Source organism: Halictus rubicundus, chromosome 7 (genome assembly GCF_050948215.1).
Source record: "Halictus rubicundus isolate RS-2024b chromosome 7, iyHalRubi1_principal, whole genome shotgun sequence".
In the NCBI taxonomy this organism is placed as follows: Eukaryota; Metazoa; Arthropoda; class Insecta; order Hymenoptera; family Halictidae; genus Halictus; species Halictus rubicundus.
This window is the reverse complement of record NC_135155.1, coordinates 15,422,273-15,544,168: the sequence shown is the minus strand read 5'-3', so window position 1 is coordinate 15,544,168 and position 121,896 is coordinate 15,422,273. Positions and strand designations below refer to the sequence as shown.

Here is a 121,896-nt window from a genome sequence, read left to right as displayed (position 1 = left end):
CAGCGAGAGCCGCTTTAGCAGTGCTCTGATTGGTCCCTTTTTATTCGTGTATATGTATACACTCTGTATATGATTAAATAAACATACAATTCATGCATTTAAACACTTCCCATCATTACATTAATATTATTTTTACACTAACATGAATATAATATAGAAAAAATACAAATTTTAATAATAGAAATTAATCTTCACAACAAATTAATTCAAATAAATTGAGTTACGTGAAATTAATTTTTTCCTGGAACTTTTTGCAAAATTATTCAAATTTTGCAATATTATTAACTTCTTTTATCAATTATCTTTTATGCGAATGTATTTTTCGAAGAGGTCAGCATTTCACGCGAAATAACAAACTCACCTTTATGATAGTCCAATGTTGGCCGAGTTCGCGAAATGTGAATTGAATATCTGGCCAGAGAGAAATGTGATCAGTTTTCCAGTCTATGCTTGTGTGTGGTGTTTGTATAATAGGTTACATTGTGTCTTAAAATGACGTTTCCGACTTGTAAATATTATTTATTTGACGCCAAATAATTTTCGCTGAACATCAGGACTTGTTGACAAGTATTCTCACTGTCTGTAAATTTGTGTATTATTTATCAATCGGTGTGAGGTTATGACAAGGAAATTGACTTGAGTCACATCCTGTGCCCAATGTTTACCATTAGATCACTTTTTGGATCCTTTGAAGGTAAATAATACAACATGTACATTTCGGTGAAAGCATTTCTGTGTGCGTAACATTAATATACGAACATTTACATAACCTCTCACATAGCGTGCTTGTTTTGACATTCGGTAGACTCACGCTGTGGTTAAAGCATATTCCCGTACGCTCGGTTTTTCGTTGTAAATAACTTTTTCTTTTTGTATATTTTGCTCGTTCGATATTAGTTTCCGATTGTTCATAGTCTTTTACTAGAACTATTAGTCACAGTTATTGCAATTACTCTATTTGAAGTAGTTGTTATAATATTTCATAGATGAGATAAGAAACATACTAGACTCATCAACAAACAATACACAAATCTATTTCTTATCCGGAGAATTTAACGTCGTTTCTATGTCAGAATGAATCAAATTCTCAGCTTTTATGTTTGTACATAAAAAAGTATGTTTTGCAAAGATTTACTCCAATTGCTTTTCCTTGTTTATTTGTAATTTCAATACAATTTTCTATGATACAATGTTTCTATACGTTATATCAAAGCGTTTTTAATAAATTATTGAAATACATATATTTCATTTAGCATAATAATAATAATAATTTCACTTATTAGTATGTTATATTTCTTCATGATAAAGCTGTTACTTCAAAAGTTACAATTCAGCAATGCTGCTATAGAATCAAACAAAAATATTTCGAATGCCAGTAGTACCTATCACCTTGCATAATTTAAGATAAATTATTAACATAAGAAATCATTTTTATTTTTATAACGAAAGGTCTATTATTCTTCGCACAACAAAAAGGAATTCATATTTTATTTGATTTTATACTGTAAAAATGAGCGATTATATGAACCTAATTAAGAAGTATAACTGCTTTCTAAAAAAATAGCTCTCTCTAACGTTCTCCTTAAACTATGTTGCAATTTCTTTTGGTTTTGTATTAAAACTTAATAATACTATTTCAGATCTTGAAGATTTATTATTGTATCAGATATGACATTAAATGGTGTTAGTAATCAGAAATTAAAATGATTGGTACAGCCTGTAGTTTAGAAGATGCGTGTCGGCAGGCTCAGGTATTGTAACGATCATAATTTTGGTGATCACCAAAGTTCATTACAGGAATTGCATTTATTTATATTTGCGTTTGAATTCCTCACACAGGATATGATTAATCAAGTGTCTAAATGTTGGAAAAGTGTTCAAGGACAAAATTCTTTGAACTTAACAACTGACAAGTCATCCACTCAGAAAAAGGAACAGAGTCATTCTAAACATAGCATACAGTCTAAGCTAACTAGATTATATTTTGAAGAACTTACCAAAGTTCCTCATGCCACTCCTGATTCAGTCCTGGTATGTGTCATTTTTGTACATATTATATGTATGTCCACGAGAATCATCAAATTGATTCTAAAATCTTGTTTCTATCTTTTTAATCATACAGAACAACCTTGAAAATGAATGTGATCTTTTGGGAAGATTGGTGCAAAGAGAGGGTTTGCATACATTAATTGTTAATCTCTATGCTGGTAATAAAGGATACTCATTAGCTGTAAGAAATAGGTGAGCAATTTTTATCGATGAATCGATAATTTTTTTTTTTACACCAAGAGAAATTTAATTGCACAATTTGAATTCAACAGCGATAAGGGAAATCAATATGATAAAAATACAATATTAGCTGAAACACAACTGATGGGTTATGAACAGGGTGAATTGCTGTCGTGTATAGATAATGGTCAGTTGCCTGCGATGTTAGCAGAGCAATTGGAATCCAGTCATTCTCATTTATTTTATGACGGCTGTATCATAGCTGAAGTTCGAGATTACAGAAAAGCATTTCCTCATACTAAAGCCGAAGTTCATCATGTGCTTCTTAAGCCTACAACACAGGTAATGAACACGTTGCTATCTTGAGGATATACCAGTCATGAAGAATACAATAAATTAATGTACCTTTTCTAACATTTCAGAGCGTTCTCTCTGACGTATCAACTTTAACTAACGATGGAGACTGGAGTCATGAAGAACGGTTAATGTTAGAATCACATTTAGTTGCAGCTACCCAGGGACCTCTATGCTTGGATCCAAATCCTATACCTAGTTTAGCTACAACAAGACTACGGCAGTCTAAATCCCTTCTTACAGATCACCAACTTATGCGACAAGCCAAAAAGTTTTCTCAGGTAGTTCGATTTATTGTCCGAAATTCTCGTACGTTCTATACTCGTATTTTTGACATTAACTGCATTAAGGTGTAATATTGTTCGTTGCAGGTCACAGTAAATCGCAAAAGAAAATTGGAGCAATTAGCACAACCAGAAGGATTAACAATACAAGACTTAATGCAAAAATTAAGAGCAAAGAGAGGAGTAGTTACAACCACTGCCTGTCCACCGCCTTCTCTTACAAACCCACCTTTACTTCCTCCAAATTCACCCATCGATGTTCTAAGGTTTGTCGCTTTCTCACAGAAATTTTTGTCTTCATACAACACGTTATATTAATCTCACGATGTTCAATGGATAGATTTGCTAAAGCATACGAGCGCCCTCGAGAAACAAAAGACTGTTTGCCACAAGTTATAGAGGAGTATATATTAGAAACTGGAGGAAGTCAAGGTGAGATAGATCACATAAAGCTCTCAATTCTGCAAAGACCTTCTAACTCTGAGTACCTGGGAGAGCTTTATATGGACAAGAACCACCGTGAAGGAGAGAAAAACGGATCTGCGTGTCGGTCAGTATATTTTTTCGACAAGAAACATCACCCAAACATTAGCCATCGATTTTGATAAAATTTTACACATTCTGAAAGTCTGCGATTATTAATCACTGATTAACGTTTGGGCGATGTTCCTTGTAAAGCTAAATGTTCATATTCTTCTCATTAAATCAGAAAATTTTGGCAAAAAAATAATTTATGTTTAACGTTTGTACAGGTTTACGTTAGGTACAAGAGTTCTCGCAAATCACTATATCCAGCAGTTCACAGAAATTTTCACGGAAGAGGGTAGGAAAAATGTTCGGATAAAACATGTTGTACCAGGGCAGGTCCCTCGTGTAACATGTACCCCTGGTATGCAACGAGCACATCAACAGGTACGAACTTTCTCCAATTAGCTAAGACAAATTAATTTGTCTTACCTATTCACGCATGATGTTGATACGAATATGCGGTTTCAGGCGCAACAAGCAAAAGCAGCGCAATTAGTGGCTCAGCAGTTACAGCAAGCTCAATCGCAACACGTAGCGCAGCAGGTAGACAAGATATTCCGTTTTGTGTAAAGCGATGTATAATTCTGTTACAAGGCGATACTTCCGTTATTTTTTGTGCTACGCGAAATGTCAAAAGGATAATGTTTTTCTCAAGGTTATTTTTTTCGAGATTCGAGGTCATCGATGTTTTTTTGTACGTAACTATATATTTTCATCACTATGACGCGATAGCTGATATCAAGACAAAACCAATGATTTACCAATGTCATGACCTTCGCGTAGTTACTTACAAGAAACATCAATTGCCTTGAGGAAAAAATTATTCGCATTATAATATACGTCCTTTCGAACCAAATAATTTGTCCTGTCGACATTTGGTCACTGGGACACCCCGCATAACAATAATTGTTTCAGATCTTATCTCGAGCTCAGGGCCAGTTGAACACTTTAGCTGGCCAAGTAGCATCGATGAAAGCTATGTCAGAAGCTACCACGTCTGCACAAAATAATCTGGCATGCGTAGATGCAACAAATATACCGCAAGTTATTGCTCAGAACGAGACTACATCGATGAGTCCTGGGCAATCTTTGACCAACGGTGGATCGAACGCTTCCACCTCTGTACAAATTGACAATTCTACAATGTCAGTAACTGATGGTAGCTCCTGCAACGGATCTGGAATATTAGTTTTCCAACAGAAGTCAACCAATAGTATTAACAATGGCACCTCCACAAACGTTCCAGTATTGGTAAGATACGTGCGTTATAAATAATATTTTGTCTGGTGAACCTGCAGATCAGCTACCTACCCTCCGACATCGACAATTTTTGTATACGTTGTAGCGATCGATATTTTAAAAAATTGTATAACATATCTGAAAATCATCGAAATCGGTGGGTAGGTAGCCGTGCTGCAGGTTCACTCTTTTCTTTTTTTTTTTTTTCTTGTGTTAGAGTGTAACTTTACACTAAAGTTTCCATACAATCCTCTTGTGCAGCAAGCTCAGTTGCAAGCTGGCACTCAAAATTGTGTCGCGGAAACTGTTAGTCAGAGCCAAAATGAAGTACCATTTAAGAAACACTCCACTAATCCAGCTATAACTGCTCTTGTAACGTCACTCATGAATTCTGCTCAACAATTTCAACAACAGGCTGCAGGTTCGTCATGGTGTTTACCCGACGCGTTTGCTGTCAACGTTTTCTAAACGTGTGATAGCAAACCGATTAAAACAAGAAGCGAACCTAAGGAACGTGTAAACATTTTTCCAGCTAATGCGGCAGCTGCTGCCATGAACAATAGTGCACAGACTACAAATAAGTCAAACAACGCTGCGATCCTTAGTTTATTAAATAGTAGTCCTGCCAATTTAACGCAGCAGAAAGTTCAACCGCGAAGGATCTCTTTGAATGCTTCCATCCCGTCTAGAGTTCTTAGTCATGGAAATGTTATTAATGTTCCAAATACTACCGGCCAGGTAAGTAAATTAAGTTCAATGAGACTCGAACGTAAAATCGCCACGTGAATGAAACGAATGTGTGTTTCCACAGGTAAGGGTGAGTTTAAGTTCAGCTTTAACAGGACAGCTGGGTTGTAAACAGCAACCGGTGAAAGCAACTGCTGTAAGATTAGCTCGGGTACAGGATCCTACTTCGACCCTAGGGTTATCCATGCCAGGACTTTCAGCTTTATTAGCAGGTACGATCATCAAGTGAAATGTACTACTATTTGAAAGCTAACGTGTTATATTTGATACCAACAGGGACGCCGTCTGCGGATAATCCAATACCAGGAATTAATTCCGGTTCTTCTTTGCTCGAACGATTAACTGCTTCTTCCAGTCAGAATAATCAGTCTACGAACCCAATGAGCACACCGCAATCGACTAACGTAAACTTGCAGGGCGTAAATCTTACTAGTCTGCCAAACTCGATCAACGGTCTTCAAAATGTTCAGGTTGTGGAGAGCTGCTTATTTCTACGTATGGCCTAGAAGATGAAATACTACTGTACTATTCGTTGTACGACAGGTATCATTTCCCGGATTATCACAGCCTATTACGATGTCGCTAAACGTGTCAGCGACGACGGGTTCTGTTACACCTACAGGAGTCATTGTTTCCCTGCCTATATCGTCCGCAACCAATACTTGCACCACGGTTTCTAGTGTCAGTTTCTTTAAAATTCACGCGTTTGCACGTTTCCGATCACTAAATTGTAGAATGCAAAATATGATTAACAAAATATTGCCATCTTTTTAGATGGTAGCCACTACAGTTGTTACCACGGCCATTGCTGGAAGTACACCAACGGTAGTAATAGCTAATCCTGCCAATACTCATTTATCATTACCAATTGGTAAGAATCATTTTTGATTGTACATTATTCTCATTGACGTTCTTATACGTGAAATGCGATCGAAAAATAACACGACTTATGGGACGACTTGATGAATAATTATTGTAAAAGTCAGTGTATTTTAATACGTTTGTTTCAGCCCAGATAATACCTTCTGGAGTTAAAGGATTGTCGCAACAAAACATACGTAGCAGTAATTCCGTCACCCTGTCACAGGTAATCTACTCGGAAATATTGCTGTTGCAATTTCATGATTGTAATGAGAGAAACAAATATCTTTCAGGGTGGACAAGCTATTCAACTTGTTGGATCTCAAAGGCCAAGACTTAATCATATGACCCGTCAAGTGCAACCGAATCAAGTTAAGTCTACCGTTTTGCCAAATCAACTAGTCACTGTGGCTAAGACAGTGACAGCGAGTCAGTTGATATTATCTGGTAACAAACAGGTGTTAACTCCTATAATGGGTAAGTTCATTCCGAGAGCTATACATCGGTGTAAAGTGTGTCCCCTTAACACAGGGGAAATTACTTACAAGAAATATTTTTATACAGGGTGTTTAATAACAGATAGAAGAAAATTTGAAACATGAAAAATAATGGCTTAAACTGTTCTTCCATCTATTATACCCTGTATATCGATTTCATTACTGTAAAACATTCTGTATATTGGAATATTATTTTCGTTACAATTTTTAGACTGCGGATTTTATGCATTTATAGTAAAGATGAGGAAGTGCGATTTACAGCAGTAGACAGGTTAAAAGAATATAAGAGTTTCAATGTATTAGTTTCAGCGTATTAACACCTTTAAAGTAAGAAAAAAATTTCTGTTTGGATTTCGTTCACCATAAACAATGCAAATAAATTTTTATTTTGCATAAAGATCCGCAGTCTAATAATTTCTGTAAATACACCTATCTCCCGATTTACTCTGCTCATGAAATAACAAACATATAAAGCTATAGCTTTTTGTGTATAAAAAAGGGAAACTACCTTTTTTAGGTTTAATACCAGTTGTTTTCAAAAACTGTGTAAAATCGTGGGATAGATGTATTTTTTTCTGAATACCTCCTTGCATCGAAGGAATTATAAAATGTGTTTCTTACGAAATGCAATATGTCAAAAATGATATATTTTATAGCAGCAACGAAACCAGTGCTTATGGCGTCTCAGACGACACCTTCTTCCCAAGTAGTACCTGCAAATAAACAAACTTTATTGACAAAATCCTTGCATGCTAGAGCTTCTACAGGGCAATGCAGTCAACAAACCCAGAGTCTTGGTGTGGCGACACTAACACAACAACAAGTACGTCAGAATATATATTTCTCGCAATTGGTTTTATTATAAATCAATACATCTGTGCGAATCGAATTTTATATTCGTTCGTTTTACAGTTACAGAGAACTCTAGTTAAACCTGTACAGCTCCAGCAAGTACACTGTTTAGCTGCGCAACACAAAGTAGCTGTCGCAACAGGGACTGCGCAAAATAGAACTCAAATCGAGCCTCAAAGAAATTCTACATCTGCCCCAGGGGATGACTCAGCCTGAACATGTTCAAATAATTAATAATGTCTCACATTACATTGAAATAATTGGAGCCTGCCAAGAAGGAATGTAATGAGGTGTCTTTTTGTATATTACGTTTCACGTGGAGATTTGAAGTTTTAATTATGCATGCAATTTGTAATTGTAAATTATGAATTTTTATTCATTCATGATCAATGTTTATCGGTGACGACATATTTTATAAAAATCAAGCGTCGGTACATACTTTGTACGCACGTGCAATAAATTATTTCCACGAAAGGGGAAAAAATGAAACAAAGAACATTTTACCTCGAAATATTGCTTTGAGGACGGTTTCAATTATTGTATATATAACTTATACATACGATTTGTTTTATATTAAAAAATGTAATAAATATTCCATTTTTTATTCGTCTTTACCCTTTTCCTATCGTTACCGGATTTGATCGTTAAATGTACTATGGCAACCATCAATGTTATATCAGTTTGATATATAAATGTTCTCGATTCTTTTATTAGTTTCAAATATTTCAGGTTTCAATCGATCGATTATTTACGTAGGTACTTTATTAAACAATGTCATTCATAGGTTTGAGAGATATAATAAAATTTAATTTATGACCAAATACCATCTTACGATATTGAGAATAGATAATATTTAAAAAATGCGTAAGTAGATTAAAAATGTAAAATAAAAATCACCCTGCAGTAAAATTTGTACATTTTATGATTCTATAAAATATTGTTTAGGTATATAAACATGTTGTGGAAAGTCAGTTTCACTTAAATTTAATATAGAAAAGTGATAAAGTGACATGCATAGTTTCGTTTGTAAAATTATAATATGCGAAATAATTTCCTTAAATTTGTTCTCAATTGATAAATCGATCATGCAATGTGTACGTAAATGTAGACTTACAACAATATTTGTAGTATGCTATTTTGTTTAACCGTATTGCTTACAAAAATAATTTACTAAAAAATTATATACATAAATTGTGCTACACAGTAATAATTGCTAGAAGCCTTTTATCATACAACAGTATTTAATATTCTATATTTTTGACTCGTAAAAGATGACTCACCCTTTAACAAACATAATTAATTTATCACTAGAAAATGAGCAAGTCATCCTTAACAACGATCGTATCAATAATAAAAGATATATGTAAAAACTTTGTATGTTAATTGGCATTCAGTTCCAGCTGTATGCGATCACAAATTTTCTTTCTCTTAGTCTAATTTAAATAACTAATTTTATCATTTCCTTGAGTATCTATCACAACGTGTTAATTGTACAAATGGTTTCACAACGATTTCTTTGTGTACAGAAGTACTTATAGAACATAGTTAATCCCTGTCCACTGCATAAAATTGTAATAACATAACGGCAATAACTTTATCAATAACGGATACTTTATCTTGTTCACCGCGCATTTCGCTCTCTCACTCACTCTCTCTCACACACACACTCTCTCTCTCTCTCTCACACACACTCTCTCTCTCTCTCTCTCTCTCTCTCTCTCTCTCTCTCTCTCTCTCTCTCTCTCTCTCTCTACATATTAATCATTAAATAATCATTCAACGTGGAATTAGACCAGAAACAAATTTCTATTTGACGGTATTTACAATGCTTTTTTGCAGTCAGTCTACTTTTTTGGGAGATCTACTATCACTTGGCACCCAAGTATTCAATAACGTTGATAAACTTTCTCTAACGGAATTCATTAATAGTAAAAAATACTGTGCATGATCCACTAAAGACACTCTTACGTCACACGAACGTAAGTGGCTCGTATCTTCTATTTATGAGCGTAGAAAACACAGATCATAAACTATTTTGTCGTATAAAATTGTGCACGTGTGTTACCCTTTGATCTTTTCTAGTACCTTGGTTCATCGAAGTTTATAAAACAAACGATATCAACATTGAACTACAGTGATAAATCGTGCAACAATATGATATCGTTTGATTGTGAAAGTATATAAATATACTTGGTAACGTTAGAAAAGATAGATCTACACAGTATATACACGCATCTTTCATCTGCATAATCGTGGAAAGAATTATTTATCGTATACACTCAACGATGGTTGATCCACTTCTGGCCTGCTATCGGGAGGATTGGAAACTTGCATTACTTGCGGATCTTTCGACACTGCCCATTCGCTCTCTGGGTCGGAAGAAATATTTGACCCTTCTAGAATATCGTCTAAAGATATATCTGACAAATTCTCCATACTTTGCTGATTTCCATCAGTGTATAAAGACTCGGTCGTGAAAACTGAAACAACATTTTCAGTGTTATTTCTACCACTTACAATAATACTAGCAAAATTCAAATAAATCAAGCGTCTATCATTATAACTAACATTTATTTATCTTTGTAAAATACAAAATGAGGACATTGCTAAATGTATACTCGCAATTCGCAAACATCAGTACAGTGAATCTGCGGAACAGCTTAACAGCTTACCATCCTATTTCGATGATTTTTTGGATATGTTAGAAATTTCAACATTTTGAACTGTGACACCACTACAGTGAATTTTCTCTATACTGCGACTGTGGCAGCGCACACGTTATCGGTGGCCACTTGTCTTCTGTTTAGATACGGCAATCGAACGAGCTTAAAGGTCCCGTGCACAACTAGCAGCTAATGACCGCCGCTAATGAGCAAAGGAAAAAATTGTTCGCAATTTCGACAACATATCCAAAAATCATCTAAATCAGAGGATAGGTAACTGTTCTGCAGGTTAACCATCGGTACTAGTACTATTTAAAAATAAGAAAAATTCAGTGTCGCTAGACTTTCACGTAAAAGTTAATCGTCTTAATGTGAAGCCATCAATTAATTGCAAGTAGCTCTAACGATTTGATCGCTGTGCATTAATTGTATTTGATTAGTATGTTACCATCGTTAAGCGTATGCTGCGAAAACCACGTGGGATCATCCCATTCGTCGAATTGCAACTTCTTATTGGTCTCAACTTCATCTATAGACAACATTGCATGCGACTCCGAATCCGTGACATCGTATATTTCTGTTACTTGTACTTTATTATTATCGTCCATGTAATAATATGCCATAACAGCCTCCTGCTCCGTAGTTACCTAACAATTGTGATAATAATTATTAGAGACGACTAATAATTACAGATGACTTCAGCATTAGTGAATAGCTCCCTTTGCACTCGGAGCTATTTTAACTGAACAACCAAACATTTTTTACGACCTAGAATATTTCCTCTCTATATGATTTTTTTTAAATTATAAACGTTCGTTTAATTATAAACGAAGGATCGTTTTTATTATATACCTGCAGAATATCTTCTAAGGTATCATCAACCGGTGTAAGATCAGACATATTTATAACACATTTTGACTTATTAGCATGGTGATTGCTCCATGGTTGCCTAGAAAGTACAAGCAATATATAATATTTGGAAATTTAAACAATTTCCGGTATTAAAATAGCTTAACTTACATTTCGTTGTACTGTAAGGTTAAATTAAGATTCTTTTGATTTTTGTACATACTCTCAGCCTCATCTATCGTTTCCTTACTATAAATATCTGAAACATTTCAAATAATCTTTTACTTTAAATTGTTATTAGTAATACATATTATGTAAATAATTGCACTTACTTGATCCATACTCTGTGAAAGCCAAACGACACTTAATAGTTTGTGGTACTCGTTCGTAATATATGTTAATTTTCGGAAACAGCACGCTCAACTGTTCCAAGAAAAATGTTCTCAATTCTAACAAGTTTCTTCGCAATTTCGGAACACTTAAAATGAATCTGAAAATGATCTATGATCGTCTTAAAAAACTTTTTAATAAATAAATTCGCGAAAAGACAATGTATGCAAAAGATTATAGTTTTCTACAGTAGAAGCGGACAAGCATGCACACGATTATGGTTTAAAATTATAAAAACATGTAAATGAACGTAGATATATAAATAATACAGAAGTGTTAGTAAGATGTGAAATCGTTGAACACTAGGTTTACGGGACGCGTTCGGAATTGTAAAGATTCTTTCATGAGAAATTATTCAACAAATTTATTTCTTTGGGTACATATTATTTAAAAAAAAAATGGCTAAAAATTTTGATAGACACATTCTCGTTATTTTTATAAAATAATGTGGAGATAGTCACTGTCAGTGCTCTGTGAACTTAGTGTTAACGAGGCGTGACAAGCTTCGTCTCTATTGATTCGAACTAAACGATTTTATACAAAGGAATATCTAAATTTATTCTATTCAAGTTGCGAACACAAAGCAAAATCACTTGCACAAGACAAGCAAGTACAAAGCGTCTGCTTACCCAGGAGACGTATTATGGGTAGTACAAGAAATCCTCGGCGGAGGTCTAAGAAGAACATTTCCAACTACTTTGTATTCCAAGGTGCGAGTATCTATCTTGTTACCAATCATACTATGACCACATGCATAATGTTAACCACAACGTGTTGAAAAAAAAAATAAATTATAATTAAAACATATATGTTATCACAGCTTTATACCCAGGTGAAAACATGCTGATTCGTTTAGAAATAACAAACATGCTGTTAGTTTTCAATTGGGGCATCCAAGCGAAATGTTGTAATTATACTCAATTAATTAAACTGTATGCAACTTTAAGTAAATAATGTCGCATGCTTGTTAGTTTTGTATCTATGTAAAAAATATCATTAAAGAAATCGCGGCAGACACTTCTAACTACTAATAAATAATTTCAGAAGATGCTTACTTCGTAAAAGTTGCGTATACTACATCCGCAGGCAAAGTGTATGGTAGACTAAGTAACGAGAGGAGTTTTACACTTCGATGTTTGAACAACCAGTTAATTAGACCTTTATTAGCAGAATCAACTGCATCTTGCAATATGGTCATAACTGTTTCAGGTAACTTCGACACTAATGCCTCCTGCAATGCGCGTACGTGTAATTAGTTAATATGCTTAGACCGTAATCATTAGAGGTGTGCGAGAATTCGAAAATTTCAGGATTCGAGAACCCTAATATTCTTGAGAGTCCCTAATATTTTCAGGAATCCCTAATATTTTCGACCGAAAATTTTCGGGTTCTAGCACACCTCTCCTAATCATGTATATCCTCAAATGTTTACCTGTCTGTGCATTTTACATTCTACACACTCGGGGTCATATTCCATGTTATCATCGAGAGTCTCGGAGACAACATACGTGGACTGCACAGCCAAACATCGAGTACAATTAAGTAAATTATTACGGTGTAAAAATCTTAACGCATCGTCGAATCCTTGCTTGCACATATTCGAAAGCATCTGCAAAAGAAATTTGTAATTTACAATAATGTAAAAACTAGAGCTTGTTTAACAAACAAGAGAAGAACAATTACCTCCGGATTCGGTGGAAAAAGTATTCTCATAAACCTGTATATGTTTTGTTTAGAAAGTTCTATACTAGTGTTTGAAAAGTTGACCTAGAAATTACAAATATTCGTTAGTTTAGGACGTTTGATTTTGTTCGAATAAATCGACGACTTACGTGGAATAGTTGAGAAGACACGTCTCTAGGACAGATATCGCTTTCGCCGCAAAAAGGACTAACAGTAATTGTGTTTTCATCAAGTGTAGGAAGATTGTCGCTGAAACCACCATCCATGTATCTGACGCCATGAAACCGTGGTGGAAAGAGGCCAGAGAATAATGGAATAAATGTGCTTGCCAGTAACGCCTGTAAAAAAAAAAGTTAACATCATGTTATAAATCCCTAATTTAATTAATATACATGTATTCCAATTTCAATCTCTATTATATTCATATTCTCTAATACTCGCATATTCACATTTTCTACTATGATCTCCAATATGTTTCTATCTCTAATGGCTTCTTATTTGCAAACAATTTTTAATAAAATATTGAAGGCAGTCTCTCACAGATATGATTAGTCCTTCAAAATAAAGTTCAAGTAAATATTTAATTTAGAGAAACAGAAAGGGAAGGGAGGGGAATGTAGGTCATTTACTTGCCTCCATTAAATCTTCCCTAGAAGAGAATTGTGACACTATCACATTTTTCCCATCGTAAACTCTCGTCAAGGAGACGTGAAGCTTGCCGCTCACTCGGGTATGAGCGTCGTCGGGGAGGAACTGCAACACAGATGAAAAATCAATCGTAAACAAAATACCGTTCACCGTGCCAAATGGTATTTCATTATTCGTACACATTTATAATTGATATGATTCAATTAATTACCATAGCAAGATATTATTAAGAAAAATGAAAATTTTTAATCAGAAAATACCCGGAAGAAGTACTATTATATATTTTTCCCAGAGTATGACGCGAAACGATTGAATAGAATTCTGGTTACTTAATAAGTGAATAGACTACCAAGTTACAAATAGATTTTTTGTTGCTCTTTTTACAACGTGACGCTCCTAAATGTACAATTAGTATGCAAATGAGGTGGCACTTTTTTTTCGTCATAGGATCTTTCTTCTTTTTTACAATATCATGAATGGTATTAACGTCTCTAGACCAGTAATTATTTTTCTGTATAATAGAGAACTACGAGATTCAGATTGCACTATCATGCTACCTTTTTGAACTTGTACTTTCAATCATAAACTAATAATGCAATATCATAAAACCAAGTTACAGTCTCCCAAGGTAACTTTTTTTTAAATATTTTAGAAAAATCATTGTCTGTAAACGATACATACCTTCTGCAAACTTTCTAACAATATGTCTTGCACATTGAAGGACGGACTGAACGGGCCAAGGGTTCGTTGTCGTGCTTCTCGAGCTACTCTCAATACGTTACTCGTAATCTCCCCTGAAAAAAAACAAAACATAAACGTACATGCAACTCCTATCGTGCAAGGAAACAAATCGGACGTTATTAAAAATTATCATGTGAAAATGATTTATTTAGACGACTGGAACACGTTTCTATCTTAATTCGTGAAAAAAAACGAACTCTAGTTAAATAACTGTTTATCGTTTCGTTCCAGACACGATCATTCCAAAAGGCAAAAAGTCGGCACAATTATCTTATCGTTGTACGGATTCGACATTTAATCGTAATACCTAACAACCGTATTTCTATCTGAATCGAATCGCCGATTGATTCCGAAAAATATGTTTGTTTGGACGAAATACAGTGATACGGATCTTGCAGTGACCGTCATTGGGAGGCTAGCGGGGATTCCGCAAAGATAAACTGTCCCGGTGTGGGAAGAGTCATGGACACCGCAAGGTCATTTTATCTATTTAAGCAAATCTCGTTGTACTTGATTTGACAATAGAAAACGTACAACAAGACACGAGAGCAAGCACAGTATCGTCCGCGATTTCGAAACGGAGCGTGTTTACATTTTATACTGTGCTTCCGTGTGACCTGCCTCCGCGTTTCAAAGAGAGAGAGAGAGAGAGAGAGAGAGAGAGAGAGAGAGAGAGAGAGAGAGAGAGAGAGAGAGATTGTAAATTCAACGCACTTGCTTCCTCTCTATCTCTTACAGCTGTAAACACGTTTTATTTATTTTACGTTTTTCCTGGCTAATTGCCGTTCAATGCGGCGAAGGCCAAATGTTATCCACGCGTAATGTTACCCTTGGCTGGGCATGTTAATGCACGTTAAAATTGTAACAACGATTCATACATTAACAGCAAAGCATTACAACAATTTTTAATACCTTCGAACGATAACGATGACGTTAGATCGACGAGAACAATTTTATTCTCCACCTGTTTCGAACTGGGGTCAACAAATATTCTCATTCTGTACCATATAAGAAAAAAGACATTTGTTTTTATAGTTTACACTTTCATATACATTCTTGCTCTTACTGTTGATACAAATATTTTCTTTATTAACACTAGATTTACGGGACCCGTCAAAATGACGGATTCTAATACTTTTTAATTCACGAATATTGAGATTGCAAACATGCATCCGTGAGGAATTATTTAACAAATTGATTTTTCTGAGTATATATTTAAAAAAAAATGGCTACAGATTTTGATAGATATATTCATGTTGTTTTTATAAGGAAATGTGAAATAGTCATTTTTAGTGCTCCGTAAACCTAGTGTTTAATAGTTGGTTGGTTTAGTTTAATCGAATATTTTTTACCAGGAGTACTATAACTATTTGTAATTATTGTTGTTGTCGGTATAATAAATAATAACGAAATTAGTAATATTTGACATCTGTTGTAAATAGAATTTTCAAAATCAGATTTATTGAGTTTAACTAATAAAAATTTTAAATAGCAAAGATTATAGCAGGCAATATTATTCCGATCCGAAATAGCTCTATTATTATTAGCATTGACTTAGCATTATAATTAGTGATTCAAAACATGATTCGATAATGTATGTATGCATTTTCGTCTTGTGTGATTATTAGTCACTGATTTCGTCAATCTGACGTGAATTATGTCTTGTAAAAACAGTTGGATAATATTTATATGCACGTCGCATACATACATATGCATGCACAAGCTCTTATCTTTTATCGCACGAGTTAGCATTGCCTTCCGACAAAGGCAAACATTCCTTTGTGTTATTTAGATACAATAGTCCCGTCTATCGATGCTGGTAAACCGAGAATTGTTTGCATAATGTCTGTTTGTTTTGCGATTAGGATTCCCAAATTGTTGACTTCGAAACAGATTTCGTTTTCAACTACAATTTACACGTGTCCGGAAAATTTGGTAAAATTAAAATTCCTCGTCAAAATAATTACCGTGTACATTATAAAAATTTAAATGTTTAACGTAACATACAATAAAAAGACATCCTTCGAAATTTTGTAATTTTTGAAGGAGGGAAACGACATTTATCAAAAAAAATTTTCTAGAAAAATTGAGAAATAATGTACTTCTATCTCTGTGTCTGCTCACCACCCATCTACATTTAATCATCATATCACAGTCAGAGATATCACGTTTCAAATTATTGTCTTGACTTTAACCGTAACTTCGATAAATGGTATCAGATAATATAACAATCGGATAAAAGAAATTAATTTGCTCAACACTTCTATGTGCAATATTAGTAATTGTATTACATATTAAATTCATAGAAAATGCTATTACAGTTCCATAGATGAAACGCAATGGACACGTGTTTCTGGAAAACAAAAGGGGACCGAAAAAAAAATACTTCAAACCAGAATATCAAGAAAAGTCTAGGCTTTATCTGTTTCAAGAGGATATAATCTCGCAACAATGTGCTCTTAAACTATGTTACTGATACTATATCGTATGACACACATTATACCGTGTCCAAACGAGTAAAGAGATAGAATGTACTCGAAACTCTCAAAAAGGGCTGCGCTCTCGACGATACGTACAGAACTTATCTCGAAAGCGAACCTTCTAAACGTCCGTAATAGCTATCGACTGAACAGAAATGGAAATACTACCTGCTTTTGGGTCCTTTCCCTACTTGACTGTGCTATTTATAAAATGGTTACCCTCCTACTCGTCAAAGATAATACTTCGTAGAAAATCTCCAAGCTTTCCCCATTTTCGACAACAATGCACCCGCCATAAATCCGGAAAGACTTAGCTAGAATTTTCGTGGCCACTTACCTGGAAGACCCGACGCGCCATTGTTATCATGGACGGTCCCAACGCGTTTTAAAGTTACGAAGCGAAGGCTAACGCGTTTCGAAGTAAATATAACCGCGTCTTGTCTATATCTAGTCTAGACTACTGTGCAAATTAGTTCGTTTATATGTATGTATATCACTGCAAAATTCGAAAACAACTGCACCGAATTTCGATAAAAATTTCACTACTACAGTTGATGATTCTACAAGTCGGATATACCACCACGTTGTATTACGCTAAATTATGAAGGGCCTAAGCAGTGATGGTAAAACTGCATACTCTGCCGAAAGACTTCCAAATATTATACAGGGTGTCCAAAAAATGTTGTATTTCTTTGAAAATAACTTCTCCCTTCAAGAAAATGTTCTCTGCGGCTTTGTTCAGAAGTTGTTGACGGAAAACACGGACTAATAAACTTCTTTATTTTTCATTATTTTTTTTTTAAACTTTCACCAACATATTCGTGGCATTTTTCTAATGAAAATGACACTAAATTTGATATAATTCCGATGATATTTACTTGTGTAATGAACGATGAAAGTTACTTCCAATTACAATTGCATTAACAGAAAATTAGTGTACATATGATCCGATATGATATCATATGATATGTTTGGTTAAAGTCGAATATCGAATTATCATAACAAATTGCATGTTTACTTCGAGTATCAAAAGCAGATAAAAAAAACGTCCTTTACAGTGTATGAATTGTATGTAAGCTTTAAGAGATATCAAATGTTTATTTTGAAACACGCGCGCTTTTTGTCCGGAACAAACTTTCCAATCGAGATACACCATGCTTACCCTCCTTCCTTGTTATGTCTTTGCATTCGTAAAGAATAGAAAGGTTGACAAAGAACAAAAATGTCATACCAAGAGATACAGTTTCCCGCTTTGCCAGATCGTTCCACTAACTGGCTATTGCAATAAATTTTCTATTTTGTTTAGCATTTGAAATAAACGGGCATAGAATTGATAGCGATAGGAAGTGATACGCGTATTATAGAATATGTAGGTCAAATGTAAATTGGACTATGTTTATATGTATTTCCAATGTGTTTTTCCGGTTTGACCCGGGAAAACATCCGTTGCGGGAGTCGACGCTGGCATACTTATGGTAGGCAGCTCTTTGTCAGGAAGCTTCGTTGTAGATGACTATAGCTAGAATGTTTTTCCTGCGAACGAACGATCTGCGTGTGCGCGCCGCTTCTTGAGACACGAGTATGACCTGTTTTCAAATGCGTGTCTCCGAACAAATATGGGGCAATTACGAAAACGTTTGCGTCATAGATTATGCAATTGATTGTGAGATGCAGTTGGGCACCGACCGCTACAAATATTATTTTCTTTTAAAGTTTTTTTTTTTTAATAAAGATGATTGCAGGTTATACGGCGTAAACTTTTCCGCGTAATAAAATGCGACCAGTAGGTCGGATCTAGAATCGTATGATATCCGCTTGACATTTAACATTTAATTATTATTTATCGAGAGAGTCGAGCATTGCGAGATTCGCACGCAGCTGTCCAGTTGAGAAAGAGTGATTGACTTTTCTAAAGATATTAAGCTCGTTCCCCGGAAATATGGCGAAACGTTTTTAGCCTATCGAAACAAAGGCGTTGATAAGATCGATATCGATTGATTCATACTTGGTATTCGGATTAGTGTTCAAAGTTTAATAAAAAAGTAGTAAATACGATTTCTCTGTGCTCCTGTATAAAAACGGAGATCGAAAAGAAATCTGCTTGCACAATTTTGGCCTTGACAAGGTCAAAGCAACTTTTCAACGAGTTCACGTTTTGATGCATGTATCGACTGTTTACATTTTCTGCCAAACATATTCATATGTTTTCTGGATTGAAAAATTATTGCAATTTAAATTAAATAACTACAAATTGTTTTGTATAGCACAATATATACAAAACTGCCCAGAGATTTATATTAGATAGGATTTATATTTTCAAATTTAATGACACACTTACTCAAGAAATTAGTCGATGAAAAGTGAATAATTTTCAGGTTTGAAAAATTATTCTTGTCTCGCCTTCTAAAGCAATGTAAACAAAATTATAACAATGAATCGTATTGTATAAAAAAAATTTATACAAAACTGCCTAGAAATTCATTTTGGATATGATTTATTGCATTTTAAAATGTAATGAAACAGTTAGTAAATAAGTTAGTCAATGAAAAGTAAATAGTTTATGTATAGAAAAACCTATTTTATAAATAAGATTTGATAGCTAATTTTGGGGAAAAAATATAGACAATGGTTCTGATAATGCGTTGCAGTAACGATGGGCATGTCTCTTTTGCTCAAACCGATTAACTGCTTATCAATATAAAAATGTTGTATGTAGTGCGTAGTTGCTTGTGCCTATACGACTATTGTAATTGTTTAGAGTGTTAAACGTTTGTTACCAGTTCTACACACAAAGAAAAACATTTGATAACTGTTCTTGCTACTACTTCCAATTTGCTGATTCTAAGCTTGACCTACTTATAAGATTTATCCAATGGATGACCAACTTTACTACAAGTCTATGAATAATTTTGCAGCTTTCAGGAATATTGGTTACATTACACAATTATGGCAATGAACTGCGCTATGATAAACCTAATTCTTCTGAATGTAATATGATATTTTAGAAGCAATTATATAAATAAGGGTGACACTTCCGAAAACCTGTCTGGTCCGGTTTAGTTGGAATTTTGAAAAACTCAAACCTAACCCAAACCAAAAATTCAGCGCAATCGAAGCATAGATTTTTTCAAAATTACAGGGAGCGACACTAAAATGGTAAAAACATTCTTTGGAAAATGTTGGGCCTTAAATTTTAAGTCGCTAAGAATCCTTCTCGCAGACATTGTTTTTATGTATAATGAAGCTATTTACAAAATTTTAGCCAAATCGAATGTGACCGGTTTCTGGAAATATAGCCTGATTAGTTGTTATTCATATTGCTTTCAATGGACTATAATAAGTGATGTAAATATAATACTGGTAGTAATGTTTGAATAATTCTGAAAAAAACAGCAAAAGGTATTTAGGTCAGCATACAGTAAAATTTCAAAAAATTATGTTGGAGCATCATTCTATCAGTTAAAAAAAAATCAAGAAACAGCGACGTTAATGCTTAGGGAATATGACAATCATATATTTCAGAATTTCAGAAATGACATGCCTTTTTAAATATACCAAGCAGTTTTATAGTCCACATGGCAGTTAAACAAGTACTCTCACGTCAATTGTGTATTTACGTTCCATAAAAAAACAGCCTAATTTTTCAGCTGTAGCCTAACCTCTTAGTAGCAACAGCGTGATCAAATGTACTACAATTTGTTGAGCACGTATAAAATGGACCCATAGAAGGCGAGATTAAACAAACTAATTACTTAAGATGCTATGTATATCGGTGAGATTGTGTAAACAAAGGAGTTCACTCACCGAGGGGTAAATCACAAAGAAGGCAACAAGCAGCGATAGCACCAGCCGATGCACCACTAATCTTATCCAAGAGCAAGTGTGGAGCATATTTCTTAAAGCACACCGCCACACCAACGTGGTAAATACCGAGGAAGCCGCATCCAGCGAACGATAAATTCATTTCGAAATTCTCCTGTACCCACAGTCTGTGTGCCGTTTGCCCGTTCTCCTTTTGTTTATAATAGATCGTAGGAAGGATAATCGTTGCAACAAATTCACGTGGAAAAAGGAAAGAAATACAGTTCCCTTTTCTACGGCACTATGAACACATTACTCGGTGAGGAAAGCGCTCGCGACGATGTATATGCCGCAACGTCCGAGGTCGAACTATCGGTAGTCCTTCGCGGACAACAACAGTCTTCCCAAACTCTCAAGACTAATCTCAAGTTCGATTGAAAAAAATACATGTTACAAACAGCTAGCAAGATAATACACGTTTGATGACGCGTGCGGTTTGTAAATAGTACTCACTGAACCGTCGATTGGCTAGCGGTGATGGTGTGGTGATCGCTCCGCCCATTCCAGTGACTTGCCGGGCGAATTCCCTGTTTGATTTGTCTTTCCCTTAGCACTTCCGTGTAGTTTTTCGCGCATGCGCGACGATTTTAGCGTCAGTACAGTCAAACGTTTGGCTAAACTGGGGTACCTTGATCATCCCGCATAATTTCACAAAATTGTTATGATTTGATTTTTTAAAAAATAACTATATAACATGTGTATGTCAATCAAATATTAACAGTAACGTACAAAAAATTCGTAGCACGCTTGTCTCGTCGTCTCGACCTGAACTCTTCCGCTACTTTCCCGCCAATAATAGTACCCCACTAAGTTCTCCACAATATAGATACGTTACTGCTTTTGGACGCGCATGCGCGAAAAACCCGCACAATATCCTGTCACTACTTACATGATCCCCCCATTAGCACCATTACCCCGATTGTGTCACTAATGCACTAATACTACCAACTGTATGGTCTGCATCATGTCTACATATGCTGAATCCTCTGAGACCGTCCTATTTTATTGCAGGTTATGTTTATTATACAGGGTGTCTTAAAAATATTGTACTTCCTTGATTAAGTAAAAACGCTTGAATCAAGCGTGGCCCAAAAATGTTGTACTTCCTTTAAACGGGTGATTTCAAATAACTTTTTCCTTTGCGAAAATGCCCTAAGCAGCTTTGTTAAGGAGTTATTAACGAAAAACATGGACCAATCAGAGCACGGCTGCAGCGGACGGATGTTGGATCGGCCAATGCCAACGCTATTTTCAACAGGACATGTCGACGAGCCGAAATCCGTCGAAATTTTCGTTAATCAAGGAAGTACAACACTTTAGGACACCCTGTATATCATAATAAACATAATCTACAATAATAGTCCACAAACAAGTGAAACATTTAAGTTAGAGTTATATTCGCGCCCATTTGTTCTATGCAATGTTAGATAGCCAATAAGGAGCCATATTTTCACCAAATGGCTATATTTATAATAAACAGCATTATTTAGCAAGTTAGTACGTTTTAAGCTAAAATCAATGTAGCGACCGATAACTTTATGTTTAATAATATTCTAGTGTCAGTAAAAAATTTTGTTTTACACCATTTTTTCGTTCAGTACGCATTCTACGCGTAGGAATCCGTATGAACGTTTTTGAAACTTCAAAGAGCAAAGAACACGTAACACATTGAGGAAACAGTTGAAATTATTGGTTGATGGCCTGAAATCCGTTTAGGATTGGTTGCTTTTATAAATGACAGTTACAGTGCGGTAGTCTGTTTTTAGTAATTCGTATAAAATGCAACAAATTTGTTTACACTAAGGATTATTGATTCGGCAAGCATAGTCTTTGCTGGGTGCATATTTATGAATTTTTTATTGTAAGAATTAAGCCTAACCTTAAATAGATTTTGTATTTCATATTTTTTTTTCTTCATTCTTTCGAAGACATATTTTATGAAACATTTAATGACTGTTGTTTTATTCAATTTTATAGACGACAGTTTATGAAATTGTTCGAAAGTTAACGATGTTAGATACACCGTGAACTAAATACCTTGCGACACATATTTGGATAAACGATATTCCTAAAAAAGTACGAACAACGTACACGTAATCCAATAAAATATGCAAGATATCGTGTAGAAAGTTTTAAACATTAGGATGAATGCGCGCAGTTTTGCGATACATTGTAATCCGATACATAACCAATAAATGTCTTGACGAGGTAACTATAATTTTAAGTAGGAGCAAGTTACGATGAATGAAAACGATAAAATGTTGATACAAACAGTGAATATGACTTGTGGCAATTCTAATGTGTCAAACGAAATAATTTTTCATGCTGTTTATATACCCGAAGAAAATATAACCACAGAAAATAATGTAAAAGGTAAACATTCAGTGCATTCGAATCTTGTTTGTATTTTTGATAATTTTCTCTCTCTCTTATTTTCCCATGTATTCGATTGTTGTAGAAAATGTTCGGATTTATATGGACAAAGCAGAAGCATTGAAAATAATTAAGGAATTCAAAACTGGACGTCTGAAATCGTTTAAAAAACGTTCAGAAGCTGAAGAATATGCCAAGACAGGTTTCGAGAAAACTTTGTGTAATAACAATGGTAGTACAGTACCTGCAGCAGTACCTGTAGTAGAAGAGAAGTCGAGTAACTTTAAAGCACCACGATCACAGGAGTTGGTGGGCTTTAGAAAATTAATTAAAGATGGGGATTTGTATGCTGTAAAGACTACTTTATGGGAAAATCCACGATATTTAATTGGTAGCGGTGACACACCTGCAATTTTACAAGTAATATATCACATTTATTATTATTTCCGAATGTTTTACATTTCTGAACGTACTATAAAATATATTCTTTAATGTTCGATAGGAAGGGTGTCGTTACAATGCATTGCATATTGCAGTCAGAGCAGACAAACCAGATATGTGTGAGTTAATATTAAACACTGTTGGAAATGCAGAATTTATAAAGTTACTTTATGGCGATGAATGCAAGAGTTATGTGGACCGAGCACAGATTATGTTAGATTTGTATTTAAATACACCAGATAAAGGACTGAATGAAACACCGTTACACTTCGCAGTTAAATTTGGTTTGAAAAATGTAGTCAAAGTTCTTGTTTCGTATCCATGTTGTATAAAAACATTACCAAACAAGTATAAGCAACTACCAATAGATGTACGTGATAAAATATTTAAAAACTTGAATCAGAGAATACATGTAATAAGAATTCAGTATCTTTTAATTACAATGTTTTCAGTATTCTCTTTATGTTTTTTTAGTAGTGTTTAGTAGCTCTCTACAAAAGTATTTTTTAACTCGCATATTATTTGTGAACATTACAGATAATATGTAGCAGAACATGTCAAGAAGACGAAGAATTGAAGAAAGAGATACGCTTATTACTGGAAGATCAGTATTATGTACCTGTATTAAGATCAGATGATAACACATTTCAACCTGTTATAGGAGAACCTTTTTCTCCGACTAGTCCAATGGTATGCAGACACTAAATTTGTACTTTCTAAAATTTTTTAAACAATCAATTTTTTATAGAGTATACAGTCGGATCCATTAAGTCCTCGTTTAGAAGTACGCGCATTTGCTGGTCCAATGACCAAATCTCGTGCATTGGAATTCAGGAAGGAATGGAAAACACCACCACGTAGTATTCGTATGATGACTCCAGTTAAAAGAATTTGTGAGCTTGAACCTGGTAGCCCCATTAATAGCTTAGCCTTGAGATTGCAAGACACAGAGAAGGGACTTGAACGAATTGGAAGGTACATTACAATTACAGATGTACAGGAACCCGAAAATGTCAGGTAATTTTCGGGGATCTCAGATATATCGGGATTGCCGAGAATATTCAAGAACCTGTCTCGTCCCGACATTTTCGATTTCTCGCACACCTTTGATTGCAATCGTTAATTACGTACTATTGTCAGTGCTGCTTTTAAATGAAACAAATATTGAAATGCAGTATATTATTTTCAGAGATTTAGCAGAAGAGTATCACGTGCCATGGAAGGAGTTTTGGCAATTCTTGAATGACTTCGCCGATTTTCGTACCTCGGAAGGTTTAGCGAAACTTGAGAAATATTTAGAACACAAATTTTATGACCAGTTACTTCAATACAGTCAGGTATTAACAATAGGATGATTTAGTTTCGAACATTTGTCTTCATATCTTTATACTTCTTCCCAGAGCTTGCATTGCAGTCGAAAGAATTCAAACGTAGGAAAGGAAGCCGAACAAGTTGACGAAATAGATTATATATGTAATAAGTTACAATCATGCTCGTTGTTCAATGTAGAGAATCAAGATAGTTTAGGTAGATATTACAAATAGGATTCAAAAATATTCTGCTGTATTAGACGGAATCAATTAATATTAATATTATTTGCTCGATCTCCTTTTTTTTTTAGATGAATCAGAGTTTTATACGCCACCATCATCACCGAAATTAGTAGTTGATAGTTCTGACGATGAAATGCATATTGCGGAGGAAGGTCCTGCAACTTTTCTCGAAGGGTAAGGTTTACCGAAGGACATTGTACCTGTCGTATATACAGTCAGTCTCATAATTGATGGCTCACACTTTAAATCAGAATAACTTTTTTGTAATGAAACAAATACAATTTTTCCAAAATTTTCGTTACATAGTAAACTAATCTATGTCCATTTATAAAAAAGTTATTCTGATTTGACACTGACTATATGTATATTTTAATTAATATATTATAGATCTACACCAACAAAATTGGATTATGCTGTTTATTATGCAGTACCATCATCGATTAAACCTACTACATATCCTAATATTTATCGTTGGCAACAAGACATGCAGCTTGCTATGAAACGTGATTCACACAGGTAACCACTTGTAACACATTATCAATACTTTTATCTCTCTTACAATAATATAATAAATATAATATCATGGTATGGTGTAATATACATGGTAACAATATGATGCATTATCTGTTTCAGAACTAACAATGCAAGGCTATCCAGAAGAAAATTGCTTTTGACACCCTAGATGTTAAATATCCAGGCGTTGAACAGTGTAAAAAAATAAAACTGTATAAACTTTTTTATATTACGCACAATGATTCCTATAAGTAACATTAGTGTATTTGAAAGAACTTGTTTAAGCATACTAAATATGAGATATATTTTCAACAAATTTTATATGTGATTAAAATAATGTATAAGAACTTCACACATTGGTTTTATGTATTGTGTACCACTTACATCGGAACGCATATGCGTGTAACGTGGCTGAAACTATTACATTCAATTTTGTTTCTTTTTATTTTCAACACATTGATAATTATAATACATATTTTTTAAATTTAATATTTATTTCAATACTTTCTAATTAATAATCTTTATTCACAGTAATATTACATTTTTTGCATGACACGATCAGATACGATCTTTGTTTTTCAATGATATTGTAACTTGCGTACACTGTTCTTTTTTTCGTTTAATACGTTTGATATTCTGTATATCTATGCTTTAATCCGGCTTTTAATTCGATCAAAGAGTGACCGGGGAAGGTGGAGTTTGTTTCAATTGTAAAATGATCGAACGCATCCGTGAAACATCTTTCGAGGTTCGCGATGATTTTGGATTGAAATCGCAAAGTTTCGCGATGCGTTCCCATTCTGTCCCTGGCTCCACTTCATCGGCTTCTGCAACGAATTGTTTCTCGGCGTTCCTATTAATAAAAGTAGCATATTAAATATGACGCGGAGGCATACAAAAACTGAAACTATGCGGTGATTGTAAGTTTTTTTATGTATTAATGTAATTGCAGTGTATGCAGTTAACATTTCTATTATTTGTTTTCTTTACGTGTAGTGTATGTAACAATACGAAGTCTAAGTATCTTTAAAATTCTAACTTCTATTGTAACAAAATGGAAACGTTTCTTTTATATTATAAACTCACGTATATGGCTTTACTACAAAAATAAAAATAAATTTATGATACTGAACCTACAGTTAACGATAACGAAGTACTCATTTATTCGTATAAAAAACATATAATGTCAATGATAAAACATTTCTTTCTATACGTAGAGTACCTATACCTCTTGAATAATTTGATACACAGCAGACGTATAATTGCATCAAGCGTAAAATATCTCTAAGTCAAGACTATAAAGCAGCTAGCTGACCACATATGAAAATGTCAAATGTTTCTGATAATCAATAGCATTTGGCGTTGTGAATTGTATAAGCAAAGCTATACAGTACACAGCATTGCAATGCAATTATACATGCAAAAAAAATATAGTATAACTTACTTGGCTGATTCCCTAAGAAGCAGAATGAAAATAATATAATTGCATGTAGTAGATTTCTTAAAATAATTCAATAAAGTATTTATAATCTTAGACGGAATAAAAACACTTTTAATTGCGTCTACAAATGCGCGATTAAAAGTTATATCTATATTAGTAAAAAATATGTCGCGTTGATTGCAGAAAACAAAATTAAATTAAACAGCAACAGTAAATATTACCTGTTTGTGGTTTTTGTTTTACTAATAGCTTCTGCGTGATGCTTATACCATTCTTCTAACTCTTTCCTTGCAGCCTCCCTCCATTCTTCTTTCTTTTTTTCTTCTTCTGCATCTAATTGCGGAAAAATATCATTAAATATAGGCGATTTTTATAGAGTTTGACGACCACGAATTCGAAAGTACCTTCTTTCCACCACCTTCAGTTTTTGAACAATTTAATTTCTCACTTTAAGAATCTTTTCTGTTTTAAGGGGGTATTCTGGTTTTTTATCTCCGAAAAAATCGATTATTCTTTCTTAATTCGTAAAATTAAAGTAGTTATACGCGTTTGAAGAGTGCAACTCGCGTTGCGAGGTATGTATTGATAGTTGATAGTTGAACCTTTAAACACGTTTTTCTCGAGACCACTTTTTGCGAAACGGTTGCCACGATATTTCAAGTTCTAGTTGACTGATTGGCTTGAAATTTTGAGAGAATCTTCAGCCTTATCGCATAGATAAAAATATTTTAAATATGTACATTTTTTCCCCCTTAACTATAAAAGCTATGTGGATGTTTCTTACGTAGAACGATATCCGTAGGCTCTCTTAAATACAACAGTATACATTTTTATAACATTATAAACATTTAAATATGTTTAAACAATATTCAATGACAGTGAGACGCCTTTGCAGCATTACCTTATTCAGACATTTTTTAATATATTTTTAAAATTAAGCTGTGTGGGAAGTAATTAATACCTTTTTCCTCTAATCTAGTTTTTTGTTCTTCTCTCCATTTCCGTATTTTCTCCGGTTCCTCTTTTACAGGTGGTGGTTTGGATACAGTTTCTAAATAAATACAGTGCTTTAATTTATGTTCGTTGCTTCCTAATTGTATTCGTTGAAAGTATAATATGACAGAGTTTACCTGTAGCTGGTGGAGGTTGCGTTTCATTTGGTTGCCCAACTGCATCTATTATTTCAAAGCTACCCTCAGCATCCCCACCTGGGCCAACTTTTAAATTGCCAAAACTTTCAGGTAAATTATCTATTAGAGATTTAGTAATTCATTATTCCATTCCACTATATAAGACTGCGATTAATTATATAGAATATGCATAGAAAACTGAATGGAAGATATTTGGACTTCAGAGTCATAATATATTGATTAAAACTGTTCAAGCTTTAACCATTTGTAGTCTGTGCCAATCATATAGTTTTGTTTCAGCTGTTCTGTGCTATGCTCACTATTTCGTATCAGCAGGTCAGTGCAAATTCTGTCAGAAATATTGTGATGTCGAGTCATAATCAACATAGGACCGGCTGGTATGAAGTGTTATGTCAAATCACACTCCATATAGGACCACAAAGGGTTAAAAGAACACTAACGAAGCAAACTTTAGAAATATACATGTTAAATATAACTTTCTAAGAAAGGTTGACCTATATACACTGGCTTGGATGTCTAAACATAAAACAAAGTACACTATAATAATTCAAATGAAAATATTGTTTACCATTTGCATTTGATCCTGCCGAAGAAGTAGACATCGAAACCGGTGGGATTTCATCTTCTAGTCCTGCTAATTGATCCTGTTCTCTCGCTACAAATTCTGCGACAGGATCCACTTCTCCTTCAATGACAAAGTTGTCACCGAACGCATCCATATCGACTAATAAGAATGTCAAACAATCTTAGTGAAGATAAATTAATGCATTATACATGAAAAAAAAAAAATACAAAAATTATATGTTCTTTGACATTTCGAAATTTCTTAAATAAATGCACCTACACACAATATTGTAAATAAAGATATTGAAGCGGCGTGACGTATGTAAAAATGAATTGTGACATTACAACTTTCGGTACTGACATCGTCATTTTACACTAATATAGTACTAATTTCTTAATTGATGGAACGTAGCTCACAAAATGTCTTAGAGGTTAAATTATAGTTAAATAAATATCTCTAACGCAACAGTTAAATAGTTATATTGAAGGTAACCTAGAACCATGCATTTATTTGAAAATGTATTTTTCATGCAGAATACCGAAGATATTTAGAAAAGAAAGTGGCCAAAGAAAAGACTTTATTTAATCGAAATGGATTTTCTACAATGTCGATTCGAACGTGTTGTACCTTTCTAATATTGTGGAATGTGTGATTAATATTTTGGGAAACACCCCCAACAGTCGTTTCCTTCGATTCCTACCAAATATCAACTGCAAATTGTCAACGTCAATACTAGTTTGATCTTACAACGCACACATGCGCACAATTGAATGTGGTGGTTAAAGGATAGAAACCAGTACTGCCAACTCTCTGAGATTATCATACAAAACTGTATTCATGCATTTTTCCGTTTTGAGTATTTTTTTTATACATATGATAGCAAATTAGGTCGTAACATATGCGAATACGTATCACATACCGTATAATACGCATTATATAATACTCACGCACAACAGTAACGAATACGCCAACACCACAAACATATTTGCGAAAATTTAAGTTAAAGAAATCATTTTCTCAGATTACATTATAAAAAAATATAATATTACTGAAATTATTAATCTGAAAGCTTATTTCTAGAAATATTTCAATTTTAACAAATAAAGTAAAATCATAACACTTTTTATGAAATGTACTCATTTAAATAAATTTAATTTTTTTCTAATTATTGACAGAATTCGTCTAATTTTATTGATATTTTAGTTTAGAGTTTTTCATAATGTATTTATCAAACGTATTATACAATCCATCATATATTTTGTGTATCTTATATATTAATTATTCTCAGCGGAGTCTTTATGTAAAATTTTTTTTATAACAGAACATTACATTATATAGACCTGTCTATATTATCAAGTACCAAGTACCCCTGTTTATATTAAAATTTGTCTCTAAAGATCAAAAGAGATAAAACAGTATGCGACAACAAATTTTGATAAAAGATATTTGTACAAGTCTGGTATGATCTACGAAATATTTATAGAATATGTTGTATTCGAACAGGACACGACCATTATGATAGTTTCGAGTACCGTAAATAAATAACTGTACGAGAATCGTACACGCAGAGAAACGTTGCAATCGTTATCATGCATAGAAGTGTCTCCATCATAATAAGTAGTATTTCCAGTACAATATCAAAAATAAATACAGTTATTATTCATTTCCTATTACGATGATAGATCATCGGCAACGAAATTTAGTCATCATGTAAAGCAAATGTTCTGTTTAACAATCGTTTAAAAAATACTTATAAAAATACAATTCCTAAATAACATAATTTAGAGCTTCATTCGTTAATATAATGACGGAGCTCTAAAGACTGCTATTAAAATTTTTACCTACAACCTACAACGAGTATAGGTGGTAGCGAAATGTGTGGAGTAAAGCCAGTATGTTTACTCCGGCAATGCATAGTGACTCAACATGCTAATAGATTAATAAACTCATACATTTCATTTGTGAAACAATAGGTCAGTCTTGCCCCTAATCCCCTCCTAGTCTATTCAAACGGGATTTATTGTGGGAGGTTCGTTATCCCCAAATATGTATAAATTTAATGATTCTTCTATGTTTTTTTTTCTCTCTTAATGTCTGGTAAATATTAGGCATTATCTTCTTCGTCTTCGGAAGTCAATGTCACGTAATCAATACGTCGTGGTAATAGCAATGCTACATGTCCATATCTAGATAAAAATACACAATTGACTCTTGGTTGTAAAATATCATGAAATAAATCAATATTCAATTTTCAAACTCACTTGCTGCTTTTATATTTGTCCTGGATTGCTTGCTGTTGAATATTCAATGCATTGCAGAATGTTTTGTTCAAGTACATAATGCATTCTTTAAGATCTTTCAAACAGTATCCCGTTGCTAGCTCCAATTCGTGCGGCCACAACTCCTCCAGCAGTGTGTGTCGTGCAAGTGCCAATGCGGATGCAGCTAAGTGACTAGGCAAGAACTGCAGATACGGATCACCTTCCAGCATCGATAATTCGCATAAGTACTGAAAAATTGTACAAAAAAAAAAAGAAAGTAAAACATTGTAACACCACGACAATCGATCGATAATGAAAATTCGCTCACTCACCATCGCTAAAAATTTAATTTTTTCAGAAAGATTATTGCTAATACAATATTCCATAAGGAATGTAAGCGGTGTTTGAACAGTTAGATCAAAAGACAAAACCCTCAGGATTAAGTGCTCCATTCGTAGTACCTGTTTCTTCGAGTAGGTGTCATCTGTGATATATACAAATTCTCCAACGTCTGGTGGATAAATTTCCTCGTATTTTCTGTAATTAATAAGGCCGATGTAATGTACTGTTTCTCACAACAGAACATGTTCAAGTTACACAAGCCGGTTTTAGTCGAACTTTTATTTGTACCTAGGGCACACCCCTTTTGCAAAAACAATTAACGACATCTAACGTATAGTTCAAAATATTGTAAAAGATTGTGTTTTCATCAACGAAACAAGCCCGAATATTCCTTTTCAAACGAGATGGGAAAATGTTATGAATTTAAGAATTATTGTTAAATGACAAAAATCCAGAAACATGTATCCCCTATTTTTCCTACGTATCCGAATTTTCAAGATATTGCTTAAACAAATAGTGATATTTGAAATCTGTTTTCGCAGATCTAGTCCTTCTGAAAAAAATACACAACTTTGCCATTTAAACTATTCCTCTAGCTCTAATAGTTCCCAAGATATTCAATAAAATGTTTTTTTTTAGAACTCCTCTCACGAAAATTTCATTAAACTCGGCTTGTGTAGCTTAAATATGTTCTCTTGTTAGATTAGAAGAATGTGTTGAGGCAAAAACGTGTCTTACGCGGCGATAAACATAGCAGCTGTGCCAACAAGTTGTAATTTTGCTCTTACAACACTCATGTACGATAGGAAACGATCTATGTAGGAAACAGCTAAGTAGAGCGTTTCAGTTTGTAGTTGATATTCCTCGGCTACCTCAACAAGCCAATCAACAAGTATAGACCTCATGGAGTATGTAATGTCCGGTTGCTTCTTCATGTAACCTGGTTTTGGTCTATGTTGTGTCTAAAACAAGTATTGAAAATTGTAAACGATTATTTATATTTAAAAAAAATTGAATAACCATGTCAATGAACTCCATTATGGTTAATTGACTGCCATACCTCTGCAACACGTAAATATTGAAATATATCAGCCCTATATTCGTCCACATCGAAGAAGCTCTCTAGGTTTTCCTTCATTGAACACCTTCTTCTTTGTAATTCCTTCTCCAAGGAAGACGAGTAAGGAACAGATTTCTCCAAAGACATTGGACTATCATGGTGAAACATCTCTTCATCTTGCTTCTTCTGATGAATGTCTTGAATATTAGCTTTGCAAAATGCTTGCAAATTCGAAACGATCATAGGATTCACTTCCAATCTTGGCTTTTCTTTCTCAGACATAAGATCTTGTTTATTTTTCAGCTCTTTCTTGTCCCTCGTGTCTCTTAGTGCGACAGAAGTTTCTTCTTCTAGTTTATCCTCGTATACCTTGAACATAACTTCCTCCTTCTTCTCTTCATAGATTTTAAATGGTTCAAATTGCGTAGGAATAACTGCTTTTGTCTTGACATGTTTCTCATCTTTGTAAATTTCCTGCTAAAAAAGGAGCAAGATGAGCGAGAGACTCTGATGAATGTAACATGGAACGATTGTACTTTTTGCCCCCTGGTAAATAAGGGGAGCAACAAATAATTTCCGAAAATGTTTATTCTACGTTTTCTATGAGAATTCATGGTATTTAATCGAGAATGAAGCAGAGAAACGACGATTGTCCGAGTAGAAAAAACGCGGGAGGGAGGGCGAAAAAATGGTGTACCTACCACTTTCGAATTGCGATTGCAGTTATTGTGAATAACACCGAGGACTGCACGTTTCGATTGATGCAGTGTTTGAGATTGAAGAGGCACATGGATATTCTCTTTTCCACGGCGAATATCGACGATACGGTTTTCTTGGTCCTCGTGTACCCGAATCGTGGCCATTATTTGGATTTGAATTTTCTGCCAATGTTACACGTATATATATATATGTTAACAAGGCGTTTCTTCTTCCCAAGTTATTATTCCTCTTGTTTCAGACAATTAACATGCCCTTTCCTTGTTACAGCCAAGTCTAGTGTCCATACATGGCAAATCTAATTTCGGAGCTCCAAGCAACCGAACAAACTTCAGTTGCCGTTTGATTTCAAACAAACGTAACTTCAACAGCTGGCGATACGTTAGAAGCGTTGCTCGAATAGGCCAATGAAATGAGCACGTCTTTCGTAAACCGTGAGAACACCAATCAGATGCGCGACGTAACGATTCGTGTTCTTAAACTTTAAACGCATTCCCGGATATAGGCGGGTTCGCATGAAAGACGATTTTTCCTATATAATCACGTTGAAATTAGAAAATTTCAATACTTACGAGGATGAAATTTAGTTTTGAGATTCAAAAACATAATATTATAAAATAAAAGGATATTTTTTATACATTATAAAATCGTTATTGTGGGAAATCGAAATAGTTATTTATTCGGTTATTTCGGCTACAAAAATGCAAACTGATAAAGGAGCTATCTTTCATAACATACTTTATGGAGTAAGATAATTTAAAATTTTAAAAATACTATTGAATTCACATTGTACATTAATCATTTTTATTACGGCATTTTATAGTAATACCAGGGTAATACTTAATATAACTGTTCATTAAATCGCCCTGATAAATGCCAAAGCTTTGCCAAAGCATTTTGGAACGTCTCCTGCGACAAAATACTTAAATTGCTAGTTAATTACGTAATACTACTGTTTTGCCACGGTAAGGTGTTGCTGTATCATTTATTATAATATAGACACATTGAATAATTGATTACATTTCTTAAAGAAAGAATCGTGTATTAATATACCACAAGTAGTAATACGTAAAAATTGAATGAGCATTTCCCTTTAATGAATATCTAATTGTAGTATTATACAGGGTATCCCAAAAATGTTGTATTTCCTTGAAAGGGGTGGTTCCTAAGATCATTTGAAGTAATTTTTTCCTTTACGAAAATATTCTTCGCGGCTTTGTACAGGAGTTATTCACAAAAAACACGGACCAATCAGGGCGCGGCTACAGCGGACGAATTACGGTTCAGTCAACGGCAACGGCACGCTCAGCGGGACCTATTGCCGAGTCGGAATCCATTTGCTATAGCCGCGCTCTGATTGGTCCGTGTTCTTTGTTAATAACTCGAAAACAAAGTGTTTCGGCGCGAATTGGCACAGGAAAAAGATGTTTAGAATTACCTCAAGAATCACTCCTTCCTTTTCCCTACACTCTTCTTGGGACACGAAACGAACTCTTTTAGAGTTCGTCTCAGTATAGTGATGGGCATTATCGACTAAATTCAACTATCGACTAATTACTATTTAGTTACTACATACTATCGAATATTTAGTCGATAGTTTTTAGTTGACTGAAATTTCGTTTTAGTGGTTACGTCTAGATTGCGGGCTATAGTCTATGTCTACGTATATCTCATATATAGTTTATATCGCATAAATAGCAATAAGATTTTAACATCTGATATGAATTAAAGTATTGAAATATCTATTACATATTTCATTACTTGCATATTTGCACGTCCTGTCATAATCATGTATTTCTAACCTTTTCGTTTCATCGTGCGACACTGACATTTGAAATTTCAAGATGGCGACGTGTAAAACAGTCAACTGAAAATAGTAACCCAACCACTACTAAATTCAGTCGATAGTTTAAAAAATCAGTCGACTGAAAATAGTAGTTGGCTACTATCGATTTAGTCGATAGTTTTTAGTCGATGGTGCCCATCACTATCTCAGTAATTCGTATTCTTGAAAACCCACCTTGAGGTTTTAAATTATAACCATTATGACCATAGAGTACGTCTGGTAACTCGTACAAGTTGCAAATTTGGCCGTCTTGAAACGCGTTAGACTATGACCGTAGCTCAAGCTCTGTGATCTGTGCTGTTTGCGGTGTCGTACGCTTACATTCACAGAAATCCGTAATGTTTTCACGATATCTACGTCAACAATCGACGCCGCGATTCGTTTTGCACTGAGATCCGGTGAGGATCAAACTGATAAACCTGAAGTTTTAGTTCCGGAAGAGGTATTTCGCGTCCAAACAGTTCGTGAAGTTTTGCATTTATTAACCTTGTGACGGAAGTTTCGGACTTGGCGGTACATTGAGCGTCGCTCGTCCAGAGATACGGAAGCGGTTCGGTAGGGTCAGTCTCAGAGATAATCATGAGTCCATTAAATCGGGGACCTCTGCTAGGGCCGAGAGTGCCTCCAGCTGGCATACGACCTCCTCCACCTCCAAGATTCGGCGGCAGGCTTCCACCTCCCGGTTTACCTCCGAGGATGCCACCACCACCCATGAGTCCTGTTTTCGGCCCCATGAGACAAAGACTGCCACCACCACCGAGACCAGGTGGTGTGAATCGACCCAGTGGGCCCATGCCGTTGTTCGGTCCAAGAGTCAGGGGTATGGCTCCGATGGTTCCACCGATGGGTCTCCGGGCTGCTGGACCCAGAGGCCCACCTATGCGTCCCTGGTCCAGAAGAGGATTGCCACCTCAAATTTTACCACATATGAGACCGCGCTTCTCCATAGGGAATGGCAACGCTAAAGGCAAGGCGCTAAATAACGTGAAGAAAGTAAGCAAGCTAGAAGTAAGTATGAGTTTTTAATGTTTTATAATGTATAGTCCGTGCCTCGCAAGAAGTCGTGGTGGCAAAGCAGCTCCTCGCTCACTCCGCTTATCCCCATTGCTGACGCTCCAGTAGTCCCAATATTTAGGGTTTGATGTCACATGCTACATATGTACTATGTGCCACTGCTTTAGCCAATATTTTGGCTAGAGCTAAAAATCTGTATGAAACAAGGTGTCTCCCTCCAATCTGGTCTAATCGGCTGACCACTGTACCGAATTCCTTGCAAGGGACTTCTTGTGAGGCACGGGGAGTACTTATAGTATGTAAGTCATAGCTTAAGTGTATTTATCTTAGCGAATGGAATTTTAAATATAAGCAAATTTCATGTTAATATGTAAAACATAATTTAGCGGATTAATGACGCCATTATAAAGAAGTAGCTCTTTCAAATTGATATTTAATAAAAGGTATTTGAGAATTTCATTTATATTGTAAAGTTTGTAAGTATAAGCTCTGACAAGACAATATTATTATTTAGGAATTAGAGCTAAAGAAGCCATGGATGACCGACGAAATTCGCAGCGAAATACAAAAGAAAAATAAGCTTTATGCGAAGGCGAAAAAGAACAAAGATGCAAAAGAATGGGAAGAGTTCAAAGATTTGAGGAACAAAGTCACCAGGATGATCAGAGAAGCTAAAAATGATTATCTTGCGAAACATCCGGAACAGGTACATTTTTTCATTTAATTTTTACAGACAGAGCATAAGTTAATGCTTTCTTTTTCTTAAACTAACAGTTCCACGAATAAACTGAGTTCTTTTTTCACACTAATAATCGAAAATATGATTTCTGGTATACTTTGGAAAAGATATTAATTGAAAAGTATGTCTTATGAAAAGTAATGAATGATCATAAAATTCATTTATGATCATAATTTGACATACTGCAATTAAAAAAGTAATACATCTACAATCTTCTATTTGCGTAAAAGCATTGTTAATGTATGTAACAAGGAGCAAAAGTGTTTATACACGGAATATGTAAATAGATAATTTATATTTTTTGTGCCAATTGCTAGATATCTAGTTTTACAACAGTTATAGAAGTTTTAATTGCCATTCCATTTTTGAGTTGTTCATAGTTTAAAAACAAAGCCTCTCAATTTTTGTTGTATTTGCCTGTGTAAAAATATTTCTTAAAATATTTACCACATATGGTTAAACTCCTTGTATATTAATGTAAATTTAGAAAACATAATTTTTCTTACCTTCAGATTCTAACGGTATAGATACTTCTGCTCCTAATAGTATTACAATTTCTTATTGTATACCTTGGAATTTATATTAAATGCCAATTGTAGGTTCATTGAATCGGTAATTTCAATATAAAGTTACGATATTGCATTCTATTGCTTTTAATAAATATTTGTTTACGTTGCACAACCATTGTTACTAATATAGACAAATATATATATAAATAAAGTAGACCACCCTGTACAATCAAATAAAATATAATTGTACGAATTTTTTATATAATTAATATCTTCTCCTTAAATTTCTCTATTGCTTGTTTATATTAACATATCGATTAAGGTCTGTGATTGGTGTATCATAGGCACAGTAATATACCCTCTCTATTTCTTTTAGCTATTTGCAGTAAGTATTCAAAAATATTTTCTAAAGTTTAAGAATATTCTATACTCAATAGTAATTTCTTGTATAAGATTTTTATTTAGAAGTTCGTTATTATGTGTTCGTTTTCATAAAATGATTGATACAAAGCTAGGAATTATGTTATACTTAATTAAGTAAGTAAACCATACAAATAATTAAGTAAGTTGTCAATAATCTATTTTTTCCAATTTTTTAATTTACCACCATATTCGATCGTATTGTAAAACCTGGTATATCCTTTCATTTTAATTGTTATTATTTCGAGTTAAATATTTTTAGTGAAGTCACATTTTTATCATTATCGATGTTGTATCTTCTGTAATTTATATAATTCCTACTTATAATAAGTATTTCTTGCACCGGTATATTTAATTGGCATTATGTACTTAATCTGACACTATTCCAGTTGACAAATTGCTTTGATTACAGGGTGGTCAAAAAACTGATGATAAGAATACGATTGAATCCGAGGGTGTTCAGAAAACTGAGAATGCGACTGAGCAATCAGAACAAACGGAGCTAACGGAGGAGAACCAGCCTTCCAGCGAACAGGCACAGTCTTAAGCTTCAGGCTACTCCTCCTATAAAGAATTGAACATTTGAAATTACATACACAAGTATTCTGTTTTCAAACTTCAGAACGATTTGATTATTTCTTACGTTTGTGCAGTATGTTGATAATACTGCCCATTGAAGATATTTGTATCATTTCTTTCAATTATCGAGAAACGAAATTGTATTATCCGCTTTCTGTCATTTGTAAAATATCATTACATTGCAATATAAGTTCTTTTTATCTTTTTCTCTCTCTCTCTTCTCTTCTCTTCTCTTCTTTTCTCTTAGCATTTATAATATAAGTGCATGCCAATTAAACTGTCGTAATGAATTAGTTTTGAAAGAATAGAATTTAATTAATCTTTGAATAACCGATAATTCTATCGTTTCTTTGTTCACACTATATAACGAAGGAAAACTGAAACTGTTTTGTGTCCTTTTAACTCATTGGTACACGCTTACGAATGTAAAATTTTGTATATTTCTTATTTTACATAGTTTCACGAATAGTAGTATTAGACGTTTATCATTTGTTCTTCATCATATACATTAGGAACTGGCCTCTAGCAGCTCTTTCTTGTGAAGCTCTTGAATTGTTCTGTGGCCAGTATACAGTGCTGCGAGCTATAACACTCCTTATTGTAAATTTTTGTCTGAAAATTAATTTTCGAAATTATTGGTTGATACATTTTTCAGAATGCATTGTGTGGCAATGTAAAATCAAGATTCGTCCGGTAGACTTAAAATTAAATGCCTTTCCAGACATAGCTTGTGGCTCTGTATTCGAATATTACAATTTTGTAATTGTTTGTTAGTATGTGTCGTAGTATCGAGTACAGTTTATTAATTTCAATAATATATGACTTCCATAAAAGAAATCCAGGATAACAAAAATAAATTTGTAATTAAGATATGCGTATTGTAAGAATAAATCGTATTTCTATAAGTTCTAAATCTGGTGTCCCCGATTACTCTGTGATCCATTTAAGTAACAGCAATTAAGCACATGGCGTCGAATAATCGTTCTGAAATATGAAAATGATCTCTTTGGATTTGACCTATAAAAGAACCGTTCATGCAAGATGTACATACATACTGTCTTCCTAAAATTTTGTATCGATCAGATACATCCTGTGGCACACAGTGCAAAATTAACAAGTGCTAGATTTAATCAATACTATATATGCAATAAGTCAATTCTACTGAATGTGCATTATTAGTTGTATTAGTTTCTTTCAAAATAATTTACAGCTAGAATTCAATACATACTTTAAGGTCTACTATATTTTCAATTATATCTTTTCTTTTACAATTCACATTTGTATTTTTTAAATTGTAATACACACTATACACTGTACGTTGTGTTCGAAAAAGAAAATTTTCATCAACGATAGACAAATTGAGCATCGATGTTCAAGAAAATAGACGGAAAAATCTGCGTTTGTATCAGTTCTCTCAACGTGAAGACTGAATTTCTGAATACCCTGGAAAAACATTTAAATGTGTAACATATTATGAAGTATATAAGTACACAAGTAATCATCATTTCATGTATATACACATGTTACATATATATATGTTCTATTTTGTATTATAAATGTTATTTATATTTATGCAACTCTGAAAAAATACTTCTACAACTCCACGAACAAGGAAACATATTTTGATTTTGGGAAGAAGGCAATCTTTGTTAAAAAAAAATTATACTATTTCCTCTCGTAAAGAAGTTCTCTGTGTATTAGTTTTACATTAACGCACCCGAGAGAAAATATTTTAAAAGTGTATTATTCCTTAATAGTAGTAAATAATAAGTTCTGCAACGTCGATAGATATTACAAAACTTTAAAGGATAAAGGTATGATATAGAAATTGTTAAAAATTAATGGAATATTCAGTGTTAATGGTCACGTAATAAGAAGTATTTTTGCATTGAAACACAGTGTGCATAATGTACAAGAATATTCGAAGTTACCGTTTTTAGGCTCATCTTTATCCAAGCGATGAAGAGCCATACGATCAGAGAGACGAACATTATACCAGTTCGGAGGAGTATGAGTCGTATTATTGCGAATTGTGTGACAGAGATTTTCCATCGGAGGATGGTCTTTCGGAACATAAAAATGAACATAGAGTTTGTGGTATCGATGGGTGTACTTTTTCTGCTCACCCATTGCTTGTTGAGAAACACATCACCATGCAGCACAATAGTGGTTTATATCATAGGATAAAAAATGTGTCGAGTCCCGAAGACATTGAAAAATGGATAACCGAAAGGAAAAAGTAAGTTGTATTATTAAAATAGAAATCTTTGCAGATGTAACTGTTGACTAGTATTACAGGAGGTATCCTACGAAAGCCAATGTAGAATTACGAAGAGCAGAAGAAATGGAGAAATCGCAAAGAGGAGAGATAATTAAACAAAAGGTAGATGTTACAAAACGAAAGAAACAGAAATCGTCTCGGTTTCAAAATAGGAAACGAACAATGTCGAAACCATCTACACAAATACATTGTGATATTGTGCAAGAACAGAAATTGTATAGAGGTTTAAAAGAATTTCCTGGAACATGTAAATATTTAATCATTAAATTTATTATTTTTTTCTCTCATTCAATTGTAGTTTTACATAACTGAACATTTCAGTAACTTTACGAAATACAGAGTTAAAAGAGGAGAATGAATCTGATTACAAAATTGTGGATGACGAGTGCGAGGAAAATGTTAATTTTATTTCTGACGAAGAAGAAGCATCAGATCCTTTGATCAAACCGGTTATCAATACTTCTAGTTTGCCTACTTTGGTAGCAGATTATGGGAGTGCATCCGATGAAAGTGAGTATAAACATTAATTTTTGATAGATTAGTGGTGTTTGATACTATGCATTGCAAATAATATTTTTAGGTGATTCACCTGAAGAAGTACCAATTAAAAGAGTAAGAATCGAGGATGGTATTGTAGAAGAAAGTAGTATTAAAAAGGACGAAGCACAAAATAATAGCGAAGTTGTTAATAATGTGAAAGCAATCACAGATGTACAGCAATGTTTAAATGCAGCGTCCCAAGAAAATTCAAATACTAAGAACGCAACAATTTCGAAACACAAACAGAAAGAAAATAAAAAGTCAAATCAGCATTCAAAAGTTACAGACCAGAGAACAATTGTAAAGAAAAAGCAACCGTATACCTCGCAATTATTAGAAAGATTGCTTTCGCGATCTATCCAACACGAAAGGAATTTAATTTGCCAATGTATAAAATATATAGTGGATAATAACTTTTTTGAGTAACATTAAATTAATATGTGACAAACACTGAACTAGATACCTCGATTTTGTATTGTTTCTTAATTAAAAGGTGAATAAACAGTTCAAGGCATAATAATCGATTTATTATTTATTTGTTTGGTTATATTTAAAATACTTTACACTCGTCAAGTCTTAAAAGAATGTCTTTTTCTCTTTTTAGACGGCTTCTTTTGAATTTCTAAGGCACTGTCATCTTCTGATATTTTTTTCTCGCTGCTTTTTATTGATATGAGATTTTTACTCTTCGTTCCGGAAAGAGCATCCTTCCACTCAACTTCCGAGCCTTTAATGGCGTATTGATCTAAATTTTCCTTTTTCAATTTTTCCAGTTCAGCTTTCTGCTTTGTTTTTAATTCCTGGAGGAAATAATTAAAAATGTTAGGTAAGATATAATCTTATAAATGCAATAGTCGCTCAATAAGCGAGCTCTTTAACACTAGGATCACGTTCTAATATTTTTAATTTACGATTATTGAAATTGTGTAGATGCATCCGTGAGGAACTATTCAACAAATTTATTTATTTGGTTATGTATTATTAAAAAATAAAAAAAATTTGGATAGACACGTTCTCATTATTTTTATAAAGTAATGTAAAATAGTCCCTTTTAGTGCTTCGTAAAGCTAATATTAAGAAAACAAGAAGAAAAGATTACTGAACCTTAGCTGCAGTTTCTAATTCATCGTGTAAGCTCTTTCCGTTAACAGGATTAAGTTGCACACTCTCAGTGTTGAGTTCCTTCCTCATCATAGTATTTTCAATAAAGTTCTCGGCAATCCCGTTTAGGTACTGTACACATTTGCGTATAATTCGATTAAACAGACCAAGCAGTTGCGAAGACGGTAAATCCAGTTCTTCTGCCAATTTGTCGACAGTTTTATGTTGCAAACCTAGTCCCAGTAATATAGCCTGAAAATAAGGACATTATTTTTCACTGGAAACAACGTGAGATTTAAATTGATATCGATTTATTAGAAAAATAATATTACCGATTGCACTGCCGATAGATGAGTATCGCCCATCATGTTCAAAAAGTATAATCGAGCTAGCGGTGGCAATAGATCCATTATCAAATGATAGTCTGCCATGTTGTTACTATACATGGCTAAACGTTTTAAATCGTACGATGTAAAATATACATCCAGTGTTTCTTTGTTTAAGGCTATAAAAATAGAAATGAATTATTTTTAAAAATAATCTGATGCACTAGAAATAAATGAAGATATACTGACTAGTAACTCCTAGAGTAATTGTTTTGTTCATTAGTATGCTCAGTGCCAATGAAGATTGGTATTCATTGAACGAGAAAGATAGTAGTGTAATAAATCGTCGTCGAAAATCTTTCCAATAATCTTGCAGCCACCTAACATCGTCTTGTTGTTCAGAACTGAGTTTGTACAACATTATGCAAGAATGTTCACCCGTTATATCGTTCGCAGTTTGTCTAAAAAGAAGTGAAAACACAATTATCTATTCCTGCTGCACATAAGAGAGTATCAGGTCTTTAACGCGTCCCGTAAACCTAGTGTTAACAAACGGAACGTTATAAGCACCAATACGAACCTCAAATAGACAGGCATAAAACTAGCCCGTTTCCAAAATTTCAATAATGGCTCAGTAACACCGAAAGACACACCTAAGTAATCCAAACTTTCCGGGCGTCTTTCACTCAGCTTCAGAAGGAGTGGCGGTAGAGAGGCTCGAGGTTCTGAAAGATACAACTATATCAATGATACGATACATAAACAAATTTTGCTTTAAAATTTTATTTTAAGCACAATGAACGTATTTACCAATCCTCTCGTCAAGTAAACTGACTTCTTCGTCTTGCACTTTAGAGATTTCTGTAGCAGGCGTTTCTGAAGTCGTTTCGTTGATATTAAGTATCTTCATTTCATAGTACTGTTTTAATAATTCCAATGCTCGACTGCCATATCCCATCTGCAGCAATTATTGATTATAAATAATGTCGCTTTAAATATTTTATACAATTAAATTGCGAAAGTGATCGATTAATTTACCCCGTGGTAATCGGGATGCGTAGCAATGCGAACGATACGTGCACCCGCTAACGATGGAAAATCCTGATCTTGATATTGTTGCGCTACAGTCCACGGTATAAGATCACCGGCTGCCCTCCGTCCACGCACGAGTCCATCATTTATGGTGTTCTTACTCACTTCACCTTCTAAGCAAATCTATGTATTACAGAAATATTAGAACTGCAACAAGTAGTCAAGTTACTTAAATTTATGCAAACTAATTATAACTTGTAACATCTTCTATGCTTACTTGAATTACTACTAATATTTCTGGCAACGTTTTCTTGTTCGAGTCCACTGGACCCAAAAGACAGAACAGATGATGCGCTGGAGCATCGGACATCATTTGCAAGTCATTCGGACTGTTCTAAAAAAATTTTCCATATTCAACACTTATAATATACTTATTACTAGACTGCAGGTTTTATGCATTTATGACAAAAACTAGTAGATATAATTTAGAACTGAACTTTTTTATTTGGCTTCTAGTATTCACAATTGATGCAGACCATTTTTATTTTACATTGATTGCAAGCCAAAGAAAAATTTGTCTTTTTTCGATTATTTTATTAAGCTGAAATCAATATATCGATATCCTTAAATCTTTTTAATATGTCCACTGCTTTAAACTTTACGTGCCCATTTTTGTCATAAACGCATACAATCTGCAGTCTACTTACTAGTATATAATAATAATATTTACTTTGTAATGAGAAGCAACGTAGAGAGCCACTAGTCTCTGTAAAAATAATTCGGACGCTTTGTGGTACGAAAATAGAGTGTCTCTAGAAAAAGAATCCAATGTATTAAAACATTTTGGAAATATTTACTTGCAATTAGTTTAAGTGAAGTACCTATTTATATAATACAACTGACACAAGTCAGGAGGTGGGCATCCAGACAATATGGACGTATTTGTAGTAGCATTTAAGCACAATAAATCGCATAGCCATTGCTCGACAGAATCTCCTGGTTTGTAACGAATAGACTCTTCGAGAGTAAGTTCGTGTAGCTGTCTTCCGATAATGGTCTTTTCATTCTGCTGCTTATCAAGTTTTTCATTCCTATTAGAACCAACCGTTTGACTACGTAATTGTTGCAATAATTTCAGTGACAACGATCTACCTGTACCCTCGTATCTGTTCAAAGGGAATCGTGTACATAAGAACAATAGTATATTCTATGATAAAAGTATTTGATAGGAATTAATTGATGTAGGAAACATCGTGTTTACCCATTGATAGTCGATGCAAGAAATACTAAATAAGGACCGAGCATAGCTTTTACATAAGGGAGAGGTATCGCAGCAGCCTCGTCAATTACAAGTAGTTCAGCTTGAGTTAATTTATGTGCATCGGTTGGATGAATGTACTGAAAAAAAGATTAATTTAATATTCATTGTAAAATTAATGTTCCAGTCAATTTCAGTATAGATAAAGAACATACCTGAACCGTTTGCCTGTGATCCCGAAAGACATTTACACGCACAGTGGCTTTATTGAATTCAGGATTTGTTGATTGCACTAGTCCGTAATCAAGGTGTTCCTGATATCCAAGTGCATCAAAGCCTAAAGACGATAAAAAAATTTACTACACGGGCAAACATTATGCATTATTCTGTTTATATAATAATTTACCTTTAAAAACGAACTCAAATAGGGTATTTAAATTCTCTGGGCTTGGACTAGAAATATAAATGTTCGAGTAACCAAAAGTTATTGCACCAGCAATAGCTAATCCCAATGCTGCAGATTTTCCACGTCCTCTAGCAGCAGTCAGAGAAACAGTGGATCTTAATGTTTTCTCTGATATACATTCGATAAATTTAAGAAGTGCTTTTGCCTGAAAGGTTCATTTCAATTATATTTGTTATTAAATACTAATACTTACTAGCTACTTTTAATGTATTTCAACCAACCTGATCAATTGTCTTGCAACAATTAACAAGAGAAGAAATAGGTTGTGTGTCTTTCAAGTTTTCTTTCAGAGCATCCAATTCTGCATGCTCTTCAGAATTAGGTAATTTTTGGGCAGGTTCAATTTTCAAATTATGAGATGATAGAGGTAGTACATTTAACTGATCATCAACAACTAGACACCTTTTACACGATGCTAGTGACAATAGAAATCGTTCATTGAAGCGACCCACAACATTCTGCAATAGATTGAAATAATGAAGTCACTATAGAAAGTAACTATTCAATTAATGAAATGAATATAAATGATATACTTGATGTGCTTCTGTGCGAAATCTTTGATGAACATCCATATTCATCGTGTATAGTTGCTTCAGTGAATTCACAGATTGTAAAAGGAATACAATGATTCCTCCTCCCTCTATGGTTTCAATAGTGCGTGCTAGTAAATTTGGAGTAATTGCTTCAAAGTCCTAAACAATACCAACCAGATAATGAGTAAATAAAACAGATATAAAATGCAGTAGAATACCAAACTTAAAGTCTCACTTGTAAAACACACATGCCATAGGTGTTTCCTAATATTTTATGCGTTTCGTGATAATAACAATAACGTATGTTAGTAGACACAACAAACAATTCAAATGGATCATCTTCATTGACATCCAGCTTTCCAGATTTAACTTTCTTCTGCAGGGACTTCATTTTCTTCTTTCTGTGACTGCTGAACCCTAATTCCTTTTTGTAACACCAAAGCAGGGACGGTCTAGCTTTGATGACAGTCTTCGATAACATGTGATGCAGTAAAACAACCTGTAGAGAATACAATTTTTGAATTCTGTTTATAATAAGTGAGCAAAGCAAATTATTCAATTGTTGCCCATTGTAATCTAAATTCTAATCTATTTAATTGGAATGAATATTTCACTTTAAAAAATTTTACTCACTTGGTCCCTTGCTTTTTCACCGATAACAATAAACATTGTTCTGTGTCCAGTGGCAACACCATTTTCGATTAAAACGCGAATGCGATTATCTATCTTTTTGCGTACCATGTTTAAAACAAATCGTTCTGTTTAACCTCAAAAACGTGCACGCTGCATGTAGCCACTGTCTATCAAATATGATCAAATACTATCAAAGTGCGTGCGTGTGTACTGTGTATGAAAGTTATATAGGTGCATTTCGTTCAACGTGTATACAATTCACAAATGCACACACAACTCACAGGGATCTTTCAAGAGTAGTCCGACAAAAATGGCGCCAATTTTAAAAACTCATTTAAATTTTATTTCTCGTTTATCATGAAGTCACAGATACTTTATAATATAAATAATAGATATAGGAACTATGAAATAATTCTTCACAATTGTACAATAATAAATACTTCTTTTCCATATTCTTTTATTTAAAACGTCAGATATGTTGTCACAACGAAATTATAAATTTGTTATTATACATACAACATACATATTTCTAATTAATGTCAACCACGGAATATACATTCATTCTTTATACAAACTACCATTTCTTTGTGTGTGTAATTTTTCAATCTTAGTTGTAGCTTGTCTTATGGAAACAATCTAGAATAAGATTTATCAATTGTTTAAGTACTCATGGTGAATGAGTTTCGCTTGATTCACATCAAGTGTTATAACAATATATTTTATTGATCCAGAGAATAGTATTAAGTAGAAATTAGTAAAAGTATCTACAAATATATTAAAAGATTTTAATAATAATCATCAAAATATCATATGATTTACAGGAAGATACATATATATTCGCTATTATGATCATTTTAAAGATAACAGTATTCATAAAAGATATGTTTTACAAATTGAAAATTTACAGTAATTTATTATACTAAATGCATTTAGACTGTATGTAAATAACATATAAAACATTCTAGAATGTATATTGCATTATCGCATAGGAAATATTAATTCTGCCTCACATATAAAAATATTAATTACATTTTTAAAACATATTTATCTTTCTTTATTGTATAATAAAATTCTTTTCAACTTTCAAATACATATATATATATATATATATATATATATATCCTTCATGACTTTCACAACACTTTAAGTACATTTTCTGTACGTAAAAAGAATATTTTCTTCTGTTATTTACTTTACATTTTATATTTCAGTATAAGTCTAGATTTTTGATAAATAATTTTTGTTTAAAAGCTGTTTATCACTGGGTAGATACAGTTAATTCCCGTTTAATAGCTGTTATCACTGGGTAGATATAGTTTATCGTACATCTACCTTTTAAAATGAAAGCTGCACTATAATTTGCATCACTACAGTATTATCACGCCAACTTGGTATTATTGACACTTTGTCACATACATATATATCTCAAACAAGTCAATAGAACTAGTAAATGTGATAACGGAAGGCAATCGATTTCTTTCTTTTAAATGCTATTTCTTTTGTTTGACGGAGATTTAAAATCTCTCCATTCGCAGAAAACACTATCTATTTACTATTGGCGTTTTGTCATCCCATTGAACCTGACCTGGTGCAATAAATTCTAAATCGCTGGCATCCTCAGAACTAGACATATTGTCGTCATCAAAATACGGTTTTGTCACTTCATTAATTTCCATAGATCCTATACGAATAGAATACAAAAAATGATTAATATATCCAACATTTTTAAAAGACAACTCTGTATGATGGTACAGACATAATTTTTCAGAGAAGAAATAGTACTTACCATTTTTTACTGGCCTTCTAAATATTTCAATTTCTTTCTCGTCGTCGTCGAAAAAGCTTGTTCCATCTTTAAGTAAACTGAACGCGTATCCACGATTATTTATAGGTGATCGCTCGGAAGACGTACAGTTTGCATACATGAACACAGCGCAAGTAATAATTCCAAAGCATATAGTACCTAAGAAGATATAATGTTGAATAATTATATCTCAAGAAAATATAATCTACTTCATATATATACGGTTCATATATATATACACTGACGTGCTTAGATATTCTAATCTTCAAATCTTCATTGATTTCATTTACTAAACAAATTTTTTAACGTCTGTACAAACATTTGAATTTGCAAAATTTTCGAAACAAAAAACGTATTCAGTTTCCTACCCATTACATAACGTAAAAAATTTTGTTGAGAAAAACAAACAACGGATTTTGAAAGTAGAAAGTTCAAGCTTTAAAATGAGACCAGGACGAATATTCTACGATGTTCCTTCATGAAGTTACAACACTTGGGCAATTTAGTGACCCTTAAATTTTGCACGTCAGTGTGTATTAATATTTGATATCTTACTTATGAGTATAATGAAGACAATTCTGGGCATCCCTAGGAACTTGTCATTATATCTTAATTTAAATATTAGGTTTGAAATATCATGTACATCTGTTGTAACAAAGATTTTAGTCTGCTGAATGTACCCAGCTGCTTTGGCACTAATAACATGAGTGCCGGGCTGGAGTAGAAGCCAGTAGGCTCCGTTTACTCCACTTTTAACATGATGTACTGAATTGTTGCATGATAAAATAGCATTCTCTATCGGCTCGTTATTCCTTGTAAGAACGAATCCTTTCACTCCATTGTGAAGCTTATCTATCATAGCTATGAAACTATCTTTATTATCTTCCCACACGTTAGTCGAGTCGTCCGTAGCGCAACATGTAATGTATGCGTCCATTATCAACGTGCTTGTATTTAAGTAAAGATAATCCATTAAGGAATGTTCTCTCTTCCCACCAATTCCTTTTCCAGCATGAATATCACCGTCAATATTTGCGTTTAAATCACGATCACAGAACACATCCTTCGAACTCATATGAACATTGTGTTTCGCGTATGTAGTTGCTAGATCTTGTAATACAGCATCGTCGTCAGTTTCATACACGTGTTCTGGTGTCTTACCATATTTTCCCGCGAAGGGAATTTCAATATGTTGGCCACCGATATTTAAATTGATTGCTAGCATTGGATTAACTTTTTTGAACCAATTAGTTATTATACTTGCTTCGCTGGACAGCGCGTCATTAATAGGGAATTGTAAGTTATCAACAACAAGGGAAGAACACGATAGGTTACTATTAGGACTATGAGTTAAATCTGGAACGATATATACTGTGTACTTATCTAAGTAATTTGTAACCGTAGTATTCTTTCTATAATGGTCCAAGAGATATGTAGCAAAATGTAACAAGACTTTGGACGTTACGTGTACACCATTAGTAACTCCGGCTACAAATGCAATCGACGGACGGCCTACTCGTTTGAAATTATTCTCAACTCCAATTTCTAAGTACATTATTCGAATACCCTTTTCCGATCTTCCCATGGTGTGCAGAATAGACAACTGTGAATACTTGTCGTTTAGATCGGTTAAAGCTTGGTTCAGAGCACTCGGCTCAGAATCTTTGTTATCTTCTTGATGTTTCTCCTCGCCTGTATCACGCTTCGTTAGCTTAACGTTAATGTCAATTATATTCTCGTTTTCCACGTGGATGTTTACAGATTGATCCGTGTAGCCTTTGCAAGTGAACACCACTGTATGCTCGCCGGGAAGAAGAATAATCTTGAAGTAAGCCATGTTCTTCGAAACCTCGTAGCTCTTCGTTCCGATTTTAACTACAGCTTCCCTCAAAGGAACATTATTAACGTCCGTTACAATTGCTCGGACACCGGTTGTTAAACTACGAATAAGTTGCATCAGAGGCAGTAGATTTTCGCGCCAAATAATTGGAATAGATTCAGCCAACGGATACTTGCAACAATCCAAGTTGATGCTCATCTGAAAATGTTTTACATCACAGTAAATACACGCAATATACAAATTATGATGAAAAAGTTACGTGAGCATTCACATCTATTTTACTTACTACAGGGATATTATATTCACTCTGAATATAATCTTGCACATCTTTAACTTCACTATTAAGATTATTACACGTCCCTTTGTGCATTGAGCGTTCATAATTTTCGGCGAGCGTTTTATACACATGCAAATTATTGTCCGTATAACTACAATAAGGGTACGAAATGTGTATTTTGTTCATTTACCTATAAAACGGCGGACTTCAAGGTTTTCTTACCTAACTTTACGTGCCCCACTTCCTAATATAATGATCACGTCGTATTCTTCATTGGCCATCATTTTCTTAAACGCGCTAGTAACTGAATTGGCTGGCTCGGAATTCGCATTACTCTTGTGCAAAATTTTCTCGCCAATTTCGCCTTTTACTATGGGATTGCAATCGTGGTTTTCAGGTATTTCATCAAAACCTGGATCTACGGCAGGAATAATATGCAGAACAGAATTAATCAATATCCTCTGTATGGGAGGATCTCCGATTTGGTTTCCCATAAGAATGTGAGTAGCTAAACGCAGCAGCATTTCTCTACCCACTGGTTGAGAAGCGAACAGTCCTCCAATTAAACCAATATGAAATTTGTTTTCTTCAGGCGCTCCCATCTACGACCATATTAAAAATGAAATATTTTATGTAATCTTAATACGTCTCGTTTCCGTAAAAAAATACTTACATCATGTGTAATCTTTAACGAATGAATAGCCATGCTAATTAAAGAGTCTCCAGCTTGAAATTCGGCAGTGTTAGGTTGATGACTTTCTAACTCGCTAAATCTGGCATTCAATTCAGCATTTTTTAAGTAAACATTCTGTAAATTTGCTATTAATCGAAAATCATATGCAGACGACCTGAAACAGGAATTCATATTTTCTTATATTATACATATATTATATGTTTAGGGTCAAAACGTGAGTTTCCAACACGATATTTTCGCTCAAAAGTTCGTGTCCGATTCCTTGTCGTGTTTTAATACGAAATCGGGTACGAAATTTTACACTAATCTAATACTCGAAAATCTGTGATAACTTAGTGCTCCTATCTAGTATGTTAACTTCAGCATGTTTTATGAGATATTGAAGTATTTACTTAATATTTCTTGAAGCTGAAATTTCTTCATAAAACGAAATTCTTATTATTCCTTACGAAACATGATCCTTTACAACATTTAATGACACACAAATGATATTATTCTGCAAATTTCAATGTTCATGAATGTTAAGATATTCTCTGTCATGAATATGAAAAGGTTGCATATGATTATACCAGTGCTGAGGATCATCTCGCATTAATGAGAAATCCAGCGTTATCTCTCCTTCTCCCAGATTATCTCCTACAGGTACAATTATGTTCTGTGTTTGAGGTTCGTATCCTACTGCACTGGCTGTAACATTGTATTTTCCTGGGACCAAAAGTCGCCAATAATCGCCACCTTCGGCTGTGTAGATGTCATGTTTAATTCCATCCACAGTTATTTTCGCATGAGGTATGGGAGTGCCAATTGAGGAGCGTACTATACCATGTACACCTTTGCGAGACTGAAAACATATCAATCATAATTATTCTAATATACTATAGACACAGATAGCTTGTACAGGGTGTCCTATGTAAAATGTTACAACCTGTTTTCTCTGATACCATTGCTGGTATCTACTCGAAATTTTTGGATGAGTTAATACTGGGTTTATGGGACACTTGACGTAAGACCCCTTTATTATTATGAGCCACATACCATTTCTATAAGACGTAACATAGGTTCCCTATTTTGCAACCAAAACGTTGGTAATTCAGTTCTATTTGGGAACTTGGTGCACCCGACTTCTAATGTAATCTCGAAATCATTGCTATGGAGGTAATTGTAATCTTGCATCCCTCCGCTCACCGAGTACCAGGCAGCTCCATTAGTTATTCCGTTTGGGAATCGTTCCTCGAGTACATTTTGCATATTTAGTCGTTCGTTGGGAAGTGGTGGACAAGGTTCACCAAGGTGCATGCGAGGATGAGCGTTTGAGTACGCTAGTGCCAGAGCTTTGAAGACAGCATCGTCTGGGCTCACATTTGCACTATTGGGTGCATACTGTGGCACATTATCGTATGGATAATTTGCTACCAGAGTCCCCCCATGAAAATTAGCAGAAAGAACAAATGGGATTTGTGCGATCCAATTCATCACTGCTTTCGTTTCAGGCTCTTGTTCTCTGTTTAACTGTAACATAAATACAGAAATTAAGACTCTGATAAATGACGGTAATACAAAATGTTTAACACTAGGTTCACGAAGCACTAAAAGTGACTATTTTACGTTACTTTGTCCCGTAAACCTAGTGTTATTTGAAGAACTAAGAGCCATACTTGATTTATTTCATATTGATCAGGAAAGTTTCTGTTAAGATCAACGCCCTTAGCATTTGATCTTCCATGTCCTCCATACACGTCTCCTTCTTTAGAAATTTCATATCCATCTGGATTCATACTTGGCATAACATGCAATCTGACATTTTTTAGGATTTTTGTAACTACTTCGTTAGTTTCATAATTTTCGCAGAGGTATCTCAATAACAATAATAAAATTTCTCGGCCGACCACTTCGTTTCCATGCATATTCCCTACATATTTCACTTCTGGTTTGTCTGCACTATGTTTCCCAGGATTTTCTGTTATTTCCATCACATATAATTGACGCCCTTTGACGGATTTTCCTATGCTATAGAGTCTTGTAATGTTGGGATAATTTCCGTTTAGCTCCTTCAAATATTTTTCCATTTCTACATAATTATGATGCTTGAATTTAGTATCGTGAAAGAACCCATACTCGTCTATGGGTCTTACTATTTCCTCGACTTTAGTTGAACTTAATTTTCCTATTTAGAAATAAACACAATATTATAAAGAAAGGAAGTTGTAAATATTAAAAGTAAGACTAACATGCTTCACAAAAAATGATATATATCAAAACAAAGTTATTTAATGATTGTTTCATGTAACAGAAAGGGGAAGTCAAGATAAATTGTTAGAAAATAAACAAATTAATCACACAGGCATTTCAACACAAGGCACAGAGAAATATAAAAGCTTAAAAAAGGTGAAAGCAATAAAATGAATAATGAATTGTGTCAAGCGATTGATAAAAATTATAGGACAAGGTTGGAAAATATTTAAAAGAATCTAACTCATTTTCTGAGGCAAATATAATATTTTATTTTTAATTTCAAATATACATTAGTTCAAACATAGTATACTATACATCTAATTACAAATACAATCATAAACTTCGCTCACTGTTTTACATTCTTCTAACACTGTTATTGAAATTCCATAATAAATGTTCCTATAACGTGTTGTGCACTAAAAACGTTTAGAAATTGTATACATTTCACCATTGCATTGAAATTACTTTGTAAATAAAAAAAAAAAAAAATAATATAAATATAGAAGTAAGTAACATGTCTTTTGATTAACATTGTGGAGTATGTTTAAAATCTTAATGTCATAGAGATTCATTTACTTGACTGTGTAAAAACATATTTATAAAAAAATATACATATAAAAAACATAGTATTTCTTTACTATTCTCTCAGATAATTATTTACTATATTATTTGTATTTTTTAATTGTTCATTAATGTAAAAATGATACAAGAGAGCATTGAAAATAAATCACAATTCGCAATATGTTTATATGCGAATGTATCATAAGTAATCTATGGTTTAAGAATTGATAGCTAGTATTAGAAAAAGATATGTTCAGTTTTCTAGCAATGTAATAGCTTTTTATGAAGTCTATTCTCCCATATCGAACAAGTTTCATTTCCACTATTTAGTTTGAAACAAAAAGTGCAACAAATGTAAATGCAAAGTGTAAATACTAAGAAAAGAAACTTGTGTGTTTCTTTTCAATCAGATACAATATTTTATAATTAATTCTTTTTGTACACATTATTTCTCCATACCTTGTGTGTATGTCTATGCTTGTAAAATATAAACTACATAATAAAAAGTACAGGTATATCAGAAGGTATCAAATGACGTTGAGTGGCTAATTTATCGTATTGGTGCTGTAAAACAAAGAAATAAAAACACATAATAGAACAAAAGATAATGAACCAAGAAAAATAATGATGAATCGAACGTAAATAATGAGAAAATAAAAAAATTTGAAACCATCCCTATTTTCAAGAAATGGATAAATAAAAGCAAGTTGCATGAAAGAATAATGAAAAAAAGATTATGTAACACAAAGGATTTATATTGTAAGCTATATGAATGTTAATTAGTAGTCCATATCTTCATAAGAGCGAATCAGTTTGTACAATGGAGAATATTGATTTAAAAGTGGTAGCATACGAGGATAATCTATGTCTTGATTACCTTGGTCATCAAAGGAATCCTGTTTTAAAGTGAAATTGACGATAGATGGTGCATCTGAGTTCACAGTAACTCTTACTGTTTCGCTTGGCTGATATCTACAATAGAGAAAACGAGAATGTAATACAGTAAAATATTTTGTTGTATTAGAGGTGTGTGAGAACCCGAAAATGTCGGGTCGGGGCGGGTCAAGAATTTTATTCAGAATCGGAAAGGGATTCTCGAAAATTCCGGGATTCTAGGGAGTCTTGAAAATTTTGGAATTCTCGAGAACCCGACTCGTCCTGACCCGATGCCTTTCCGTCCCGTCCCAACCATCGGATACCCCACATTTTCAGATTCTCGCACATCTCTAATAGTAATAAATTAATTTGACGTTTGTTATTCAAAGTTACTTACCCCCATGCCTCTGCATGAATTGAGTAAGTACCGGGCAGTAATAAACGCCAGTATTCTCCGCGATTTGTTGTTGAAATATTATGATCTATTCCGTCTACAATGATATTAGCTGCTTCTATCGGATGACCATTGATGTCTCGTACAAGACCTGAAATCGACATCGTAGTTAGTATATCTCCGAATCAATTGTATTTTATCAATATCTAAGAACCTTTTACTCCAAGATGTGCTTGCTCGAAGTACTTTATAAGAGACTCCTTGTTTAACATCCAATATTCTGGCATCGACGAAGCATATGGATATTTACAACAACTCAGTTCGAATGTTATTTCAAATGCGTTAGAACTAACATAATTGAAATCTTGCATGCCGCCAACAACTTCGTACCTAAAGCATGTCAATTTCAGCAGAGTTCTTTTGTGAATAATAGTTCTCTTATAAATAATAATCAGTTGTATTTACCAAAAGGCTCCATTCGTTACACCGCCTGGGAAAATGTCTGGAGGACAAGCATTGCCTGCACGCATTTGTGGATGATTATCTGCGTATACATGGGCTAAATATTTGAACACCTCGTCGTCTGGACTTTTACTTTCAATACAACAGACTCGTGAAATTCTGAGGAGAAATGTTTGTGTTGCATTAAATTGTTTATGTTAGTTAAAATAAAGCTATGTATGATTTAAATATATTGTTACCCAGAATCGTATGGATAACTGACTACAACAGCACCTCCATGAAGATTTCCAGACAATACAAATGGTTCCTTGGCGATCCATGTCATCACAGCTATCGTTTCATTCTGGCGTCCATCTAATATGCTACTACCCTTCTGCAGTTGACTGTTTCTCCTATCGAATTGATCCGGAAAGTCTCGATTTAAATCAATATGGTTTGCATTCTCACGTCCTGAAAAATCTTTCTCCGATTCACAATTCCCTTCCTAGTGCAAGACAAAAGTTGAATTGACAGCTGTTCCTAAGTACAAATGATAGAGACAAACTGTAATGAAATATGAACGTTACCTTAGACTTCTCGAAGCCGTCAGGATTCATGGATGGCATAAGGAAGATATCGGTGTTGTTCACCAACTTGGTAACTCTGTCATCCTTTCCGTAATTGTGTAGAAGATATTGACCAAGATAAACTAACAACTCTCGGCCGACAGCTTCATCGCCGTGCATATTGGCAACATATTTCACCATTGGCTCACCCAGTCTTCGTTCTTTGACATTTTCCGAGATCTCAAGGACCAAAAGATCCCTGCCTTCTACGGACTTCCCTACGGAGAATACTCTCGCCAAATTGGGATACTTTTCGGTCAGGGAACTGAACAATTTTTTGAGATCCTCATAATGCGTGTACTGTGGAGTGATGAAATCTTCGTCCAACTTCTGTTCGGAATTTATCGCGTAACCGTGTATAATTCCAATGAACGAGCAAATAAATAGTATAACACAATACATAGCACCTGTCCGTAACATATTGGAATAAATGTTGGAGGAGCAATGGAATAAAACTGTTCAAATCTCAACAAGACATCCTACGCGACCAATTATATACATACAACATACAACGTCGATATAGCATACTGATGACGTCCACAAGTATGAGCGTGGGTAGAGTACATACATAGGGTAGGATATTACAATAAACCATGTATATACAGATGCGTGTTTCTGTGTGCGTTATCTTTCGCACTCAGTTCAGAGAAAATGTTTTTAAATGACTCATAATACGTTATGGATACTTTAACAACGAATAAGGAAGTTTGTTGAAAACGACGAAAATTATGGCGGCATTAATAGACTATATAAGACTTATATATATACATATACATTCATATACATGGAATTTTATCATCACATACTATAGTTTAAATATTGATAACTTTCGATTCACGCAGGGGATTTACTTGTTATCTCAATCATTTTCCGCATTCGTAGAGCAATTACATAAAAGTTTTAAATAGAAACGTGTTTTTGTTCCATATTCTACAGGATTATTAAACGAATGTGTTAGACACGCATATTTAATTGGTTCTACAAATAACGTAAATATAAATGAATCGGTTAATTGATACATAAATCGAATAGGAATTGTATTATATGTATTGCATTGTTAATGATTAACGCTAATACGAATTTATATCAAATCTATCATGTGACTGAAGCCAGTTATATTTGTTTCCCTATTTTCTGTCCAATGCGATTATATAGTTACACGAAAGCGTGAAGTTAGGTACGATAGCACTTTTATTCCTTATAGTGTTACCAATAGAAATAGGAGCGAAATTTGAAATATGAAGCGTTAAATTTATTCTTAAAATTGTAGCGTTTGAAAGTTCTTATGTTCTTACTCTAAATAGTGGACCTCATTGGTTAGAAAATCATGAATTTTCCGACAAGGATTTTTAAAAATTTTTGAGACCTCTTATTTGATCTATATGACTTTTGAATTCAATTTACCCGCGCTTTTCGTCTTGGCGGTTTTTTTTACGTCAATGCGCATCCTCCGTCAACAAATTTTTACAACGTACACGTCTGACCCATTGCGCATGCGTACATAAGTTCGTATACTGTGACTAGCTTTAAATTATGGGCGGGAATCATGCGGGAATATTTATTTGTTACTCTTTAAACTTCTTAATAAAATAGATATGAAATTTAAATGCGTAAAAATATTAGATTGTACATGTGACATGATGAAAATAATTTTTTAAATATTTAGTGTATTTAGCAGAGAGGAAAATTTATCCTCTCTGTATTTAGTTCGCGAAATTGCGTGTAGTCTATGGTTGAAGCCGAGGTGTCGCCAGTGTCTCTTGGGGTGCAGTGATTTTTCTGTATCGAAGTAGGTTTTACCAACTTAAATATTGATACAGGTACAACATACAGGTTAGATCTATCGATGATGAAAATTACAAACCAATTTCAGTAATGTCAAATCTTGACGATACCGGACGATACCAGAGATAACAGTGCATCGATATATACTATTGAAAAAGTACAATCAACAACACGTATTAATGTTGTTTCAAAGTGTTCGGTTTTAGCCAACTTCAAATTTGCTTTTACGGAAATAAATAGAACCTCGAAACAGCCAGTATTCCGGCCACGTGACCTTTTTGTTTGACAATCTGTTCCATTTCTTTTATGTATTCGTTTTGGAATTGTGTTTATCGGAGTGTACTATTTTTCGAAGATTATTTAGGTAACGTATTCTCCTTTCAAGCATTCGAAAAGGTCAGTATTCTTCTGTAATAAGATTTGTCACATTATTGTTTATTTTATTTATAGTATATTTTAGGTTTAAAAGACAGAGAAATGGCAAAGAGAGTGCAGCCGGCTTGGGTACCGCCGCAAAGTAAGAATCCTTCAGTTCTTAAATTATACAACAGTTTCACCAGGGAGAAAGAAGTATTTGTTCCTCAGTATGGGAATCGTGTACTGTGGTATAGTTGTGGGCCAACAGTATATGATGCCTCACATATGGGACATGCTAGGTAATTGTAATTGTACTTGTATAATCATTAAAACCAGTTGTCCTTCTTGAGAACATTAATTTCAATAATATATTGTAATCTAATATTTTTATTATAGATCTTACATATCTTTCGATATATTAAGACGTATCCTGTCTGACTATTTTGGATACGACGTTCTATATGTAATGAACATCACAGATATAGATGACAAAATTATAAAAAGAGCTAGGCAGAATTACTTATACGAGCAATATTTAAAAGAGAGTCATACTCTTGATGAAATCCTAGACAATGCAAAAAGCGTGATGCATATGTACGAAGATACAGTGAAGGCCACTACCGACCCTGATAAAAAGTGTATGCAACAGAAAATGTTGTGCAACGTTGTGCAAGCCATAGAAAATCTTGAAAATGCGGTAAAAGTTAAGGATGAGGACAAAATTAAGGAATTTCAGGAGGTAATTGTCTTCAATTGCAATATTAACACTAGGTTTACAGAGCACTAAAAGTGACTATTTTACATTACTTTACAAAAATAACTAGAATGTGTTTATCCAAATTTTTAGCCATTCTTTTTTTATAATTTACGTATTCAAAGAAATAAATTTGTTGAATAGTTTCTCATGAATGCATCTATACAATCTCAATATTCGTAGATTAAAAATATTAAAACGCGTCACTTTGACGCTTTCCGTAAACCTTGTGTAAGTAATAATCCATGTAGAAATTTTTCTGAATTTAATCAGTCTTTAATCGAATACTATTCTTTAATAAACATTGTATCTTTTCTGGATACAGTTACTCTTGAAAGAAGCGAGAGACCCTTTGGCAGATTGGTTGGATAAAAAGAAGGGGACTACAATAACAGAACATTCGATATTCATAAAACTTTCCCAACTCTGGGAGTCAGAGTTCCATAAAGACATGGATGCCTTGAATGTAAGACAGAATGCAATAGTGAATGTAATTGTGGATTCATAAGAATTATCCTTAGGTATTAAAGCCAAGTGTTTTGACAAGGGTCAGCGAATATGTTCCTGAGATTATAGCGTTTATTGAAAAGATCATAGAAAATGGACTTGCTTACGAGAGCAACGGCTCTGTGTATTTTGATGTTGCTACTTTCGATAAGCAAGAGAAGCATTACTATGCCAAACTTGTTCCTGAGGCTTATGGCGACACCTCGAGCTTGCAAGAAGGAGAAGGTAGTACTAAATTGCAATGATTGACACTAGGTTTACAGAACGCGTTCTAATATTTTTAATTTACGATTATTCAAATGGTAAAAATGCATCCATGAGTGATTATTCGACAAATTTATTTCTTTCGGTATATATTATAAAAAAAAAATGATTAAAAATTTGGATAGACATAGTCTCGTTATTTTTACGATGTAGTGTAAAATAACCACTTTTAGTGCTCTGTAAGCTTAGTGTTAAACAGTAGGAATTTACTTAATTCGAATTGTTTTTAATTGAGCATTTTGCAAACAGGAGACTTAACTACTTCCGAGCCATCTGAGAAAAGGTCACCGATAGACTTTGCCCTTTGGAAACGTTCCAAAGGAGGAGAACCTTGGTGGGAGAGTCCATGGGGCAAAGGACGACCAGGCTGGCACATAGAGTGTTCGGTGATGGCGTCCATAATTTGCGGAAAACATTTAGACATCCACACTGGAGGAGTAGATTTAAAATTCCCGCATCACGATAACGAAATAGCTCAATCGGAAGCGTATTTCAATCATTCCAATTGGGTTACATACTTTTTGCATTCCGGCCATTTGACCATAGCTGGTTGCAAAATGTCGAAATCTTTAAAAAATTTCATTACCATACAAGAAGCGTTGAAAAAACATACAGCGAGACAATTGAGACTCGCGTTCCTCTTGCACGCGTGGAAAGACACGTTAGATTATAGCGACAATACAATGAACATGGCGTTACAGTATGAGAAGTTTTTAAATGTGGGTCCAACTATGGATAAACATACTTTTTATTGTCACATCGTGTTCGATAAATTTCTAACGTTCATTGTTATTGCAGGAGTTCTTTTTAAATGTAAAGTGTAAAATTAGGTCCTTGGGTTTAGAAACAAATATCAACACGTTCAACAAATGGACGAGTTCGGAACTGGAATTAAATACAAAGTTCAGCAATGCTAAACATTCTGTACATAATGCGCTGTGTGGTAGGTTAACAAACATGTTTACATGATTGCACATATGAATATTTATCAAATCAATGTTTGTATTTATCGAGTTAAGTGTATTTAGGGTAACACATGCACCAGAGATGATAAAAATTTTTCTTCAACAGATAACATCGACACAAGAAGCGCACTGGACGCGATTAGAGACATTGTAACACATTGCAACATTTACATGAATCAAGTCAAACAACCGAACACGCTGTTGCTCCGAGACGTTGCTGTTTATATAACAAAAATGTTTACTATTTTTGGCGCAATATCAACGTCGCACGATACCATTGGCTTCCCAGTAGACGATAAAGCTATGAATTTGAATGTACGCTTTGCATCGCTTTCTCTTAATCAGTAATGTTCATGGTTTATTTATAAATTTCATTAATTGCAGGTTGAAAACGTCGTGATGCCGTATCTCGAGGTTCTGGCGAACTTCCGGGAGAAAGTCCGGAACGAAGCGAAGACGCTTCAGGCTAATAGTATTCTTGAGGAGTGTGATAAGCTGCGCGATGACATTCTGCCTAACATTGGGGTGCGTTTGGAGGACAGCAACGAGGAGTCCTGTCGCGTTAAGTTAGTCAATAGAGAAGAGCTTTTGAGAGAGAAGGAGTGTAAAAGGAAGTTTGAGCTTGAGAAAGCACTGGAGAAAGAGACACGGAAAGCGCAGGTCGCTGCGGCAGCTGCAGCAAAGGAGGCGCAAAGAAAAATCCCGCCTTCCGAGTTGTTCAAGCTCGAGAAAGACAAATATTCTCAATTCGACGACAATGTAAGTTTTTATTTCTATTATTTGCTAATAAAGAAACATAGTTACACAAGTTGAGGTTGATGAAGCTTATGTGAGAGATCTTAGAAAAATATTCAACGCTTATTTTGCAATTTCTCTTTGCATGAAATGGAAAAGTTTCATGACCTTCAGATGTGTTGTCAAGGTCAAGGTCCTGAGTAACTTTGCTTATATATGTATATAATTGTTGTTCGGCTTTAGTTTAAAAGATAATTATTTGCTGAAGCAGATTCATTGTTTCTTTTCAGGGTTTACCAACCCACGATGCCGATGGTAAAGAGATCAGCAAGGGACAATTAAAAAAGCTGCAGAAACTGCAGCAGGCACAAGAGAAGCGACATAATGAATATCTTTCTGCCATTCAAAATGGCGTATAACGCTCTCTTGTACATAGTATTAACGCGACAAATATTATTCTCCGACGAGAAACATATTCATTTTTCATTTTGCTTTCGCATAATTGCATTACTTAACTAATTTATTACAGTTAGAACTGTGTAATTTATTACCATCGATGAGCTAATGATGTTTATAATGTGTTTGTGCCTCCATTTGTACGGTACATAATAAAAACGAGTCAATAATGTTATTTATCACAGTTACTTTAACACAGCTGCCGCACTTGTAATATTTATAATGGTTATTGGTGCTATTGTATCTCCACGAATGATAAAAGAGCAATAAATTTTTAATCTATTACTGAGTATCCATTTTATTAATTATTGACGATTAATATAAGATAATAAGGTTTCCACTTTCAGTTGCTGATTCTATCATACTCGTATCACGATGATAGATCAGCTTATGGTTACACCGTAAGCATATAAATAAGGCGTATCTTATAGTTTAATAAAGTATTGTATTTATTTTTGTTTTCATATAGCATATAAATATATATACATACAAGGTGGTCTGAAAATTCGTCACCACGATTTTTTCATGCACATGAACGAGGAAATATTTCAAACAAAACTGAATAAGCTTGCGATTGACTACAAATTGCAATATAAAAGATTTCAAAACAAGATTGACTTTGTCGAAAATTCAAGGTCAGCTTTGCTTTTTTAAATTGCACTATGTATTTTTTACTACATAGTATTGTAGGTAACGGATTCCATGCCCCAGTGTACTATGTCCTTGAGGTTACCTTGAACCGCGAAATCATCACGAATATGTCGTCATAATGTTTTACTTGGTATTCAATAATTATTTCATGCAAAAAAGGTTGCAAGAAGTTCTTGAAAGCAACAAAATACAAAACTTTTATCTCGAATTATTTATAAATGTACATTAACTATGCAACACAATAAAAAAACATGAAGAATTACCGTATAAGACGATACAAGACATTAGAAATAATAATGAAAGACATTAAGAATCAAGACTAAAAAATATTGCAATTCAAAAATTAAAAGTGGCGCACTTAAATCGAGTTAGTGATACGGAATAGTTAGAAATTGTATTTCGAGACTCGCAGCGAGTTTTTAAACATCGAGTCACGCATTTGCATCGCGAGTTCTCGAAACGTAGGCAAGTTCGGTTCTGTATTAAAATTACGATTTTCAATCGCGACGTCGCGCGTCGTTCCGAGACCGGCGGCGGTGAAAACAAAATGAACTTGCCGCGTTTCCATGCTCGCCGGATGAGTCTGACGCGCGGTGCTGTCCATTATTAAAGCATAATACCCCTTTCACAATGACGGGGGAGCCGACAGCGACAGCTTTATAAATGTAAAAGCGATATAATGCCCGACTTGTTGCGAGGCGGGCCGATATTCATCCCGCATTCAGGGAACTGTGAAAACTCGAGCCGTGTGCGAGAGCACACTAGGGTCCGTATATCGCGCCACCGCTTTTCCAACTGTGGAAAATACACGACGATAACGTCTCTCTCTCTCTCTCTCTCTCTCCCCCTCCCCTCTCCTAAAAACCGTGACGAAATATTTAGAAAACACCCCCCCACTTCCGGTCCCCTGTTTCCGGCCCGGAACGTAACCAGAGTGACGCTTTTACCACCCCATTTTCGCTATTTCGAAACTCGTGTCAACCCTTCTTACTATTCGAAATGACACGGTTCATTAACGCTATACCTTTCATTTGGTTCGCTTCTGAAACACTAAACAACTTCTCCGCGCACGTTTCTAATTATACCGCACTGTTAACATATTTCGAGTGCCAATCCATCAACCCGGAAAGTCCCATAATTTTGTGACCGATGGGCTGATTAACACTAAACTCATCACCAGTCTGCGAATTTTATGCATTTATAGGAAACATCGCTTCGCTTAAACTTTTTACAAGTTCCTACGGTGTCGAAAAAATTTGTCCTCACATTCCTTTCGACGTGACCTTCTAAAAGGATGTCTCCCCTTTACAATGACCTCTCAAAAGTTGATTCGCGATTCATCCTCACCGTTTCATTGCATTTCAATACTGGAACGACCGAACTCGTGAAGATGGCTGGTTCGGATAATCGAGGTTCTACTGTACCGCGGATTAAACAAGTAAATATTATCCAAATTGCGTCGTGTTTGGTATCATTTGAATCGGGAGAGTGTCACGAATATATCGATAAAAGTTTCGTAAAAATATCGTTAGAAACAACAAAGTTTCATCATCTTTTTTACTTATCAAGAAAACCGAAAATATAAGGCCTGCATATAAGTAAGCTGTTGACGATAAGTTAACGAATATATTTTCACAATAGGTATTATTGTAGGGATAAGCTAATAATTATGACTGCTGCCGGTACGCCTAAACAAACGCGATCGTAATATTTCAAGGAACAATTCTAGAATCGAACAAGAAGAAGTAGAATCGAAGTTGTACAGCGTTCATAAATGCCAAGAATTATAATTCCAATAAATCCCCTTTTCCTCACATAAATCTCACCTCATCATTAAAAACAAAGATCCCCGTCACGTCAAGCAGACCCAGACAGTACGCCACGCTTAAAAATATCCTCTCGAAGCTACGAACAAATTTTGAACGCCGATCTCGAAGACATTGTCTCACAGACACATTGTCTCTAAACCGCATTGCCAACAGAATAAATAGATTCGTTCCCTCTTGGCAATATCATCGAGACGCAAGTGGTTCATATATCCATGCGGAAAAACATATTTCAAGCCGAAACTAAATACTCTCGGCGAGAACGTTCAAAATGGCATCACCTCGTGCCAAGGTACGTTAACCTTGTCCAAACAAAAAATGATTTAAACATATCGACGCGCCAGGCTTCTCGCGGTCAATTAACGCTAAACCTACCGCGAGCGGTCAAATTGACCTTTTCAAACTTCTGCGTGCAATTTCGTACATACAATATGATAATTTATCTTCACGACTTTTCTTGAAGTATGTATACAATGTATTTTTCAGTATTTATTTCTCGTTTTATTTGTTTTTCCAAGAAATATTTGTAGCCTGTCCTGCCTATCGCGGCCGGTCAATTTGACCGCACGAGATAATATGGTATTTAAATAGCTCTTCTATTTTAATAGCTCTTCTAAACCTAAACAATCAGTATAAAGGAAAGGTTACTCTCAATGTGGCATGGTCAACTGAAAATAAATGAGCCGCCTTATTGAATGAGACGCTATCAAGTTACGCACGTGTCTGGTTGGTAATACTGTTTCATGGCAAATGGTAAAAATCGTAAAACTGTTAATATTGGACCATACAACTTGGATTTTTTAAAAGAAGTTAGCACAATTGGTTTGCTGTATAAAGTGACAAAAATTGTTCACAAAAATTGCAATTGGTCGAGATTGCAGAGAAAATAGTAAAAGTTGTATTTTGTAACCTTTTTATCTGGACTTACATTGAAAATTTAGAAAGTACGATTTGTAGATCTGTATGAATTATACAAAATCATTTTAATCAAACATTTTTCTCACGTTATGTAGCGAACCAATTGTTCTAACTTCTCAAAAAAATTCAAGTAGTATAGTCCAACATTGACAAAGTTATGCGATTTTTAGTAGCGTCCGAATATTAGTGGGAGTCGCTGTACATTCAAAGATGGACGACGCAGTACAATTTTGTAAATCGAGGAAAGAGTAGTATTTTTCAATATAATCGTAATTATATGAAAAAATAAATTTGTATCGTCATTTTATGGAAGTTGTTCATCTGCTGATTCAGCAACAAATCGACTATTATCCACGTTTAATTATATTAACAACAACCTTTTCTAAGGTCCGGTCATTTTGACCGCGCACGGTAGGAATAGGTATACAAAAAGAGTGTCGGTAGGTTTAATGTTAATAATCATCGCATGATGTCGTTACGATCACTCGATATTTGTCCATTGATCGAGCACAGGCTTTCACGGTTCTCCTTTCACGGGCGTTAACGACACACGCACACGGGTTTGAAAAAAGCTCGTAAGTTGACGTTAACAATGCGTGACGGTTGGCGCAAAAAATATGCTCTCAAATATGAAGTCAAGAGAGGTGAAAAAGCAAACAGACTTTTCGATCGAGTTCTCTCCTTCTCTCTCTCTCTCTCTCTCCCTTTTTTTAACGCTGTGCCACCCCGTGTTTCTGCACTCGTGGCCTCGCGTGAATGAATACGTAAATTTTTTCGGAAAAAGTCCGATTTCCGCACCCCGTAGTCTCGACTCTTGATTGACAACTGAATGTTCTCGTATGCATATAAAGCCACCCTCTGTCCCTCCCCCTCTCTCTCTCTCTCTCTCTCTCTCTCTCTCTCTCTTTCTCTCTCTCTTTGTCTCTCTGCTTCGTTTCGCCGATTTCCCTTTATCCCGGAGTCCTGTAACTGTAGTAATTTAACGAGCGCCGCTTTTTTTTACTCGTGTTACCGTTGCGTGTAAGTATATCGTCGCCTTTTCTTCGTCTCAACTTCACTTTCACGGTTTTTTCCTCGTTCCTTCTCTCTCCCTCTCTGTTTCTTCTATATTTCTCGGACGGTTTCCGACGACGTTGATCGGTTTTTTCCTCTCCTCTTCGATAAAGAGAACGATGGAGAGAGAGAGAGAGAGAGAGAAAAAAAAGAGGAACAGTTTGAAACGACGGAAAGGCGACACGACGCAACCGTGTGCTCGAAGGAAACGAGGCGCATTCGTTGACTGTCAATTAGAGCCACCCCGGATCCGAATGAGCACGATGCTACCAACGGATTTTTCCCGGCTCGTTGACAGTGCAGTTTGTTCACCAGTCTCTTCTTGGCAACGGTTCGATCACTGGGGAGAACAGGGAGCGCACGGTGGTCCGAATCCGTGAAAACCACGGAGCAAAATCGTATTTTCGCGTCCGATAAACAACAGTTAAACAACTGGAGAATCGTGACTTTCACGTTATTTCTTCTTTCGTTTCAATTGCGACCAACAGCAATTGAAAATAAAGAACTATTGAATGCATTAGCTAGCAAATCAATCCTCCCAACATCTCAAAAAAGCTGAAGCCGTTTGGTCCCATTTTAAAAATAGGTATATTTTTAATTTACGGTTATTGAGATTGTGAAGATCCATCTACGTGGAATTGCTCAACAAATTTGTTTCCTTGGGTATATATTATTTTAGAAATGGCTAAAAACTTGAATAGACACGTTCTTTTTATTCTTTAAAGTAATGTAAAATACTCACTTTTAGTGCTCCGTAAACCTAGTGTTAAATAGGGAAGGCGATGAATATTCATTATGCTTTAGGAATAAGTATAATTAATGTAGGCAGAGTTGGCGGCACCCCCGCAGTAATTGGGCCCCGTACCCGATAACTAACAACGGGTTTAGTTTACGTTTTTACGGTTTCGGAGGACGCTTTCAGTTTTCCTTTTCTAAAAGAGCGCCGCGATACACGTGGGCGTTGTAACAAAGATTCAAAGGAGTTCCGAAGTTTCATTAAGAGTGGTTTCTTGTACTCGCTAAGTTGCCGCTCGGGCTTATTTCTTCCCTTCGGCGGTCGCGCGGATTTTGTTTCCTTCCTTCCGGCCCCGGGACCCGGGATTCTATTGCATAATTCAATTAGGGCTGAAAGGAAAGCAAACATTCGACGAGGTGCTCGCCGCTCTTGCCGCGGCTAAGGGGATTCTAAACTGGATCTAATGGAGAGGACAGATCTCGACGAACGGAGGCTCACAGTTTTGCGAATCATTATCAGCGGGATCTTTGTGCAAAAGAAAAATTCTCCGCTGCGACAAACCCGAGCGAAATAAAAATTTCCCATCCCAACATTGTCGAACGCAATCACCCCCCAAAAATCCCACGAAATCAAAGTAAATTCTAATAAAAATTGCAAAATTAATAATTATCGTAAGGGTTGGAGAACTCTTCAACTCTCCTGGATCATCCTAACGAAGTTAGGTTAAAAAGTAATTAAAATCGAAAGAGTTACATCAGCTTTTCTACGTTCCTTCCAAGAAGTCAAAAAATCTGTAAATCTGTACACGGTAAAAATGGAGTTTAGTCGAATTAACATGACTGTTATAAACTGAAGTTTTACTTATTATATATCCCTACAGTGTATAGATTATTTAACGAATAATTGTAGTTCATATTTACATCTTTGTGTTACATCATTACAACCAAGTGTCCACTCATTTTTGCCCCCTGATAAATAGCTGTCATTTTCGTTATACGGCGTCTCTACACAAAGATGTAAATACGAACCTTACTTATTGACTAAATAATCTATACGCTATAAGAATATACAATAAATAAAACTTAAGTTTACAACAGTCATGTTAATTCGACTGACCTTCATTTTTACCTGTTTCCCCTAACTGTCCACTTATTTTTGTCCTCGACTACATATTCGTAATGAGTCCATTTTCTGTATGCAAACGAAATCGAATTGTGGACCTGTTACACCAGAATATTCTCTAGATCGCAGCGCCGCAATCTGTTACCGGAAGTCATCGAGAGTCTTCAACAAAAACTGTGGAATATCGTTATTGACAAGCGAGCCGATGACTCGTGTCACAAAAGGGATCGGGAGCCAGACAGAAATAATGTATTGTTCGGCATTCGAGGACAGCCATCCCGTTGTGTCTGCTCGTGCGGTCGAAGGGGTGTTGCCACTTTTATAACTCCATCGACAATTTTTCGGCTACCCTCTCACGTCGGTTTTCGATTTACACCGCAGACGCCTCTCTCTCTCTCTCTCTCTCTCTCTCTTTCTCTCTCTCGCGCCTCCTTTTGTTTGATTTATTCTCTCCCACTTTGCTCGCGGAGGAGTGATTTTTCGAAAGTTCCCCGACCGGCGACCGATTATTGCTATTGTTGCGCCCTTTCGGTTCGACGGCTGCGATGAAACCGCTCGGGAAAGTCGATGACAAATCGCCGAAGCCCATCCGACGACGCTCAGTGTCTGTCTTTATCAAGCTTCCCCCTGTCTCTTACCATCGGAGACCAATTAAACGGAAGTGAGCCATATCTATATAGTGAGCTATATTCAGCCGTGGCTGTCGCGAATCTTCGTTGGCGCGTCTATCCAGGAGGATTGATCAAGACTTTGCATTTTGGTTTCTGTTTGAAACGAGGTGTACATTTCTCGTAAGTCCATCTTCGCGATCTTTAATTTTCGTGATTTTTCTAATTTTTCTTTTTGTTCTTAACGTTGCATCAATCTCACAAGGCTCATCAGCAACTACGAGTTCATACACAAAGTGACAAAGTGACCTGTCCAGCGAATGAACAAAATTCGTATTAAACCAAAAAATAACGCTTACGTGCAAATTATGTGCAGCAATCGTATTGTAAATTCTGACGTCTCTGATCTAATTTTTGTTGTTGAGATTGTCGAGATTTGATTCTTTGTACAGAAAGAGCTACGAATTAATTTGTGCAGCTAATTGTAGAATTAAAAATGCCTGGAATTCCCGAACAGCGCGTAAGAGTTAAAGGTTTTTTCTATGATTGCGCAGACTCGTCATCCTCGAGCTCCCATCGCGCGCAAGTTAGGCGACTCGTGGGCCCCCGGGTTTAGGGTTCCGGGGCCCACCCATGTATGTTTTTCTATGGCAAAAACACCGTATAAATACGGCTTGTTAGGCCGCGGTCCTGAATCCGATCGCGTCTCGCGCGGCGTGTAATGGCACCCTTTTATGTTAATCGGTGTAACCCTTCCGCGTTTAACCAGCTGCGTTTCGTTCATTGTCTAACGCCGGTTCTTTTTTTCTCCGTTCTCTCCGGCGAGTAGTTTTTCGTCTCGTCGGCCCACAAGTTCGCGTTTTGTTAGCCCCCGGAACAAAACAAAAACGCACGCGCCTAAAATCGGCCCACGTGTCTGCTGGGGTCACTTTTTTTCCACCCCTTAGATTTAAAGGAGAGAGAGAGAGAGAGAGAGAAAATCGCGGTTGCCACGGGTCGGGAAGACGACCGAGGGTCGAACGATCGTCTTGAAAAAAAATCATGGCATTTGTGGATCGCATGAAGGGTGAGCTTCAGCGCTGGCGAATTTGGAGAAGCTCGCAACCCTTTCGATCGATCGACGTTTATGTTCGAACTGTGATAAAAGGACTGCGAATTTTACGCATTTTTGACGAGCAGTGAACCTTTATGAATTTATCCAGAAATTGTGAAATATAAGAAAAATATAATAAAAATTGTGAATTTGGTGAAATATGGAACAGTAAAAGATTAGGAAAATTTAAGAGTCTTGGTACGTTGTTTTCAGCGTATTAAAATGACTAAGGGATGAAATCAATCTTATCAGTCTAGCGATAAAAGATACAGTGGAGAGTAAAATTGAACCAATGAGCTAATAATAACAAATTCATATGGCAAATGAACTGATCGCAATTATATTTATCGCATCAGCAAAAACCTACCCTTACCTCGTTGCGAGACTTGCGTAGGGCACAAACGTGTTCCTCCAAATCCGATTAATGTACGAATTAAGTTACGGGGTCATGCGAGCGAGTTATAATTTTTTTCTGATGGCTTGTTTGATGACTGCTCGACGAGGTTGGGTCTGGAACGCTTTGCGGCTTGTTGGATTAAGAGACGGATGAGTGGAACGCTTATGCTTATCGGGGGATAGAATTAGTGTAGGACGTGGATCGTCCGGATTGGATTAAGGTTTAAATGATCCCTGCTAATGGTTATTTGATTTGATAACCCAGGAAATTTTCGATTCTGAAACGCCCGATAACGAGTGAAAGATTGCTCAGTGTTTTTCAAAAATAAACGAGGAAGCTGGAAAACAATTGACTGCGGATCTCAAGTCACTTGAAGAGAACGGAAATGGAATAAAAATGTATTTCTTCTATTGATCATTACCATAAGTCAAAAATAATGCAATGACATTCTTAAATTTAATGTCTTCACACTTTTTTGTCTCATCTATTCATAAATGTATGAAATCCACAGCGTAATTATCACTATCTTATTCAGTTACAGTGTGTTGTTTAAAAGAAAGAAGTCAATTAATTAATGATTCATTAATTTCTCACGATGAAATACTTTCCACCGGATTGAGCAATCGCCTAACATTTTTGTACTCAATAGCTTGTTATTTGCACGTGAAAATGGTTTTATGAAATTTTAATAATTTTCAGAATCAGCTGTAATTAGAGATAGTAAAAGAAGTCACCTTCGAAAATGATTAAAGAAAAAGCAGAGAATTTTTAATAAAAATCCGCTGTCCAGCTGATTGCGACGGTGAATCAAGAAAAATCACCGGTTCGTGTAGATGATGCAACAAGAATGAGCGAAGTGTTCGCACCATATTAAACGGACAGAGCCAACGGGATCGTAAGGAAGAGACTGCAGGTCTCGAGGACCTGCCCTCCACTTCAAGGGTGGGCAGCTTTAACCCTTTCACCCTCGAGGGCATGCGCACAGTAAAGTCTGCAATGCAATCGCGGTAATTGCTGCACCGGAGACAAAATGGTAGACGTTCGTAGCGATGGCGGTTATTGCTCTACATTATGAAACCGACTGAAGAACACTTCCGCGTCGAATCGACCTTGCTTCATCGATCTTATCAGCTTGTATACAACGCATTCGGTTCTTGTACCTCTACTTTCATCATCTCGCGCTTCTACCAGATCTTCATTGGCGATTTCAATCTTCTATTAGTATTCGATCAGTTCTCCGGGGTTTCGGGATCGGTCGACAATTTTGCAATTAACTAGGCTTTTTAATTCTTGGATTACAAGACGGATTACGAGATTTCGGCTCATCTTGAAGTAGGCCAAGGTCTGGGTCAAACTTTCTGCCCGGAACCTAATTTTTAAATAGCCTCAATTGTATTTTTTATTTACTTGTTAACGCTTGGATTGTCGGTCTAGCAGTCTCAGAAATTCCACGAAACCAATGTAATAGTATAGTGCACGGAATAGTAAAATAAATTAGTAAAATAAAGTAAAATAGTGAAATAAATTAGTGAAATAGAGTAAAACGGTAAAACGAATTACTGTTTTATTTAACCTGTCAGAAATGAGCACACGGGAGATCCATTAACGATTTGCGAACGCTGGCTTCAGCTGGTGTACGGCTTAAGTGTCCATTCACTGGACAGTTCACCCCGATACGTCGATGTTTTTGGTAAAACCGGTGATCGTCATTCGATTTCGGAAGAGCCTCGGTGTGTACAGGTATCGCGGAGTCATGCACCGTTGAAAGGAAGCAATTACTAGGGAGATTTGAGGAGGGCAAAGAGGATCACGGCATCTTCCTTCCGCGTTCATTCTTTTTCTGTTCTTTTTCTTTCTCCCCAGCCCTCCCGTTCTTCCCTCTTCTGGTCCGGTCTTCTTCGGGGTTGATAGCGCGGCTTGCTCCGTAGTTAGCGGGGCGTGTCTTCAGTTTCTTTGAATTAAACATCATGCCCGCTTCAATCAGCCCATCCCTTCGCCCGCTTTCGGTCTTTTCCATTCCTTCCTCGTCGGGTCCGGGGGCAAGCCTCGCCTCCTTCTTCATTCCCTCTTCTTCCTTCGTCTTCTCCTTTCTTCCGTTCATCCTCGTTCTCGGTTCTTCGCGCTTTTTCCGATGCAAGGCCGTTCAACGACGTTCCGAGGGACAGGGTGAGGTCGAAGGTGAAGCGAAAGGGCAGATGCAACCCTCCCTCTTCCGTAGGCACGCGTCGCGAGATATATTTCTTTATAAATTTGTAATCAGTTCTTCCGTCGTCGATCCTCCACTCTTCTCTCCTCCTCTCCTTCTCTCTCTCTCTCTCTCTCTCTCTCTCTCGCGCCCCGGGCGCGCTCGCTTCTCTCAATTTTCTCTTCAATCGGCCTCCCTATTACTTTCTTCTTTGCCTCCAATTTTCCTCCTCTCCATAACGTCTTCCGAGGGGAGATGCATCAACGTCGCCGTCCTGCAGATATCGAGATGAAAGTATGTTCGGCTATGTTTTCTTCCTCGGCTTTAAAGCATGAAAGATGGATCTATTACGGCCCCGGCGCGTTCGGGGCGCAGCAAGCTCTTCGGGGCTCGTCGTGCGGCCTGTCGATTGTCCTCTTTGTTTCGTTTCGGAGAAATTTCAAATTCACTGTGACAATCTGATCTCACATTAGCCCGTTCCAAAAGTTCGTTCAGTTCTCGATTGCGCAACACGAACTCGAAACACATCTTCAAACAGACTCTGCCTACCGGAAGTCGACTGCGCTCTGCTATTTGTTTCACGGTTGCAGAGACTCTTCGTCGTTCATAATTTCTTACGAAACGAAGCAAGTTTATGTTACGCCAACGCATCCTCCAAATACCGACCGTAACAAAATCGAATTTTATTCAGCTTCAGCACGTTGACCGCCATGTCACCCATATGTGACGGAATTGTTTGTCCAGGATGTAAAATGAATTTAACGCTAATATATTCATTGAACAAGTGGTTAACTGGTAATTTCAGTGGAAGTTGTTACATCATATCGATTCTCAATTGCAGATTATCGATTTTGAAAAGTGCTGCGTCTCCCAAAAATGGGAGACAGACCTTTTTGCCTGGATTGCCACGAAGGTTGGTAAAGTACTTATAATGGAACCAGATCAGTGAAATTGAAAAGTTCCATTCGGTTTTGAATTTGTTTGTCGGCGCACTCGAAGCGAACGCGATCCACGAGATGAAAATGTTCCTATTGTCATAGTTTCGAAAGTTTAGTTTAACCCGGGGGTTAAATTGTTGCGTAAAATTTTTCCGTGGGGCAACACACTGTCGTAAAAGGGAACATCGAAATTGGTGTATAGAGCGAAGCATGAGCGCGATACTAACAGAATCCGCACGCAGTGGAACGGACACCCTTTAACAACGTTTCTGGAACGCCCCAAGTGTTATGTATCCGTATAGCGGCGCGACACCCTCGCTCGATCGAGTGCGGATCGATTTGACACAAAAAGCCTGATATCCCCGTGGCAGCGTGCACCTCTCGCCTGAAATCATTTGCGTGACAGTTCATCTCCATAACACGTGTCCACGCCGGCTAATCATTCCCTGAGTCCTCTGGATGACCCGAGGATCCGAGCATCCAAGATATTAGGGGTGCCCATAAGCAATCAATTATTTGCAAAGAATTTGTTTTGCCTTTACTTCTGTACCGATCGTTCAAGATTAAACACGTATTATTTTGCAGTTTTCGGTAAAGCAGCCTGTGTTCAAAATATTCTAAAAAGTATAATTCTCTTTTACAACCCTGTAATAAAATGGCGGCGTCCGTACCTTCCGAGGATCATATTCGTCATTGCATACTTTTTCATTTTCATGCGGGATTTAATGTAACAACAAAGAAAATTTGCGATGTTTATGGAGATGTATCGAAGGTCAACAAGTGTCAACGTTGGTTCAGAAGGTTTGCCGCTGGTGATTATGATCTCTCTGCCAGGCCTCGGACGACCAGTTGAATTTGATAATGACACCCTAAAATCTCTGGCGGAAGCTGATCCAAAATTAAGTATACTATATTATTTATTTAAGAAATAATATTTACTACAAAGTTTGTTTTAGATTTCGAAATAATTGATCACTTATGGGTCCCCCTAATTTCTATTAATTCCCTTGCCGGGGACTCTGTTCGTTTGCGACGGAACCAGATAAGCACGGCTTTGCTATGGTCGCTTATCCATTTCCTATCAGTCAAAGCGTCGCCCTGTGACCTCCGGTTTCCCTTCGGAGACAAGAAGAAGCCACGAGGAGGCAGATCTCTGGAATTCGACAGAAAATTTCATGCCCGCCCTTTGTTTTTTCAAGCCGAACGACGAACCGCTGAGCCACGCGATCACGGCTCGACTAAATTGTTTATGAAAAATATTCGGACACTCGCGGGTCGACGAAATTTGACAAACTGGTGCGCAAGGGTGCAGAGCCGCCAAAATTTTCTACCCTCGCAAGGACACTGACAGAGTCCGGTCTCTTTTTGAAATAATACTTTACACTTTTGACAGTCCTTTCCCCCTCCCTTCGTTGAGCAGACCCGTAAAACGCACGGCGAAATAAATTTGGGTAAAAGCAAAGTGCCACCGGCTCCCGGTATGAACATACTGTCGAGTATGGAGCACCTGAGTCCAAGACTTATGCGACCTCGTGCAGAGACGTTCCGCCTCCGACACTGGATTACGCGGTACGTGTTCTGCTATCCGGCTCGACAGCCGACTGATAAATTATTGAATTTATTATTAATGTTGCTGATTCGACGCTTTTAGCGCGCTCTGACCCATATCTACATGTATTCGTATGATCAATACGAAATTCGTATGAATTTAAACAATTTCATTTCGTTGGTCTTTTAATCCTTCCACGAACTTGAATAAGGAGGGATACTAACCCCTTAACTTGCACGCTCGAGTTAATTCGAGCGCGCTAAACAGGCCAAACTGTGCACACACGAGATAATTCGAGCGGCGTTGTATTTTATATTGCTATAATTTTTCACGCTCGTATATAATCTAGAATTGAAAATAACAATGTGAAAGCAAAGAAAAAGAATCGTTTTATTGATATTTATCATTTACATGGGATTGTACACTTATTTATTCAAGAATAAAATATACCCTTTTTCCATGGAGCAAAAGCGCAGTATATCAAAAATTCATTTTTTTTGGCCGGTTTAAAAAAAAAACTGTGCGTTAAGGGGTTAAAGTATGACTCCACGAATTGTACAAAAATTCTGAAATCCGCCATTCCAACGGGCTCGGTAGTTCCGGCGTAGACATTATTGAAGAAAGAAGGAAGAAGTGTTGCAACCAACGGAGACGATTCTCATTTTGCATATGAATCGGCATAAGTAATCGACAACAGCAAGAAAGAGCCGTCACGGAGTGGCCGACTATCGGGATCCCTGTATCGGACAATTAAAAATCCGGAAAAGTTTATTTTCGACACAGGCTCGTTCAGGCGTCCAGGAGTCGACGCGAGCATCATTGCGACGCGTCGTTCGGGGGAATCGGGATTCAAAGACCCAGAAAGAGAGGACTCCGATTACCATATAGATGGAAGACTCTAGTTACCAGAACTCGACGCTCGACGCGGAAGAAGCGGGACCACCGTGGTCGCGGCGAGAGCGAGAAAGAAATTAAAATCTCGCGGAGGATGTCCTGTCGGAGAGCTGTTGGGAGGTTTCCGCGGGCCAAACGAAGCCAATCAAATTAACAAAATAGAGGAGGAGCACAAAGAAAGAGAGAGAGAGAGAGAGGCAAGAAAGGGCGAAAGAAAGAAAGAAACGAAAATCCGGGGCAATGATCACGCTACGACGGAATAAAGAGGATCAGAGAGGGTGGATCCCGGGCGTGATTGCCACTTTCCGCTGACCCAGCCGATTCTTCTACCGATCTTCGCCGGGCCAATTGCTGGAACGAATAAAATTTAGATGAGTAACGAGGTCGACGACGCCATTTAACATTTTATAATCAGAAATATCTCTCCCGGCGAACGAAGGAGGATGGTCTTGCAACCCTGTGCGTTCTCTTCTATTCTCCGAGTCGGGAGGGGGAGGAAGAGAGGAAGAAGGAAGAACAAAAAGAAAAAAAAAGAAAACGTTGCACCCCGACGACGGTATTTCATCCGCCACCCCCTGCCACGGCTCTGACAGGTCTGAGCCAGTCAGGACCGTTAGCATCGGCGGCGCGAGAGCTCGACACTGGCTGGCTCGCAAGTAATTTCGCTTAAAAACGTAATTAGTGTGCGTCGAGATGGGGTTGAGGAGAGGGGCAGTGAAAAAAAATCGTTAGGGGTAGCGAAGTTTTTTTCATAGCGTGGGGTGCGGGCCAGCCGCTCTCCGCGAGGGTGCCCTTCCGCACCGTGGAGCTAGGGTCCCACCCTTCGCCCCTCTCTTCACCTTGCCGTATCTCTTTTTTTTTCTATATCTCTCTTTCTCTCTCTCTCTCTCTCTCTCTCTCTCTGGAGCTTTCTTTCTTTCTCCTCTGATCAAATCTTTGGGGTGGACTTCTCTCGAGTGCTCCGCAGCAACTCGGCCGTGGGGTATCGAGCCGTACATCTTCGCTGCTCCGAAGAAGTTGAAAGGATAAGGAAGAGGAAGGGTGAAGCGAGATGGCCCGGCAGGATTGATAGGCGCAGGAGGAACGACCTGGTCAAGGGATCTTGCCCCCGCAGACTCTCCCATTATTTATTATGTGTTGTTGGATTACACTCTGGACTTGCAGACGGTTTTTTTATAGATTGCTGGGTAATCCTTCGCGGTACTATGCCGAGCTAGACTCGACATTGTCCAAATGTCTGTTACAGCCTCGTAACGGTGTGAAATTCCGAAGGCCGAGTCTGTTGACGGACAAGCTGCGAGCATGACCGTGCGGAGCAACGGTGTCGGGCAACATTCGGAAGGTCGAGCCTGTCGACAGACAAGGTGCGAATATGACCGTGTGAACGCGAGCGATGGACGCGTAAGACAAAGAGTGCGCGCGCGCAAGAGAGAGAGAGAGAGAGAGAGACAGCAAATGTGAACGCGGAAGGACTTTCTGCGAACTGCGAGAGCAAAATATACAGCGATTTTAAATTTTGATTCGAATTTTCGTCCTTTCTGTGCATTAGCGTATAATATACAGGGTGTTCATTTGAACAACTTTGCAGTCGAATATCTCGAGAAGTATGAAAGATATCAAAAAAAGTGTAAATGATTCACACTTGACTGAACAGTACAATCTTATATCGAAAGACGGACAACATAAACAAGAGATCAATAGAGGATAATTTTGTTTTCGAACGTCAACGATTTGCGTCGAAGAATTTTACAGAATAATATGCCTCGCTCTACTTTTCTTTAACACGTTCAACGCCACGTTCATTAAATTATTTTTGCAGGTTTTAAAATGAATTTTTACGTTGATATATTCATTGTACTAAACTTAATTAGGATCTGTAACATGCAAGAAAGTTGGAGGATTACTCAGTATCGTACATTCAATTTTTTGCAATTTTTATTTCATTAAATAACTTACTTTGATTTTATGGAATTTTTCGGGTTTCTAGTTTGGTGTTCAAAGTGTTAAATATCTCCGAAACTAGTGCGCGGATAAAAAAAAGTATCCTACCAAAAATTGCTGATCTTTTTACGTACAGTAAGATCCCGCAATAAAAAATATAGGTTTCCATTTGAAAGAAACAAAGTTGATCTTCAAATGACCTTGACAGCGACACCCAAATAAAAAACTGACACAGCCCCTACTTTTCGTACTAAAAAACAATATTTTTCTGCTGTTCGATTAGCCAATGAAATACCCCTGAAGTTTCGAGAGCGAATATTAACCCTTTGCACTCGAGTGGTGACTCTGAAGCACCACCATAGAAATTATTGTGGTATTATTTCAAAGAAATTACGAGAAATTTTACAAAATATTTGTTACATTACAAAATTTGTATTTAACAGATTGCTAAACATTTAAATAATATATGTGGAAATCGGACCAGTTTCGTACGAATGACATGAAAATATTCTAAGACGGAAGAAAAATTTAGTTTTAGAATGAAAATAGCGCCGAGTGCAAAGGGTTAAATACTTTTCTTATAAAAAGTTCCTAAAATTCACAATAATTTGACTAGTCTACTCCACGACCCCCCCCCCCCCCCCGAAAGGACGAATCTTGCGATCCGAACCCGTCAGCAGGTTCCACAGCAGAAGCTAGTCAAAGCTCAAGGATCAATGCTAATTTATTCGGACGTGGCGAGAGAGCGATCCCGGATGGAATCGAGCAGATTTTCGATCGCAGCCCACGTGGCCACGGTTCGATGAATGGCCTAGCAGGAAGAGAATTTTCTATCGGGGTCGACGAACCCTTTTTTTTCGACGAAGGTACAAGGAACAGCCACGAGGCGAAAGGATTCACGTCCCCCTCCCCCCTCCCCACCCCTTCTACACCCGCGGACCCACGGATCCGTGGCAATGAGGGGTTGGAAAAAAAAATGGGTTGGGTGATCGTGGGTGAGTCACTGCCACTATCGGGGCTGTGTGGGGTGATAGCGGCCAGGGTGGTGGATGGGTGCGCAGACTTTTTTTTTATCTGAAGGGATTTGCAGCGGGTCTGGGTCCGGTTGCACCCTTCCACCGAGCCCGATCGACCCGGTTCCAACTGCCAAAAATTATTCATGAGATGCGCGTTACTGCGCCCACCGCCAAGATCGTCCATCGACGTTGGCAAGGGTTGAGGAGAATTCGCCACTCGAGGGGGGCGGAAAAATGACGCAGTGCGGTCCCAAGTCATCACAACACCGGTCCCCAATCAGGATTTGGTAGCTCAACATTCATTGCTTCGACTAGACTGCCGATTTTGTGCGTTTGTCACGTTTGTTTGTTTTCCATTCGCAAACAATTTTCCATTCAGGTCTCAGAAACTATGCCCACCATTTTCTACGCGCTTACCGCACCTTTCAGGTAATCCAGCAACAAATTTGGAGTGAAATTAAAGTCGCTAATCGATTAATCGTAAGAGCTCCGAATTAATTTGTACAGCTGATAGAACAGAAATATTGAACATGCTGAAGTTGTTAATAGAAGGATTCAATCTTCATATTTAACCGTGAATGTAGCTTTCGGGACAATCTAATGAAATGTTACCTTATTTTCGCAAGTTCATATCTGTAAATATGCAGTTTATTAGTGTTGAGTATTGATTATATAATAGATAAAATAAGGTGAAATGAATATATTACACACATATTTACATGTGTAATATGTAAGTGATTGGATTAACGATACTATATGAGGACCGTTTTTGTATTGGGCAGATAGAGCTCAGGCTCTTCAACGCCATCTTTATGCAATATATATATAAAGAGAAGAATAAACCAGTAACCAGTAATCAGCAAGTTCATATGAAGTTACTGAGTTATTGAGCAATTGTTTGGTAATTATTGGCCAGGGGCGTACCCGTGCAGAACCGACACCCGAGAAAGTTGTCCTTTAACAGCGGGGCCAAGGGTGCTCCGGCGATCTTCTGTAAAATCTGTTAATGGAGTCCCATCCGACTTCTCTCGCCACGCGTTACCACTCGGCTTTATTATTCATGCCCCCGTTACTAAACCGTGAATATTTTCATGCTCCCGTAGTATGCTCTTCTCTCTTCTTCGTTCGTTCTTTCTTCTTTTTTTTTGGCCGAAAGCGGGCGTCGCCTTTTTACGCGAGCATTATTTTTTATGCCTCTCGCCGAGCACTCTCCTTACCCTGTACCGTCACCATCAACCCCCTCTTCGTCACCGTGTCTCTCACCCTCTCACCCTCTCCTCTCTCGTTTGTCTCTCCCGAGCTCTCTTTCTCCTCTTTCTCCCGCGGGAAGACACCATCGAAGGGAGATTGTAATTTTAATTTTTAATTTTTTTTTTCGCCGAGCAAGCGGCGAAGAAAGGGCGGGAACCACCGTGGAGACTTCGGGAAGAGACGAAGTTTAAACAGTCGATCAGTTATAAATTTTCCTCGCCGGGTTAATTAACAAAGCGTGGGCGAGGAGGTTCTCCGAGGAACAAGCAGAATGTACAATCTCCTGGAGAAAAATTGTGAATCCAGGATTTAGTTGGCATTCACGAACCAATTTTAGTTTTCTTGGGAAGCATTCACCCTGCACACGCCCACAGATATTTATAATAATTTATAATGATGTAGATTTAGTGTTTAGCGGTAAGAGTAATCAGATGGCCCGTGCGGGTAATGCAGGGAGCGTTGTTTAAATGTTTAATATGGAGAGCGAGCAGTTAGAGAAATTTCTGATCTTGAAGTTTACAATCTGAAGTTTGGACTGGTTGACGTACAATTTTCTGATAGAATTTTCTTCAATGAAATAAGATAAAACGAGGCGGAATGAAGTAGCTCTTGATGGAAGCTTCCCGAATAAAATGTAGGAAAAATATGGAATTTTTCTTGGCCAACATTTCCGGTAAATAAAGAAATGATATTCCAGGATTAAGTTCGAGAAAGCTAGTTAACATACGAGAACAAATTGTCGTTTTTAAGGAATAAATTAGAAAAGGGAACGCTCTCTGGATATTTAATGAGAAAACTGAATGTTTGCGCTCTGAAAACTGCATACTTTTATGAAGAATGTTAAAGAGATTGAAGCGAAATGCAATTTTCTTGATGGAACTTTCAGTGAATAAAAAATACGATGCAATTTTCTTAACCAAAGATTGCAGTCGGTATAAAATAAGATGAAACTCCAGTGAATTCGTGTTCACTTCATAGAATCTTCTTTTTGATGATTGTATTGCAGATTCTATGCTTTCTTGGCATCTTTGATCTAAAAATCTACAAATATTTCATTCTGTATTAGTCGTGCGTTTAAAAAAGTTAAATAACATTTTTATCGTCTTTTAAATATGACACTACCCTTAGAAGAATGAAGACATACTTCAACGATTCCAATTCCTATGAATCAGTCTATTAAAATGTGTATTGTATTAAATTTTCGTCAAATTTACATTTAATGATTCTTCTCACATCTTTGCACTCTCTAAAAACATCCTGAAAGACAGGATTTTTCATTTTCTCATAAAATAATAACGCCCTTATGATAATGAGTACAGAAAAATAGGAATATGCAACAAAAAGCTAAAAGTTTGATTAAACATTTGCCTAAAAACGAGATTAAACGTCCTTTGCAAATCTAATCCTGAAAATTCCACGAATAAGCAGTTTCTTGAGCTTCGTCTCAGAATATATAATAAATAATTAAATTCTAGACCTAATCAATTAATCAAGTAGCATCCCCTAATAGATTAACCTTTAAACAGCTGTAGCCAGGTCTATTTCAACCCAGAATACCAAAATTCAGATCAATATTAATTGCTAGCTGTTCCAGTTACAAATAATGAAAATGCTAACGTGTCCTTGCCACCCCGAGAAATACGTTTCAGAAGAATCGCCAAATCAGCAAACGATCTCAAGCGTCGAATGTAAAATTCTCGAGAAGGTTTGCTATCCAAGATTTAATTAACACAATATCACCGGGAGCACTTCCGGCCACCTCTTCCCACAGAACAATCTTCCTTCGCCGGTAGCAGCGTCGCGTCTCAAGATAACAAAATCCCTTGAAGAAAGCCGCTCTAGGCTAATTGGCAGAATAAATCCGTGATTTTTAGTCCGAGACGAGACCGGCCGTGTTTCTCCAACATTAACGAACCGATTTCATTTCTCGGTGGCTCGAGTCTTTCCGTGTTCCCAGCGAAAGGACTACGAACCCACCCCTGGAAAACAGAACGAAATAAGAAGGAGATACGTTGACCCCTGCGTTCCGTGGAAAGACCCTTGTTTCCCTTCCTGTGTGCGGGGGTGGATTTTTTCACGTTCTCTGAAGAATGTATAAAACGTTAACTAGAATCTTATATTTACACAGACATTGATCCATAGGCTGCGGATCGAAATAAAAATTGTTCGCTAGGCACGGAAATTGTGTTCGAGGAGGCAGATATATGAAACATTTTCCCATTGTTATCTTCAAGGCCTTCTGAAGGTCATCGACGGTTTTTTAAGTGGACGTTCTTTTTATTTCTAATTTTATAGCGTAGTAGACGAAACCAAGACGAGTTCAGAAACATTATTCCAGAATCCTTTAATTTTCAATACAACGCCCGAACACTCTACAAAGGTAAAGGCTAAAATTCCGGCCGGGGGTGAGAACCACGGCACCCCTCGAGATCATCGGAACAACTCCGCTAACAACCGCGACCTACATACACGCGACATCAAGAACCCCTCAGCTATCTCAAAAATACAGAAAACTCATCCATCTTTGCGCCCGTTACAACAAAAGTCTTACTCAATATTTACGTAGGGGGCGATAGGGTAATCTAGTTCAATACGTCAGTATTATTATTACAAAATGACGGGTCTTGAATGCTACACGATTCGTCAACCCCTTGCACTGTCATTTATTTTGTGATTATAATGATTAGAAATTCTTCGTTTCAGAATTTCATGGAAAAAAGATCAACTACAACAAAATAAAATTTTATCTCGATTTAAAGGAAATTAACAACACACATATTCGTTAGACTCCGTTCAGAATCTGACTCGTTGCTGTAGGACAGGGGGTTAAATAGTGTTTCGAAACAATAGTTGGCCGTTCGAAAATTTTGTTATGAAGTGTACCACAGGAGGCGCAGAGAGAGAGAGAGAGAGAGAGAGAGAGATTTTTAACACTAGGTTTACGGAGCACTGAAAGTTATTATTCCACATTACTTTATAAAAATAACTAGAACGCGTTACCCACAGTTTTAACAATATTTTTAAAGTAATATATACCCAAAGAAATAAATTTGCTAAATAATTTCTCATCTCATCCTTCCAATCTTAATAATTATAAATTAAAAATATTAAAACCCGTCAATTTGACGGTGCCCGTAAACCCAGTGTTAATACGATTACAGTAAATATTTTGTCAACTCTTTTTCTCAGGAGATTTCATAAAGATTTGTTGAATCTTTGTTAGAAACAAACCCATCATTTTTCCAACGATCTCTCAGTGGACATTAAGACGAATTCGGTAAGCATCATAACAATTTCTTCTCTCATCTGTACCGTGAAAACATTCACCCTGTACATTACAAAGCAGAATGCCCAAAAATTGTGGATGCATACATTCTTGTAATCTTTACAAAGTAACGCGAACCACCGTAAAAAACTTATCGTTAAATAAATATTTTCCATTCTCCGCTGCTCGAAACTGTTCGTTCAAAATTTCTCGGCGATGCTCTGACTCGCGGGAACACGGCGTCAATCGCGAGGAGAACCGGGTCCGGTCGGGAACCCAATTTCCCCGAGTTTCAGAGGAATATTATCTCTTTGGTATCCGGGCGTCCAGGGTTTCCCGGGCGATGGCGGTTCTCTCAAAAGAAAGCGAAGAAAAGGGGCTCGCGCGTCGGGTAAGGGGGTAGATCTTGGCGCGGGTGTCTCGTGGCTGTAATTGCTGCCGGTGAATTAAATAAAAAAGAAGAAAGAAGTAAGACGGTGTCGGGTCTGGTTGGTAAGAAGAGGAGGAGGAGGAGGAAGAAGAAGAAGAAGAAGAAGCCGCTGAAACGAGCCGGAGAGAGCCTCGGCTCCCACCCTTGCGGGCCGATGAAGGGTCGAGACGGTGCTCCGGCATATCATTACCCTCGCTCTGCCCTCCGATCCTCCTCTATCGTCTTCCAGTACCACTCTCCTCTCTCTCTCTCTCTCTCTCTCTTTCTCTTTCCCTCTTCAGCTTGTTCTCAGTCTCGCCTAGTCGTCTTGCTCTCCTTCCTCGTTTTCTTCGGCTCCCTTCACCCTTCCATCTTCGCCGGTAGCAACCCTCCGCTCTGGTACTTCGATACGCGCGGCCTCCACCCTATCTACCCTCCTCCCCTACCCTCTCTGCTACCCTCTGCTACCCTCCCATCGTCACCCCACACCGGGGGCAATATGGCCGCTCCTGCACGCTGGATACATTACGGCTGCGTTGCTTAATTACGCAAGATACTTCTTTTTCCGAGGGGGAATATCGCGCGTGCTGCTCCGCGTCCCACCCCCATAGACTTTCACGAACAGGGAGAGGGAGATCTTCCGAGACACGGGTCAACCGTGGATCGTCCTCGTTTTGTTCGAATGGCTACTTGCTCTCGACGCGTTGCACGGTGCTCGATTTTTCGAAAATGTCCGACAAAATCGATACGACTACGAGATTTGTTCGCAAATTAGAATACACCCCTGTTAACACTAGATTTACGGGACCCGTCAAAACGACGGGTTCTAATATTTTTAATGTAATATTATTAAGATTCTAAGGATGCACACGTAAGAAATTATTCAGCAAATTTATTTCTTTGGGTATATATTATTTTTAAAATATTGCTAGAAATGTGGGTAGCACGTTCTTGTTGTTTTTATGAAGTAGTGCAAAATAGTCGCTTTCAGCCAATTGCAGGGAACTGAATACTTATGCTCGGTATCGCTCTTTATTTATTAACCCTTTCCGCTCGGAGCCATCGATTCTAGACTCATAATGTTCCCTTAGAGGGGACATCCGAGTGCAAAGGGTTAAGAAATATAAGAAGTATAATTCCTAACTGCAAGTGGCTTCTTCCCGATCACAACTATTTCCATGTACAATGAGTCACAACTAAAAAATGCTAGAGTATAAAATTCTAAAGAATTTAGATCGTTAACGTTCGCATTTGTGTCCCGGTTGTTGCAATTGCTGTAGAGAATTAAACGAAGGCTAAGTTGCAGTCTGGCGTTTTTCAAAATTTTGGATTGCATCGCGGTTAATCGCGGTTCGACAGCGCCCATCTGCGCGGTGGGTTTATTTAATTTATCGCCGCGTTAAGGGAGGACATTTAACCGATAGGTTGCCAGCTAGTTGCTCGTTCATGTTCACTGAATTAATCTCGGAATCACTGGGCGTGAGCGCCGCCGTCAAATCAGGTTACATCTGCTCGTCGTCGTCGTCGTTCGGCGCGCGAATAAATCATGCCCTTGATTCGCTCAAGTCGTTTGCATATCATTAATTATACCGGAATAATGATCGATTTCCTGCGACCCTTGCCGCCTCGATTAACCGCACAGCTTCGCAGAGTTTCTCACAACGGAAGAACCCGAAATGGTGGTCTTCGACACGTTGACTTCCGCGCGAATCATCCCCCAAAAAGGAGTTTAATCATCGCAATGAAAATTTATGGAGTTATCAATTTCATCTTTGAATTGGAATCCAATTTCTGTTACTTTCGGACGATCTTAATCGAACGCCAAAAATAATCATTCTTGATGGAACCGGCAACCATTCGTGGCAAATTATTTTAATATTTTAATGTTATCTTTGAATCTTAGTCTAAAAACGCTACGCACTTTCGTTCCAACACATTGTGAACGGGACACTGCTATTTCAAGCTTACACTGGATATTGAAAAATAATCATTCTTGATGGAACCGGCAACCATTCGTGGCAAATTATTTTAATATTTTAATGTTATCTTTGAATCTTAGTCTAAAAACGCTACGCACTTTCGTTCCAACACATTGTGAACGAGACACTGCTATTTCAAGCTTACACTGGATATTGAAGGTACGTAACTGTCTTTAAGTATTAACACCTAATGCTTGGCAACATGCGTACCACCGCCGTGCAAAAGTGCATTAAAAAATCGATGTCAACCACCTCGAGTCCTATCCGCTTTTGTCAGAGTTGGAAAAGTGCGTTTTCCCCTTTCCGTCGGGTGCGAAGAGAGAACAATAGTGTAAGAAGAAATAAAAACGGATATCCGGATGAAAATTGTAGTATACGCGTGTATGGGTGGACGACAGACGCACGACGGCTTTGTCCATGCATAAATCATGATGAGTCGCGGTTTTATATAGCCATAGTTGTAAGTCGCATGCTTCGGTACCGGCTACTATTATGTAAATCAGCCGTGGCACACCGTGGTACCCACCCATAAGCGATAAAATATCCGCTATACAAGCCTTCCATTGTGAGGAATTCATAGCGGGGCCCTTCGAGATAGGTTACACTGCCGCCGAAGACGGGAGGGTGTGTCCGACATCGACATCCGCGAAAATCGTTTATTCCCTCCGCAAAAATTTCTACCGATCTTTCGATCTTTAAATCGGCGACAGGATCCTACGACTTTCGATTTCTCGTATCCAGCATTTAAACATTAAATGTAACTTTACTCTTCCCTTCTACGGAATAATCGAAGGCAAAGAAGTTCGAATTATTGGAGCCTTGAAGAACGGCAAGGGGTTGATCATTTTATGGATCAATAATTTCAACTGGTTGCTAAAAGAATAGAATTTAGCTTACACAAGTTTCCCTTGTCTATGGCAATCTGTAAGACAATCGTGCACGCCTGGGTCCGCCTTGACCCAGGAAATAAAAATTGTTATTTCACTTCTTAGTTGTTGGCAAACAATTTAAATCGCTATCCGTTCCATCAGGAGCAACAGGAAGACCGCTACTTGAAAAATTGGTTTAAAAAAATCAACAAATCGAGAAATTAGTGTCCACGATTTTTCAAACACGATAAGTTGAACAAAAAAAAATGTTTCGATGAGGCTTTCCATATTTAGTCTTACTTTGTTGAAAGGTCAAGTTGAAGGTCAATCACCGAGAAGTGACAGACTTCGTTCCTGTAAATATGTAAAAAATTTGCTGCGTAAAAATGTATGAATAAAACAGTAGTAAGTTACATGGAAATTGTTCTTTTTTTTTTCTTAACAATGCATAGTTAGAGACGCGGAGAAAGAATACAGGGGGAGATATATGTATAGTTCGAAAATGTCCGCAACTAGAGCTGCGGGAAGATTGATTTCAAAAGGACTATTGACCTTGGACTTGAACACATTCGTGCATGTCAATGGAATGGATGCCATTGATTTTTTTTCCTGCGGGACTACCACCGCTATGGACCCTCGAACTACAGGAATAGAGTCTGGAAAGATGAAATTGAAAACCGCTTCGTCGAAAATAAATTGTCGGTAGCTCGCCCCCCTGGCAATCTCATGAACGTGCCATAATTTATGCCAATTTATATCCACGATTTTATACCACCATTTTCTTACCGATCCTAACAGTCTACAATAAAGGGGTTGTTTGTTTGTACGCCCGTTAAAACAATCATTAAATAGAACATTGAATAACTCCGCCTAAAATCTTAATCTTCTAGAATCCTTTATTTCTTAATTTTCTCTCAACAATTCTAACGATATAGAAGGGCCATTCTAGCGTTGTTCGAAAATTTATTAAAATTATTCAGAGAGGAAATACGTTTTTATTTAACCCCCGCTTTCAGTAAGTACGATAATTAATATAAAGATTAAGACAATTATTATATAAAACACTGAATAACTTTACCGTGACTAAATTCTCAAAACTTCAATTTTCACTGGCAAAATTCACAATCGCTTCGCAACCACAACCATCCAAAAACCATAAACACCAGCTCTCCCTCTTCCCTCATCATTCCTCGGACACGGCTCGTTCACCTATTCCTCAGGAAACCGAACAGAACGACCACCCCACGCGGAGAATCATCCCCTAGGCCTCGGGTAACAGTTCTACCTTCGACGATAAATTTCGCAGTCCACGAGCAACAGTACTACGAATAGGCGACCGTATCCTCCAAGTAAAATTCATGCTCGATTCCTTATGCCTTATGCGGCTGCGTGGTTATCGATAACACCGGCCGGGCATAAATGTAATCCATAAAAAGGATGCTCGGGGATGAGAGAAAGAGGAGCGAAGAGGGAAAGAGAGAGAGACAGAGAGAGAGAGAAAGGGAAAAAGAGAGAAAGATGGCACGCGTTAAAGGGGAAATAGATCAAAACTAGGGCACGCGCGATCGCGCGAATTTACTGCATATTGGCTGGTCTCTCTCTCCCTCTCTCACTCTCTTTTTCTCTCTCTGTCTCTCTCCCCGTTCGCTAGAGTTTTCTGCTACGCGTTCGATTTCGAGACCCCTGACCGATTTGCTTACCGGCGGCGTTGCTGCTCGTTCTTCAAGGTGGAAACTCAAAGGCGGGTAGTTAGTCGTTGGTCAACCCCGGTAATTGCGCGTAACCATGGAAATGCCTGTTTGTTTGGGGGCTCTTTTGGTTACGGTGGCGAGGGCAGCGCAGGGTGAAAGGGTACGCTTTCGAGGCCACTGAATGCAAAGAAGGGTTGTAAAGGGTCGGCCGGAAGTCAAGGACGCACTCGCTGACTTCGAGGAACTCGGCCAGCCCTCTCTCTCTCGCTCGCTCTCTTTCTCGTTCTCGTTCTCCTGCTCTCCCTGGCCCTTTTTTTTTACACCACCATGCTCGAGGATGTTGCGAGAGATTAACCAGCGACGACCTATTTTCGACGATTTTGCTCGGCGATTGTTCCGAGGCTCTGGTATTATTATGGAGGATGATTCGTGCGAAAGATGCTGGTTGGAAATTTTTGTCCTGATGGGTGGCGGATGCTGAGGTTATTTTATGATGATTTTTATTGTGATAAGTGTTGTAGAAAATTTAAAGACTTGTAATTTTTTGATCTTTGTAATTATCCTTGTTTTAACCCTTGGCACTCGAATGGTGACTGTAAGGCACCACTAAAAATTGCTGTATCATTATTCAAAATATTTTTTACAATATCAAATTTGTTCGTATTTAATAAATTACTAAACACTTCAGTACTGTACGAGTAAATTGCACCATTTTCGTATGTATAACTTGAAGAAGAATATGTGGAAGAGAAATATTCTAGGTCGGAAGAAATGTTCTGTTTTGGAGTTAAAATAGCTTCGAGTGCAAAGGGTTAATAAATGTTTTAAATTATGTTTGTATGAATGTATAAAATCCGCAATCTAACGATCACAAATAATTCGTAACGTGATGTGAACATTGGAGACCAACGAATAGAATGCAGGGGAAGAAAATTGCAGTGTGATTGACAATCATATTTTGTAATACAGTCTACGTTGTTAATCACGGTAGATTCCTATGCAGTGCTCCGCTTCAAACAAATGACACGCTGCGTGTTCCAGAAATAAACTTCCGCTACCTGCTTTGACAACTTTAGTAAACGAAGTTGTACACGACTCGATTTTACATCGTTCTACCGTACGGTCTATAGAATTCAATTATTATTTCACGGCGTACATTATTTTTTTTTTTAAAGACGTTTTATCACTGGACTGGTCGTCATCAGACTGCGAATTTTGTCCTTCGGAGAAGAACTAATAAGTAGAAAGAGTAGAAAGAGCACAGTAGAAGGAAAGCTATTATTCAATAATAATGTCAACATACTACCTAATTTTAACTTATTGAAATTAAAAAATAGGAGAAATTTCTATCTAGCTCCCGATTCTTGCAATTGATCGTTGCAATTCTACTACTTGCAATTGGTCTACTAGTCACAGCCTAAAGAAAATATATAGGGTAATATATTAATCAATGATTCTAGCTTTAGCGGTCCACAAGATTAGGTGTACTAATTAATTCGTGGCTATGGCTTCATAATAATAAATAAAAGAAAATAATCCCCATCATTTTCCATACAATTACACCATTTGACGGGTGACTGATGATCCCTGTAATAAGTTTCGACACAAAATAAAATTATAAATAATAATTTTGAGTGCCACGATTGTAGTTTTTTGAGTGATTTTTGAATGATGTAATTCAATTTTCTTAGTGTGTCAGCGTATTTATATAAAATTGTATTACAATTATCCTCGTAACGTCTGTATTACAACCGTTTTTAGAATATGAATGAAACAACACACAGACATGTCCGTGACGCGTGCCGTAACCGTTTCCGATCGAAAACCGAGGAACAAATCGTGCCTCGCCAGCTTGTGTATTGGTGGGTTCTTTGTGCTCCCTCGGCCGCGTGGAACATTGGGAAACCGGCAATACATCAATCTTTATCGAGTATTTTGCCCGCGCCACACTATTAAATCGCGATCCTTTACCGCCCAAATACGTGTTACGGATCGCAGGTACACAAACAGGTCGTTTTTCAGCTCGTGTTATTATCATTAGATTGCGAATGCTACGCCAAATTCTCTTTCGATAGACCCTTCCACAGTACCTGCAATCGAACACCAAAAAATGTACCGAAAACATAATTAACATTTATTCCAAACATTGTTAACACGTTCACGGCATACAAACGTTCATTCGAAACATTATTAACCCTTAACACTCGAATGGCGACTCTGAAGCACCGCAAGAAATTTTTGTGGCATTACTTCAAAGAAATTGCAAGAAATATTACACAAATATTTGTTACATTACAACATTTGTATTTAATAGATTACTAAACGTTTTATACGCGGAAATTGGAACAGTCCCGCAGGCTTCGGTGGCGCAGTAGGTAGCGCGTAAGTCTCATAATCTTAAGGTCGTGAGTTCGATCCTCACCCGGAGCAGTTTTTTTTTAATTCCCAAATCTGAGATTAAAAATCAATGTTACAAAAACGGGGGAAGCAAAGTTTATCATGACAATTTCCGTAACATTTTCATAGATCGTAGATATGCGAACAAATTTTGTTGGTCACGTACAGGGCGTCCCGAAAATATTTGTATTTCCTAGAAAGGGGTCATTCCTGATTCGAGGTGACTCCCTTCTCGAAAACGTTCTCCCCGGCTCTGTTCCAACCTAAACGCCTTCCCCCTCCAAAAAATCCTGTGAACCCCAAAAACCGTCGAACTCCACAAACCTCCATTTCCACCTACAAATTCGAATCACCAGCAATTCTCATAAAACAACCTCCACCCCCATCGGAACGTGTACTACCCCGCGCGGATAATCCCCGCATCAACGTCCGCGTTCTCGTTTCCGCGTCGGGATTCCGCAGTTTCGGCGGCACTTAAACTTTCACGGTGACTATTAACACTTTGAACGCCAAACTAAAAACCCGAAAAATTCCATAAAATCAAAGTAAGTTATTTAACACTATTCCTACCGACACTTCACGTATACCTATACCTACCGCGACCGGTCAAATGACCGGTCTTTAGCACAACTTATATTTTTTAATATAGAATGAAGATAATAGCCAATTTGACAGTATAAAAATATAGTTTCTTTTAGTTAGGAGTATATAATGTACATTTTATTCGTTTTCACCGCATAATATTTCGTTTACTATACCCTGTTGGGCCTGATGTTCCCCTAAAAATATTATGAATACGTGCTCTTCCAGGATTAGACCCTTCTTTTACTACTTGCCGAACAGTTTCGTCTACAGCAGTTTCGATTACCTCTTCCTCATTCTCACTATCGGAACTAACTAAAAATCTGCTTCTCTTTCGTCCTCTACGTACGTTCGAAACATTCTCTTCGTCCTCATCGGTGTTCGAGTCGGTCTCAAATAGATCATAATTTTCCGCATTGTCATTTTCAAATCGCACTCTTCATCAATATTATTTATTTTCTCTAATGATAAATTTACACTCTTCGAACGTCTTGACATTTTGGGAATGAATATTCAAGGGATAAAATAAAAAGTAAAATATGAAAATGTAAATCAAGATGGATAAAAAAATGAACAAAAGATAAAATGTGAAACTTACTGCGAAGTATCGTTGGTTTGTTCACTTTTTTGAAAATGACACTTATAACACGTAATACAATATAAAATAAAAGTAGAATAATAATAGAATAAGAATACAAAATAGTAAAAGACTGCCGAATATGCTCCTTGTAACTTTCACGTTTCGATGCTCTCTGTTCAGGTCACAAGACTTTACTGATTTGAATTCGTGAGAAGACGTCTAGGCATCCCCTTCGGCTATGATTTTGTTTATTTTACAGTCATAGTAGATAAGACGGTGTAAGAAAATCCGAGGTTCTGGACCGCTTCGGATACCAATCAGGCAAATAAACACCGCGAGGCCGATAGGCGAGCGAGAACTGTAAACACTTTGAAGTGCCGTAAAGCAATCCCTGGAAGGCACTTCTCGGCTAAAATCATGCCACAACTGCATTACCTTTCGTTTCTAACGACTTTATAGTTTCCGAATTGAGTCTTTGAAAGAATACTATTACAAAAAGATATAAATCGTTCTACCGGACAAATGACCGGTCGCGGTAGGTAAGACAGACTACAAATTTTTCTCAGAAAATAACCAATAAAAAAAGAAGTGAATATTGAAAAATGTATTATACGCATATTTTAGGAAAAGTCGCGAAGTTTAAAGCCGATTCAATTACGTTGTATATAGGAAATTCTAATCGAAATTTTAAAAACGGTCATTTGACCGGTCGCGGTAGTAATAGTGTTAATGAAATAAAAATTGCAAAAAATTGAATGTACGATACTGAGTAATCCTCCAACTTTCTTGCATGTTACAGATCCTAATTAAGTTTAGTACAATGAATATATCAACGTAAAAATTCATTTTAAAACCTGAACAAATAATTCCGTCAGCCACATATGGGTGACATGGCAGTCAACGTGTTAATTAATAATTTCCATTCACAGCCTTCAAGATCCGTCTTAGGTCTTAAGTCTGTGACTAAACTTGTCACATTTTGTTGCTCTGTATTATCGATATTATGAATTCTGATGCCAGAAACGTGTTTCAAGTTTTCGGCTTTATTTCGCAGAGAATCAAGACAAAATATAGCTCAATTTGTAGCTGGAGACATTTTCTAGTGCGCGCTGCTCCCGATTTCATCCAGAAAACTCATTCAATGGCGTAAAAATGTTCGGATTCCACGGCATGCGCATCGTTAATTTTTGGCCTACTTCTAACGCTTGTATTACCAAATATCTGCATAATCTCGGCAGCTGCTGACCAGCGAGCACTAGATTGAACCTTCCTCTTTCGAACGAGCCCTTTACCAGCGACGAAATATTCTTATATAAGGACGAAAACTTGAGGCACGTGAAACCATTTTTTGACGGTAATGTAGTCACTCTACCTTATCGCGAATCTACGAGGACCGGGCCCATAAGAATTATGAAGTAATCGGTGAAGTGTCGAGGTGCGAAAATCAGGGACAGATGAGGGTCGAACGACGATTTCGATACGCTCCGAGTCGAAATGGACTCGGGCTCCTGCGTCGGAAGGTCGAACGTGTTTACACACGCCACGAGACCACTCGCTCACGCAAGAAATGTCGCGAGCTACTTGCTATAGCGTGTCTGCGCCTTTGTAGGAAGAAAGAACGACGAAAGGACTTTCGCCCGGATCGCGAACGCTAATTTTGTATTCGTCCTGGAGCCTTCGGGATAAGGAAGAGGATCCTGCCGGGGGTGGGGAAGGGAGGGGGGATGGAAGGGAGAAAGGGCCATTGGAAGGGTGAAAAAAAGAGGGTCGCGAGAAAAAAGTGGCGCGAGAAAGAGAAAGGGAAAGAGAAATGGAAAGAGAAAGAGTAAGGTTGCTGGAAGAGGAGAGAGGGGCACCGCGCCGTGGCATCCCCACCCGGTGGGCCATCCGCCCCTGAAAAAAGAGTTAATATTGATCCGTTTTTTTATTTGAGTCACCCCCAGGTTTTTCACCCTCGCTATTTTTTCTTCCCTCGGCTGCAGGGATCGCCGCGCCGAGCCGCGCCGCTCGCTGGTACGACAGAGACGGAATTAGTGTTTCTATAGCAACTACTCTACCCCGTCCGCTGTTCGTTCGTTTCTACGTTCGTCCGTCAGTCCGACGGGTCCGTTCTCGTCCGTGGAAGTCCGCTATGGTCCGAATTATCCCGACCCCGGGCGAAGAAGATCAACGGGAACCCCTTCGAATAGGTTCCCTCGAGCCTAGAGGAAAATCGCGATCTGAGAGATGTGTTTCGCGAGGTTTGCCGGGAATAGGTCCTGGAGGAAGAGACCACATTTAGCAGCGAGTTATGCGAATTCTTGTAGGATACTGCTGCTGGGAATCGGTAGAACTTGGTATGGGAATTTTTGGAGAATTTCTGTTCAAATTTGCATGAGTTCAATTACGGCTGAAAGCGTCTTAGAGAAGTTATTCAAGATTATTAGGAATCGATGGCTACAGAAGGACCATGGACCGTTTTAGGACACTATTAAGGAATGGATGGAATCGGATGTGAATTTTTATGAATTTTTACTTCAATTTTTTTTTAGTTCCATTTACAGTGCAATGCTCAATTCAATCTCGAGTGGAATTATCGATGGTACTCTCGGTCCAATATCTGGTTCAATTTCTAGGCCGACTTTTAGTTCAATTTCTAGGGGAGTTATCAATGGAACTGTCAGTCCAATTTCTGGTTCAATTTCTAGGTCGACTTTTAGTTCAATTTCTAGTTCGACTTCTAGTTCAATTTCTAGTTCACTTTTCAGTGCAATGCTCAATTCAATTTCTAGGGGAGTTTTCAATGGAACTGTTGTCCAATTTCTAGGTCGACTTTTAGTTCAATTTCTAGTTCGACTTCTAGTTCAATTTCTAGTTCAATTTTCAGTGCAATTCTCAATTCAATTTCTAGGGGAGTTATCAATGGAACTGTCAGTGCAATTTCTGGTTCAATTTCTAGGTCGACTTTTAGTTCAATTTCGAGGGGAATTATCAATGGAACTGTCAGTGCAATTTCTGGTTCAATTTTTAGTTCGACTTTTACTTCAATTTCTAGTTCAACATCTAGTTCAATTCCTAGTTCAATTTTTGGTGCAATTCTCAATTCATTTTCTACTTCAATTTCTAGTGGAGTTATCAATGGAACTGTCAGACCAATTTTTGGTTCAATTTCTGGATCGACTTTTAGTTCAATTTCTAGTTCAACATCTAGTTCAATCTCTAGTTCAATTTTCAGTGCAATGCTCAATTCAATTTCTAGGGGAGTTATCAATGGAACTGTTGTCCAATTTCTGGTTCAATTTCTAGTTCGACTTTTAGTTCAATTTCTAGGGGAGTTATCAATGGATCTGTCAGCGCAATTTCTGGTTCAATTTCTACTTCGACTTTTAGTTCAATTCCTAGTTCAATTTCCAGTGCAACTCTCAATTCAATTTCCCCATCAATTTCTGCTGCAATTTTCAGTTCATCTTCTAGTTCAATTCGTATTTGAAGTCTCAGCTGAATTCCGAGTTCAATGTTCGCACTAGTCACACGTATCGAGCTCCTCTTTCAAGACACAACGAGCGGTAAAGAAGTTCTGATCACTGCTGATCGTACGATAAATCGTAGTGCAAGTGCTTAAGGGACGGTTCCCGGGCGTGGGAGTCGAAGCAAGAGGTAAGAATGATCCGCATTGAGTTTGACGCGTTGCCTCGAAAGGTGTCCTCTCTGAAATTAGATTTTGCGGAGTCCGGGGCTCCGTGCTGAAAAACTCCGGGCCCGCTTTCATCAGTAGGAGTGCCGATATCGTGAACATTAAACAGATTCCAGGCTGTCAGAGAGAAAGATACAAGAGAGCGAGAAAGAAAGAAACAGAGAAGCAGAGAGAGAGAGAGAGAGAGAGAGAGAGAGAGAGATATCGAGAATGGTAAAAGGGTGTTATTAGGCTGGAGGGAACTGGTCAAAGGGAATGCAAAAGAACTAGATAGGAGAGGAGAGGGAACGGTAGAGGAAGAACGTTCGCCCAGAGCATATTCCGGAACAAAGCGCGGCTGAGTCTCTGAAATATGCATCGACTTACAGTCTGAAGGATATTCCGCGGAACCCTGGAACACACCCTTCTCCTTCGAGGATATACGAAAGCACGATCGGAGCTTCATATTTCCTGATTTGGGGGCGAACTTAACTCTACCGAATATCTGGTGCACTCGACGATAGGAAGGAAACGGAGCATATCCACATCCACCAAGATCGGAGAAAGATTTCGCGTGTCTATCAGCCCGTTATAAATGGCCCCCACATTGTACTCTCCCCCCACCCCCTCACCGGAATACGAAACTTTGTAATTTATCGTTATTCCCTGCCCCTTTATCGCCTATACCTCCCACTCCTCCTCCCTACCCCCTGACCCCTTTATGTTTCATTTAAATATCAAACGGACTTACTCCTCCTTCTTCCTTGAGGTCTGCCAGGTGATATACCAGAGGTTTCATGGTTCTCATCAACCCCTACGATTTATTTTACCTCCCGCAGCGATTAGAACTTCTTCGTGGTTCCTAATTTCCTAAAAGATGAGGAACATTTACGTCTATTCTACGCTCATATGCTCGCCAGTGGTTGCAAATTCAGAACAACGATTCCAACAGATTTAAGGGAAAATAAAACGCACGTATTTATTAGTAGACCGCGAATCTTTATGCAAAATAAAAATTGTCCGCGTCAATTGCAAGAGACAGTAGCCGCGCAGAGGACTGTTTCATTCTTAACACTGGGTTTACGGAGCATTAAAAGTGAGTATTTTACATTACTTTGTAAAAATAAGAGGAACGTGGCTTACCAAGTTTTCAGCCATTTTTTAAATAATATACACCAAAGGAAATAAGTTTGTTGAGTAATTCCACGCAGATAGATCTTCACAATCTCAATAATCGTAAATTAAAAATATTAGAACCCGTCATTTTGACGGGTCCCGTAAACCTAGTGTTAAGGTCGACGTTATTAAATTCTTTTTATCCTTCTAGTGCTGCAAATTGCACTAGAGTGAATTCTCGATATATGTCGTGTATCGTCCAGGAGACATACCCGAGCCGTGTTATGTTTACACTCCTCGGCGTCCGAGGTCACTCTAGCTTCGCGGCCCTCACGGGGTATACCCCGCGGTAACGGGGATAATTCCGCGACGTTTATCATCCAGGCCTTGGCGACATATACAGAGAAATCGCTGTAGCTGGTTTTTGTCATAAATAGTCATAATAAGGGTCAGTTTTATCAGAACTCGGAATATTTATCAATTCGCGGAAAACCTGAACGTGCACAAAGATCCTCAACTTACAAATGGCCGATAAATATTGCCGGAAGAACAAGAAAAAATCGGCCGTTCGCAGCTTTCCATTCGGATGCCGATTAATAGCAGCACCACGGCGGCGTTCGGAATCGAAATGGTCTCGTACAGATGTGTATTTTAAAGAGAGAGGGAAAGCAAAAGAAAAGGAAAGAGAAAGAGAAAGAGAATGTTACAGTGGTGTTTCGGTACGCAATCACGTAGCCCAGCGCGAAACGCCAGTGGCGGCCACAAGTTCCACGTAAAAGTAAGCTCGGCCCTCGTAAAAAGGCGGATTCGAACGTGAAACGATCCAAGGCGCGGCGCAGGGAAGGGGCGCCGCTGCTTAGGTGACACCGGCGTAGTAGACCAAGGGGTTGTCAAACCCCTCGAGAACCACCCCCGTGCAAAAGCAACCCCTGCAGCCTGCAACGCCGCACGCTTCGCTGTCCCCGAGCCGGATCGTAGGCGCGAGCAAGAAACGGTCCAGGGTCCAGCCCCTCCTCGCCTCCTAAGGATTCGACCGAACGGACCACCCCGTATTTCTTGATCGTGTTACAGTAACCGAGTTCGAGGGCCGAGAGACACGCCGACCTTTTGCCACTTTCCTGCGAAATTTGATTTAACGAGCCCGCCAGCGATATTTTTTTTTTTTTTTTATTCCAACCGGTCGATCCGTCGGGCAACGCGACGTAGTTCAACCAGTTAACTGTGTTTGACGAGGATACTCGACTCGAAGAAATGGCAATGTTTTGTGCCGTGACGAGTATACTCGTCAAAACAGCTATAATTCAAACAGCGGTTAATTTTTGCGACGCAACTTAGGTACACATTTTTCGAAGAGGTCGCAACAGCTAACCGATTAATCTTCGGCCGGCAGACCATTTTCGTAACCGGACTGCGGATTCCGTGCGCTCATGGCAAACACGAGTAGACGTATAATGGAACGGTAGAAATGTGAAAGGAATTTAACACTGGATTGCCGGAGCGAGTCAATTTGACTGATTTACGATTTTATTGCGGTATATTATATGTAAAGAGAACTTAAATAATTTTTTTTGAAAACATATGTCGGTTTTTAATAGAATTATGAAGGTCTGATCAACCTCGTTATCATGCCATCAATCTGTCAGAGGGAATCACTAACTGAACAGATACAGTGAATTCTCGATATATGTCAACAACACGGGTCTTGTCGGCGACATATATCGAAACTGAGCAGTGAACTGGAGATGTTTATTTTCTGGGTTGAAATGGACCTAAGCTTCTGTTAGAGGGTTAAATATCTATTAAATAATCGCATAATGTAAAAATATAATATTAATATTCTTAAATTTTTTAGTTTTACTAGTTTCAATTTTCATCCGCTCACTTTTGTCACAAATTCATAAAATACAGAATCTAATCGTGAACATGGTATGTCAATTCAATGTTTTTTAACTGGCTGTTCAAGAAAAATATGCATTTTTCGTATAAATTGTTAATAAACTCGTAATTGTGCATAATTGTATAAAAATGTACAGTAATCAAGCATCTTTACGATACCTCTGTCCGCTAATTATTATTTGCCCGCCGAACGCTCAATTAATGCAAATTTGATCGTTAAACTCTGAAATCCTTACATAAAAATTCCCATTATTTTCTACAATTTGGATTTTGTTTTAGTAAATATCGATGAAATAACTAAATAAAAAATCTACGAATTATCTCCTGCTATCTCACGAAACAGTGTTGGAGGTCAAACATCAATTACAAGAGCGATAGCCTTTCCGAAAATACGATTGTTCGAGCAGATTAAAGGAAGTCAACTTTGAACCTCGATAGCGGCCTGTTCTTTAGCAGTTCTGTAATTAAAATAATGTTTCATTTAATGATATTTAATTCATTTAATATTCGACTCAATTAGATTCTCTTTCAGATTTTAATGTACTCCTCCAAGAAATATGATCTTGGAGAACATTTTCATTATGGGGTCAGAAATAATACTTTGTTGTATACAAGTAAATAATAAAAATAATCCGACCGTTTATAAAAGTTTAGAAAACTGAAATTTTAATCTGAAATATCGAAGAAACAAAGAACGTGTCAATTACGAAAAAGTGTTACTTTCAACTTGTTCAAATTGTTAAAGTTAAGCTGTGTCCGCACTGAAGCAACATCGAGCAACTTTTTGTCGCCTCGTGCTGCCTTCTTATTCTTTCACCGAATAAAAGAAAAAGGCGACAAAGAATTGCTCGATATTGTGGACATCGCTTAAGCCCTACATTTTAATTTTGCATAAACATTCGCAATCTATTCATCACGAATATGAATAATCGAAGATACCCCGGTCTTCGTAAATTTGCGATAAGGTAGAGTAACTACATTATCGTCAAAAAATGGTTTCACGTGCCACAAGTTTTCGTCCTTATACAAGAATATTTTATCGCTGGTGAAGAACTCATTCGAAAGAGGAAGGTTCAATCTAGTGCGCGTTGGTCACGATCTGCCGAGATTATGCAGATATTTGGTAACATAATCGTTAGAAATACTCCACAAATTGACGACGCGCATGCCGTTGAATCCAAGCATTTTTCTGCCATTGGATGAGTTTTCTGGATGAAATCGAGAGCAGCGCGCGCTAGAAAATATCTCCAGCTACAAATTCAGCTATATTTTTTCTTAATTCTCTGCGAAATAAAGCGAAAAACTTAATAATACAGAGCAACAAAATGTGACAAGTTTAGTCACAGACTTAAGACCTAAGACGGATCTTGAGTCTGTGTCTGAAGGCTGTGGAAGGAAATTATTAATTAAAAACCTCAATCCGCTAATTTCAGCTGCAATATTTTGCGTCAGGGAGCAAACCAGCGATCTCTCGAGCTTCGTAAGACAGTTTCAAACGGTTTGCTATTTGACGGGTTCGTTCCCCGGGCTCCAAATTAATGCACGCCAGTCTAAATGGCGAGAACCGCGAAAGTCTCATCCTTGATTTACCGAGCGTTACGTGTCTCGTTGTCGATATGGGCTCGACTTTTACGATCTTTTCCCTGCGGTGTTCGGAGCGGGCGAGGGCCGTTTCGTTCTGCCGGAAACCGTACGTGGAACCGAGTTAGTACTCGTTAGCCGCGCTATTTCGGACGAGGCCGACACGATTCCGCATAGAACGTGGCACCTGTCACCTGGACTCGTGTGGCAGCGGCGGCCATCAGCCCGGTAAGATGACTGCCGATAAATGCGCGAGCTAGTAAAGATAGAAAAACCAGGTGAAAATCTCGGCGAGCTCTCGTTGCCGATTTCATCGGTCAAAGTTTTTCCGAGCACGCGCGATCCAAGAAAATTTTGAACTTATCCTCGAGACCCCTCTCGCGCGAATATTTAGGAATTTTTTTCGGAAAAACTGTTGAACCTTTTCCATCGAGATTTCGTACACATATTTACTGGTGTTTGAAGTACGCGAGTGATTTTTTTCATGGAAAAATAATCGAAATTACGCGAAATATATTTGTCTTTAACACATTAACTACCGGGCGACTATTTCGTAATTTTTGAAAGTTTATGGTCAATGTGTGAGGACTTTTTATTAGATCAATCAGTACCAACAACTAATACCTAATCATGTAATCCAATAATTTTGTAAATGATTTTTTCAGCTTCTTTTTAAAACATTCATTGAAAATCCCATTAATAGGTTTTCGGTAGATAAAGTGTTGACGGCAATATTTTCAAATACGTGCATTGATAATGTCCAAAATAGTCCGCGCATAATGTGTTAACCCTTCGCAGATAATTGTCACCCCCGTGCCTGTATGAACTGATGATCCTCGAATAATATTGAAGAAGTTTTCCTGGAAAAGAGAATTTCTAAAAATTGTTTAGTAAATGGTATTGAAAATCAGAATACTTTCCGAATTTTCTCGGGGAAACAATCCAACAACGATTCTCTCTGGCCGTGTCACTGAACTTGCCTTTAGACGGTGACATTTCCGCATTTGAATCTCCAGACAGACCTCCTTGCCTCCTTGCTCTCCTTCCGGAACAAATTGAACGGTTTTATTAAAAGTTTATTAGCGACCCGCGAGCTGCTTTGTCCTAATCAAATTTTCAATCCCGTTACCGGCTTCTGCTGGACTGACACCGTTAACAAAGTTAACTTTTCCGATGCGGTAATGTCGACGCTTGTTTATTGTTTATTTACTGCCTCGTTCTTTCTACTTCGATATTTTTCAATGGCGTGATTGAATGTCAAGTATTAACTGTGATGGGAATTACTACAAAGTTGTAAAAATTCAGAACATGCTCTAGCTAAATCACACTCAAGAATTAATTACAAGAAAACTAAATGACGTAGAGTTGAAAAACAATATGCCGAGACACGATCCAACATTAGGTACAATTTTTTGTCGCATACTGTATTTAACGTTGTTCACTATAAAAAGTGTTAAATTGTGTCGTTGACAAAAAAATCAACGAATAAAGCTTCACTCATAAAGTTGTCGACCAAAATTAAGAATCAAAATGGGTTCTCAAGACGTATGCGATTGCGTCATCTGCGATCCCAATGTTTAAAAACACGGATACAGCCACTCAATGTTTGTAGGTTGATGAAATAATCGAACGTCAAGAACAAAGGGATGATCGTGTAGTTAATACGAGATTGTTACGCGTATCCGAGGATCGGTGAAATTGGTGGAAGCATAACGAGACTTGCTTCTTGGAGGCTCGTCGAAATGTTTTCTCTGTTGATTTATTATGCGCTCTTCGTAACAAACGTCCGACTTTGTATTCCGAACTGATATAGAAGAGACAGGGCATCGCTTCGAGGAGGACATTACGTCCTCGGCTTCGTTATCAAGATCAATTCTGAATTTAATATCGTATTATTATGTGGATCCCCGTGGAGACTCGAACTTTGTGTAAGAGTGCCGTTTAATCCGTGGCTTTTGAAATGTTGCGAGCTTCCCGTTCTTTGAATTATGGAATCTAGTATAAACGTGATTGGGAAGGATTCGGAATTCTGCAAGGACTACTCGTTACGCTAATGTCCTTCCAATGTTGTATGTCCGTCCAATTTTATAATTTTATAGGACGCTCGTGATTTGATTTTTCTTTTTTAAATATTTTTACAGAACACTCGTTACTTGTGCAACTCTATCATTTTACAAAATAATTTGATAGGTTACTCATTGCTCATTGCTAGACTTGAAATTTGTTGCATCTATGGCAAAAGTAAATAGCAGTGATTGGAAACAGTAAAAGGTTTTAAAGAATTGAATAACTAAATAAATTATGAATTGCATTCAATCTCCTCAAATTATTAATAAAAGAAATACGTTTTCAATTGCAAGTGGGTTTCTTGCAAGAAATGCAGCAAATTTTTGCATAGAAATTTGCTACTCGTTGCAATCTCATAATTGTCAGGCTACTCGTTACAATTTTCCTAAATTTTCTATTAAACCTTTGTTCTCTGATTATGCAACTGAATAATATTCGCCGATATTTTTCTTGCAATTATCTGGTGGACGAATAATTTTTCATAGTCGTCAGAAGTAATATACTAGAAAATTCAATGAACAAATGAGACACTTATCTTTACTGCAAATATGATATGTTTTTCGAGTCAGTTCGTTTCAATATTCGTATTTAAAATTTTTCATTTCAGGAATTTATGAACTAATTGAACGCCAACACTTTATATATTTAGATCGAAGATTTTCATGCAGTTTTAACAAATACAAATATGAAAAACCTAAAACACTATAGAACACAATTGAATTCAATATTGTTTCGTTTTTCTATGGATTTTTAAAAAATGGATAGTACGGTTGTTGTTGTTACATATGCATGAGATTTTTGTTGAAAGAACGTGACATTTACCGGTCGGTTTTTATTCGGAATATTCACGAGTCCGACAACTGAATATTCACGATGTTGTCTATTTTTTCATGAAATGAAGAGGAAGATACCATTTATTAAGAACCAATCAAACCTTCTCTGCAAGCATACAGAATGTCCCACATAAAATGGACCGGCCAAGTGTCTTCTTTAACTGTAATAGAACGAGAAATGTTTAAAAAATGTTTTATTGATCGGTCATGATTAACTCAGGAATTTGATATTAAATACAATAATCATTGGAACGCAGACTCTATGCATTCATGGCAAATGGATAAAACAAAGAAACAATAAAAATATCGGAAGGATTTAAAAATGCTAGTACATTGTTTGCAATTTTTTACAATTTTTGAAGAAATACCTTGTTATTTAATTCTGAGTTTTCATAATTAAATCAGAAAATTTTGATTTTGCACACAGATCCGCTAATAATTATAGTGACACTGAGCAGCTGTTAAAAATCTACATTCTAGGTTACAGATTACTTATGATTATGAAAATTTTTACCGATCAATAACAGAAATGGTAACAAAACAATCGATTTCTGCTCACCTCTGTGTTAGGGCAGTTTTCAAGCGTATTGGCCGCTGTTCTTCCTCAGCTTCTGGCTCCGCGACGAAGTGCACAAGGGCAGAACAATGACTGAACAAGTCATTACGTGTTCATTTCGTGTGGATTCGTTGTTTCGTGCCGAAGGATGGCCGAAGGTTGCGACCGTTCCTTCTGTCTAGCGATTTTGACTCGTGGCAAAAGGATTCGCCATATGGTCGGCTACTTATCGTTAGATGTGCCACGAGAACTGAGCATTCGACTCCCGAGAGCCAACGGTGGTTCGAGGAACGGGGCCCATTTATTTGGCGTGTGCTGTATAATTAGGCCTCGAGAGCGGGCCTCACTCTAGACAGAGCGAAAAGAGATAGAGAGAGCTTATTGTCCTTTTTTTTCATCCCCTCCTCTTCATCTCCCAGTACGCTGGAAAACGAGTTTCGAAAATACAGGGTGAGTCACCGAAAATTTTCCTTGTTTTCAATCATGCGACAGAATCTGTAACGTAAAACACTGTTTTCTCCAGTGAGGCAATTATTGTGATAGAGGTGATATTTCTCTCAAGGTCGGATTTCATCAAGGTCGTCGTCGATTTTTTTAATTATACGATGTGGTTTGACTCGTGTAATGCTGTAGCCACATTAGAAGGATAAGTTCGATCTTAATGTAATATGTTGACCTTCAAATGACCTTCAGAGGAATTCAACAAGAAACATAATCTAACGTACAAAGATGATGTTCATGCTTCGTGTACTCTAGTAAGGCTTCATTAAAAATTAAGTGTAAATATTAACACGTTCAATGTAAAATATGAATCCTGAACATTCCCACAAGGTCAAACTAATTCAATTACCGTAAACGAAATTAGAAAGTTAAAATTTATCATAGGGGATGCATAATGTATTCACTTCCGGAACACAGACCATTCACTTCCGGAAGTACCCGGTCATCTCCGTTAGGGGATGGAAGATGGAAACGAAAACTACGGTTTTTTAATTAGAAGAGGAAAATGACCATCCCGCAATAAACGTCGTAGCTGCACGGCCATCCAGCTAGCAATAGTCCTACAATATAGTCTGTATGGAAAATGGCCCTGAAATGGCCCCGAATAGACGAAGGTTACGCCCGGAGCGAAACACCGTCTCGTGGCCGACGCTGCCCGAAATAGGGCCGTCGAATTTTTTTCTCTCTTCATTGTCCCGACATATGGCGGGAGCGAGGCTGACTTCCGTAAAAAGGGAAGTCATTTAAATTTAGGCCGTTTATGGAATCTAAGAGCCGATCCCGAAAAACGTCGGAGAAAAGAGAGGGCGGACTAGCGGCCCGCACCAATAAATTCGAATTTCACGTCTGTTCCTGGAACATTCGTGACACGGCCCGTTTAAAACGTCCGTGGCTATTTTGGTGAACTAATTAGCATATTAGCACGGTTTTCGGAAAATATTACCGCCGATTTGCTGAACCAATCTTCTGCGTGCTCTAGCGAAACACTTTTTTCACATTCTTTTCACTGCTCAAATTCACTTTACAGGGGGTGAAATCGACCCCTGAATATTCGGCTATTTCACAGGAAAAAGTTGATCAATTATTTACATAATTTTTAAAAGGGTCGATTTCACCCCCATAAAGTCTATGTGGGCAGCAAACAAAAATTGTCAAAACATATCCCCAAAGTTTCATAATTTTTTGATCTTTATATAAAGTTCCTGAAACCAATCCTAAGAAACAGGACTGTCGAATACAATGTTTAAGCAACAATATTGTTCTAATGTTCCGACGATTTAGCATTTCACTGTAAACGCACGCAATCCCACAGATAAGAGCCAGGGACGTATTTTCGGTTATCGCGTATTGACAGGCCCCCGGCAGCAATTACTATACCAAGTTAGCGGTACTCATTGTACCGGTTCGGGGGTAGAACGCAGCCTCAGCGGTCATGTTAGCTCCGAATAGGCGAGTATGCTGCTACGCTCGCCTGGATTTCACGTAATTTTGGGTTTCTCCCGGTAAATGGTATCGCGTTTCTTGGGACGCTGCATCGGATTGGTGCATTGTCAACGAAAGGGCCCAAGGGGTGCCAGTCAGGATCCCTTTCATCCCTCTCTCTTTCTTCGTGGCAGCACGCGCGATATAAAGGAGCTTTTTTCCTGGCAGAAAGACAAAAAATAAAAACGTATGTACACACATAAGGAGAGCACACGATGGTGGAAGTGGAAACGGAAGAGGGAGAGGAGGAGGTTAGGTTCCTTCTGGCTTTCCTGGTTGCTTTTAGGGACGCGTGGCGTGCACACGACGTCATTATTTCACGTCCGAGCGCAGGAGAACGAGATGGAAAATTTATGGCGAACTAGTTGCCTGGAGTCGAGAAAATTTCGGTCTCCTCTCTGCCCATTAAGCTCTACTTAACGATCGTTTTACGTCTTGCCGACGAGCACACGTCTTCGGGGTGGTTAAACAGAAATTCGAAGTCCTCTAAAGTCCATTGTGTCACCCTTGTGCTATCTGTTTTTCATTTCTTTTTACTGTCGCCTATGCAGATGTTTTGATTCATGGTCATTGTATTTTGATATTCTTAATGAAACAAGTTACGATACTGGAATTCTATTTGTTGCAATTGTGTGTATGTTGTGACCCATTTTAAAGGATTCAGACTGCCAATAATATACAGACAGATTCAATATTAAAGTACATTTGATGATTTCAATGTTATGATTTATTTGACAAACTCAACGTTAAAATTTATTTGTCAGTTTCAATATTAAAAGTTGCCCGAGTAGAGACAAGATGGGAGAGGAAAGATCCACTGTTTATTTACAATGTTTGTCTTCATGTACAATATTAAATTCGGTGTGCCAATATTATACAGACAGATTCAATATTAAATTGCATTTGATGATTTCAATGTTATGATGTATTTGATAGATTTAATATTAAAATTTCTTCGACAGACTCAATATTAAAATTTATTTGCCAGATTCAATATTAAAAGTTGCCCAAGTGAAGACAAGATGGGAGATGAAAGATTCACTGTCTATTTACAATGTTTATCTTCATGTACAATATTAAATTCGGTGTGCCAATATTATACAGACAGATTCAATATTAAAGTACATTTGATGATTTCAATGTTATGATGTATTTGATAGATTTAATATTAAAATTTCTTTGATAGACTCAATATTAAAATTTATTTGCCAGATTCAATATTAAAAGTTGCTCAAGTGAAGACAAGATGGGAGATGAAAGATCCACTGTCTATTTACAATGTTTATCTTCATGTAGAATATTGAATGGAACAATGCTCTAAATTGTTATTAAGAATTGCTAGTGGATTTGCATCGATGCAGCAAATGAGGCGAAGGAGGCTTCAGGGTAGGTTGGCATGTGTTTACCTATTTTCGCACCGGTACTTCAGGTAGCAACGTAGCGGTCCAGAGACCTTCGAGTTTTTCCGGAGGCTGACCTCGAAAATGGTCCTTATTCTGTCTGCCGCGGAAAGGAATCCTTGATGCGTCGGTGCGGCTTTTGTCGAGATGTCTAAAGTGACACGACCGAACGCTGTCTGCTAGTCTTTAGTTACAGTAAACAGAAGGTTGTGTCGAACCGACCGGCAAGAACCATTGTACGGCTGACTGGTTGATCCTTATTATGTAAAACGGCTTCTCTTCGTTCAGATTGCGATACAATGAATCCCTAATTTATCTCTTGTTTCGCTTTTCCTGTCGCATCCTTTAAATGCATCCGTGTGTAATAGTAACAATAATAAATCCGTATGATTATAATACTGGACTGCAAAATCGTTCTTTTTCTCATTTTTCCGACATTTTCCGAAATTATTTGGTGGCCCCTACAACCTCTATCGATACCACTTTGTTTTATTAAAAAATGACGTCTTTTCACTATCGTGGCGCCACCTATGAATTCACTCGAATTTCGCTCTCACCATATTAGTCCTTACGAAAATCGAAATAAATCGGAGCTTCGGTAATTCGGTGGGAGATCCGTGACAAAATGTTCCGCAATTAAACGACATCAAACGAGTATAGACCGATCCCAGAAGGACAATTGAAAATAGCGTCGTTCTCTGCCAACTCGCAGGAGCCGATGAAGTTATAACATTGGGCTACATCGGCAACATTGTCTATATAATCTATAGCGACAAAATTAAACTGGTAGTTATTCAACTACGTGCAATAGGAAAGTCAGTGAATATATGCGGAAGACGCGACAGAATGGATAAATAAAGACTCCAATGGGTGTAAAGATTGCCAACTGTACGCTAGTCTGCAACTTCCACAAACAAAATCTTCCGACTTCTATAAAATCAAGTAGCTTGCTTATCGTTTAAAATAATTCAAGCAACTTTAGTAATCCACTTGGTAATTACTGGGCCCGGAACAACATCTAATTCGTGACAATAAAATTAAATTGGATGCTGTTCGATGGGAACAGACTTGAAAAAAAAAACAACTGAAAGGGTTGATATATAAACATTTAAATTGATCTAATCACCTCTGTACATTAGACTCAAACTCCTTTTTTGCAAGGGTTAATACGAATCGTCTTTAGCACGAGTAAAATGGTACCTACAAAAAATGGCACTTACGAAGTAAAAGCTTCTAAGAAGCTGACAGATAAAAAGATAATACTTCTACAAGATCAAGTAGCATGTTCATTGTTTAAAACCAGTGAGTAAGGCGACTTAAATAATATCGGTTTAGACGAAATAAGAAAATTTATGTGAGCAGATGAAGCAACTTTAAGATTGATATGTCGCCAACTGTACAGAGTCGAATCGAATTTCGTTTTTGAAAGTGTCCTTAACATGGCTAAATGGTACCTACAAAGAATGGGACTTGAAAATTAAAAGCTCGTTATTAGAAGCTCCTAGAAGGTCTTGTGTAAAAGCCGTCAGGCTACTGATTATTTGAAATCGGAATTGGTAGCTTTATTAACACTAAACCTACCAAGCACAAAACATATAAAAGTGAAACGTCTCATAGAAGGGAAAAGATCGAATTTACTTAAACTTTGAAGGATTTTCATTATAATATGTAGTTAAATAAAGAAGTCAACTCAGTGATTTCCTATGAAAACTTTTTAATAATTTCCCAGTCATTTTCCGGTCTTCGTAGATTCTCGATAAGGTAGAGTGACTACATTACCGTCAAAAAATGGTTTCACGTGCCTCAAGTTTTCATCCTTATATAAGAATATTTTGTCGCTGGTAAAGGGCTCAATCGAAAGAGGAAGGTTCAATCTAGTGCTCGCTGGTCACGATCTGCCGAGATTATGCAGATATTTGGTAGTATAAGCGTTAGAAGTAGGCCAAAAATTGATGATGCGCGTGCCGTGGAATCCAAGCATTTTTCATGCCATTGGATGAGTTTTCTGGATGAAATCGAGAGCAGCGCGCGCTAGAAAATATCTCCGGCTACAAATTCAGCTATATTTTTTCTTAATTCTCTGCGAAATAAAGCGAAAAACTTAATAATACAGAGCAACAAAATGTGACAAGTTTAGTCACAGACTTAAGACCTGAGACGGATCTTGAGTCTGTGCCCGAAGCCTGTGAATGGAAATTATTAATTAAAAAGTCACGTGACTATCCCGAGGGATCCGAAGAAAAGCCTGTGGCAACCGCGCGACATCAAACGAGTTACAGGCCGATCCTGCGACCGACAATTGGAAATCGCATGACGCCGACTCACTGGGATCGATGGCAAGGAACGGCAGACAGCGCAGCTCGGGTGACAGACGGAAAAATTGGAAAAAGTTGCCGGATTCCACCGATATATATCCAACCGGTCGGACTCGATCTGCCGCATCTGCCACGTGCCCCCACATTACGGCATAATGTGTCACTGTGCCACGGGCGCAGAGAGCCTGCCCCTCTCTCGAACGATTTAACAGTGCCAGCAGCTTCTCTGGTGCACATACACGGGTGCGCGGGAACGCACACGTGTTCCCCGGGCCGAGTGTGTGTGGAATCCTAGATTTTGGAAACTCGCCGCGCCGCGGCGGATTGAATGGGCGCAGCTGAATGCAGCTCGTGCACCACGGACAGGAGAAAAAGAGAGAAATCGAAGAGAGAAGAGGTCAGGGTGGAAACTGCAGGGGTAGGGGGTGAGTGGGGCAGTTTTTCAACCATCCACCCTTTGCCACTCGTGGTCGATGCACTTTCCCTCTTTCTATATATTTCTCTCTCTCTCTCTGTGTGTGTGTGCGCGCGTGTGTGTGCTCTCTCGTTTTCCGGCAGCGTCGCCGATGCAGCATGCAACGATGAGTTGTGAAAATATTGACGCTTTTGTGGCCGGGGACTGTTTATTCGGAGTTTTTTGATTTTTCAATAGTCCTTCGAGGAATAATGGATCACCGGTTTCAACTCCTTACCTCGCGTTTTAGTCCCGATGCGATTTTTAACACTTTGATGGCTGCTGGAGGGTGACCTGTCCAGTCAATGAACACTCGAGCCGTATGTCTGTTGAAATTAGTATTCACAAATCGTTACTTCATTCCCTGCTGTTCTTACGAACAAATCATACCGAGCACAAAATGCGACTGGTACCGTTTTATAAAAATTGCAAGACTGAATTTTGTATAGACTTCTCGCCATTTTTACAGCGTGCTTTAATGGAGAAATTCATTTAACGATTTCGTGGTACGGTTAAGAAGATAATGGTACAGTTAACACTAGGTTTACGGAGCACTAAAAATGACTATTTTACATTACTTTACAAAAATAACACGATCGTATCTCTCAAAATTTATGGCCATCTTCTTAATAATATATATCCAAAGAAATCAATTTGTTAAATAATTCCTCACGGATGCATCTTTACAATCTCAATATTCGTGAATTAAAAATATTAGAATCCGTCATTCTGACGGGTCCCGTAAATCTAGTGTTAATAAGAATCGAGTTAAGAAGAATTATTGTTAAAAGGTCTTACATTTCAGAACACGAGTGTAGGGGGTTCCCTCGAAATGAACGAACAGGATAATTTTTTAACCATTCACCCTTTTCCATTTTTCTACCCACTCATGGTCGATGCATTTTCTTTCTCTCTCTCTCTCTCCTCTCTCGTTTTCCAACAACAGCATTGTCCCGTCGACGATGCAGCATGCAACGATGAGTTGTGAAAATATTGACGCTCCGCGGCCCAGCGACAGTTTATTCAGTTTTTCGGTTTTCCCGCAGTCCTGCGAAGGATAATGGACCAGCAGTTTCATCGGCGATCATGCCCAGGGGATCGTACCGACAAATCGATTCGTCGGAATCCATTAACGCGATCGACAATCGCGCAACGGGTAATGGTTCAGCGGCACGGGCTTGGAATTCGTCGGCTAATTGGCTGTGTGGAAACACGGCTAACCTGTTAATTGGCCGGCGGGAGCTCGTTCGTTATTGAAAACTAGTAGCAGACGCGAGTTAACTCGTTTTTAATGACAACCACCGCGATTAGGGTCCAGCCGGTATTCAGAATTGTCAGGGTAACGCTGGGAAATACAAACAGAATTCTGGCTTTCAAATCTGAAAACATTATATGTTAACAACCGTAACGACATGCTAAAACGTGTAAAAATTATAAACTTAGTGTCTCATAACTTCGACAAGAAATCGGCATTTCGATAGTTTTATTTTTCAAAATTCGGTTTCGAAGCTGAAAATTCTGAAAAAATTCGTAGATGTGCATTTTAATATCTAAAATATGCTTGATTTTTTTCAGAATTTTCAATTGAAGAGGATAAGAGAAATTACGGAAAAATCTGATTTTCTTTGTCACCCCATTACTACCCCCCCCCTGTCGACATGTAGGGTTGAAAATTGGCACAAAGTATTTTCTTCGGATAAGCTATCGAATTGCCTATTGCAAATTCAATTTGTCTGGCTACAATCCTTTACCTGATACAGTCAAAACGCAACTCACCGGTTTCTTGTTGATCGCATACGTTAAAACAATTAATTCTTAAATGAAAGTCCAGCTACACTGAATATTTCTTATTTCGTTTGCGAGATATTCGTGTTTAGAAATTGAAAATGTACATTTGTAAAATAATGCATGTGTCTCGAAGTTACGAAGTATTATAGGGGGTGAAGTTTTTTTAAAATAGTTTACTATACTTACTGTCAAGAGGTGTCATCCAAGTCGAAGTTGTGATTAGATCATGGAGTATCGAAAAATATTCCAAACTAAATTTCGGGACCGCAAATTCATTTTATGAAATATCTCGATAATTAATGGAGACTGAGAAAAATATTAAACACAAAAATTGCTTGTCTTCTTGAACGAAATGAAATAAACACGTATTTCTAAGCTATTAAATATTTCTTAGTATAAATTAGTGAATACTACTTGCCATCAACTGCATAAAACTCGTTTGCTAAAACTGTTATCTAGCAATTTTCCTATGTAAAGTTTCAGTAAAATTTTATTTTAATTTTCTTTTATCTACACATGAGGTATGTTACCAATCGACAATAAATTTGCTTGTCGAAACACATCATTAGCAAACAAACAATTAGAACAGTTAAAACAGTTGTATGACTATAATCATTGTACATACAAATTATTACGAAAACTAAGCTAAACTAATAAGAAAACTAAAACGTCTGCATAAACCACAGTCCGATATGTAAATTAAAGTTGAAGGATTCGAAGGATGCTGAATAACAAAGTGAAGGGTGTCAGATTAAAAAAGCACGCAAACGATTAAACAGTGAGTTTTTAATAATAAAAATATTTTGACAGACCAGTCAACTCGATGGAACATTTATTCAAATGAGTCGTGTGTGATTGCGAGAAATGGAAGGTGTGTGGGTGAGGGTGATGGTGAACTCGTGTGTGTTCATGTGTATGCGTGTGGGGGTGTGGAAAAGGACAAGGGACAGGACAAGGATCGCAAAATTACAATTAAACACCGTATAATACAAAGGATCATTTTCCTTCATCGACTCACTTATCCAAGGTAGGAATTTTCGACATTGGCAGCGACGTAGTTTACGATAATGATAATAATTATATTAACTACAGGTAGAGATACTATTATTAATTAAATTACTTATAAAACTGTCTATACTCGTATTTGTACGCGCAACATCTCGTCATTTAATACCCCGTGTTTTATTCTTTCATTCGTTCGTTCTCTCTCTCTTTCATTCATTCATTCTCTTTTCATTACAATTATCCACTTAGTTTTCCTTTTGCTCTTCCCTTAACTATTTAGGAATACTATTTAAAATCAGTCTTGTGGTTGAGATATATTAGGTGTCTGGTGAGGTAGTGTCAGTTTCATAGTATACATCGAGTGCCACTTGATTTTTGCTGTACAATCACAAAACCATCGTCGTGAACTAAATCCTTGGTCAGCCTGTCGATTCCGTCGCATAATCGCCCAACTATCATCATCACATTTTGTACAATTTCCCATAATCTATCAAACAAAGTCGTCAGAAACCACACGCGTTATATAAAACAGAAAATTTCGCAAAGTTATGGCTCCTACGGCTAGACCGCAGACCTTTGTGCGAAATAAAAGTCGTGCACCTAAATAGCAACAAACTGGAGCAAAATAAAAATTCATTTCTCTTTTTAACCGCTCCACCACGTCTAAAAATCCACATTTCATATTAGAATAACCTTCAACCCTTTGCCATACAATTTTCTCTAGCGTCACGTTATAATTAGAACTTTAACAATTTCTCAGAAGAAAAGATCAATTGATATTTATTATATATTTACAGATACTTCGGCGTAAAAAAAAAAAGAGTAAAGTACCTATAAATATCTACAGATACTTCAGCGTAAAGTATCCTATTTTGAATGAAAAGATACGATAATCTTCCTCGATATCTTCAATCGACCGTGGACCTTGATGCAAAAATAAAAACATTTTGTATTAATGGCGAGACACAGATGTTGTCTAAGAATTTCTTCCTTCCTTCACTAACTCGAAGAAATTGAAAATTACGTATCGATAGTCTCCAACTCTTTTAATCGCATTCGCAAAATCTTCAGTCTATGCTCATTAGACTGTGGACATTATGCATTTATTATATAAATGAGTAGATGCAATCCCAAACAGCGAAAGGATTAGAAGAATTTAAAAATGTCTACGTATCATTTTCATCTTGTTGAAATTACTAAAGGAAGAATCGCCATTTTATTTCGCTCGTGTCTCTTCCAATTGATGCAAACCATTTTTATTTTTCATAAGGATCCGCAGTTCGATACCCCCCATCGATGACTCGATATTATATGGCAAGGGGTCAACAGGTTTAACAAATCAAAGATAATTGTAGTGATACAATAACAATTCTGTTAATACATTGTTCTGCGTTTCTTCGAATTTTCGTCAAAAGTTCATCGAATCTGCAGTCTACCAGAGACAAAGGAAAAGCTAGATCGTGAAAAATTCTGCGGCAAAGTCGACGAATCGACGGACGGACCATGTTGCATCCAAGTTGCAGCCAGGTTGCGTTCAAGTTGCATTCTGCGCGCCCCGAGGAATGCGTGTCGTCTCAAGTGGCCGTTTTCTAAATACCTTTTAATTAGCGAGTAGCGAGAATATCGTCGATCATATATCCGCGGAACAGTGTTGATCGTTCGTCTATGTTCTTCTCTTCTTTAGTTAATACAGGCATAAAATTTGAATTTGTACCGTGTGTCGTCGTCATCGTTGTCCGGCGAGCGGGTCTCGAGCGGATACGTCGGCTACACACGCCTACACACGCCCATACGCGCACACGCACACTCACGCACACAAATGTTTCTCTTCCCTTTCCGTTCTAGTTTATTTCGAAAACGTAAAATAGCGCAGGATCGACGGAACCGCTCGAATCCGCTAGAATCGCTCGGACGATCGACCGTCGCGCAATTGCGATTACCGTTTCACTGTACAAAATTATAACTATACATCGCTTCTAGTTACATAGATACAGAGAGAAAGTATACACCACATGTACGTACATATGTGATGATGTCGAGGGCATTCGAGGGAGCGGGACCCGTGGATACGGGCTCGAACATCATTTCCAAACATTCCGATTATGCTCGACAAAATTTTGCGTGGCTCCTTTTTGCACTGGAAGCGTTCGTGCCATTTTTGAAATCGTTCGTTTCAGAAGGAACTATACAATTACATTCGCTCGTGGACATATTGTATCAAAATGGGTCTAATATCTCACATTACTAGACTTCGTCTTGTAGCTTCATGTAAAGTGCAATTTTTTTTATATTGTTGCTCTATGATCCTCGAAATCTTCGCTTTTCGCAAGGAACTATAGAATTTATACACTCATATACACATCGTAACAAAAATAGCTCAAGATCTCAATTTGTTAAATTTCTTCTTGCAGCTTCATGCGAAGTGCCATGTTTTAGATGTTGTTCTGTTTATCCTCAGAAATCATTGCATGTGTAAGGAACTATAGGATTTGTTTATGCATATAAACATCGCAACGAAAATGGATCAAGTTCTCGAGTTCGTTAGACTTCTTCCTGCAGCTTAATGGAAAGTGCCATTTTTATATGTTGGTCTACGATCCTTTAGATCGCTGCTTTTGTAAGGAACTGTACAGCTTATTTATTCGTATGAACATCGCAACAAAAATGGATTACGGTCTCGATTTATTCGACTTCTTCCTGCAGCCTCGTGGAAAGTGCCATTTTTATATGTTGTTCTATGATCCTTGAACTCATTGCGTGTGCAAGGAACTATAGAAGTTATTTATTCATATAAACATTGCAACAAAAATGGATCACGATCTCAATTTATTAGACTTCTTCCTGCAGCTTAATGGAAAGTGCCATTTTTATAGGTTGTTCTACGATCCTTGAAATCATTGCTTTGGTAAGGAACTGTAGAATTTATTCGTTTGTGTACACACTGCAACAAAAATGAACAAAAGATATAAATTTATTAGACTTCTTTCTGCAGCTTCGTAAGCAAAGTGCCATTTTTTATATGTTATATTGTGGAAACTAGAGCGAAATAAAAATTTTGTTTGTTCCACCGAATAAGAATATCTCGAGATCTCAAATCACCAGGTTAAATTTTCATGCGAAGTGCCATTTTTATACATTTTGCGAACTAGAGTGAAGAAAACATTTCTTTCCTTACTCCACAATTCTTGAAATTGCTGCTTGCGTAAGAAATGACAAAATAAATTTATTGATGTGCACACATCGACACAAAAATGGTTCGAAATCACGAAAGTTAGAGTAAAGTAAAAATTAGTTTCTTCGTTCTACAATCCCCGAATCCATTGTTCCCGTAAAATAACATTTAGTCGTTGACGTACACATGGCAACCAAAATGGTTCAAAACCAAAAATGGCCGGACTGTGGATCTTCACCGAAATTGCCATTTTTGTGTGCTACTTTAACATTAAAATAAAGTAATAATTCCTCCGTTCATTCGAACATTCCTTTAAAATAAAATAAGTACCTTATTAACGTTAGTTAATAGTCACATTTCCATATAAATATTTTATAAACGTACGCACTACGCAAAGATCCACAGTCCCCAAACAGAAATATTTTCAGTTTGCAATAAATCACTGTTGGTGCTTCCAATGTTAAAATCGCTAAACGCCGATTCGATTTTTCCCATTCCACAGATCCGTGGTCCCAGCTTCCGGTACACACATCACGCCGACACAACGTTATAATTTGACACAAACATACAGCTATGTTATTATGTATACATGGTACACTTGTTTCTTGTACATTACGATTAAAAGGACAACAACGACATAATTGATTATTACACGACAGCATGTAGGATCAAGCGACGATTTCTATTCGATTTACAAATAGGTACTCGACACGAAGAAACATCCCGTTTCCGGTTATTTTCTCTCTCCTCTCTTCTTCTCCTCTTTTCGCTTTTTGGCCTCCCTATCGCGGACCCATTTTATCGGTGATTCTGGTCTGTTTACAAAGAAACGTGGAAAACAATTGGCCCGTATCGACAATCCGGGCCGACAGGAACGTAATTCACCAGTATCATTCGGAACTAACAACCATTTTTTAACTAGGAATCGATCTCTCTCTCCTTCTTCAAGGTACCGTTTATGCAGGCGTCGCCGAACGGAGTTTCGCTCGGACGACGAGGATTGTGTACAAAACTAGGATAGCATACTTCGCTTTTGTCGTCAGGATAATAAACTCCAAGTCCGTTCAGACAGATCGACGTCGAGCTGAATGCTCCGACGAGCGTACCGTGCTTCCTTCTATTGTTAATAAATTATTCGCGTGCACAGAGTGGTCCAGAGACAAGCTAATTAACCCTTAAGCGGGCCTTCAAATTGTAGCTCAACATTTATAATCCTGGGTCAAAATGGACCCAACTTCTAAGGACAAAAGTGCACAGGGCCAACAAAGATAATCCACTTAAGGGTTACGCAGTTACAGACTATTATCGTTCATTGAATTATGTTTTAAACGAATTTGTAGTAAATTTGTTGCCGTTGAGGAACTTGCAGAATTTTCTTAGGAATAGATCGTTGAAGTTGTAAATTTCTGAAAGTGTGCTGAATTTTTTCCCTCTGTTAATTAGGACGAATCAACTCGTCATTCAAACAATAAATTATTCCTTTCGGCAGGGTCATAACATCCAGATTGATATAAACAATATTGCATTTACATTGCCCAAAATGCTATGCCAGTTCTAGTTTCTTATTAAACTTTTACAAGTGAACATAATTGAAAACCACCCAGTTAACATGTTCAGCATTCTGTAGTCTTCAAGAAACAGTTCAGAAGTGTTAAACAATCGACAGGAACATAGTACATCATTGCGACATCGACAGCAGTTGCGTTTCAATTCCATATTAGTATCACTGTAGACCGCCATTTTGGTTCCTCGAAGGCAGTCAAAGTTTCGTTAAAAATATCAACAAAATCGTCAAATCTTCAAAATATATATTCACCGAACAGTGAAGGAACAGTGTGGCTTGGAACCGAAAATTCATTGTAAAAATATTTTTATAATTCCATTCGCTGCAAAATCCTCGGCGATCGAACAAAATGGCGGTCATAGCGCGTCGAGCGTCTCTCCGAACTGTTATTACATTGCCAATATATATGCACCTACTTCGAGCTACGTAATAACTGCTGTCGTAATAGACAAGGCAAAAAAGCTCTTCGACAACGAGTTTTGGTCCTTCGTCTTGGATGATAGACTATAGATAAGATTAAATTCGTGTATTGATGAGGAACGGTACGCTCGCGAGCATCGAAAAAATGCCGTGCGACACTTCTCTGAGTTTCTCTCACCTCTCTCTCTCTCTCTCTCTCTCGATCGCGCTCTCTCTTCTATATTTTTATATCAAGGGTTAGGTTTTATATACAATATACCTGGGGTTGGTGGTGGGTTTTGCTTTTTGGCCGGGGTACGAGGTCGAGGCCTGCTGACCTCTGTCGCCGTGCTCCGATGTTAATCGATTCGCATAGACGAACGGAAATATCAAAATTAAATGTGCACAAAATCGATTCGAAAAACGCATGTTGTCTATTCGAAGCCCGTGGTACTTTCCGAGTGGAGTGTGTTTTTCGTACACCAAGATCTTCCACTTTAAATTGTTTAATCATGCGATTCAAGTTCAAGTGTCTTTTGTTCAAGAGGTATCGTGTCTGTGATCGAGGATTTCTGTAAACTGATATGTAAAACGTAAGGAGGTGCATATGTTTTTTTGTAAAATGTATGGACGTGCATCGACAAAAATTATTAATAATATTCTTTTCTCGATTGGAGAGAGTTTTTCGTACACCAAGATCTTCCATTTTAAATTGTTTAATCATGCGATTCAAATTCAAGTGTCTTTTGTTCAAGAGGTATCGTGTCTATGATCGAGGATTTTTGTAAACTGATATGTAAAACGTAAGGAGGTGCATACACCGACAAAAATTATTAATAATATTGTTTTCTCGACTGGAGAGTTTTTTGTACAGCAAGATCTTCCACTTAAAATTTTTTAATCGTGTGATTCAAATTCAAGTGTCTTTATGTAAAATATGTAAGTGTCAAATTCAAGTGTCTTTATGTAAGATATGTAAAACGTAAGGAGGTGCATACACCGACAAAAATTATTAGTAATATTGTTTTCTCGATTGGAGAGAGTTTTTCGTACACCAAGATCTTCCATTTTAAATTGTTTAATCATGCGATTCAAATTCAAGTGTCTTTTGTTCAAGAGGTATCGTGTCTATGATGGAGGATGTTTGTAAACTGACATATAAAATGTATGGACGTGCATACGTCGACAAAAATTATGAATAATATTGTTTTTTGAGTGGAGAGAGTTTCTCGTAGGAACGTACAGTGTAGTCATAAATTAGTGTGTGAGGGGTTGAAACGACATCAATAGGAAATTCTTCTATTGTTCTTACTATTTTCAGCCTGTTCAGTTTTGCCGCGGACACACCAAATCCGCAGTCTAGATCTTTTAGCATTTAATCGCGAACGTATCGAGTCAAACGCTGAGAAAGTAGGGTGCCGAACAGGCGTGACGAAAGATCGCAACGTTCTCGGTGAAACGAGCTCCGAGATCTGTCTTCTAACACGTGTAACGGGGCGAGAGTGTTTGGTTACAGAGAGGAAGGGACAGGGTAGTGGTCTGGAAAATGGCTCTCCGAAAGCTGGAACGTGAATAACGAGTGAAAACTAAGGATGAGCCGGGACCTTCGGCAGGAATGTGGCGAAAGTGTAACAGCGGGGACACGAAAGCTTGGGGGAGGCTCTCCCCCAGACCGAATTTTCACTTTCCGAAAACGAACAATCCGCGCACGCCACGGTTCACTCCCCCGCAACTCCGTCGAACGATATTTCGAAACGACCAAACTCAAAAATTCAATCCTTGGAATAGGTCCGAATTTTGACGGACTTAAACATATGCGAACACGTCGCTGGTCACTGCTATAATATAAAATGATATTTCAGCACAAAGCAACTATTCAAAAATCTATTTCCTTGGAGTGGATTTAGACGGTGCAAAACGCAATTCCTAATCTCGGTAGATTCTGAATCTCATTATTGAAATTAATCCTGTGGTGGTATCTAGGGGTCCCCCGCGACCAAACTGCGGATTTTTGTGCAAAATAAATATTGACCACATTAACACTAGATTTACGGGACCCGTCAAAATTACGGGTTTTATGTTCTTTAATTTACAATTATTGTGACTGTAAAAATGCATTTATAGGAAATTTATTCAACACGTTTATTCCTTGGAACATATATTATAGTAAAAGCCTGCTAAAAATCCGGCTGAATATATTCTTGGTATTTTTATCAAATAATCCAACCTGGCCATTTTTAGTGCTCCGTAAATCTACTGTTAATTGCAACGCACATAGCAACTATTAGACATTACTTTCTGTTCTCACTAATTTCAATAGATTTTTGCCTGCTAGTTTTTATCGTAAGTGCATCCGCAATTCGCTCGCGACTGTCAAGACTCTCTCGAAGCTCGACGACGAGAGCGCTAAAAATTTTCTATCTCGAAAAGTGAGAAAAGCAGACTCCACTGATTAGGAAAACCGACAAGTTTCAACCAAAATGTATCTAACAAAGATGCCGACGGATCCAGAGCAAATGGTTCGCTATAACAGCGAGTAGGCGCGTCCAGTCTCGCTGGTAGAGCCTCGCCGCCGAGGGTTGCGAATGTCGTCAGATATCCGGAAGAGGGTGTCATTGAATGACTCGGGGGGTCGGTTTTCTCGTCCCACGGGCTGACCCCGGTCGGTGGAACAATCGGTGGCCTCGAGTTCGCCGATGAAATTTGCATGGCCCCCGGACCAGACATAAATCAGCGCGCCATTGAGAGCGGCGCGCGAGGAAGAGTCGTGTCGAAAAGAGAAAAGAGGACACTCCGGAGGCGAAGGACTCCGAAGCGAAAGAGAACGAGGAGCCGGCGCAGAACTTGAAAAGAGGAGGGTCCACCGGCTGCGAAATTTTCGGCACGCGGGTATATCATTGCGAAAACTGGTTCGCGCGAAACAGACGCCCGCAAGGAACCCGGGCGGGGCTAGGACAAAAGCGATACTAGGGATCCTTTGCGCTTCGAAGGAAGCCGGCTGCTGTTCTAGAAAGAGAGAGAGAGAGAGGGGGGGGGGAAAGAAACCGGAGAACCTCGAAGACGATCTGTGGGCCGATTTCTGCATGAGAATGAACCTCGAGGATGATGATTCCTCTCGTCGGTGGATACTCCTGAAGGAATCCGCCAGGTTGTTTCGTGCTTATTGTGCGGATTGCTCCCGCGAATCGACGATTTCATATTCACCGGACACACGCGTGAATATATCGTCGCACCGGGCCGGGGCACCTTTTTTTTTGCGAACGGCCGCATGCAAATCAACTAGCAGGCGGCTCTCTCGCCTCCGACAGACGCGATACACGATCGCCCGGACAGTCGGACATTTTTTCTTTTTTTTTTTTCACTCTCGGCTACTCCGAGGGACTACGCGGCTTTGAGATGGAAATTTCGAGAAGTTGATAAGAACTCGGCGGAGAAGGAGATGGAGGAGTTGGAATTTTTGGTACATTTTTAACAGGGTTTCGATCGTCTCGATGATCAAAAAGTTCGATGAAATTGAAGAAATGGGAGCTGAGGAGTTGAGATTGGTAATTGCGCTTTCGGTACTGTTGTAGTTTATAGGTCAGGGGAACATTGTCTTTGGCCGATTTGGCGGAAATGAATGTTTGGAGAAGCGATTTCATGATTCGAATGCAGGTGATATGAATTGTTTTCGCTCTTGGCTACTCCGAGGAACTACGCGGCTTTGAGTTGGAAATTTCGAGAGGTTGATAAAAATTCGGCAGAGAAGTAGGAGATGGAGGAGTTGGAATTTTTGGAACATTTTTAACAGGGTTTTGATCGTCTCGATGATCAAAAAGTTGGATGAAATTGAAAAAATGGGAGCTGAAGAGTTGCGATTGGTAATTGCGCTTTCGATGCCGTTGTAGTTTATAGGTCACGCGAACATTGTCTTTGGCCGAAATGAATTTTTGGAGAAGCGATTTCATGATTCGTATACAGGTGATATTTCGGTCGCGTGTTGAACATATTTTTCGAA

The 121,896-nt window shown here is 37.3% G+C and overlaps 10 protein-coding genes and 1 non-coding gene across 18 annotated transcripts in view; 5 read left to right on the top strand and 6 right to left on the bottom strand.

The window, feature by feature from the left end:
- The first annotated feature begins 337 nt into the window (after positions 1-337).
- On the top strand, positions 338-8,861 carry LOC143355691 (uncharacterized). Of its 2 annotated transcripts, none has more exons than XM_076790744.1 (21): positions 338-694; positions 1,641-1,751; positions 1,840-2,031; positions 2,123-2,241; positions 2,322-2,571; positions 2,652-2,864; positions 2,955-3,133; positions 3,208-3,417; positions 3,620-3,779; positions 3,864-3,938; positions 4,311-4,646; positions 4,896-5,055; positions 5,167-5,372; positions 5,446-5,593; positions 5,658-5,851; positions 5,925-6,062; positions 6,156-6,252; positions 6,392-6,468; positions 6,536-6,719; positions 7,399-7,562; positions 7,652-8,861. In XM_076790744.1, exons 2-21 carry the CDS (start codon positions 1,704-1,706, stop codon positions 7,805-7,807), a joined length of 3,306 nt encoding a protein of 1,101 aa, XP_076646859.1. In that variant the 5' UTR covers positions 338-694; positions 1,641-1,703; the 3' UTR covers positions 7,808-8,861. The 2 variants fall into 2 exon arrangements, with proteins under 2 accessions (XP_076646859.1, XP_076646858.1); XM_076790743.1 differs by having other exon boundaries at positions 7,396-7,562.
- On the bottom strand, positions 8,562-21,352 carry Bmm (brummer). 2 transcript variants are annotated; one of them, XM_076790747.1, is made up of 13 exons: positions 20,850-21,352; positions 14,506-14,618; positions 13,810-13,929; positions 13,326-13,514; positions 13,177-13,260; positions 12,926-13,102; positions 12,549-12,724; positions 12,123-12,233; positions 11,436-11,593; positions 11,275-11,362; positions 11,107-11,203; positions 10,703-10,901; positions 8,562-10,071 (listed from the first exon to the last, which is right to left on the bottom strand). In XM_076790747.1, exons 1-13 carry the CDS (start codon positions 21,007-21,009, stop codon positions 9,854-9,856), a joined length of 1,890 nt encoding a protein of 629 aa, XP_076646862.1. In that variant the 5' UTR covers positions 21,010-21,352; the 3' UTR covers positions 8,562-9,853. The 2 variants fall into 2 exon arrangements, with proteins under 2 accessions (XP_076646862.1, XP_076646863.1); XM_076790748.1 differs by lacking the exon at positions 12,123-12,233 and having other exon boundaries at positions 20,850-21,349.
- A 1,217-nt stretch (positions 21,353-22,569) lies between these two features.
- Positions 22,570-26,138, top strand: Ankle2 (ankyrin repeat and LEM domain-containing protein 2). Of its 2 annotated transcripts, XM_076790753.1 has the most exons (12): positions 22,571-23,114; positions 23,181-23,279; positions 23,365-23,511; positions 23,583-23,699; positions 23,782-24,090; positions 24,258-24,410; positions 24,469-24,695; positions 24,910-25,057; positions 25,121-25,247; positions 25,342-25,447; positions 25,661-25,789; positions 25,907-26,138. In XM_076790753.1, exons 3-12 carry the CDS (start codon positions 23,470-23,472, stop codon positions 25,953-25,955), a joined length of 1,407 nt encoding a protein of 468 aa, XP_076646868.1. In that variant the 5' UTR covers positions 22,571-23,114; positions 23,181-23,279; positions 23,365-23,469; the 3' UTR covers positions 25,956-26,138. The 2 variants fall into 2 exon arrangements, with proteins under 2 accessions (XP_076646867.1, XP_076646868.1); XM_076790752.1 differs by having other exon boundaries at positions 22,570-23,279; positions 23,365-23,699.
- Positions 26,139-26,211: 73 nt separating this feature from the next.
- Positions 26,212-29,722, bottom strand: Clc (clathrin light chain). Of its 3 annotated transcripts, none has more exons than XM_076790763.1 (7): positions 29,571-29,722; positions 28,947-29,102; positions 28,358-28,444; positions 28,189-28,278; positions 27,449-27,560; positions 27,231-27,242; positions 26,212-26,639 (listed from the first exon to the last, which is right to left on the bottom strand). In XM_076790763.1, exons 2-7 carry the CDS (start codon positions 29,095-29,097, stop codon positions 26,459-26,461), a joined length of 633 nt encoding a protein of 210 aa, XP_076646878.1. In that variant the 5' UTR covers positions 29,098-29,102; positions 29,571-29,722; the 3' UTR covers positions 26,212-26,458. The 3 variants fall into 3 exon arrangements, with proteins under 3 accessions (XP_076646878.1, XP_076646876.1, XP_076646877.1); XM_076790761.1 differs by having other exon boundaries at positions 28,358-28,477; positions 29,571-29,720; XM_076790762.1 differs by lacking the exon at positions 27,231-27,242 and having other exon boundaries at positions 28,358-28,477; positions 29,571-29,719.
- Positions 29,723-31,034: 1,312 nt separating this feature from the next.
- Cyca (cyclin A) lies at positions 31,035-33,762 on the bottom strand. 2 transcript variants are annotated; one of them, XM_076790759.1, is made up of 6 exons: positions 33,308-33,762; positions 32,607-33,080; positions 32,285-32,508; positions 31,537-31,741; positions 31,205-31,452; positions 31,035-31,129 (listed from the first exon to the last, which is right to left on the bottom strand). In XM_076790759.1, the coding sequence occupies exons 1-6, from the start codon at positions 33,467-33,469 to the stop codon at positions 31,048-31,050; spliced, it is 1,395 nt and encodes a 464-aa protein (XP_076646874.1). In that variant the 5' UTR covers positions 33,470-33,762; the 3' UTR covers positions 31,035-31,047. The 2 variants fall into 2 exon arrangements, with proteins under 2 accessions (XP_076646874.1, XP_076646873.1); XM_076790758.1 differs by having other exon boundaries at positions 32,607-33,083; positions 33,308-33,745.
- Positions 31,329-41,787, top strand: LOC143355695 (FMR1-interacting protein NUFIP1). Its single transcript, XM_076790751.1, has 7 exons — positions 31,329-31,449; positions 35,499-36,177; positions 36,698-36,889; positions 40,371-40,669; positions 40,729-40,958; positions 41,033-41,221; positions 41,292-41,787. The coding sequence occupies exons 2-7, from the start codon at positions 35,749-35,751 to the stop codon at positions 41,675-41,677; spliced, it is 1,725 nt and encodes a 574-aa protein (XP_076646866.1). The 5' UTR covers positions 31,329-31,449; positions 35,499-35,748; the 3' UTR covers positions 41,678-41,787.
- L(1)g0020 (RNA cytidine acetyltransferase l(1)G0020) lies at positions 41,771-46,817 on the bottom strand. Its single transcript, XM_076790746.1, has 17 exons — positions 46,601-46,817; positions 46,203-46,466; positions 45,968-46,126; positions 45,656-45,892; positions 45,375-45,579; positions 45,184-45,305; positions 44,972-45,108; positions 44,592-44,876; positions 44,441-44,522; positions 43,988-44,104; positions 43,717-43,893; positions 43,489-43,636; positions 43,259-43,403; positions 42,928-43,139; positions 42,685-42,857; positions 42,356-42,604; positions 41,771-42,051 (listed from the first exon to the last, which is right to left on the bottom strand). The coding sequence occupies exons 1-17, from the start codon at positions 46,706-46,708 to the stop codon at positions 41,821-41,823; spliced, it is 3,051 nt and encodes a 1,016-aa protein (XP_076646861.1). The 5' UTR covers positions 46,709-46,817; the 3' UTR covers positions 41,771-41,820.
- A 1,067-nt stretch (positions 46,818-47,884) lies between these two features.
- Positions 47,885-56,888, bottom strand: Svr (Carboxypeptidase D svr). 2 transcript variants are annotated; one of them, XM_076790737.1, is made up of 15 exons: positions 56,307-56,888; positions 55,980-56,224; positions 55,744-55,899; positions 55,493-55,668; positions 55,282-55,429; positions 54,886-54,980; positions 52,871-53,379; positions 52,251-52,724; positions 51,785-52,056; positions 51,195-51,369; positions 50,744-51,123; positions 50,531-50,672; positions 48,960-50,442; positions 48,387-48,563; positions 47,885-48,281 (listed from the first exon to the last, which is right to left on the bottom strand). In XM_076790737.1, the coding sequence occupies exons 1-15, from the start codon at positions 56,763-56,765 to the stop codon at positions 48,142-48,144; spliced, it is 5,031 nt and encodes a 1,676-aa protein (XP_076646852.1). In that variant the 5' UTR covers positions 56,766-56,888; the 3' UTR covers positions 47,885-48,141. The 2 variants fall into 2 exon arrangements, with proteins under 2 accessions (XP_076646852.1, XP_076646853.1); XM_076790738.1 differs by lacking the exons at positions 47,885-48,281; positions 48,387-48,563; positions 48,960-50,442; ... (4 more) ...; positions 52,251-52,724; positions 52,871-53,379 and adding an exon at positions 53,692-54,572 and having other exon boundaries at positions 56,307-56,880.
- A 1,264-nt stretch (positions 56,889-58,152) lies between these two features.
- Positions 58,153-62,460, top strand: Cysrs (cysteine--tRNA ligase, cytoplasmic). Its single transcript, XM_076790736.1, has 10 exons — positions 58,153-58,526; positions 58,591-58,786; positions 58,884-59,226; positions 59,567-59,707; positions 59,763-59,973; positions 60,262-60,731; positions 60,811-60,955; positions 61,084-61,292; positions 61,362-61,736; positions 62,003-62,460. The coding sequence occupies exons 2-10, from the start codon at positions 58,608-58,610 to the stop codon at positions 62,129-62,131; spliced, it is 2,202 nt and encodes a 733-aa protein (XP_076646851.1). The 5' UTR covers positions 58,153-58,526; positions 58,591-58,607; the 3' UTR covers positions 62,132-62,460.
- Positions 62,461-90,916: 28,456 nt separating this feature from the next.
- Trnam-cau (transfer RNA methionine (anticodon CAU)) lies at positions 90,917-90,989 on the top strand. The gene has a single exon. It is a non-coding gene; the product is annotated as a tRNA-Met (tRNA).
- A 21,545-nt stretch (positions 90,990-112,534) lies between these two features.
- The window catches only part of Kr (krueppel), a 22,154-nt gene continuing 12,792 nt past the window's right edge, over positions 112,535-121,896 (bottom strand). Inside the window, exon 4 of the mRNA XM_076790755.1 lies at positions 112,535-115,705. The gene's annotated coding sequence lies outside the window, so the exon portion shown is untranslated. The remainder of the gene's footprint in view (positions 115,706-121,896) is intronic.

Coding starts and splice junctions, on each gene's coding strand:
- LOC143355691 (XM_076790743.1), top strand. CDS start 1,704: ATGATTGGTACAGCCTGTAGTTTAGAAGATGCGTGTCGGCAGGCTCAG. Junction 2,572..2,651: donor TTCTTAAGCCTACAACACAG/GTAATGAACACG, acceptor CTAACATTTCAG/AGCGTTCTCTCTGACGTATC. Junction 5,056..5,166: donor ATTTCAACAACAGGCTGCAG/GTTCGTCATGGT, acceptor ACATTTTTCCAG/CTAATGCGGCAGCTGCTGCC.
- Bmm (XM_076790747.1), bottom strand. CDS start 21,009: ATGAATTTATCGTTCGCTGGATGCGGCTTCCTCGGTATTTACCACGTT. Junction 12,725..12,925: donor AATGTAAAATGCACAGACAG/GTAAACATTTGA, acceptor CGCGCATTGCAG/GAGGCATTAGTGTCGAAGTT. Junction 12,234..12,548: donor GTATACGCAACTTTTACGAA/GTAAGCATCTTC, acceptor ATGTGGTCATAG/TATGATTGGTAACAAGATAG.
- Cysrs (XM_076790736.1), top strand. CDS start 58,608: ATGGCAAAGAGAGTGCAGCCGGCTTGGGTACCGCCGCAAAGTAAGAAT. Junction 59,708..59,762: donor AAGACATGGATGCCTTGAAT/GTAAGACAGAAT, acceptor AATTATCCTTAG/GTATTAAAGCCAAGTGTTTT. Junction 59,974..60,261: donor GAGCTTGCAAGAAGGAGAAG/GTAGTACTAAAT, acceptor TTTTGCAAACAG/GAGACTTAACTACTTCCGAG.
- LOC143355695 (XM_076790751.1), top strand. CDS start 35,749: ATGAGTCCATTAAATCGGGGACCTCTGCTAGGGCCGAGAGTGCCTCCA. Junction 36,178..36,697: donor AGAAAGTAAGCAAGCTAGAA/GTAAGTATGAGT, acceptor ATTATTATTTAG/GAATTAGAGCTAAAGAAGCC. Junction 40,670..40,728: donor TGGATAACCGAAAGGAAAAA/GTAAGTTGTATT, acceptor CTAGTATTACAG/GAGGTATCCTACGAAAGCCA.
- Clc (XM_076790761.1), bottom strand. CDS start 29,097: ATGGATGCGTTCGGTGACAACTTTGTCATTGAAGGAGAAGTGGATCCT. Junction 28,478..28,946: donor GGCAGGATCAAATGCAAATG/GTAAACAATATT, acceptor AATCTCTAATAG/ATAATTTACCTGAAAGTTTT. Junction 28,279..28,357: donor GCAACCTCCACCAGCTACAG/GTAAACTCTGTC, acceptor GTATTTATTTAG/AAACTGTATCCAAACCACCA.
- Cyca (XM_076790758.1), bottom strand. CDS start 33,469: ATGGCCACGATTCGGGTACACGAGGACCAAGAAAACCGTATCGTCGAT. Junction 33,084..33,307: donor GCAATCGCAATTCGAAAGTG/GTAGGTACACCA, acceptor CTCCTTTTTTAG/CAGGAAATTTACAAAGATGA. Junction 31,453..31,536: donor AAATTAAATTTTTAGCGATG/GTGAGTGAGCGA, acceptor ACAATTTTTCAG/TACTTATGCGAATTATCGAT.
- Ankle2 (XM_076790752.1), top strand. CDS start 23,147: ATGAATGAAAACGATAAAATGTTGATACAAACAGTGAATATGACTTGT. Junction 23,280..23,364: donor CACAGAAAATAATGTAAAAG/GTAAACATTCAG, acceptor CGATTGTTGTAG/AAAATGTTCGGATTTATATG. Junction 24,696..24,909: donor GGACTTGAACGAATTGGAAG/GTACATTACAAT, acceptor TATTATTTTCAG/AGATTTAGCAGAAGAGTATC.
- Svr (XM_076790737.1), bottom strand. CDS start 56,765: ATGTTACGGACAGGTGCTATGTATTGTGTTATACTATTTATTTGCTCG. Junction 51,124..51,194: donor CGTTAAAGATTACACATGAT/GTAAGTATTTTT, acceptor ATATGGTCGTAG/ATGGGAGCGCCTGAAGAAAA. Junction 48,564..48,959: donor TGTCTTCATTATACTCATAA/GTAAGATATCAA, acceptor ATATCTTCTTAG/GTACTATATGCTTTGGAATT.